Below are 133,502 nucleotides of genomic sequence, written 5' to 3' on the forward strand. Positions count from 1 at the left end.
TTTTATATATTATTGTTTATACTATTATTTATATTAAGTAAAAAAGAGAAAATAGATGATTAATGGTTATAAAAGTAAAAGTTGCATGACCCAAGATTTGAACTTGGGATGGGGAGTGTTATCAGTCCAGCAGTACACCCACTGCACCACTAACAGTTTTTTGATTTAAACTACTAAATAATATATAATATAACAAATGTTATTTTTTTTTTCCAAAAATGAACCGATCGGATGGTCGACGACCATCCCACATGGCGCCGCCACGTTGCATGGTCGTCCCTTCAAGAGACGACCACCCTTCACACTTTTAAAACTACTATATTTTTAAAAAAAGTTACAAAATATACCATATTTTAAACATTTTTAATTAAAATACAATATTTTTAAAATAACTTTTATTATTAACATTATTAATAAAAAACACCCTTTAAAAACTTAGTTATAATTAAATTTTAAAATTATAACCATTTATAAATTTCTATAATAAAAATAATAACAATACTAAAATAAGTTCTAGATATTTATAGAGAAGATTCCTACCTGTTTTTCAAAAGATAGTTCTCAAAGATTGGTCCACCTTTGATTAACGTATGAGACCAAATTATAAACAAGATTACCTTCAAACTCCTATAAATTGAGATACTCAAGGTGTTAGGTCACTGTGTAATATGATATTGCTAAATCTGTAAAATTTCGAAGAAATCAAGAAATGAAAAGAAGCAAATTAAGAGAGAGCTAAATTGTCGTATAAAAAAATAGAGATGAACTTCATATATATATACATGTAGGAGATTGGTAAACTTTTGAAATTCCAACACCTTTTTAATTATATTATTAATTGCAATTAAAGTAAAATCATAAATGGTTTGAAATAAATAAACAAAACTTTTTGTATTCAAACTCTTCACATTCATAACCTTCATATTTTTATTAATTAAAATTATTAAAATAAAAAATGGTATGCTTAGTAAATATAAAATTTGATAAAGGATAAAAGGGTCTAAAAATATTTTTATGAGATCCTCCATTTTTAATATAGTATAGATATTAGAAAGTTTTTAAAGTATAAAGATGAAATAAACACAACTTGGAATTATTTTACCGGCTGAAACGGACAAAACTTATAACTTAATATAAGGTTTTAAATGTTTATAATGTTATAAAAATAAAAAATGCATAACAAATATTTAAATTAACATAAAAATCATTTCACTGGTTTTAAATAAGTTTTTAAAATAATTTATTGTTTTGTCTGAGTTTTTGTGATATTATGGAAATGTTGATATACCATTCGTGTCAATTTCGAACCTATGGACAAGAAAATGTGATGGAAATGTCCATTGGTCAATAAATTTTTTTTATAGCCTCTAGTTTTTAGTTATATGTTTAATTTTATAATTTTTTTTAATGAGTAGAGAAAAATTCTTTGAAGATCTTGTATTATTTACTAGCATCATGTCTCAACCCTAGTTTATTGATATGGTGCCTTAACCATTTGAGTTAATTAAGTTATGCAATAACTCTAAACGGAACAAAGTTCAAAATGAGTCGAAAAATAATTTGTGGTAAAAAAATCGATTATAGATAGAACAATAAGGAATGTTAACTTGAAAATTTTTGGTCAAATTTTTAAAGATTAAAAAGGTTAGCCACATTAAGAGTGGCATCAGGTCTTGCCACATGACCCTCTCGTCCAGAAACACGTGTTTGAGACTCAATTCGAATAGGTTGAGAATTAGATGGACTAGGTAAAGTTACCTATGACTAACCTTGAGAGAGCCTAGCTTGGCAACGACCTAGAAACATAGATGTCATCGATGTAAAATTTGTTGATTGCCAAATGCATAGCGTCGAAATGATCGCTTCTCAAAGCTCTCCTATAGAAGGCAAATTGCAAAAGTAAGTAAATAATGTAATTCCTACTAAGCTTGCCTCACCCGTTTAGACTAAGTACTAACTTAAACTTCGGAATGTACATTTCCGAGTATCGCATTGATACAAATTTTTATTTGCAGGTCCTTAACTCGATTGAACAAGAGTCCACCTCGGGTATCCACAATCTACACCAACAAGTACTATACCGAAACTATCAAGAAAATGAATTCACCCTTTGACTTTAATTAAACTTACTTCAATGATTTTTTCCTTAAGATTGACTTTCAACTTCTTTTAACTTTAAGCTTCATGGCAGTTATGGTGTTCATGAACTGAAATTGAAGTTGGTGATTGAGTTACATCAAAATGGAATTAGCAATTAAGAATACAAGAAGTCTCAAATAATTTCACATTACAAAACTACATCCATCATTCATCCTTGAAAGAAGATGGTTGAATAAATTGGCCAAAGTAATTTACATTCATCTTTTGAGTTTACAATCTTTTCCTGTTCATCATCTCTATACTTCACCGATCAATCCCTTCGATCTTGTCTTCGACCTCGGAGTACAACTGGCGCAATTTCTCGATATTTTCCTCTGAAGTTTCCCAGTATCCGCGCCCATTTGCTTCCAAGAATGTCTGCACCAACTTCCGGAAGGAGTTTGGATTCGTTTTCATCAGCCTATTAAGCATCTCCTCGTCTTGAATGAATGTCGAGTTAGCTTCTTCATAAACCCAGTTGTCGACTTGGCCAGAAGTCGCACTCCACCCAACCGTGTTGGTTAGCCTCTTCTCAATTTCTCGAACACCCTCGTAGCCACTCGACATCATTCCCTCGTACCACTTGGGATTCAATAGCTTGGTTCTTGCATCGAGTCTAACCGTCTCGGCGAGCGTTCGGACCTGTAAGTTCAAAAAAGATCAGTTTAGAACTAAGTATATGGTCGAAGCTTTCATATGAGTGAGCTTTTGCGAAAAGTGTTCGTCTCACCTGAGCATTGGCTGTAGTGGTATCAGCAATGTAGGCACTAGGCTTCTTGCCATCCTTTCTCAGGCCTTGAACTAAATTAGTAGGATCAGAATCGAAGTAATGACTAACATCAGTCAGCGAGATCTCCGACGAGTCGAGGTTCTGGAACGTGGCATCTGCCGTGCTTAGAGCCATCTCGAAAACGTTTCTCTTCTCCATCATGCCAGCTCCAGGAGCATCACAATCAAAAGCAAATGACTTCCTACTCAAGTACATGTCTTGGAGTTGCTTCTCGTCATTCCAGGACGAATTCTCCACTGCAAGGTTGATGTTGGATGAGTACGATCCAGATGCATTCGAGAAGACTCGAGTTGCAGCTTCTCGAACACCGATACCGAGCGCTTGAGCTTGTTCGATGGCATGTTTCCTGACAAAGTTCTGCTCCTCAGGCTCATCCAGTTCCGCTACCATCTTCACTGCTCGGTCAAGGAGGTTCATCTACAAAACAGAATATAAGCTTTTATCAAAAACTAGAAACTAGAAAGTTGCATTTCGAAAAGTTTTGAGAAATGCAGGATCATCCACCTGATTGATGAACAGATCTCTAAACACGCCCGAACAGTTAACAACTACATCGATTCTAGGCCTTCCAAGCTCTTCAAGACTCACAGGTTCTACTCGGTTGACACGACCGAAAGTATCTGCAACGGGCAATACACCGATCATCCATAGAACCTGAGCCAGGGATTCACCGTATGTCTTAATGTTATCGGTTCCCCATAATACAAGAGCGATCGTCTCGGGATATTTTCCTCCATTTTCAACCTTCTGCCTCTCTATCAACCTATCCACCACAACTTTTGCACTTTGCATTGCTGCTGTTGTGGGAATAGCTTGTGGATCAAGGGCATGAATGTTCTTTCCTGTTGGCAAAACCTTCGGGTTCCTAATCGGGTCGCCACCGGGGCCTGGCTCAACATATTTTCCCTCCAAAGCCTGTTTCAAACTACCCAACTCGTTATCCATTACCACGAGCTTCAAACACTCGGCCAAGAACTCAAATAGTTTCCTAAGCTTCTCCCTATCTGCCCTGTAAAACTTGGTGTTTGACAAGTACTGAACCCATGGTTCGCTTATATTGAAACCTAAGATCGAGCTCAGTTTATCACCTACATCAACAACTTGGCCTTTCTTATTAGTTGTTCGCTCCACAAAGGCAGAAATGGCCCCACGTGATGCCTCGGTAATCTGCCGAAGAAGCTCAACATCCTTCAATACTCCCCGATCATTCCCTCGGTACACATCCTCTATGTTTCTCCCAACTGTGCTTGCTAGTATAGATGGAAGAGATGAGATCTCATCTTCAGGACGATCAAGTGCAGCGATATTGACAAGCGTCGCTACTGCCTCCATGGCAGAGGGTGGCTCGCCGATTATGTGAAGTCCACAAGGTAAAAGTCGGGATTCAATCTCCATGATCTTTGAGTACACCTTCCCAACAACTTGATCGCGTTCTTTTGCCGGGATTTCCTCTCCCTCCTCAGGTAGTTCGACATCCTTGTCGAGATTACATTGTCTAGCAGTACTAACAATTGAGCTGACAATTTGTGCCCCCCGACCGGTATCTTTAAGCGATTGGTACGAGGAAATAAGCTCACTCAATTGCTTAAGGCCCTTGTAAAGCCCGGCATTCTCCGCCGGGGGTGTCAAATAGCTAATGGTATTGGCATAGCTTCGACGTTTAGCAACTGTAGCTTCAGATGGGTTATTAGCTGCATAATAGTAGACATTCGGAATGTTTCCGATCAAACTATCGGGATAGCAGACATCACTCATCCCCACTTGCTTTCCAGGCATAAATTCAAGCGAACCATGAGTTCCAAAGTGAAGAACAGCATCAGCTTTAAAGATATTCTCAACATAAGAGTAATATGCTGCAAAACCATGATGGGGGCTAGCCGATTTAGAGAAGAGAAGTCTCATCGGGTCGCCCTCATATCCGAACGTCGGCTGAACTCCGATGAATACATTCCCGTACTGCTTCCCATACACCAACAGATTCTCTCCATCAGAGTTCAGATGGCCAGGAGGCTTCCCCCAGTTCTCTTCCAAAGCAGTCGAATACGGTGTTAATTTCTGGTATTCACGAACATTCATTTTGTAAGCGATGTTCAGATTAGGGCTGTTAAATTGTGCCTCTTTGTCATGAATAACATCTTCAATCAAAGCTTCAGAAGTCTCGGGAAGGCCCTCCACGTTATAACCATCCCTCTTGAGATCTTTCAGCACAGAGAAGATGGATGAGAAGACATTTAAATATGCGGCAGTTCCAACATTTCCCTTATCTGGAGGGAAACTAAAGACAGTTATAGCCAGCTTCTTCTCAGCCTGAAAAAATGTCAATATTTATCATAAGATGGAGAAAAACTCGAACCATTTTCGAGCATTACACATCAATGATAAACTAAAACCACAAAACTTGCTAGCTATAGAAAAGCTTAATAACTCAAGCATGAAGTTAGGAATATATCAATATCAAGAAGCCAGATTAAAGTTTGATATTCTTGAATCTCACATTTTGGATCGTAAAGAAGAAAACATGCTAAATATCGGATACTGAAGCTATTTCGATTGGTTATAGAAGTGAATACCTTGGATTTTCTTTTAAGTTCAGCCCATTTGATTGCTCTAGTGCAGAGCTGTTCAACCCTCTTGTGAAGTGCATGAGATTTCCCTGCAATACATTATAAAATAATGTTCATATTTTTCAATTCCTAAGCTACTAAGTACTGAATAACAAGATCCACACATTCTACTCTTTCACCAAACCAAACCAACAAACAATATTTATGATTTCTCAGCCGTTTCGAGACCGATCATCGTAATTTTCTATCTACTCAAATTATGAATGTAATTTATATTCGACTAGAAATCTTGAACAGCAGATAGAAAAAGCATAGTGAGGGAACTTCCTCATACCTGTTCGTGGATCCCGGCCAGAGAAAACAATGGGCTCCATACCACCATCGAGCTCCGGTAGTGCCACCTGAAGCGCCACCTGAATCGGGTGCAACCCCAAGGTACTATTAAGCCATTCCTCAGTAGTCTGAAACACCAAAGGCAGAGCAACAATATAAGGAACATCAAGCTTGGTCAATGCCTCAACAGCCCTTGGATGATCCTGCCTGGCAGGCCCTCCAACCAGAGCAAAGCCAGTCAGCGACACAACCGAATGCACGAACGGCTTCTTCGTCACCGGATTAACAAGATACCTCTCTACCGGCCCCGAAAAGTCAAGCCCACCCGCAAAAATGGGGATCACCTTAGCCCCTTTGGCCTCCAACTCCATAATCACAGCCACATAATGGCTCTCATCACCAGTAACTATATGACTCCTTTGCAAAATCAGCCCAATCACAGGGGCATTAGGATCCTTCAGCTTCTCATTAGCATCCCTCCTAGTCCCATACCAATTCAAATACTCCTTCACATCATCATACATACAAGGGGCCAAAGGGTGCCAAATCCCAGAATCCAAATACAGAACAGGCTCAGAATACTCAACTTTAGCCCCTTTCAAAGCAGGAACATAAGACCCAGAAATCATTTTCAAGAAATTCTGCAGATTATCAGGTGATCCACCAAGCCAAAACTGCAAACTAAGAATATAAAGTCTAGCATCCTGAGCCTTATCACTGGGAAGATACTTCAATACCTTAGGCAATGTCCTCACAAGCTTCAACATACTGTCAGCAAAACCAGCGGATTGCTTCTTCTTCTTGAAGAGCTGGAAGAATGGGCTCTTCGATTGCCCCAATTGGGACATACTGAACGACCCAAGTTTGTTCAATCTCATCACTTCCGGCATCGAAGGGAACACCAAAACGGCGTCGAGGCACTCCCTCTCCTTCTCCACGGCGGCCTTGACCTTCAGAGCGAGCTCCTCCACGAAAATGAGAGACCCAATGAAGATATTGGCATCTTCAAGGTCTTTACAGAAGGATTTGTAAGTGGATTCATCGCGAAGCTCTTCGACCAAGTAACCGACAACTTCGAACGAGGCGTGGGTTTTGTTCTTGTTGAGGGATTGGACGGCGGCGGTGAGCGACGATTGATACTGAGCCTCGAGAACGACATAGACGACTTTGACGGTGGGAAGGCCGGCGGTGTTGTCCGGGACGACACGTCGGACTTCGGGGCTCGTTTGGGTGAAGAGGCCGTTGCCGATTGCGGTGCATTTTACTCTAATGGCGGATTTGGAGGAAACTGGGAGATGGGTTTTCTTGGGGAGGAATGAATGGAGAAAATAATGCTTCTGGGAGAGAGATGAGAGCTGGTGGTCCGATTTTGAAGCCGCCAAAAATGGCGATGACACCAACGACGCCATTGATGATGATCAAAACTATACAAGAAAGTGTAATCAATGTCACAAAATTAAGAAAATGATGTTCAACAATGGAGGAAGCAAGAAGAAGAAGAAGAAATGTCTCTCTGTTTCTTTAAAATCTTCGTAATTGCAGAGAAATGGTTTTATAAATTTGATGAACAAGAAGGGGGATTCTCTGGGTAGTGGTGAGTGAAAGGGACACGTGGCGAACTGGGTCGTCAGGGAATTGTGATGGTGAGATGGGTTTCTTTTGAGGTTGAGCTTCAATGTCAGCCACGGAAGTTGGGGAGAGAGAGAGAGAGGAGAGAGAGGGCATCCATTTATCTGAATTAGAGCTTTTTTGATGGAATTTGCTGCAATCTGATTGGAGGAAATGGATTTCACCAAATTGTAGTGAAGAAGTGAGTGGAAGGGAGGATGATGAGAGAGAAAATGGGAGATTTTTTTTTTCTTTTTATTGCATCAAATTCCTAATTCTTGTAAAAGATTCTTTTGATTTTTGGGTTTGTGTCCCTAAAGGAAAAAGGACTGATATTTTTCTTGTGGCCTTCAATGGGACCATTGGAAGTTAGTTGTACATAGACTCTGCTTCTCTTCCCAATTCCTCACCATTGATTTTAGTTACTCAACTTTTTCTTTTCTTTTTACGGTCTACGTTGGCCGGATAAAAATTCACTCTTGGCTCAATCGGTGGAGTAAGCGGTGAAAGTTAAATCTCTCTACGATAAAGATACTGACCACCTCTCTCGTCGGTTGAATAAAATGACTTAATAAAGTTAACATTCTAGTTAGTGAGTTGAACCTATTTGTATTAAGGAAATTTGAGTACGATGGGAGTATGGATATCACTCTCATTCATAGCCATATTAATCTTATTTAAGAATAATGTGTGAAATTCTAAAAGAAAACTCGTAGCGTATACAAAGAGAGTTGATACTCTTATAGTACTAAAAAATTTTGTTAATAGATAAGTTTTTTTTGTTGTGGTTGGTATTGGTAATTTTGATTATGTTTGATACTTTCTTAACTAAGTTGGATCATTCTATTATTACGATTGAGGATCTTATGTTTTCGATTTAATTTGTAAAGGTTTTGGTATTTTTTTTTTCATTTTGAGTATTTTTATTGGTGGAGTTATTTGAAATTTTACTAATTTCAGAGAGCTCTTGTGTTCTCATGTTCCTCTTTAATCTAACTATTATTTTTACCATGTCAAACAAAAAATGTGATGAAGTTAAAAGGGAATAAAATAAAATTAATTCAAAATATTTTTTTTAGTACAACACGTGGGGTGGAGATCGAACTCACAACCTCTTGATTGAAGATATATATTAATTAATGATGAGCTATGCTCGCTTTAACAAAATCAATTCAATTATTTGCAGAGATGGATGAATTATATCATTTTGTGAATCAACACGTTTCTTTAGTTCAAGTTCTTTTGCCTCATCACTTTTTTATTTTTTCATTTCTTTTATAAAAGGTTAATTCAGATGTTTTTTATTTTTTAATAAAATATTAATTAACGTTCGAATCTTCTAGTAAGTTTAATACACAAAATTTATGATTTCTCTAATTCAAGCTTCGAGGCGGGTCGAATATAAGGAGCAAAGCTCCAACTTTTCATCATCAAAAATTAATATTTCTTCTACGTTTTTTTCGTGTTTAAAAAAAGCAAAAATAAACAGTTTTATAGATCCATTAGATGTGCCACGTAGGTCAGTGGCGCAGTCCCCTTTAATTTTCTTCCATTTCTTATCTCTAATAGGCCAATTAAATTTTAATTGATAATGCATTTTATCCTGAAAAATAAATAATGCATTCTTATCTTATCACCTATAAGCTCTAATTATTAAAGAAATGCCTTAAAAAACAAATATCTGAGGAATCTTGTGATGACGTATAATTGTTTTTTTTATTTACCTAAATAGCATAAAATAAACATGAAATTTCAAATATATAGTAGAAAGTTTGAAATTTTACTAAAATATTATAATTTAAATTAAACTCAAATACAATACAAAAAAATTAAATTTATTTATTTACTTCATGCTTAATAATTTGAGTTTAAACGTCAATGGATTTGTGTTTAAGTTAAACAAAGAGAATTATAATGCATCATAGGAAGACTAAATAATTGAGGTTAAGTTTTATTTTTTTTCTTTCTGAGTATAGTATGTGGGTGGGAATTCGAACTTACGACTTTCTAGTCGAACATAGGTGTCTTAACCCGTCAAGCTATACTTAGGTCGGAAACAATCAATGTTAAGTTAAGTATTGATAAGTAATAAATATTAAATATCATAATAGACCATGTAGTGTTATGATTCTACCCACGAATCTTTAAAAACGATCTTACTTTGAGGCGTGATTCTTTCCACTCTAATTTTGATCATCCCCACTTTGTTATTAACTAAAAGAAATTTTTAATAGAACTTTTTAGCTTCATTTTTTTATATGCACACAATATATCTATATGCATTAACATTCATCCTTCAATTCTCGGAGTCATTAGTACCATAATATTTGGTGCAATCATATAATAGAGAATTAAAACACGATAGAAGTGAATTGTGTGACGTTACATATCTTCACAATGATATAAAAATATACCCTTTGAAAACAGGCCGTCTTTGCTTTTATTTTCGTACTTTTTAGCCACAAAAGGCGGATATGAGTCTCAAAGCCCCTGCTCTTATCAAAATTTTTTTTTTTTTTTACATTTTCATTTTTTTATTTCTTTTATAAAATGTTATTTATCAATTTATCTAAAAGAATATATAAATATTTATCAGTTAAAGTTTAACCTATTATTTTCTTTTGGTAATTTAATTATTTAAAGTAAATAATTTAAGGTCTTGGGCGAGGATTCGTTCTGCCCAATCTTTAGGTTGTGTTGGGCTGTTTCTTAATGATATATGTCCTCTGTTACTTATTTAGGAAAAAAAAAACAAAAATAAAAATCAATCAATCGGTGATCTTTGACTATAAAATTTATGAGTTCGAATTCCTACCCCACACGTATTTAAAAAGGTTGGTAGAGGATAATTTAACCCAAAAAAAACTATTTTAGAAACTATTTAAATTTTGGTTAAAAAACACTTTTAGTCCGTGTACTTTCGCTAAAATAACAATTTAGTCCTTGAATTTTAGTTTGTAACAATTTAGTTACTGTACTTTAAAATTCGTATCAATTTAGTCCTTGAACTTTAATATGTAACAATTTAGTCCTCGTAATTTAAAGTTGGTAACGATTTAGTCCTTATCGTGAATTTTTTTTGTTAAGTTTCTTGTATGCATGAATTAATAAACTAAAGACGGATCAAATATGTTTATGAATTAAAAAGATTATATTGCTATATGATAAAATTTGACACTTAATTTTAATTAAAAAATTTACGATAGGGATTAAATTGTTACAAATTTTAAATTACAGGGACTAAATCTTAAAATTCAGGGATTAAATTGTTACTTTAGGGAAAGTATAAGGACTAAATCATTTCAAACTGAAGTTCAGGAACTAAATTGTTACTTTAATGAAAGTACAGGGACCAAATGTGTTTTTTAACCTTAAATTCTTTAATAATTGCATAAAAAAATTAATTTAATTGAATTTAAAGCCTCTTTGATAGGAAATTTTAGATCCTGTATCTAGTAAATCAAAATTATAAACTTTTTAGTCACGTGAACTCTTGCTTTACAAAAATTATAAACTTCTTAGTCATCTGAACTCCTACTTTACAAACATTAAAATGTTGGCTCAATTTGAAACCTAACTCTAAGTATATGTTAGAAATAAGTTGTTTTAAGATCAAGTTCATTGACTTAGCTAGTGGGTATTCAAAACAAAAATTTAAAGTTTGTAACATAGAGAAATTATATATATATTTTGTGTAACATCGAAAGTTTGTAACATAGAGAAATATATCTAATTACCCTAGTTACCCTATTTATGGGGTTGAAAAAACAAATTATAATTTTCTAAATAACTTTAAAACTTTTTTTTTTATCAAAGAACACTGAACTAAATATAAATCTAACGACTAAGAGTTACATCAGAAGAATAGTAACAACGCACCACAGTTAGAACCCACGGAAGAAAAAAACTATCCCAAATGACAAAGAAACCATTAGAAATGGCACACTTGACTAATAAAACAGCTTGCCAGGTAAGGAATGATTATTCAATTATGACAATTATGACACCCCTATTTAGGATTAGAACGTAAATAATAGACTCCAAGTTGTCTTATTCTACACTATGACAGGTAAGGAATGATTAGTCAAATTTCTCAAATGATGTTGGTCACCAATCTTAATACAATTAAGACTGATAACCTTCTTAGATTCCAAAATGGTGTTTGAACCAATCGCCACTATACTTCTATTTGTCCCACACCTTCTACTCCATCACCCTTGCCCCTGGCTTATAAAGTTCTCTGAAGCAGGATGCAACAAAGATAAAAGTCATCCAAAAAAATTGGAGAGGGCATAAAAAATCGCAAGTGGGTGTCCTCCCCAATTTTGTGCCTAATAACTCTTCAAAGCGCTCTGATGTCAAAGCTATAGACCATACATAACAATGTTGTCTTTGATTTTGTCAACCACAACCGCACTATCAACATCCAACGAGGAGTTCCCCGACACCCGACCACCGTCTGCTATCACAGAAACCAGCCTAAAAGAAAGATCGTCCCCGAAAATTGCATCTACAACAACAAGAGAGGTCCCTATTTATCTCAATCCAACTACGTATTTCTTGAAAAAAAAACTAAGAGAAACAAAAACAAAATAAAGAGGAACACCTTCTGAAAAAAAAAACTCAATCCAAAGACGAAGAGAAAACACACCTTCTTCGAATAGTGGATAACGATAGGAGGGGAGTAGGTACTGGCTAGTCTACGGAGAGGAGAGAAACCGGGAGGGAGAGGTTGTATCTTTTTATGATTTATTTATTTATTTAATTATTTTTTTTTTGAAGTTGAAACAAAAACTATAAAACTATGGAATATTATAAATAGTTAAATACTCTACGATTGTTATTATTTTATACTTTAAAATATTTTGTGGATAAATTTAAATTCAGGAAAGCAAATATGCTTCACCATTTTAATTTACTAGTAAAAAACACGTGCAGTGTACAAATTTCATAGTTTTTATTTTAATGTTTAAAAATATACAATTTAATTAAATAGTTAAAATTTATAATATAATTTGGTTTTTTTAATCTCTAAATGTTTACCTCATCAAGTTTTTTCATATTTTCAATGTTTATCTCATAAAACAATGTCTCAATAATTCTCATCCTCTACTGATGTGGTTAGTGTGACTAAAAGTATTATTTTTCAATTACTTAAAAAAATTTCTAAAAAAAACACATATTCATGGATTTTTTTTCCCTAAACATAACAATATATAAAAGTAAATACAACTTTGTTTTAATTTCTTATTTGAGTAATTGAAAAATAAAATGACAAAAAAAAATAGTGAGAGATAGAGATGCGTTCAGGACAGCCGTTCTTTGCCATGTTTGAGTTCCGGTCCAATTCCTTGCCCTAGCTCGCCGGGAATGCCAACCGCACCCCTGTTCCGGCTATTTTCATCACACGATGATCACCTTACCAAGGAGGAGGTCATTGAGAGAATCCTCGCGGTTATCAAGTGTCATCCCAAAGTGGATCCGTCCAAGGTGATTCGATCTTATCACTCATTTTCACTTTCATTTTTCTAGTTGATTGAGTCGTTTAGAAAAAAAAATAACTAAAAAAGTTGAATATTCGATCAAACAATCTAACTAAATATAAGAAAACACAAGACATTGACTAAAGGAGAAAATTTACATACCAAAAGAGAAAAGAAACTCAAGTTTTAATGAAGAAAAAGTTGGGAGAAAGAGTAAGAAAAAACTGAAAATAAAAAGCTGTTACGAAACTTTTGAAATTCCTTATTAATTATAATTCAAAATAAGTTATAACTTTTTAACCTATTCAAAATAAGTTATAAATTTTTAACATAGAAATAAAGAGACAAAACTCTCCCTATTCTAACTCTTTATATTCTAACTTTTAGGGGGGAGAGTTTATTAAAAAGAGAAAATTAATTTGAGAAATGTAAATTTTGTAATGATGGAGATTAAATATTTTAAAAGAAAAAAAAAGGAAAAATGGTGTGGGGAGAGAAAGAGAGAGCGAGGGAGAAAATTTTATATTTGAAGGAAAAAATTGTCCTCAAAATATCTATGGGAATGTTGAAATTAAAAGGATAAAATAGAGAGAAATTTTTTTTCCCTATTGCGCATTTTATATATACTATAGATAAGAGATAAAAAGCAAACTATTTATTTTAAATAAAAAATTAAGCTTATATACATTAAAAAAATTAAAAAAAAGAAAACTAATTCAAATTTTGGAATTTTATGTAAGGATTTTCTTGATTGAAAAGAAAATACAAGCATGACTCGTTATCTTTTCTTTCAAGGATATTGTGATAAGATAAGATAGAATAAATTTTTATAGAATAAATTTTCACTATCGCGTGGACCTTGGACTATCTTGTTTAGTGTTCGTTCAATTACTCTTTCACTCGCAAATCCAACATAGGTATTAGGCTCAGCAATAAATATATCTCTCAATTAACGTACCAAAACTAGTTTTCACCGAACTAATAATAGTGTATTACTAGATGCGAGAATTAATACCTGGAATATCTTTTTATTTTTTTAATAATCATATAAATCATAAGATAGCATCAAGTTCAAACTTCATTTTTACACGTATCCTCACACACTCTAAAATAAGAGGTAAATTTTGACTGGTAACATATTCGATCAAATTACTAGCGATATTCTCACCTATGACAGATCTCGTACTAACAAATTGAAATTCATCATTTCAATTGTTATTGAAATACCATTTGATTAACCTATGTTTCACATGGTTGTGAGTGAATATAGTTTAATCAATAAATCTTTTCATTTTATTTTTTAATATACAATAATTATTTTTAAACAACCCTCTTGTTTGTTTCTCATTCCACTCCACTAAATCCAACAAAATTAATATAAAAATTAAAAGAAATCCTTTAAGTTATAACAAAGAGGATCATACTTTTGGCAATAAACCAAATGGGCATAAAGTTGATCCAAAAAAAAAAGTTATTCTATTCCATTTTGATGTTATAAATCGTTTATTCCATTTAGATCTGTAATAAGTTCATCATATGAACACTAACACAACCCATAAAATTTCTCATTCTCAAAAAAAGTTAGCTCCTACTTATTTCTTTCTTTGTTAATTTTAACAAATATGAAGTAGGGATGAAACCGTCAATTTTAGAAAAGGTAAATAAATGTTTTATACACACTTAACCATGCTCGGATTGATAATGAATTCTCCTACTGTACACTATAAATATAAAAGGAAAGTAAAAATTATATTGGATTGGAAATTGTTTTTTCACATAGTACTTTTAAGCAAAACACTATCGAGAGTGATTTTGGTAAGACTAAATTCATTTTTGGTAGGGTCAAAATCACTCTCTTTAACAAATAAACAAAATTGATTTTGTTAAAATAAAAATCAATTTAAATTAATTTTAGAAATAGCAGTTGGTGGGTGATTCATCCAATCACATCCCAAAATTAAGCACTTCTCTCCTTTCCTATTTTTCTATTTATTTAAGTTCTGTTTCATAATTATTTTATTTTTCTTTCTATTTTTCGAAATTATATCGACTTTTCCACAATTTTTTTTTTTTTTTTGTATTTTTCATTTGAACTTTGCCAATGAATAACAGCCCTAGTATTAACAATTTCGGGAGGAATGTTGGGCAATGTCAGGGTTAAGTAAAATAGTTCATTATGTTGGAATGTTGGATGGTGAAAATTTTCTTGTATGGTTTGTTTTGTGATGATTTTTATTGTTCTATTAGTTCATTTTCATAGCAATTTAGCTAACACAACTAGTTTTTGGTCCTTAACTCAGCCCGCTGGATGAGTTGCAGCCAAATACGATAAAGAATGAATTTCAGTACCGTGAGCAGAATGAGCACCGACCCACAAGGAAACCCAAGCTAGATACGAGATCGAGAAAGGACTTACCTCAGCATCACTTAATGTTGGAGTAAATGCATAAATACGTTGTATATATAAGTTATATAATACTGACAAACAGATTACAATTTAATTGGCTACAAAAAATTACGGATGCTAACAATGTAAATCAAACTAAATACATTTTATATGTTGGAAACATAAAACTAAAATTGAACTAGATCCGAAAGGCAGAAGTTGATACAGAATTAGTAGATGATTAGAATGACAGTAGCAACGACAATAATGACAACAACAATATCAAACGATCATGTAGAACATCAAAATAGTGATAAAAGAGAGTTGAGTCATGCTCCTAAAGCACTGACCTAAATACAATTCTTTGTTCTGTATACAAGTTGTTAGTAAGCTACAACAATTGTCCAACAAAATACAATGACTAACTTCAGTAGAACAGAAACTTCGAACTACAAATTTGATAGAACTCTTAAGACACTTGATTTCAACATAAATACGGACGACAAAAAGAGAGAGAGAGAATTAGTAACTCGAATATAGAGTATCTTAGATATTACAAAATGTTGAGACACTTTCAACCTCAAATGAAGAAATCTGACAGCTCTATATATATGCCCATATCTATAACTTCCCACACAATAATTAACTCGAGAAATAATGCAAGAAACTGAAATAGAAAATTATTGGTGTAATAAATGCTTATCCAATCGTAAATGTAATTATTTACACCGATTTAAAGACATAAATACAACATAAATAAAAAAATAACGTTCACAATGAAAATGTGAATAAATATGTCAACTACATAATATTAATAGTAAAACTATTTAAATTCATAACCGTTATGAACTTACTTTCCAGACGTTAAATTCATAATTGCTCGATCATTTTTTTTTCCATCTTTTTCAAATTCAATTCACTAAATTCTACATTTACATCAAAATTCAACACTTGATTCTCAACAACTCAACGAGTCTCACGTAACAGACAAGCATACGTACCGCTGACAAACGGGTTGTTGTACACCGTTGGTTATCACCTATACTGAAGAAGACCCCTATAAAAGAAAAGGGTACAACCATATATGAGGTATGCAATTCTCTTGTGACATGGACTCACTACTATACAGATCAAGATTCCTTCATCTACATGTTGTTACATCGTTGGGTGAGGCATCTCAATGTTCCCGTTGGAATTGTGCTTCAACAATATATTGGATGATTTTTTAAAAAGAAAAAAATAAAATAAAATATATATATATATATATAAAACACTTGATGCCCATTATTGGAAAAATTTTGAAGGTAAACCACAGGTTTGTTAGGGTGAAATTACTCTAACCAACATTCGTTAACTATCAGATCGCTCCACTAAAGTCCGTAGCTGCACTCTCCTCACTATAGATATATTATGTCCATTTGATATAACCATGATCGGTAAGTCGACCCTTCACAGATTTTTCGTAATTACAGCTAGGTCAAAATACCGTTTTACCCCTGTAATTACTTCTTGTTTCTTAAGTCTCATTGATCTTCTAATGAACAATGATTTGTAGTCCAACTATCAAATCAAAAAATTCCTCTCAAACCTTTTGATGAGGGTGGCGCCAATTGTTCAAGACATAGATTCAGCCCTTAAGAGAACAACATCTTTACTATCCCAAAATTGGGTAGGAGCGAATTCCTTCTTTCACCCTATGTCCCTAGCAATCTACCTAGTGTTATCTCTGAAATGGGAGGCTTATTGAGCCAGCACTGTTGAGCTACTCTCACCCATGCAGATCTAAGTATAATCCCGAGTAAACAGAAGTTCATAGTTAGCTTAGGATTAAGATCGAGTTACCTAGGCCATCAAAGTCGAGATAGTCAGTTTCAGACAGTTTACGATGTTATAAAGTAAAAGTGACTATCTCATGGTCCGGTCTTATGCAAACTATTTGCACGGGACGCCCCCACTCCCATGTCTTCACATGAATGAATTAGGATCACATCGTTTGTACTAGCTACAAAGTGAACTGCATCCATATTGTCCCCAGAATAAGGCGCACAACCTTATTCCTATACTATAGACCATTTAGACTGTTAACTCAAACTTGATCCATATTTTATGTCTCTACATAAAGTTTGAGTCTCATGTAACAGTCTAGAATCCTTAGTTTATTGGATTTAGATCTAGTAAGAACATTTTATTGGATCAATAACTACTTATTGATTATAACCTTCAATAACAACTTTATTGAATGATAAAAGTATATATGGCATTTACAAACTATGAGTTTTAGGACATAAAACCCAACAAATGACTTGATCCAGGTCATTCGTGTAGAGACATACGAGTGAAGGTGTTCTATACAATGCGTTTGTATAAGACCGGACTGCGAAATAATTATTTTTTAGCTATAACGCCGTTAGCTAATAGATTAATATTTCAATAGGATGACCATGTAACTCGATCTCAATCCTAAATGAGTTATGGACTCCTGTCTGTTAAGGATCGTCCTTTGATTTGTATGGGTGAGAGTGGCCCGGGTTGCCGACTCAATAATCCTACCATTTTGGGGACGAGAACGAGTGGAGAGTTGAGAACATAACTACACAAGATGAAATTCACTTCTTCCCAACTTTAGATAAGTAGACGACTGTTCTCTTAAGTGCTGCTCTAGGACCTGAACAAGTGGCCCCACCATCTCACTAGCCCAAGAGAGACTTCTATTAAATGGTCGGCCCATAAACAGATTATTCATTAGAGAATCAGTGATACCTAAGGTGAAAGAAGTAACTTAGGGTAAAACGATAATTTGACCCAACTGAAGTTACGAACACTTATGAAGGATTAACTTACTGTTAATCGTCATAATTCGTGGATGCAAAATATTCTATAGTGAGAAGAGTGAAGTTGTGGGTCTTTAATGGAGTGACCGACAGTTAACTAATGTTGGTTAATATGGTTAAAGTTTAATTAATTAATCTCGTATTGTTGGAGCTTCTGATCTGTAGGTTCATTAGGTTCCCTTGCTAGCTCGTAAAGGATAGTTAAGAACATTTAGTCTTGAAAATAATTAAAGTTGTTCAAATTTGTTAAATAGAGTTAAAGTTAATTGTATGAGATACAATTAATATAATGTATGTTAATACATTATGATATAAAGTTAATTTTGATTTGGATTCCAAATTATGAGAGAGATGGATATTAGAATTTGATTCTAATACGCTGGATTAATTTAAGTTAAATTTAATTAAATATGATTGAATTAAATTAATGGATTATATTAAACTAGATTAAATTAAATTAAATTAATAATTATTTTTTGTAATTAATTAAATTTGATTTAATTATTTATTTTTTAATTAAAATTATTTTAATTAAAAAATGAAAAAAAAATAGGGAAAGCCTCTCTAAGTGGGAAGTGGGGAGGCAGGGAGAAAACCTCTCCCACTAGTGGTGAGTGGGGAAGCATAACTTCCCCCTCACTCTTCCTTCCTTATTAAAGGGAGGTTCTCCAATCTGACGAAAAACCTCTATCTCAATCTCTTGATTTCCATCCCAATTTAAATACGATTCCTATAAATCGAGTTTTTAACATTCAGAGGATAGCGATGAAGGCTTGTTGGTGGCGTTGGTGTCTACATTGAAGAAGTGTCTTCAAAGGTATGCTTCACTACTTCCGGTTTCATAACGTTTTTGTCTTTTCTTTGTTGTATTTTTAAAACAAAATCGAAGCACAAGCACTCGCGCGCTTCCGCTGCGAGATTTGATCCCTCAACTTTGTGTCGAGCAGGACCGCACTCAACGACGGGTTGGCTACAGCGAAATCCCGCGTTAGCGGGCTCTAGGGGGATTTAGAGGTGACCCGAGCCGAAGCGTTTTATCTCGACGCCAAGATAACGGAGCTAGAGTCGTGGCTCTCTGAGGCCAAGTAGAGACTTCTCAAGGTAGAAGAGGGACACACCCTGACAGTGTCTGACCTCGTTAAGTTCAAGGAAGCTAAGAACACGACCCTGTATTCCATTGGGTGAGAATCTGCTCGTGCAGTCAGCCTCGAGATTGCTCTAGAGGCTGAGCATGCCATCACCCATCATCAGCTGTAATTTGCGGAAGGTTCCTTCGGGATGGTCTGCGAAAAATTACAGTCGGCCAGCGTGACGTTAGGGGATCCAGAGTTTCTGGAGTCCTAGTTTCGCGATTCGTGTTGGGTTTGGTGCCCTTAACTTGTATATTTGTAATTAATGAACAAATTATTTATTTATTCAATAAAGAGTTATTTTTCCTTTGCATTAGAATATCCAAGGTTATTTAATATAAATGGAACGGTATGTATTTGATATACAGTATATAAAATACAGTATATATTCGCTATAAAAGTGAATAATATTTCTGTAATAACCTAAATGGTCTATATTACATGTATAAGGTTAGGTACCTTATCCTGGTAACATTATGGATACGACCCGCTTTGTAATAGTTACAAACGATTCTATTCAGGTTGTTCATGTGGATACATGCAAGTGGGGGTATCCAATATAATGACTTTGTATGAAACCAGACCGTGAAATAATTAATCTTTAGTTCTAACACCATAAACTAACTATATTAATATTTCATAGGATGACCACATAACTCGATCTGAATCTTGAGCGAGTTATGGACTCCTACTTATAAGGGATCATCATTTTATTTGTATGGGTAAGAATGGCCCGAGTTGCCGACTCAATAATCCCACCATTTTGCGGACGAGACCGAGTGGGGAGCTGGGAACATAACTACGCAAGATGAAATTCACTCATTTCCGACCATAGTGTAAGTAGATAAGTGTTCCCTTAAATGCTGACTCTGAGACTTAAATTAGGGGCCTCACTTTCTCACTAGTCCGAGAGGGACTTCTGTTTAATGGTAGGACCATAAACAGGTTGTTCATTAAAGGAAATTGGTATTAAAGGTGTAAGATGTAACTCAAGGGTAAAACCATAAATTGATCCAACCGAAGTTATGAACACTCGTGTAGGATTCACTTGGCATCAATGGTCAATTTTCGTGGACACGAAATATTCTACAATTTGAAGAGTGCAGTTACGGGTCTTTAGTGGAGTGAGTCGCCGTTAACAAATGGTGGTTAATTTGGTTAATGAGTTTAATCAATTAACCTCGTATCGCTGGAGCTGCTGATCTATAGGTCCATTAGATCTCCTTACTAGCTCACAATGGGTCAAATGAGAATCAAGAATTATAAAATAATATGAAATGTTCAAATTATATAAGGGAATTTATATAATGTATATTGATACATTATATATAAATATATATTAATCTTAGATAAAGATTGAAAATTAATATTATATATTATGAGAGAAATATTTGAATAGGATTCAAATAATTAATATGAATTGGATTCATATTAAAACTATAGGTTATATAAGACAGATGTTTTTCAATATGATTCAAATATATAATTTTAATTAAATATGTGACATTAGTTAAATAATTAATTGTTAATTAATAATTTATTTATTTAATATTTTAATTTGATTAATTAATTATTAATTATATTAATAATAATTAACCTAATTAATTAATTAATTATTAATTAATTAAATTAAATTATTATATATTAAATAAATAAATTAAAAAGAAAAAAAAAAAACCAACTCCTCCAAATTGTATAGGGAGTTATCCCAAGTCACTATTCGTTAAAATGCATAAACGATTTTGCATTTGTTCTTTTTCTTCAACCTGCAAAAGAACATTGATATCTCTGTCTTGAAAGTTCTCTCAAGCCTAGCATTCCTTTTGGTTCCCACAAACCATTCCTCGCCGGAGTAATAGCAAGGACGTCATGTTTGGTGGTGTCGATTGAAGTTAACGTGAAGAAAAAGTTCTTCAAAGGTAATACTCAATTTCCCTATTTTTCCGTATTTCATGTGTTTCAAATTTCAAAAAGAAATTCAAGAACGCGATTGACCGCTTCCGCTCGGGATTAACATCTAATTAGTTCAGTCGCCTTCCACTTAATGGATAGGGAGATCCAGTAAGAGGGGGTCAATTTCATGCTGGAGCAGTTGCAGGGTAGACGCCCTGACGATCTTCAGCTTGTCATTGACGCTTCCAGGCATCTATGGACTACTTCATCCAGCTGCGCCTTCAAGAAACATATTCTACATCTCGTTTCCGAAGGCCTTCCGTATTATGAAACATTGGAACAATATATATTTGATAGAGTGCAGCTGCGGATCTTTAGTGGAATTATTTGCAGTTGCAAATGTTGGTTAATTTGGTTAATGGGTTTAATCAATTAATCTCTCGTCCCTAAGAGATATCCTTGAGGTCTTGGGTTCAAGTCACAGTTTTGCAGTGTGACAGTCTCACCTTTAGGGGTGTAGGAAGCCTTTTTGGCTACCCTTACTCGATTTTGTGTAACCCGCATACATTGTCGTGCTCATGCCATCGTGCACAGTTCATGTAACCCTGGAGGTAATGCGGTTGAGATGTGCCTTAGCCAACATGAAGAATCATGCCCGACAGTAGGCGGACCAAGATAAACACTTTTATCGTATCAACGTCATCCTTGACATGGAGAAGGTAGAGCCGGTAACAGAGGTCAAAGTTCTCCGTTCCCATAACGAAGTGCTGCGAGAGCGCATTTCGATGCTGGAACACACGCTCATTCTTGGTGTTGAGGACCGTGATGACACGATGGTTGGTCGACAGAGGAGGAACATGATGGGATGTGAATCCCAAGCTGAAGTGATAGAACATGTTCATGAATTTTCGTTTTGAAATTTGAAAACATAGAAAACTAAAACAGAGGAAGAATGAGTTTTACCTTTGAAGACTCTTCTTCCTGAAAACAAAACAAACACCACCAAGGCCTTCCTTCTATTTCTCCGGCCAAGATCCAGTTTGTGGGAACAAGAAGGATTGAGAGCTTGAGAGTATTTTTGAGAGAGAGAGTATTTTTCAGTGCAGAATGAAGAATAAGGGAGAAGTACAGAACACTTATGCACTTTAACTAAAATGATGTGGGAAGTTACCTATGTCATGCAACTATCCACTCCCCTGCAATTATGCATAAGAGTTTAATTAATAATTACAAATTAATAATTTAAAATAATAAATAATTTAATTAATCAATTAAATTACATTATTAATCTAATTATTAATTAAATAAATTTAATTAATAATTGAATAATTAAATCTAAAAATTAATTAAATAGATAATTAACTATTAATTATTCAATCTTTAATTAAATATCATATATTTAATTAAAACTTACATCTCTCTTGTATAACTTAGAGTTTTAATGCACACCTTATGCACATTAAATTTAACCTATAATTTTAATATGAATCCAATTCATATTAATTATTATTTAAATCATAATCAAATATTTCTCTTATAATATATAGATGTATATAATGTATTGATACATTATATACATTTCCTTATTTATAATTCGAACATTTCAAATTATCTCGTAATTCTTGATCCTCGTTTTACCTGTTTTAAGTTAGTAAGGGGGCCTACAGATCAGAAGCTCCAACGATACAGAATTAATTGATTAAACTCATTAACCATATTAATCAACATTCGTTAACTATGAGTCACTCTACTAAAGACCTAGAGCTGCACTCTTCTCACTATAGAATATTTTGTGCCCACAGATATCGACCATTACGGCAAGTCAATCTTTCATGAGTGTTCGTGACATCAGTTGGATCAAATTACCGTTTTACCCATGAGTTACATCTTGCACCTTTAATACCACTTCTCCTCTATTGAACAACATGTTTATGGTCCGACCATGAAGCAGAAGTCCCTATTGGGTCAGTGAAAGGGTAGAGCCTCTTGTTCAAGTCCCGGAGTCAGCATTTAAGGGAATACTCATCTACTTACTCTAAAGTCGGGAAGAAGTGAATTCCATCTTGCGTAGTTATGTTATCAGCTCCCTACGCGATCTCGTTCCCAAAATGGTAGGATTATTGATTTGGAAACCCGGGTCACTCTCACCCATACAAATCAAATGATGATCCCTTATAGACAGGAGTCCATAACTCGCTCAAGATTAAGATCGAGTTACCTGGTCATCCTATGAAATATTAATATAGTTAGTTTAGGTGTTATAACTAAATATTAATTATTTCACGATCCAATCTTATACAAACTCATTGTATACGATATCCCCACTCACATGTCTCCACATGAATGACCTAGATGGAGTCGCTTGTGACTATTACAAAGCGGACCGTATCCATAGTGTTACCAAGCTAAGGTACCAACCTTATCCATGTACTATAGACCATTTAAGTTATTACTGGAACATTATTCAGTTGTATATCAAATATATATTGTATATTTATTATATACTGAATATTAAATATATATATACTATATTTTAAATCTATACCATATATCAAATATATATTGTTCCAGTTACATTAAATAACCTTGGATCTTAGTTTCTTGGAATAAGAGTCATGCAAATGAAAAATTACTCTTTATTGAATAAATAAATAATTTTGTTCATTAATTACAAATACACGAGCTATGGGCACCAAACCCAACAGAATAGGCATAGCCAGTCCTCCTAGAGGGACTCTGTCGAGAAGGCATCCAGCTCGGCTGAGGGGTCCATTTCGTCGTCTAAAGCTGTCATTCTTTCGGAATGCGACTCTCACTCGTCCAGATGTCCAAGGTGTTCGGCCGCCTTGAGGTAAGAATGATACTGAAGTTTTGGTGTTTTTGGCACTGCTATGTAATTATCCCTCCATGAATGAGAGAACGACCTGACTTTTTTATTATTTCCTTGAGTCTATGTACATATGTATATTTTTTCTTTCTCTCCTTTTTTTTCTATTCTATGAAATGATGCTACTTTTGACGTCATTCTTTCGGAATGCGACTCTCACTCGTCCAGATGTCCAAGGTGTCCGGCCGCCTTGAGGTAAGAATGATACTGAAGTTTTTGTGTTTTTGGCACTGCTATGTAATTATCCCTCCATGAATGAGAGAACGACCTGACTTTTTTATTATTTCCTTGAGTCTATGTACATATGTATATTTTTTCTTTCTCTCTTTTTTTTTCTATTCTATGAAATGATGCTACTTTTTGATTTGCTCTACTCAACCTAGGTTCTAGGGATTTGTGGTTGCGTTTCCATCCCGACCCAACTTGTGACTGATTCAAGGAATAGCCATGGTGCTTGGTCGTACGGTACCACACAAATTAAAAAAATAGCATAAACGAGATTTTTCATTTCATATAGTCATAAAAAGAGGTATACGTAGCAAACGACTCACTTTTCATCAAAGGTAGTCCATTTGGAGGTGCTTGGCATTCCAAGGATGGTGTAGAGCTTTGCCGTGCATGTCTTTCAGGGTGTAGACTCCTCGTCTAATAATGGCAGTTAGGGTTGAGTGCCCTGTCTGATCGATCCTTTGTGTTCAACATCACATTTCTGAGCACAAGAGTCCCAACGTCGAACCTGCACTACTTCAACTTGAATTGTAATACCTGGCTACTCGGCCATGATGTAGTCTTGGAATCTTAAGTCCATATACTCTCCACCTCGATCGGATCGAAGAGTTTTTATTGTCTTACCTAAAAGATTCTAAACCTTAGTCTTATACTCCTTGAACTTTTCAAGAACTTTAAACTTGGGTTGCATTAGGTAAAGATAACCATGCGTAGAATAATTGTCTATAAAATAGATGAATCATTCATACCCACCTCTTGCCTTAACATTCATTGGACCACATAGATCCGAATGTACAAGTTCTAAGGGCTCTTTGACTTTATAACATTTTCTAGTAAAAGGCATTTTGGTCAATTTTCCTTCAAGGTATGATTCACAAGGAGATAAAGAGTCATCTTCTAACTCACTCAGAAACCCACTTTTAACCAATCTCTCATTTCTATTGAGGTTTATGTGTCATAACCTTAAGTACCAAAGATAGGTATTTTATTTAGGAGAGTTTTCTTACCTTTTAAAACAACTCAGTATTCCAAATTACTTTAGTGATGGTCGATCTTAACACATATAAGTTGTTTTCAAGCTTTGCATAACAAACATCAACACCATTTCTGGAAATGAATGCTTCATTGACAGAGGAAGTAATTGTATATGATTGTTCTAACAGACAAATAAACTGAAATTAAGTTCCTCTTTAACTTAGGAACGATACATACACTATCTAATAATGTGTATATTTTCTTGTCAAGAAACAACTTCAAGTCTTCCGCTGCTATAGCCAAAACGATAACTCTCGTTCCAACCTTGAGAGTCATCTCACCAGCCTCAAGCCACTTTCTGGAACTAACTCCCTGAATAGAAGAACAAACATGGTTAGTGGTCCCTGAGAAAAGTATGCAATCATAGTCATCATTTTCCATTAAACAGGCTTCAACTACAAAGTAAATCACACTTACCTTTTTGGCTTTCTTCTTTTCAGCCAAGTATGTTGGGCATTTTCTTTTCCAGTGCCCGTCCACGTTATAGTGGAAACACTTTCATTTTTCTGCAACCTTGATCTTCCCCTTTCGGGCAGCAACAACAGTAGGGTCAGCTTCATTCCTCTGACCACTATTCTTTTTCTTCTTGAAAGTCTTACTTCAAGAATAAGGAGCAGACTTGGTTCTTGAGGTCGAACCTCTATGGAAACGCTTTGAAATGGCAACGTTTGCCTCCCCTTATAGTCCTTTATTCTTCATAAGAGACTGATAAGTTTGCAACTCATTTAAGAGTGTGATAAGGTTGTACTCTATCTTGTTCATAATAGCATTGCTGCAGATCTGTAAGAAACTCTTCGAAATAGATTTCAAGATCAAGATGACCTGACTCCCCTCGTCTATGATAGTCTCATTCATCCCAATTACATTAAAGTGGATCATCATATTGAGAACGTGTTCTCACACTTATGTTCCTTCTTTCATGTGGGCGTTGAAAATGAATTGAGAGCATCGTATCGAGCTTGAGTGGACGGTTGTCAAAACATGTCCTGCAACGAATCCATGATCACCTTAGCGGTAACCATTTTCTAATGCTTCTTGGCCAACACATAAGATATGTTTGCCAAGATGTAGACCCTAACCTTGTCATTGGCCTTGGTCCACTTGTCAAAGGCATTCCAACAAGCTGGGGATGCATCTGGTGTAGGAGCCTAAGAACACTTCTCAGTCAAGACAAACCTTATATCATCTACCATGATATTTGTATTCAAGTTAGTTTTCCATAAAGTGTAGTTTTCACCGTTATGTTTTTCGGCGGAAAGTAACGCAATCACAGAACTAGACATGCTGAAAACAAACAAACTTATTTAAATTAGTCAATTGCACAACCCATTACAAATTAATCCAATCATTTTTAGCAAAAGTAATAATGCACCATTATAATCAAAATTATTTTTTGCAACAATGTTCAGTGATTTAGAGCAACGACTACCATGAGACAGTTAGCTACTCCTTTACTGAATTGAAACATTCTCAACTAAGTATTCTACCAGAATAACTCTTGTTCCTATAACAATTAGTCATCGTTTGTTTGGTCAAGAAATTATTGACTAACTTAACAATTTCTCGTACGTCTGACCTACCATTTTCAGACACTAGAGGTTTGCCCCAACAAGCCTAGAAACCCTATCCATTTATGGAGTTTGCCCTGACATTGATTCCATACATCAGACCCTCCATATGGTGGCCACTTCAGGGCGAGACGCAGACCGTACATGAAACCTAACCATACAAACCAATGGAGGAGACCGTAGGGTGTGTTGTCACACGTCCTTTTCCCACTTACTATAAATACTTTCTACATTCACCTTGATATTAAACCATGCAAACACCTTTTGTAGGGACACCACGCCTAGGGCGATACGAGGCCGGACATGGATCTCATAGTGTGAACTTATATGGAGAACGTGACTGAAAGAATATATATGTACCACATATATCTTATATACATGGTATGTCATATATATACCTGATCCTCCCACATAATATTAAAAAAAACCGGTCTTATTACTTAGGTAAATTTCGGCTAATTAATTTATCTAAGTTTATAATATTTCCCAATATAACTATTATACTTTCTTGTTTTACATTGATGTCTAAGTTTATTAAACTTTTTAATAAACTACTGAAACTATTAGCATACTATTTAAACTCTTTAGTAAAAAAGTGGCCTATGAGCAGACTTTTGAGAAATGATAAAGTCTTAGTTGTAGAGCATGGATATGTATCTAGAGACAAGTGAAATTGTAGGGAGAGACTTTTGAGAAATGATAAAGTCTTAGTTGTAGAGCATGGATATGTATCTAGAGACAAGTGAAATTGTAGGGAGAGACTTTTGAGAAATGATAAAGTCTTAGTTGTAGAGCATGGATATGTATCTAGAGACAAGTGAAATTGTAGGGAGAGAAAAATAAAAGGAGACCAATAGAGGAATGAAAGGGGGAAGTTAAAGTTTTTCTAGAGGCAAGTGAAATTGGTAAGTAAATTATGTTGTGATTAAGGAATTTGTGGAAAGAAATGAAAATAATTGGAAATTGGAACAAGCTCGTGGGTTTTCTTCTTTAAGGTGAAATTGTGTGGTTTCTTCTTTAAGAAGTATTTTCTACTACTTTGGTGTTTTCTTCTATTTTATGATCAAAAAAGTCTTTGGGATCATTTGACTACGCGCTTTGAGAGAAATATTTTGATATGTGTATTAAGATTACTCTACACCAATAGACAATAATATAATATGGGTACATGTGTGAGGTTGAGTTTTTTATAGCATGTTTTATGTTTGAAGAAGAATGCTTTACGCATGTTTTTAGAATGTGCTTTTAGTGCATATCAAGAAGTTCGCATAACTTGGTCGCAGGGGATGTAGGAGATTCCAGATTCCAAATATTGGCCTGAATCATTGGCTTGGAAGCGTTACTTGTTGGTTGTTTTGAAAGTAATGGTACAAGTTTGTTATCAAAAAGTTGACTGAGTTTCTATGAAGTTTATTATATTACTCCAATTTATAATGTTTTTAAGAGCTTGAATTCCAGTTGTTTATGAATGAAATTTTAAGAGATTATTTTTCTATTAACTTACCACTCACTAAGCTTACAACTCACTTTTTATCCTATATTTTTCTCTAAGGTTGTACCTGAGTTTCAAGGAGATAGTAGTTCAGCTTCAGCCACCTATGGTAGTTCAAGAGTTACATGTCATCCTGTATACACATGTGGTTTATTTATAAAAAGTTTTACCTGCACCTTTTTTTATAGAAAATAATGTTTAAAATGGATGTAAGAATTATTGTTCTGAAAAGATTATTATTTTATTGCGCATCCATTCAGAGCTTGCTAGTGAAAGTTCAAATCAAAGCTAAGAATAATTTGATTATGGACTCCGTAGGTAGTCTGGGTCTGTGATTGATGCAACTCGTTTTAGGACTAGTAAGTGTTTTGGGATGGATCGTGTCAGTTTTACCCCAATAGATATTTCTTTCTCCTTAAGTACTGATAACTCTCCAAAAGATAGTTATTCTAGTGTATGTTTGGGTATTTATATGCAAAAAATTGATAAAGTGTGTCCATTTTAGCTCTTAATTATCATAGATAATATTAGAAAGCTATGTTGGAACTAAAAGTCATATGTCTTGAATGTTTTGGATAAAAATTGTGCTAAATGCTCTTATTTCTAGCTTAAATGCACAGGTTTGGAAAAAGAAGACAAAGCATGATTAGAGTGCTAAGCCCAGAGAAGAGTGGATGAAGCATTTGCAAGGCAGAGCAGACGAAAGCTGGAGCGAAGCAACGCTGGAGCATGGACTTACTGTGCAGTTAACAGCCCACACACAGGAAAATTACCATGCCCGTACAGCCTTCAGCTTGGTGCCTTAAAATTGGGACCCGATATAAAAGGGACAGTTAACCCTAACTGACACACACATGTCCTAATAGAAAACACATTTTCAAAGGTTGGAAAGACAAGGAAGAGAAATCTCTAACCATTTTCGGGCAGAAGCTAACGAGAGAGGAGGATATTCGGCTGCTGCTTCAAGCTGTCATCTCCTTTCTCTGTTTTTGGTTATTTTCTTGAAATGGATTGTATTCTCTCTTTACCCATTGTATTTTCTTCTTCTTCGATGAGCTAAACCTCATTTTGGGGGAGGTTGACATGCTGAATAAAACAAAGTTCATAAAACAAAGTTCCCTCGGGCCAGTGAGAGGGTGTGGCCCCTTGTTCAAGACTTGAAGTCAGCACTTAAGGGAACAACTCATCTACTTCCCTAATGTCGGGAAGGAGTGAATTCCATTTCGCAAAGTTATGTTCCAAGCTCCCCACTCAGATTCATCCTTAAAATGCTAGGCATATTGAGTTGATGTCTCGGGCACTCTTACCCCTAAAAATCAAAGGACAATTCCTTAATTGTAGGAGTCCATAACTCACTTAAGATTGAGATCAAGTTATATGGTTATCTTGTAAAATATTTATCTAATTAGTTAACCATGTTACAACTAAAGATTAATAATTTCATGGTCCGGTCTTATACAAACTCATTGTATAGGATATCCTAGTCGTATGTCACCACATGAACGACTTGGATCAAGTCATTTGTAACTTTTACAAAGTGGGTCATATCCATAGTGTCACCAACGATAAGATACCCAACCTTATCCATATACTATATACAATTATTACTGAAACGTGATCTGATTGTATATCTACTATATACCGTGTATATCAATTATATACTATTCCAGTTAAATTAAATAACCTTGGATGTTAGTTTATTTCCTTTGGGTCAATGCTATTCTAAAACGCCAGAGAAAACTTTATTGAACAAATAATTTGTTTTACATTTAAAAACCACGAGTTTAGGGCATAAAATCCAACAGTCGAATTGCTTGTCGTTGTCGGAGATTATGGTGTGAGGTACCCTGAACCGGCACACAATGCTTTTACACATGAAGATAGTTACCTTCTACTTGGTGATCGTTGCGAGCGGTTCCACTTCCTCCACTTTGTGGAACAGTCAACTGCGACCATTGTGCGAAGGGCCAAGGTGCAATGAGAGGCTAGTCTACTGCTCCACCGGTGGCTTAGGTATAGTGGCTATTTTCTGGCATCGGCTACGTCTTCGTGCAAACTTCTTAGAGTCATTTTCTAGGGTTGGCCAGTAGTACCCTTGACTCAGGATCTTGCGGGCCAGCGTTTGTCCGACCAAATGGTCTCGGCAGACGCATTCGTGTACCTCGCTGAGTACGTACTCCGCCTCTTCGAGTCTGACACACTGGAGGAGTGGGAGGAAGTACCTTCTCTTATATAGGACGCAGTCATTCAGTATATAGTGAGTCGCTCGCTGCCATAAGCCATGGGCCTCCACTCGGCTCTCTAGTGTTTCTCCACTCTCCAAGTGCTTGTAATGGGGTTCCTTCAGTTTTAAGCTTCTGGTTGATCTGTGTCCATCCACTACAACAATTGAGACCTTTGATGTCAGTTGGTCATTTATAAACAATTTCAGTTGACTAAATGATGGTTTTATTTTCAAGAAATTTCATATATGATGTCGGTTTAAAACCAGCATTAAAAAGTTTCAATTAATATCTGCTTAGAAACGTCATGGTAACAAAAGAAAAATAGGCGTGCACGATTCGTTTAAAAATGACGTAATTTAGAAATTAAAAAACGGTGTTGTTTGCATTTTAATTTATAACTGACATTAAATATTTTATACAATGTTGGTTCGAAACTGACATTAAATGACTAGAATTAATGTCAGTTTATAAGTGTCCTGCTAAAAAAGAAAGAAATCGCGTGCATTGGGGTTCAAAACGACGTTGTTTTGTTTAAAGCAAAAACAACGTTGTTTTGGTTTTGATTTAAATTTCCCACGAGCTAAATTGAAAACGATGTTGTTTTGTTTAAAGCAAAAGGACATCGTTTTGATTTAGTTTTACGTTTCTCGCATGTTTTAATAAAAATGACATCGTTTCCTTTTAATTTCATTTTCCCGCCCGCTCTATTCAAAGCAGCATCTTTTTGCTTTAAGGGTACGACATCGTTTTTAACCCACTGATTTAAACCCAATTTAATAGCCACGGAATGACGTCGTTTTGTTCCCTCGTTTTTAAAACGTTAGGGTTTCAAAAAGACGTCGTTTTGAATGCCCCTTTGGAAAACAGTGTGTTTTCGTCCACCACCCCCCCTAAAAAAACAGTGTGTTTTCATCCCAGCCCATAGTGTAGTTTGTCCCCAACGAATAATGAAGTTTATTGTATTACTCTCAACGAATAGTGAATGTCATATTCGCGGAGCTTGACGACCCACTTTCTTGACTTAGGACTGCTTGCCTCCTTTTTTGATCAGAGCCGACCTGACCGCACTTTTCGAGACTACCAGGTAGAGGTATGGGTCATCCCTTAGGTTTGGTTTAGCGAGGAGAGGTGCTGATGCTAAGTAGGCTTTCAACTGGCTGAAGGACTGTTCACACTTGCTCGTCCATTCTAACTTGCCCTCCTTCCTAAGGACTTCGAAAATTGGAAAGCACTTGTCGGTGGATTTGGAGACGAACCTATTTAGTGCGGCGACCTTCCCGTTTAGGCTTTGAAGCTACTTCGAATTTGCTATGGATTTCATATCTAAGATGACCTGGATCTTCTTGGGGTTCGATTGAATCCCTCGTTGATGCACTGTGAAGCCGAGGAACAAATCCGAGGTAACTCCAAAGGTGTGCTTCGCCGGGTTGGGTGTTCATCGCCCGTACCTCGGCTTGGAGTCCCGAGCTTCTACTATGGAGATTTCCCACCTTTTGCTTCTCGAGGTGATCTATAGGGCAGAGTGGGTGACCCGAGTTCCTGATTCCACTGTCCTTATGGGAATTGGGGAGTGATGGCTATCTATTCGGCAAGCTTGCCACGTCGACACTCCTCGTTGATCGATTGATTGAACGACTACTCCTTGTCAGAAGGCATTGTTGAAGTGTCTTAATAAGAGGATATAGAGCTTTCGTCCGACTTTAAAATATCGTCCCCACAAACGACACCAGCTATTGACAGTGAATTTTGGAGTGATTCACGTGTCCTTAAGAAGCATAGGTTTCCAAAGGGCAAATGAGTCTATAATAAGAAAACTCGACGTCGCTGTGGTGTCACGCCTAATACACTTCGACAATCACATCAGTTATCAGAATAAGAAAATAAGAGTAGATACTTTGAGAGTTTAGTGACAAATTTTTCACCTACTTGGTAGGGAAGGGGTCTTTCCCTTTTTATAGGCGTGGATGGCCGACCAGAAAGGACAGTGGTTAGAGCTGCAGGGGCACATCGGGTTGTACGAGGCTCAGACAGAGGTGGGGCGGACGTTTCCAACAATCAGCGTTGGGGTGTATTTCCTGAACCTAGCCGGCCAGAAAGGACAGTGTTTTGCCTGCATCGTTATTTGATAACTCGGGCCATTGGAGTAGGTTGTCGACTGATGCCTCGTCGATCCGTGCTATTATTTGGTGCACTTAGATATGCATAGGGGTGTATTTCCCGAACCTAGCCGGCCAGTCCGTTTTGGTATCAGGATAGCTTGATTCCTTACATGAGGGTGCAGTTCGGTCAGTCGACTTGCCTTTGTCTCTCCGAGATGACTCTGGGAGTTTCTTACTCTGGGATCGCAGTTCAAGCAACTCTTCTCCATCTATGTGTAACTGGATCATGGCCATGAGGTGGTGCACGAGGGTACAACAGCAACCGTTTGTGGTCCCACGCCTCGTTGTCGCTTTAGGATTCATATGCGTGTCCTCCGCAGACTTACCCTTAACAAGTATGAAGCATCTACTTAAAGGTTTGCAATACCCCCAGGGTAAGGATGTTGCAACCGAAGTGCCTCTTGTCTTGCAGCTAGACATAAAACTCTCTCCCATGAGCTCCTTTAGGTATCCTCGCTGGACAAAAGACTCGACTTGGTCCTTAAAGTCGCGATAGTCTGCCATGTCATGCCTGTGGTCGGATGGAATTTGCAGTACTTACATCAATCTGTTTTGCCTGCATCGTTATTTGATCGATCGGGCCATTGGAGTAGGTTGTCGACAGTTGTCCCATCAATCCATGCTACTATTTTGTGCACTGGGATACGCGTTGAGGTGTATTTCCCGAACCTAGCCGGCCAGTCCGTTTTGGTCTCGGATCAGGATGAGCTTAACTCCTTACGCGAGGGCGCAGTTCGATAGGTCGACTTGCCTTTGTCTGAACAAGATGACTCCGTGAGTTTCTTACATAGAGATTCCACTTCAAGCAGTTCTTCTCCAGTTATGTGCTGCTAGATCAGGGCCATGAAGTTGTGCACATTGGTACAGTGGTAACCATTTGTGGTCCCATGCCCCACTGTCGCTTTAGAATTCGGACGCATGTCCTGCACAGACTTACCTTCAACAAGTATGCAGCATATACTTAAAGGTATATATTGTATAATCTACAATGGAGGTTTCTGGCACATTCTCGTTGAAGTACCGACTTGCAGGCATTCAATGGTAAAACGTGCCACATAGGCCTTAAGATATCCGTCCAACCTTTGTTTAACGGGTATAAGGTGGGTCTCTGTTCGTCTGTTGATGCATAAGTAATGAAACTGATCGACAAACTTTCGGGAAAGATCTTGGTATGTTGAGATGGAGAGTTGGGGCAAGTCTGGGAACCACTGCCTGGCGAGGCCGATGAGTGTTGCAGAGAACCCACGCATTGTTCAGCGTCACTATACCCACCCCCTCATGCCATCTTTGTAAGATGTTGTGTGATCCACGGGGTCCGTCGATCAATCATACTTATCGATTCGTGGTCCCTTGAAGCCTTTAGGGAGCTCCACGATAAGCAAGTTGGCAGTGAACGGCTCTTGAGTCATCTCTAGAGGTTCATAGTGAACCATGGATCCTTTGTTTCCCTTCCCTACCCGTTGTGGGATCCGCTCGAGTGGCTGGCGTGCCGGTGCCTTTTTGGCAAGTCCGAGTGTTGTGAGGGGATCCTCTTCATTAATACTTTCTCGGCGCACTGCTTGGGATTCCCCTTTGGCGGTCTAACTAGTGCCCCCACTTTCGTTCGCAGGTGCGGCGGTTTTTCTGGCACGGTCGGTTAAGATGACATCGATCAGTCTCCTGATTTGGGAGGACATTTGGGTGTTCATCGCCCGTACCTCGGCTCGGAGTCCCGAGCTTCTCCTATGGGAGTTTCCCACCTTTCGCTTCTCGAGGTGACCCATCGGGCAGAGTGGGTGACCCGAGTTCGTGACTCCCCTATCCTTATGGGAATTGAGGGAGTGATGGCTGTCTAGATGGTAGGCTTGCCACATCGACGCTCCTCATTGACGGATTGATTGAACGACGACTCCTTGTCGAAAGACATTGTCGAAGTGTCTTAGTGAAGGGATATAGAGCTTTCGTCTGACTTAAAAACGACGACACCAGTTGTTGACGGTGAATTTTGGAGTGATCCACGTGTCCTTCAAAAGCATAGGTTGCCAAAAGGCAAATGAGTATGCAACAATAAAACTCGGCGTCGGTGCGGTGCTCGCCTAATACACTTCGACAATTACGACAGTTATCAGAATAAGAAAATTGGAGTAGACACGTATAGAGTTTAGTGACAAGCTTTTCACTTACTTGGTAGGGAAGGGGTCTTGCCCTTTTTATAGGCGTGAATGGCCGACTAGAAAGGACAGTGGTTAGAGCTGCAGGGGCACAACGGGTTGTACCCTCTGACAAACGTGGGGCGAACGTTTCCAACAATCAGCGATGACACCTCTACCTGCCGGTTTGTCCCCCTACGGCCGTACGTTGCAGGCTGCAGCCCTCGAAGTCTTACTCATACAGCCCTAGAGGTGACACACCCATGTGCACGAGTATCGTACGTTGCTAACAGTCTGTGTTTCCACGGCTCGATATCATCCCTAACTCTCGACACCTCGAATTTCTCCCTCAACGATATTTAAAAGGAGTTAGAATGGTGATTGGACCCTTTAAAAATGGTGAACAAGAAAATCACTTTTAAAAAATTAAGGTTTGAACCATTCCACCACTCAATATCTCACAAACATAAATCTTTTATTATTTGAATATTTTTTTAAAAAATGGTCATATTTATATGAAAAAAAAATCAAAATTTCCATAAGAAATAAAAAAAATCATGAATTTTATGATTTTTTTTCCTTTTTAAAAACTGCTTAAAATATATATATATATATATATATATATATATATATTACATTTTAAAAATTAACAAAGTATATGAAAAACAGCTTAAAAACAATAATTTATAGTAACAATAATTTTTTTCGTTTTCTAAAAATGGACATGTTTATGTAAAGAAAAATTTCAATCTTTTTATAAGAAACAACACAATCACCAGTTTTATGGTTTTTTTTTCTTTTCCTTTGTAAAAATTACTTAATTTTTTCCTCTTAAAAATTGACAAATTATATGAAAAAAGTTTTTTTGAGAATCGTACAATGGACTAAAACTCAAGTATTGGGGGCCAGTGAAACACGTGCAACCATACAAAGCAGAAATTATGTCATATTGTTAACCAATATGTATATTTTCTAAAGTTCAGTAGCTTACCGTAAATCTGCCATTGATTAGTACAATATATGTCATTTTTGTAATATAACTTTCATACTTCTGCATCAACTTACGCCAATTATTCTCTATTTCATAACGTTGAAGTCTACTTTTGCATCACCTTAGGCTCATTATTCATCATCAAATTCAATTCTACCAAATTAGGTTACATTATATTTGTACATAATCCTAAACAAAATAAAGTTGAGTAATGTTGTTACTCTAACAATATCTCATACATTTATGAAATATAATTATAAAATAATATAGTTAGTTGAAAACTTTTTGTCGACCTATGCATAATTCAAATGCTTAAGGTATATATCTTTGACTAAAATGTTAGATATTCAAATCATGCCCGATATATTTAGCTCTCCAGCTTCCTTTGAGATTAGAGGTTAAAATTCTCATACCCCACATTTATCGTACTCAAAGAGAGCCAAAAGCAAACTTACTAGGGTATTGCTCTTGTGTATTCTTTCTTCTGTTCTGAGTGAAAGTTGTTCTTTCCCTGAAAATAAATTTTTTGGTTTGTGTTTTGTCTCTTTTGCCTTTGGATTCTTGAGGACTTCAAGATGAAAATGGAATCCATTTTGTTTGAATTGTCATATTTATCAAAGCGTAATATTATTAAGTTTTAGGAACTTTTATTTTAGTAGTTGAACTTGTTTAGTAATTACTTGACTAGGAAATACCGACACACATTTTTGGACCAAGTATCTGTGTCGGACACGTGTCCGACCAGAGATATTAGGGTAGTAGTACACCACTATACCACTAAGAAGTTTTTTATATTAAAACTACTAAATAATATATAATATAAAAATTTATATTTTTTTTTTCTAGAAATGAACCGGATAGAGACGACCATATTCAAATTTTAAAAAAAATTTACGTGACGCCCGCGTGGCGCCACGTCTAAATGGTCGTCATAGATGACCAACTTTCAATTTTTTTAAAACTACAATATTTTTAAAATAAGTTTTAAAATCTACAATATTTTGGTATGATATGGCTTGGACACGGAGATGATACTGTTGTGGGTTTTCAGGCCAAAATAAAAAGGTCAATGGCCATTACTAATTAAAAAAAAACAAATAAATGATAAAAACCTAATAACTACCCACGAAAACAAAACACACCCCCCACTCCACGAAGCCTACGCCGGTGCACGCCTTCTTTGTCGCCGTCGCCGTTGCACGCTTTCTTTGCCGCCGCCGATGCTAGCCCTTGCTGCTGCCGCCGACGCCACCCCTGCCTCTGTTTTTCTTATTTTTTTTCTTCTTAGGTAAGCTCTAATAACCTAACTTTTTTTTTCTTCTTCCTCTCTAACCCTCTGTTTTTCTTTCATTTTCGTATACTAAAAAACAATTTTCCTTTACGTCCCTTTCTTCTTCTTTTTTTTTCAACTCCAATTTTGAGTAAAATGATATTTTTTCCTCGTGCTTTTTGTTTCTGTCCACTTAGTCCTTGTTTATTTTTTTTCTTATTTTATAAATTTAATTATCATATTTTATAAATCCAAGAATAAGAGTATTGAAATTATAATTATGCATTTATTTAGCATTTGTTTTGTGTTAAATTTACATATATCCTAAAAAAATATTAAAAGAAAATAATCGTATCCGAATTTACGTGTCCGTGTCTCGTATCCATATCCCCGTGCTTCTTAGTTGCTAGAAAATTGAAACTCATTTTTATTATTTGCTTTATTGTTGGCACTCCAAGGACTTCAATCATTTTCTATTTTCCGAGTTAGAATCTGTTCCCTCTAATAGTACAACTAAATATGTTTGTTATCGTAATTTTTCTTTTGTCTTTGACAATTCATCGAAATAGAACAGTAGATTTCATATTGGAAGGTTCATGGATTAAGGTGAATTGAATAATGTCATAAGCTTTGTTTTGTTTTAGATAACAAACTCATTCTAAAAGTTCGTGGGTGGCCAAAGCTACATGTCTAATTTAATTGCTGAATTCCAATTTGTATCAAATATGTTTTATATCTGTTTGGACAAGGTTGAGAATTCAAATTTGAAGATAACATGTTTCAATATGTATAGGTTATTTTGTTAAATTTTTATTGTGAATACATGGTCAAGCTAGAATTTTTTCACTTGATGCTCTGTATATTACAAAAATTAAACAGGAAAACAGTACCTTCATTCATAATGCAGCAATCTTTCACACTTTTTCTCTCTTTTTCTAATTTGCTTGAGTAATGTTTCCCTCTGTTGCAGGTTTCAAACCGTAAAAGGGAAAAGGAAATGCTACTAAGACGTCTCAGTTTCTTGCTCTCTAGCTCATTTGCCTCAGCTTGCACTCATCCCACACCTGCTATTGTAACAAAGCAAGCATTATCATATCCATTCCTAGAGTTCCAGAGGATCTCTAGTCTTGATCGGACTGTAGGTTTCCCTCTATCTGGAAATGTCTTGGGTTTTCGAGCTTACAGCCTTTTGAGTTTAAATGATTTGAGAGACAAAGTTCCGAGGAAACAAAAGACGAGAAAGGGGCGTGGGATTGGTTCTGGGAAGGGGAAGACTGCAGGTAGAGGTCACAAGGGCCAGAAAGCAAGAGGTTCTGGGAAGCTGGGGTTTGAAGGCGGTCAAACCCCGCTTCGTCGTAGGCTTCCCAAAAGAGGCTTTAAAAATCCTTTCAGCCTCACATTTCAGGTATTTTAATTAATTTTTTCATGTTATTGCTTCGTTGAAATAGTTTTGTGATTCTACAAGGAAAAGCTTAATTCCCAATTGCTATATGTTTAACTTTTTGCATTAGTTTGCTAGCATAATGGATTCCATTTTCATCTTGAAGTCCTTAATATCCATATCATATCTTGCCTCTTACTAGAAACTTTATGTTAGATTTACATTTTTTTTGAGGGGGAGAGAAAATCCCAAAAGCCAAAGGAGTTACATGAAAGTTCTGCCATTGGTCAATATAGAAACAAAACTATATGAATGAAAGAGAGGTGGCAATTTACACCAAGAGATAGCATGACAAATAAGATTATCAAAAACTCTATCATAGGATTGCTCTTTTTGAACAAAGAGCCTTTGGTTCCTTTCATTCCATGCTGCTCAAAGAAATGCTCTAATGGTGTGCTTCCAAAGGAGCTCCTGTTCTTTTTTGAAGGGGTGACCTCTGAACGGTGAGCATATATGAGAAGAGACACTTTAAATCAACCGGTGAAGCCACTGTCCAATTGAACGAAGATAGTACCTCATCCCAAAATCTTGAGATAAAAGAGCAAGTATAGAATATATATGATTGTGATTCCATATGTGGTACATATGCTGCTGTAATTCTTGGGTGTTTATACCCTTATGTGCAAGCTCCCAAATGAAGAATTTGATCTTTAGGTAGAATTCTCCCCAAATAGATTTTGCAAGTAAAGGATGAGCATTGTTCTCTTTTGAGCCGAAATGAAGGAGAGAAGTTGACCCTTGCAGTCTAGCTTCCATACCCAAAAATCCTCAGATTGGTTGAGTTGGATGGATGAAATAAGGTTTGTAAGTTCAACCTACTCTTCAATTTCAACATCCTTGAGATGTCTACTAAGTCCCAATACCTAATGTCATTCTTCCACAAATCCTTCACAGATGCTTGGTTGTGTTGGGGAATAAAGAAGGTGAGGGAAATGGAGGGCTAAGGGTGACTCAAGCAACCACCTATCATGCCAGAAAGAAGTCGAAGCCCCATTTCTAACCTACCTGGACACACGATAATGAATAAGTCTTTGATGATTTCCCTTCAAAGAAAGTCCAAGGTATGTATTCGTCCAAGTTTCCACCTTGCATCCAAATTTGTTGGCGAAGGAGACAACCACCTCCTCCTCCACAACCTCTCAAAGATCCGATGCCTCCTCAAAGGACATGATGATATAAAAGAGGCTTTGGATAGCGCAATCCTTATGAGTGGAGAATAAAATAGCATTATCGAGAAATTGGAGAGGATGAATGTGTATAGAGTCATTGTGTCAAAAGTCTACTTTGGTAATCAGCCACCATGTTAAAGAGGAAAGGTGTGATAGATTTTTTATTGAATTTTAACTACTAGAAATATATTGAAATATTCTCAATGAACAAAAAAAAAACTACTAGAAATATATTGAAATATAAAAGATAGAAGAACTACCCTAACTCCCAAGTAATTCGAGGGAGTTGGACCCTCCCCTCTCTTGAGTAATCCTACCCAAGCCTAAACCATACTAACCAATTGCTTGCCTTCATCCTTCCCCTTTACTCTATTTATAATAAATCTCCTAACAACTTCTCAACTAATTACTAATATACCCTTAATATCCTAATAACATTCCTAATTATATCATTATAGCATTCCTATCCAAGTGAAAGTGGGTTACCTTGTCTAAGACCCCTAGAAGCAGAAATATAAAATCTTACCTCTCGGGCAGTCATTGGAGAAATTTGTGGAAGAAATATAGTCTCCAATTCGTCTTCTCAATTTGATACGGAAGCCTTTTTTATGAGGATCTCATCAAGGAAGTCCCTATTCACTTTGTCGAAGATCTTTTCATTGTCTAGTTTCACATTAACCCATTTCTTTCCTTCCTCTTCCATTGATCAGTAAGCTCATTTGCAACAAGAGACGAGTTTGTCAAACCCGCTACAAAGGTCGATTGCTGCTTCAACATGGTAAAAGGGAGGACTTTTAAGTCTTATTGAGAACCTGAGGCACAATATTGTACTAACATAAAGTAAGACTAAAAGGCCTATAGTCACCCAGTGTACGAGCATCTATCTCTTTAGGGATGAGGCAAATATATATCTCATTAATGGTAGCATTCATAATCCCATTCCTTAAAGAATCTTGGAAAATAGAGAGCTTGAATCAGCCTTATCGACCAAGACTTTAGAGTAAGTTCACTGCATGGAATAAAAATTTTCTTTCTTCATCAGAAAATGGAGAGCTTGAATCAGCCTTATCGACCAAGACTTGAGAGTAAGTTCACTTCATGGGATCCTATCTTGGAGAAAATAAGAAAAAGGCTTTCCTCTTGGGAGCATACACAGTTATCCAAAGGAGGTAGACTCACCCTTATTAATGCCACTCTCTCCAATCTCCCCATATACTTCCTCTCTCTTTTCTCATTACCAACCAAGGTTGCCAATAAACTTGATAGAACTGGTTGGAATTTTCTATGGAAGGGGACATCGGACAAGCGGGGCCAAAACCTTTATAGATGGTATGTAATCATAAGCTTCAAGGCCAAAAACACAGCCCTCTTAGCAAAATGGAATTGGAGGTACCTAATAGAGGAAATGGCCCTATGGAGGCGATTGATACAAGCAAAATACTCCATTCTTGACTTTCACAATCCCCTTCACTCCCGCAGGAAACCTGGAAACCTGGCCATGTTCGGGACTTCTGGTCTCATGAAACCAAATCTTGGGATTTGAGCTTTCGCATAAACCTCAAGGATGCAGAGATTGTTGAGCTAGTTGCTCTTCTACATTGCCTTTCCTCAAAACAGCCTTCATCGAATAGGGACTCCATTTCTTGGAGATTGGAATCCCATGGATCCTTCACCATCGGTTCTCTCATTAAAGACCTCCAAAGTATTAACTCAACATCTCCTCCAACGGATCTTTATAGAGCAATTTGGAAGGACTCATACCCAAAGAAGATTAAATTCTTCCTTTGGGAAACTAGCCTCCAGCATTGAATACACACGACAAGCTATAGCAACGTATGCCTTATATGGCCTTATCTCCACATTGGTGCCCTCTTTGCAAGCAACACAACGAATCCATCGGGCATGTTTTCCTCACATGCCCCTACACAACAGCCTTTTGGAACAAATTTTTTCCCCTCTTTGGAAGGTCGGTCGCCCTCCCCACTGATATGTCACACTTGCTTGCTTTGACTCTTGTTGGTCACCCTTTCAAGAAAGAAAAAGCTAGCCTATGGACCCACTTCATTCGGGCTCTTCTTTGGACTACGTGGATTGAATAGAATTGTCGAATCTTCCAAGCTTTGGAACGCTCTCCACTTGCCACTTTTGAATCCATTGTTTTTTTGGTCTTTACTTGGTGTAAATGCTCCCCCCTCTTTCACTATTATAGCTTTGCCTCCATGCTATCTAACTGGAGAGCTTTTTTGTAACCTGCCTGTGGGTCGTCATTCTTTTTTGTAATCATCTTTCCCCTTTTTCTAATTGGAGCTGTTCTTTCCCAAAATAACCACCCCGTAGAGTATTTTAGTGAAAAACTAAGACCATCTAGAAAAAAATGGAGCACCTATGAGCAAGAACTTTACTCCTTAGTTAGGGCATTGAAACAATGGAAACATTATCTTTTGAGCAAAGAATTTGTCCTATTTACGGATCATTTTTCACTTAAATTTCTGCACACACAAAAATCTATTAGCCGCATGCATGCTTGTTGGCTTTCCTTTCTTCAACGCTTCGAATTTGTCATCAAACATAAATCTGACATCACTAACAAAGCTGCAGATGGTTTGAGTAGAAAAGGAAACTTGTTAACCATTCTAAAGGGGGAGATCATTGCCTTTGAACATCTCGCTGACTCGTACGAAGGAGATTCGGATTTCAGTGCTATCTGGACCAAATGCCAAACACATACAGCATCCGATGATTACCATATAGTGGATGGCTTCCTATTTAAGGGCAATGCCCCATACCTCTCTTTGGGAGGCCCTTATTAAAGATGCTCATTCAGGGGATTAGCTGGCCATTTGGGATGGGACAACACTATTGAGATACTGACTATGCGATTCATTTGGCCACAACTCTGCAAGGATGTAGCCAACTATATTGACCGATGTTTCCTATGTCAAACATACAAAGGAACTACTCAAAACACGGGCCTATACACTCCCCTGCCTATACCAGAAAATATATGGGAAGACCTATCAATGGACTTTGTCCTTTGTCTCCCTCGGACACAAAGGGGCTTTGACTCCGTAATGGTAGTCGTGGACAGATTTAGTAAATGACACATTTCTTAGCGTGTAAAAAGACTTCGGATGCCATTTATATTGCCATCTTATTCTTTAGAGAAGTTGTTCGCCTCCATGGCATTCCTAAATCAATTGTCTCTGATAGAGATGTGAAGTTCTTAAGTCATTTCTGGCGAACGTTGTGGAAAAAATTCGATACTAGTTTAAAGTTCAGCACAACTAGTCATCCACACAAACGGATGGCCAGACAGAAGTTACAAACAGATCTCTCGGCAATCTCATACGATGTCTTAGTGGGGATCATCCTAAACAATGGGACTTAACACTTGCACAAGTCGAGTTTGCATACAACAATATGAAGAATAGAACAACAGAGAAGTCCCCATTTGAGGTTGTATACACTAAAATTCCTAGACTAACACTTGACCTCACTAATCTTCCTTCCTCTGTTGATATCAGTTTAGAAGTGGAGGAAATGGCCACCAAATTTGCCGAACTTCACCAGGAGGTCCATGACCATATTACTAAATCAAATGAGAAGTACAAAATTACAGCAGACAAAAAACGAAGGTTCAAGGAGTTTCAAGTTGGAGATGTTGTGATGATTTACCTAAGGAAGAGTTGATTTCCAGCAGGCACCTATAACAAGTTGAAGAAGAAAAAGCTTGGCCCTTTTCCTGTCCTAGAACAGTACGGTGCCAATGCGCCTACAAATTCGACTTACCACACAACTACAACATCAGCCCCGTGTTTAACGTTGCAGACATATATGGCTATCAACCTCCGGACGAGTTTACTTTAGCTCAATAACTCGAGGACGAGTTGGTTTTTTGGGTCGGGGAAATTGATGTAATTAGTAGTTGCTGTTAATGTTTCTGTTATTAGCTTTTGTTTTAAAGCTTATCTTTTAGTGGGTTTAGTTTTAACCCGTGGTAACTCTGTTTACCCTTGTAGTTTTAAGCTAAGAATCCTATAAATAGGATTCAGCTCTTTCAATAAGAGGCATTAATTCATTCCTTAAAAACATACCTCTAAGTAGGCTACATCAAATCATTTCGTTTCCAAAAAAAAAAAAAAAAATATTTCTTCATCAGACACATCTTATCCTTTTCAATGTTAAACTATGTAGTTATAAACTTAAAAAATCAATCTTTGACATACTATCAGTAAATATCATGTAATAGGCAATTAATATTGCATGACTTTTAAAAGATTTACCTTCTGCACTTTGCATTTACTTAACGTTTAGCTCAAATAATATCTTCTGATTTTAGGTCTCTAACAATATTTAGTATGTAATATAAGATGAAAATCTTTGGCAGGATTTTTCTTCGCGTATTACGTATTTTTTTACTGTTGCTTTTGTTTCATGACAGCCAGTTTGTCTGGGAAAGATTGCCAAACTTATAAATGCTGGAAAAATAGATTCCTCTGAATTGATCACCATGAAAACACTCAAGGTATCATATAATTTATATCTTGAATGGTTTTAAGTTTGTCAAAAGCCAGAACTACTTGCTCCTTAATATTGTATTATTATGCTTACAATTGTGAAAACAGGATACAGGTGCAATAGGAAAGCAAATACAGGATGGGGTAAGGTTGATGGGACGTGGAGCCGAACATATTAAGTGGCCAATTCACCTAGAGGTAAATCTTCTCTACGAGAGATGTTTATGCTTTTTCCTGACACTATCTTCAAAACCTATATACTTTCTAGTTATTCTGATATTCTGTATCAATTTATAAATCTTGGCTATTGTAGTGATCTGAGTCAGTTGCTTGGGAATTTTTCAATATGTATTGGGAATGTAGTAGGCAAAGGAATGGTAGATTGAGTAATGTTCTGTGTCAATATTTATAAATCTTGGCCATTGTAGTGCTCTGAATCAGTGCTCGGCTGCTCAGCCTACATGGTGCAGTTCTATAGTGGGGAGCTTCTCCTTCGTCTGCTCTTTCGTGGTTTGCCGGCTTTTGTGCTATTTTATGGGTCTTTGGGTTCAAAGAAATGATAGAATTTTTAAAGGGGTCGGGAGATCTTGGGAGGAAATTTGATCGCTTGTTTAGGTTTCATGTTTCTCTTTGGTATCGGTGGATAAGGTTTTTTTTTTTTTTTTTTTTTTGTAATTACCTTATAGGTCTTATTTTGTTAGATCAAAGCTTCTTGTTTTAGTTCGGCTCCTTTTGTGGGGTTGGTTTTTCTGTCAGGTACCTTTGTATTTTTTTCATTCTTCAATGAAAGAAGTGTTTTTAGGAATGGTAGATTTTCTTTGTTTCTGGCTCCGTTATTTGCTTGATGATTGATATGCTTAGTTCAATATGATATTGACAAATTAGAAAGAGATTGTAGAAATCTTATTTTATAGTTTTGTCATGGCTTTGAACTCTCATCTTTAACCAATTGGATCGTGGATTAAATACTAATTCATTGACACAAATAGTTAAGGACAGAAATTTTAGTTATGTGGGCCCAGGAGGATTAACGAACTGCTAGTTTTCGGATACGACTTGGTTATTATGAACCACATGTCTGATTGTTCGGAGAATAAATCTAGTAGGAGTTTCGTACACTTTGAACTAATCTTAAATATAAATGTGATGTTTTCAGGTGTTGAGGGTGACCGTTAGGGCAAAGGAAGCCGTTGAAGCTGCGGGTGGGACTGTTAGAAAAGTGTACTACAACAAATTAGGGTTTCGGGCGCTGCTCAAGCCCGAGTGGTTTGAAAAGAAGGGCAGGCTTCTGCCACGAGCAGCGAGGCCGCCCCCTAAGCAGCGAGACAAAGTCGACAGCATTGGCCGTTTGCCTGCTCCAACTAAACCCATTCTGTTTTCAGTTGAAGTTGAAGATGGAGGAGGGGCAGCTTCCAGTTTGTCTACCTAATTTAATCATTCAAATAAAGGACTCTAACCAAGCTAGTTTTGTCCCGGGTAGGCACATCCAAGATAATATTATTGTAGCCCAAGAGTTGATTCATACAATGGACAAATTAAAAAGAACTAAGAAGTTTATGTTAGTTAAGGTGGACTTAGAAAAGGCGTATGATAGAATTTCTTGGAGCTTTCTGAACGAAACTCTTGAGCTAGTTGGCATTCCATCCAAGTTAAAGAATGCTATTATGGACTGTGTATGCTCAACAAAAATGCGGGTTCTATGGAATGGGGAGCCTACGGGTGCTTTTAAAATGCATAGAGGGGTTAGGCAAGGGTGTCCTCTATCACCTTATTTGTTTGTGTTGTGTTTGGAGAAATTATCACATTGTATTTTGGACTCTGTTAATACAGGTAGATGAAGGCCTATTCGGGTAGGTAACAGGGGACCGATGATCTCTCACCTAATGTTTGCGGATGATATATTATTGTTTGCAGAGGCCAACTTTCAGCAAATTGAGGAAGTGAAGTCAGTTCTAGGAAATTTTTGTAATGCTTCAGGACAAAAAGTTAATTCTAAAACAGTCATTTATTTTTCAAAAAATGTTCCATATGAGGCTTAACAACAGATAGCAGAAGTAGGAGGGTTTAATGTTACATCTAATGTTGGGAAGTACTTAGGAATTCCAATTATACATGGAAGATTTAGAGCATCGGTCCTTCAGGACATAATAAACAAAGTTAATCTTCGTTTTTGTAACTGGTCTGCGGCTTCTCTATCTTTAGCAGGGCGCTCGACATTAGTTAAATCGATCCTTCAAGCTTTGCCAACATATGCTATGCATATTTTTAAGTTTCCAGTAGTAGTTTGTAACAAACTTGACCAGATTTGTAGGAATTTCTTATGGGGGCATACCGCTCGAAAATCTAGAATACACCTTAATTGAAATTTGGTCACAAAGCCAAAGTTTGAGGGGGGACTTGGGTTACACCGATTTAAAGAATTTAACATAGCTCTGATTGGCAAAATTGGCTGGGGTTTAATCAGCCGACCAAACGATCTTTGGGCTCAAGTGCTCATAAATAAGTATAAAGGAAGGTGGAGGGATGGGTGGAGCTTGGTTGTAAAGCAAGGAGACTCTTGGCTCTGGAATTCTTTAGCTGGAGCATGGAATGAAATTAATCGTGGGATGGGTTGGGGAATTGAGAATGGTTGTACAGCTAAATTTTGGCTAGATAGATGGGTCAATGGGAAAGCATTATAGAAGCTATGGATGGGATTGATGTTCCAGATTTTGAAAGAAATAGACCTATTAAGGATTATGTTTTAGAAATGGGAGGCTGGAATTGGGAAATCTTTGCAAATAGAGTTAATCAATCAATATCGTTAGCTATTGCAAGTATAAATCCGCCAGATGAGACAATCAATCTACCTGATTACCCAGTTTGGATTGGTTCTAGGAATGGGGACTATTCGGTGTCCGTAACATATAAAAATCTGCTATCTTTGAAATCTTCAGTTTCAGAAAACAAAATATGGAAAACTATCTGGAATTGGGAAGGGCCATATAGAATATGTTTTTTCCTTTAGCTTGTAGGGCATGAAAGACTCCTCACTAACCATGAAAGGTTTAGAAGGCATATTAGCATATTGGATAATTGCTCGTTTTGCCCACAATTGTCGGAAACATTAATTCATGTGTTGAGAGATTGTGTTATTGTCCAGAAAGTGTGGGCAGAATTAGTTCCCGTTAATTTCTCTAATAAATTTTTTAATTGTGACCTGCAGCAATGGCTTTTGATCAACCTGACGGAGGCACCGATTGAAGATTGGCCAAAACTTTTTGCGGTCGGGTGTTGGTTACTTTGGTCTTGGAGGAACAAAGCTATTTTTGATCCGACGTCAAAATGGCCAGAGAACCCAGCCACAATAGGTCAGAGGACATCGGAAAGATCTTGCTAAGCTTGGAGTTTAGCCATGCCACTTTTGAGAAAGCAAAAGCATCGGTGGGTGGATATTCGTTGGAAGCCTCCACCAAGAAATTACTGAAATTGAACTCTGATGGCTCAGCTCATGGAAATCCAGGATGGGCAGGAGCAGGTGGGGTAATCCGGAAGTCTGATGGAAGCTGGGTGAAAGGTTTTCAACAAAACCTTGGTTTTGCTACAGCAATTACAGCAGAATTGTGGAGAATACAATCTGGGCTTGAGCTTGCCTGGAAGTTGGGTTGTAGAAAACTTCATGTGGAATCAGACTCACAAATTGCGTGCAATCTGATACGCAAACACACTCAACCCACGACATTATTAAAGCCTTTCCAGCTGATAGATAGGGATTGGGAAGTATCGATACATCACGTTTTTTGAGAAGCTAATTACTGTGCGAATTGGCTAGCTAATAGAGCCTGTAATCTACTCATAGGATATCACGTGTGTGATGAGCCTCCAAGAGGCATTCTACATCTGCTGATGGCAGATTCATCTGCGGTCGCCATGCCCCGTCTTATAAACTTTGTGTAGCATTATTGTGTTGGGTTTTTTTTGCCCTGCCTTATGTTCGAAAAAAAATAAAGGACTCTTAACTACCTAGGATATGATATCCTACGAGTTTCCTTGTCAACCAAATGTAGTAGGGTCAGACGGTTGGCCCGTGATTAGTCGAGGTGTGCGTAAGTTGGCCCGGACACACGGATATTAAAAAAAAATAATAATAAAGTACTCCTAACTTTTTGGTTGAGCATTTTCTGTTGGTTCTTTTTAATGACTTGATTTTTTTTTCTGTTTGTCTTGAATCAAATAGAGATTGTCACCATGATTAGGTTGGAGTAGGAGTTCTTGAATCAAAGAGGTCCTAATCGTCTAACACGAGCATAGCTCAACGGTTAAGGTACTTTACTCATTTCTCCTGACCATCTCTTACCTTCTTTTTTGAAATTGAAACAGGGTTATTTAGTGTAAAAAAGTATTTGGTAATTGTTTTTTGTTTATTAAAAATATGAAATTGGAATTAGAATATTAAAACTTAGTACGTGCAACCTATGATTTAATTATTACAAATCATAGTAGCCACCCACCTAAGATTTAATATTTTTCTTGTTAACCAAATGTAGTAGGGTCAGATGGTTGGCTCGTGATTAGTTGAGGTGCGTGACACGGATATAAAAAAGAAAGAAAAAATTAAAACTTCATCATCCAATCTATTATCATGAGTTTGACATTGACACGTGGATATTTCCACCATGAAATTGTATTTCATTATTTGTGAGACCTTTCACAGGTGTTCAATTTTGTTTTTCAAAATTGATCTGCAAAATGTTTTTAAGTTTCCAGGAGAAACAAAGCCGCAATGGAGGTGTTGATACAAAATTTAATAACTTTTAAGTTCTCATTTTGTTTTTGATTTTTTGCTCTTCTGTTTTTAAAAATAAAAGATCACACATGTTGATTGTTTATTGTTTGATATGTTTTTTTTTACAAATATTAAATTAAATAAATTTGATAATTGATTTTGTTTTTCTGTTTCTTCAAAAAGTTAGAAAGATAAACTAGAGCGAAATATGTAAAGACAAGAAATAAAGTTCAGATTAGAGAGATATTTTTAGAGAGAAATTTTTACAAAGATAAAAAGGGAAAAAAGTAGCTAGAGAAAGAATTGGTTAAGAAAAGTTGTGGAAAAAAAAGTGTTTGATAAATTTCAAAGAGATTAAAGTTAGAGAAAAAAAGAGGAATTTTGGAAAGAGAAAGCATATGTTAAAAAGAGGGAAGACAATAGAGTATAAAAAAGAGAAACAAATATTGTAACGAGAGAAATTAAAGTGATCAATTTTAGAGCGTTAGATGAAGAAATATAAGATATAGATAGAAAAGTTTGGAAAAATACTAAAGTTCTGGGAGAGGAATTTGTTGGATGATAAAAAGAGGGAAGACAATAGAGTATAAAAGAAAAGGTGAGATTTTGACCTATATTTTATTAAAAATCTACTTTATTTTCAATGGTCGATGCAAAACTAGGACTTGGATGTCGAGGGCTGCATCCTGCAATGTACGGCTGTAGGGGGACAAACCGGCAGGCAGAGGCGCCATTGTAGATTGTTGGAAATGTTCGACACACCTCTATCAGACGGTACAACCTGATGTGCCCCTGTAACTCTAACCACTGTCATTTTTGGTCGGCCATCGCACCTATAAAAAGGGCAAGACCCTTCCCTACTAAGTAAATGAAAAACTTGTCACTAAACTCTCTAGGTATCTACTCCTATTTTCTTATTCTGATAACTAATGTGATTGTCGAAGTGTATTAGGCGTGACACCGTACCGACGTCGAGTTTTCTTGTTGCAAACTCATTTGCCCTTTGGTACCCTATGCTTCTAAAGGACATGTGGATCACTCCAAAATTCGTCGTCAACAGCTAGTATCGTCTGTGGGGAGGACATTTTTAAGTCCGACAAAAGCTCTATACCCCTCACTAAGACACTTCGACAATGTCTTCCGACAAGGAGTCGTCGTTCAATTTAATCCGTCAATGAGGAGCGTTGACCTGGCAAGCCTGCCGTCTAGACAGCCATCACTCCCCCAATTCCCATAACGACAAGGGAGTCATGAACTCGGGTCACCCACTTTGCCCGATGGGTAACCTCGAGAAGCGAAAGGTGGGAAACCCTCATAGGAGAAGCTCGGGACTCCAAGCTGAGGTACGGGCGATGAACACCTAAATGTCCTCTCAAATCAGGAGACTGATCGATGTCATCTTAACCGACCGTGCCAGAAAAGCTGCCACACCAGCGAATGAAAGCAGGGGCACCGGTCAGACCACCAAAGGGGAATCCCATGCAGTGCCCCAAGAAGGTCTTAATGAAAAGGATCCCCTAACAGTAGTCAGACTCCCCAAACAAGCACCGACACATCCAGCCACTCGAGCAGATCCCACAATGGGATCAGCGTGGAGGAGCTTGATCGCATCAAGAAGGAAATCTTGAATCGAGTGCGAAACAAACTAGGAACAGAAACAAAGGATCCACGGTCCACTATGAACCTCTGGAGATAACTCAAGAGTCGTTCACTGCCAACGTGCTTATCGTCGGCCTCGCCAGGCAATGGTTCCCAGACTTGCCCCAACTCTCCATCTCAATGTACCAAGATCTTTTTCGAAAGTTTGTCGATCAGTTTCATTACTCATGCGTCAACAGGCGGACCGAGACCCGCCTTATGTTCATTAAACAAAAGTTGGACGGATATCTTAAGGCCTATGTTGCTCGCTTTACCATTGAATGTTGCAAGTACGGTACTTCAACGAGAATGTGCCAGTAACCTCCATTCTAGCCTTCCTCTTTTTTTGTTTCATTATTCCAGCGTGAGGAGGTTGTGAGTTCGATCCCCACCCCCACACATTGTATTAAAAAAAATATATGTATATCTTTCTTTTTAATCTTCTAATTTACATTATGATAAACATCCTGCGTTCCAAAAGATTATGTAATATATACATTTTATTATTATATACTAAACTATAAGTTTATTTATTTTCAACTATAAGTTCTTTTTTCCTCATTGCCCTTTCTATTATTTTTTCTTTATTTTCTAGAAAAAATTTTCCTTCTTACTTTTCCACCAAAGATTAATTTCAATTTGGTTTCATTGATTCTGTATATGGCCGTTATTTCTAAATTATTAAGTTATATAATATATTCCAATGATCATAATATAATATGATAAACATATATTGCTCCAAATGGTTATATAATATATAGCTTTCTAGTGATATATATTCCAATATTAGATTACACAATATATACCTTTAAGTATATGCTGCATACCTGTTGAAGGTAAGTCTGAGCAGGACACGCGTTCGAATTCTAAAGCGACAGTGGGGCGTAGGACCATAAATGGTTACCATTGTACCCGTGTGCACCACCTCATGGCCCTGATCCAGCGGCACATAACTGGAGAAGAGCTGCTTGAAGTGGAATCCCTATGTAAGAAACTCTCGAAGTCATCTAAAGGAGTTCATGGGAGAGAGTTTTATGTCCAGCTGTACGACAAGAGGCACTTCGGTCGCAACGTCCTTACCCTGGTGGTATTTTGAACCTTTAAGTAGATGCTTCATACCTGTTGAGGGTAAGTTTGAGTAGGAGACATGCATACGAATCCTAAAGTGACAGTGAGGCGTAGGACCACAAACGATTACCGTTGTACCCACATGCACCACCTTATGGCCATGATCCAGTGACACATAGATGGAAAAGAGCTGCTTGTAGTGCAATCCCTGAGTAAAAGACACCTGGAGTCATTTTGAAGAGACAAAGGTAAGTCGACCGATCAAACTGCACCTCACGTAAGGAATCAAGCTCATCCTGATCCGATACCAAAACGGACTGGTCGGCTAGGTTCGGGAAATACACCCCTACGCATATCCCAGTGCACCAAATACTAGCACGGATCGACGAGACATGGTCGACAACCTACTCCAATGGCCCGAGCGATCAAATAACAATGCAGGCAAAACAAACCGATGTAAGTATTGCAAATTCCATCGCGACTTTGGCCATGACGTGGCAGACTGTTGCAACCTTAAGGACCAAGTCGAGTCTTTAGTCCAGCGAGGATACCTAAAGCAGTCTGTGGGAGAGAGTTGTGTGCCTAGCCGCAGGACCAAAAGGCACTTCGACAGCAACGTCCTTACCATTACCATGGGGGTATTGCGAACCCTTGGGTGGGACTCGACCAAGCTTAAAAGTATGTCCCACCACGCTGGTCAGCTTCTCGGGCGAAAGGTCTAACCCCGAGGGAAGCATCTAGCTACCTCTAACCTTGGGGGAAGGCAAAAGAGTCGTAACCAAGGTCGATGAGTTCGTGGTAGTGGATGACCAGACTCGAGCCGACCTAAATCCAGTCAACCCAGTCTACCTGAACCAACTCAATAAGACTCCCTCTATAAATAAGAGGAGAGACATATAGGGTGCAAGGTACACTCTTAGGGGTACTGACAAGCTTGAGTAGATAAGAGCATTTGTCGGGGACTTTAAGCCTATTTCACTTACATCCTATGTGTGACGGGTCAACATGCTAAATGTCCAAAGAAGTACTATAAATTAATTGTTTTGCAATGTCTCATCCCTGTTAAGGAGTTGGACAAATAAAAGTTCTAGCTATGATTGAGGACTCGATCATAGAGAGATGAAGTCGGAGCCCTTGTGCCTAAGCAATCAAGTACACCTCATGGAACACTTGTCCAGACAGAGGTAAAATTGTCCACCCCCAAATCGACTTAGTCGAGTAGACCTCATTGAAGACTCAACCCCATAAGAGGTTAAGACGAAGCCCTCAGGCCTAAGCAATCGAATAAACCTTGTAGAGTACCTAGTCAAGGTGGAGGTAAAATTAACCATCTCAAACAAACATAGTCGAGTAGACTACATTATGAAGGATCGGCCCCATAGGAGGTAAGGTCGAAGCCCCCAAGATAAACGATCAAGTAAACCTTGTGGAGGACTTGGTCGAGGCGGAGGCAAAATACCACCCCAAACGGGCATAACCAAGTAGACATCATTGAGAACTCGACCTTGAGGAGGTAAGGTCGAAACCCCTAGGCTTAAGCGATCAAGCAGACACTTGGTCGAGGTAGAGGCAAAGTTGATCACCCCATACCGACATAGCTAAGTAGATCTCATTGAAGACTCGACCTAGTAAGATGTAAGGTCGAAGTCTATAGGTCTAAGCAATCAAGTAGACCGGATAGAGAACTTGGTTGAAGCGGAGGCAAAATTGACAGCAATATATCTCATTGAAGACTTGACCCTGAAAGAGGTAAGATCTACCACCTCAACCAAATTGTCACTAATGACAAGTCAAAGGCTTATAGGAAGTTTATCGCGTCCATGAAGGCTTTGGGTAAAAAAAAAGGACCCAAATAGGCCTCGAGTCCAAAAATGACAGAGCCGATGTGCTGAAAAAAGAATAAAATAAAAAATCTCCAGCACTTGCGTTGGGCATTGCCCAAGGTGAAAAGGTCCTTTACCTGATTAACTTTCCTTTGATCTTTTGTATATATATTCATTTACATTTTATTGTTTTCGAAGTTTTTTTTTTTAATTACAATATGTGATGTGGGAAATCAAACTCACAATCTCTTGATTTAAGATATATGTCAATTACCGTTTAACTATTCTCGCTTTCTATTATTTTCGAAGCTATATATAACTCAACTGCAGCTTAGACCTCCTAGGGTCTTCCCTTTTTCATGTGTACACACGCATATGTGTTTGTGTGTGTATATATATGTGGGCATATGTTTCTACATACTTCAATTTGTATTCAACCATCGTGAAGCTTGAGTATTTTCCAATTTCAATATTTATTGGGCACCAAAAAAATATTACTCTTCATAATTGAGTTTCATAGTTCCATGCCCAAAGAGTGGAGGCCATTTTTAATGGGTGAAATTACGCTATCAAATCTCCATAAAGTGAAGTTAGGAAAGTGACGTGAGTCCAACTTTTCGAGCCAACCTACCCAGGTCGAACCATCCAACTAGACCCGACTCAAACCCAATCAAGTCGGTCTACTCGAACCAACTTAAAGAGATCGGAGTGTGTTGGGTACGCTCTCAGCTCTACTCTTGTACTCTCAACGAAACTCTTTGCTAACTTAGGCATCGGAGTGTGTTGGGCTTAGCCGCACATTTAATGTGCAATTTTTTTTTAATGCAAGTTGAGACTTTTTCAAATTTTAGGGAGGGAATTTTTCTTTAAAATTTAAGGATAATATTGAAATTGTCAAAGGGAAAATTAATAAACACATTATTTTTACTTTTAGTACAATATTTTTATTGTGAACCACTTTTATTTTAAAATTGAATAGTTTGTTTAATATAAGATAAAATTTTGTCAAGGTACTAACGTATTTTTCATTACTAAATAACTCCCAAGTCCAATTTAGTTCCTGTATATCATTTTTTATAAAATCTGTTCATACTCTATTTTAGTGGCCAATCACACCATAAAATTTCACATTCTAAAGAAATGTTACTTCTGACAATAACCTGAATATGAATAAAGAAACGAGAAACTTTAAGCATTTCTTTTACTTTTTTTGTGTTAAATTTTTTTTAATATTTTTTTTTCTTGAAATAATAAATTTTTATAGACCTCTTTTGTGAAGTAAACTAGTAGAGTTAGTGGAGCACTTCCCCTTTTATTTTATTATTTCATTATTTTCCCACATTTTTTACAATGATTTTTTACTTGCATCTTTATTTACAACGATTGTCTATATATTTTTAGAAATACAAAGATTCAAGTAATTGGGTCAAATTTTTTGTTTAAATTTGCAGGAGACCCTAATAGAGAATGAAATGCAGGTGGTAGACTGCCCTTCTAAGATAGGGATACGTAGTAACTCACTGGTAGGACATGATACCCAAAAATGACTGACTCAATTACGTGTTGTACTTCTTGAGAAAGAAGTCGTAGGAAACAACTATGGTAAAAAATAAAAGTTGTTCAATCATTTATCCAATCATACGCCTTCATCACAAGATTTTCGAACATAAGGACTTTCTTTTTTACAAAATCAGAGACTCATTCATTACGTTTTTAAGATACAAGAACTGAATTGTTACAATCGTTACAGAAAGAAATAAATACAGGGACCAGTACGTTACATATATTTTAAGAAAAAAAAAGAAGAAGAAAAAGACACTACAGAGGTTAAACATCCACATGCATCATATCAAAGTGAGAAATGAACTTTTGAATTAGTAATAAATAAATATTTGCCTTAAAACTTTAGTGTAGAAATCAAACCCCTGCCAGGGACCAAAATTGATTGGTGAGACCAAACTCTTAAGAAAGACAATCCTCATGGTTAACAAATATCATCACCAAAACCAGGAGAACCAAACAAGTGTAATTGGAAGCCTACAAATCATTACATTCTAGAAGAAAAGCCTCTCCAAAACTTAGTCAATTTCCATACCAGAAATCGCTTCGTCTAAAATCACTTGAAGTTCCTTCACTCTCTGTCTCGTCAGTGCAACGCAATCCTGCAACCATGTCATCCGCTCGTGCATTAGCTTAAAGCTAAGGATGTATTCACTCACACTTTAAATCACAATTATATTTAGAGTTTAACATGAATTTTGAGAGAACCAATAAATACTAATCAGATGCTTCATCTATAGACGTGAATTTTCAAGAACACTTTTGAAAGAATCAAACACTTTAAATTACCGTTATAATAAAATCAAATTTCACAATCCAATATCAGATTGAAAATCCAACCAGCTTCACCAAACTGAAGTAGACAGGGAAAAAGCAAAGAAAGAAGAAATCCGGGGAGCTAATCCGGAATTGGATTCCATCAATAAACTTTCCAGAGATGGAAGAGACCAACCTGAACAGCAGATGTAAAGGCAAGAACGGATCCACCCGGCTTGTAGAAGGATACGAGTTGACCCGACAAATCTAAAACCACGGTCACAATAGTTTCCATGATGGACTCCTCCTCTGCAGTAGGGTCTGCCAAGATGTGGTTCTTGTGGAGTATGCATGTTAATGAGAAAGGAATAGAGCTCAATTTCAGTTTCCTTTTCTCTTTGTTGACAGGCTCCTTCTCAAAGTTTTCTCCCCCTTCTTCCTCGGAGACAAATACTACTTTCCCATCATCATTTAGAGCAACAACAGGGATTTGCACTAACAATATAAACCAGGAAGTTTAAAATATGGCTTAACTGAGGAAAAAGAAGCAATCATCCTAAAAGTAGTTCAAACTACCAAGTTAACAAACAATAAAATAAAAAAACATAAAAAGAAACCTCGTATTAGCATTTCTTAGCTTTTGAAGAGCAATTATTAGATTCTTCAAATAAAGCCTTGTAAAATAGCCAATAATTGCTGACAAGGTTCAAATGGGATCACCAGAAGATAAACCTCGTATTAGCATTTCTTAGCTTTTGAAGAGCAATTATTAGATTCTTCAAATAAAGCCTTGTAAAATAGCCAATAATTGCTGACAAGGTTCAAATGGGATCACCAGAAGATAAACCTCGTATTAGCATTTCTTAGCTTTTGAAGAGCAATTATTAGATTCTTCAAATAAAGCCTCGTAAAATAGCCAATAATCGCTGACATGGTTCAAATGGGATCAACAGAAGATAACACACAAGAAGTTCTTGATTTTTCTTCACTATTAACCGAAGAAAAATACTAAATAGTTTCCTACAAAGCCAAAGGAATTACCAAAAAAAAAACCTCCAATTGGGCTACCCTATAGCTTATGCATACCTATAAAAATTTTCACAAGTTAAATCATAAAATCAAGGTGGTCATAAGTTTTCCAATGAGGTGAAACAAAGGACTGAACCTACTTCATGCCATACCCCCTCATACCGTGGGTGCAAGTCATACTATAAACCCTGAAACCCTAAAGAGGAAAAAATCATTAAGTATTAAAGGCTCACCAGTAGGCTTTGTAGCATAAATATTAGGAAAAGTATCATATCCAACACATATTGGGTACCTGATGCAAGCCAATAGGTTCTAAAGAGTGCTTAGCTTATGTATTCTCTTTTTTTTTTATATATATATACCTTCCTTGTTCTTTACCATGGCAATTAGTTGGCTTATTACTTTTTAAATAACACTACGCATTGAGTTATATTAATTCATAATCATATCATGAAATTCTTTCTCCTGAAGCTTCCTTGCAAAAATAATGGTTCATAGCATTGACAAATTTTATAGTCCAAGAATGGGATCAAGTAAAACGCTTGTTGAGACAGAGGATAAGCTCTCTTTCCTTTCAAGAATTTGTACTCAGACCTCTAATGGTGCCTTATTCCATTTGGAAGAATTACTCAGAAGGAATGATGTAGCAGTTTCAATGATCCATCCAACATACTTTTCAACAATGCCTCTTTGCATGCCTAATTGTGTTGATAATTAGTTGACCAAAGTCCCTAAGATGGAGAAATTATTAGAAGAGACCGCCACAGTGTGGCTTACACCGTTAGATTTATGAGTGAGAAACCACAAAACCACCTTAAATTTAAATCAAGTGCTTATTAGGACATGAAGATTTTTAAATTTGTATCCAATAGGTTTTTTTTTTTGGGGGGGGGGGGGCCAAATTATTCCTCAAGCTGGTGTTAAAAGACAACGCTAGAGCTCTTAGAATTTGTGTGGCTAGGGCGTTATTGTGGCTTATTTGGATGAAAATAAAACAAAAACTTTTAAGAGAGGATTTATTTTGAGATGAAGTACAATCTACAACCTCTTCTTGGGTGCCTCTCACCAGAAATAATTTTTCCCAGAAAATGATACCACGTTTAAATTGGTTTCTGTTCAGTCCTTGAAATTTGGAAAATGACGCTTAAGTCTTTGATATTTAAGAAATGATTCTAAATGGTCCTTGTAAATATTGATAACCATAGAAGAAATTTGAAGAAAGGGAAGCAATTACTGAAAGTGGTCAATGCCAATGTAAATAACAAAGGACTTAGAGGGAATGGGTTCAAACCATGGTGGCCACCTACCTAGGATTTAATATTCTACGAGTTTCCTTGTCAACCAAATGTAGTAGGATCAGGTGGTTGGCCCGTAAATAGTCGAGGTGTGCGTAAGCTGACCCGGACACACGGATATCCAAAAATAAAAAATAAAAAAATAATAAGAATAAAATAAAAAATAAAATTACTGGAAGGTAATCTGGTAACAAAAGTCTATGTATAAAGGATTCAAAGTATAAAGTATCAATCTATAATCTGAAAAACAGTTCTTAATGGAGGACAAATGTCCCATAACCAGCATTACTGCCATAAGCATCACATATACTAAAGTATGCAGAAATTTATCAAGTTATCAACTAGTGGAGAGCCTGAAATCTTACAATGAGAAAATGCAGCAGCTGCAGAAAGAAGTGCAGCATCAAAAAGAGATCCATCGGCATCCAAACAATAAATATCCTGTGGAACACATTTCAAGTTGCTATCTCATCAAAAACTATTAACTGCAATAATGAACTGCAATCTAGCCAAAAATCATGTTATAAAGAGAAAATGTCCAGTATGAGTAAGGATAGCACAAGTACAAATTTCAGGGAAAAAATATAAAGATAAACCAGTAGTGGACCTTACTTCAAATACCAAAATACTTCTAGACTCAAGAAAATGTAGATATTAACAATGCATAAATTTGAAGTACATACCAGGTATGCCATCCAAGCAGCTTTTCCTTTAACAAGAGATAATTCTCTCAGATCAATCATCCCAGAACTGAAAAGGTCACATACATCATCAGTTTCTTAATTAGGCAGTCAAATACTTTAGATTCAAATGAAATTGACTTTTAGGACAAGGATAAGAGATCAGAAAATAAAATAAAAACATATAAAAAAGAGTGTGTTGCATCCTTTTCACCAAATCTCCCTTAAACAGCATGAAGTTTTTAGGATCACATATAAAGAGCATGAAAAGGGCCGTGGACAGAACAACAACAGAATATTGAAAATCCATCCAACAAAACCAAACAAAGTGTAAGGATACTCCTTACTAATTCTTGGAATTCAAAGACAAAACACCAAAACATCAACACAGTACACACCGACGGCCAATTCGAGAGGGCCGGAAACTCTCCCTACAGTTCAACTGAGCATACACAATACACAAGACCCCTAACTCCCACTAACTTCCTACTTTTATCCCATAACACGTTCTCCCCTTCACTCATAACACGTTCTCCCCTTCACTCCATAACTAACTTGATGATGAATTTCCCCCTTTACCCTTCCTAGCATAGACATTTACAATTGGAGGTCTAACACAAAGCTACAAAAAAATCCATCCTCCAATTCGCAGAAATAAAAAAGGAGAACGAGTACGGAAGAGTTTTGATCTAGAGCATCATAAAAAAACACTAAAATTGAATCACTTGTTTCTCTTTTTTGTTTTTTTTTTTTCAAAAAGAAACTATTTCATTGATAACATGAAATATGAATACAAAAGGGGATAGACCCGAGAGTGGGCTACAAAAGACAATCACTTGTTTCTCTTTCGCCTCAGAAAAGCCTCTCGATTCTTTCAAGCCAGACTTTCTACAATATAGCAAGATCTTTGTCTTTCCTCTTAAAAGGAGCATAAAGTAATTGAGAAAAAGTAGAAGCGGCCTCTTCAAGAAAACACCAAAACAGCCCACACTCTTTCAACACCAATTTCCAAATCTCTTTAGTAAATTTACGTTAAAGAAAAATATGGTTGAGATCGACGCCCATAGGAAAGGACCGACCAAGAGGCATAAAACCGAAGAAGAAAAGTCCACTAGAAGAATGTAACTTTCTTTGGGCTTCTGCTCTTCCAAATCAGTTTGTTGTAGTCTTACTTTGGGATTCCTAGCCACTGGCTAATTTATTGAAGGATTTGATAGTGAAGTTGCTTGAAATTTCCAAGGATCCAATAGTTATAAGAGTTTGGGAGGTTTGGAGATATCCCAGACATCCTAGTTTCAAGCACCCTGTTTGAAGACTTGATAATTTAACATCCTTGTTCTGGGTTAGTGGGGGATGAGCATAACACAAGGAGTGGGCTCCCCATACCCATACTATAACTAAATAAATAGAAGAAAACTAAAAGTGAAGTTTCTTGACCGAGACCATTGCAAAATAATGAATATCATCCTCCTCCCTAAGAACCACATAATTCAAAACATCCATCAGGGAGATCCACTCTCAATGTCTCTGAAATTCTTTCTAAAGTTAAGTAACCAAGAGTTTTGCTCACCGTTCTAGCCTTGCAAAAGATTCATGTCTTTGCTGTTAGCCAGTTAGCCAGTGCATAAAGGCAAGAAAAGGTCAATCGAAGGGGATCCCTATTATGCCATTTTCCCTCCCTAAAACGCATAAATTTGTCATTGCTAATTTTGTAAACAGCATGAGAGAAAAAGTTTTTTTAGTCTAGAAAAGCTAGGTTGGGAGTACTATTGGTTGGGAGATTCCCCTCTTGCCTCTCTTTTCCCTTGGTTAGCCATTTGTCTTCTATGAAGGGTTGTTCAGTGGCCTCAATCACTTCTCTCTCTTGGGTGCCCTTCACTTAACTTGGATTTTTGTCGTTCTTTGATAAGTATGTTGTTGATATCACGTCTTTACTTTGCTTTATTCAATTTTTATGGTTCTAGCGAGGGACGGTCGTTTTTGGTCCCCTGGGGTTTTCTTGTAAGTCTCCCTTTGTTTAGGAAGTCTCTCGAGCCATTTAGTCATGGGAGCAATATTTCCACTTCTTAAGTTTCCAATCCCCAAGCCACCAATAGCAAAGGGGAGGCAAGTTGTTTTCCAATTCACCAAATGGTTGCCTTCCCCATTATTGCTATCCAATTCCAAATAAAGTCTCCAATGATCTTTTCTATAATATTAACAAATCTTGCTAGTCATTTTGAAGAGAGATGATATAAGGGAACGGAGAAGAGTACTAATTGAACAAGAGATAATGCTACTCCCCAAGAGAGAAGTATTTCTCCTTAATTTATCTATGACCGAATCCCAAAAGTCTTGAAAGTTCATATTTCCCCAGAGGCATTCCCATGTCAGGTACAAGACAGCCCACTCCACAAGAAAACAAGTTAGATACCTCTAGGATTCTATTCTCATTGCGATGAATACCAACCGCTAAGGAGGTTAACCTTTAATCCCAAAGCCATCCCAAACATTTCAATAGTATTCAAAAGGTTTTCTAAAGTTTGATTGTCATTCACACTTACTAAAAGAATATCATCACGTAAGATTGCAAAAAAGGTGAAACTGTACCTTGAAATGGTGTCAGATAACTGCTTTGAAATCACAGGTGCGGCTTCAGCTGGTCTCCCAGGCCTAACAATCGGAGAGCATATTGGGGGCATATGGAAATCAATAGCTGGAAAAAAAAAAACAGACCCAATATCACCTAGATATATAGGATGTTATTGTAAAGATAATGAAGAACAAGGACCAAAAATATCTAGAAGCTGACAATGGCCAACCTATGCAACCCTCATCCGGTGACTCTATGGAAGGCGTCATTACTTCCATTTTAATAGCAGCCAACATTGTCTGAAATGATATAGAACAAACTATCACAAAATCTAATCATTCTCATACAGGCATGAGCTGCTCTAGCATAAAGACGTGCGTGGAGGCACTTACCGTAGAACCAATCTTAGCCAGGGCAGAACCATTTGCAGATGATACAGGCCCTTAATAAACAAAAACGATATCCAAATTCAGTTTTGAGTATGAAAATCATTCAAGCAAACACGATGATGATAAAAAAAAAGTTGGAAATAATCGTAATAGCAATTTTCTGAAAATCAAAGGTTACAGACTAACCAAGAGCAATGGTTGTATCTCTAGCTTTCCCCAGTGCTCTTCCATCAGGACGTATCGATTCAGCGAAATGACGCTCATAAAACTGAAGTGGGAAGAGTCGTCTAAAAGCATCAACCTCCATCTCCGACGACAAATCCCCAGAAGCAGCATTCGGCAATCCCATTGTTTGTGCTCTTGTCTGATTCCAGCAATTACCCTAGACTAATTTCATGAAAGAAATTGAGATGAAGCTTTACCAGCAAGTTGTGGAACTCAATACACTGGTTATTTCTTGCTCTCTCTCTAACAGTTAACCATGCGATCCTGTGTGTATACGTTCTGCACTTCTTTATCTGTATCTTTTCTCTGATACGAAACCCGCCGGCGGGCTTCAGTTGTGGTGGCCTACGGCGGCGATTGGCGGCGATTTTGAGGGAGATGAATGCGGCGGCCGCGGAGGAGGACACGGCATGAAATGGAAACAGCGAGCGGGTTCTGCTACTGGTGGAACGAGTCTATTGGAATGGAAGAAAATCCGAGCGATTTGGGGTCTTTGGAGAACCGTCGCATGAACCGGTTCGACCGGTCCAACAATATACGTTCAGACCGGGGATACCCTTTTTATTTTTGAATTTCGAAATATCCATTTTCTTTTTCTTTTTTTTTATAAGATCGAAATATCCATTTTCGCTTTTTAATTCAGAAAAAATAATAATATTGGTTACCTTTATTTTATATTAACATATTAGCGTGAAGATGTATTTAAATCAAATATGTCGGATATAAACGAATATTACGGTACGCTGTTTTTTCTGTCGAGATTATGAAACAAATGGATTTAGTTAATATCTGTGAAATTTGTTTTTGAGAACTATTTTTCTATTCCATAATTGAAATTCTAAAAACAACAATTTTGGGTAGTGTTTTAAGATTTTAAATTTGAAACTTTGAAATGTATAACTACATTGAAAAGAGGTTTAAATTTTTTTTATTAATATATTATTTCATGCAATAATTTTTTTTATTTTTTTAAAATTTAAAGCTTATAAAACATAATATATCATAAATTATATAATATTATAAAATTGTAATTATACAAAATTTATAACATATATGTTAATAAGTTAATTAATAATATTTTAAATTGAAATAAATATTTTGTTGGTAACTAAAGTATATTACTAAACAAATTTAAATTTGAAATTACAAATCAAAGAAGAAGTGAAATATGGGCTATTTTCTGAATTTATGAGGGCGAAGTTTCGTGTACCTTAATGCATATGATCTCATGCATCATTAATGTAGATATGGTTGAAGTCATTGTTTGTGAAAGTTTGTAGCTCAGTGGAAGTAGAAACAAACTTTGGTTGAATGCACACAATGTTAGTTCTGCAAAATATTGATTGTCTAGAGGCAAAATATTGATTGTCTAGAGGTAAGACTCATACTTTGGGAAATTCTTCCATTGTCTCGCTAATTTTCCTCACTTTCATTCTTGCTTTGCAAATGAGAGGGAAGTCGTGTAGCCACGAACTAGTAAAAATGGTGGTAGAAACAAAAAAGGAAGGAATCTGGTTGAAGGATCTATCACTGGGTGTTTCAGGTGAAATTTCTCGATTGGTGCATAAGCCTAGGTGTAACTATGGTAGTTTATCATTTGTTTTATGCTTTATTGTTCAAGCAGCAATATTAAATGAATTAGCAAGATAATACTAAGTTTATATATCATTTTTGCACTCAATTTTAGACGAAGATTGAACTCACAACCTCTTAATTGGAGATAGTTGTAAATATGTAAAACAAATGTAAGGGTCATGATTATTATATTTTGATCGTGCAGTGAAATCTACTAAGCAAAGATTATTATCATGGTTATAGTATTTTGATCGTGCAGTGAAATCTACTAAGCAAAGATTGTTATCATGGTTATAGTATTTTGATCGTGCAATGAAATGTTACTAAAGAAACATTGCAATCATGGTTATAATATTTTGATATGTGTAAATAAATTAATCATAAGTTTATGTTGGTATCTCCAAGTGTACATCAATGATACTATGATTTTATAGAACATCTCTTGATGAAATCTATAAATCATTGACCTATACATATGTTTCCAAATCTTTTTACATGGCAAATATAGAGTGAGGATTAAGTTTCTATTTTTTTATTATATATTTTTCAATTTCATCAATCACCCAAAACTTAATCAATTTACTAAAAATAAAAAATAGACACTGTCTGTTATTTATTTAATTAAGAAAAAACAATTAAAATGATTTGGTTTTAAGAAAATTAATTCGAACCTACAACCAAATCAATTTAAACAAATAAGAATCTAAACCATATCTTACTCTAACAACGGTGGCACTCGTGGAAGCAAGACGCGACATCGTTTCCTCAAAACACCACGCCGCATGGAGCCGATGAACCATCACGACAACAACTCCGGCGGAGGCGGAGGCGGAGGCGGCGGCGGTAATTCCTCCTCCTCCTCAGCGCCGCCGCGGCGGTCAATTTGCCCTAATTGCTCCAGGCCGGAACCAGTATGCCTCTGCAAATTCTTACCGTCTCCACCAATCGCAACCAGAACCAAAATCATTATCCTCCAGCATCCTCACGAGGCTCGCCACAAGCTCTCCACCACACCAGTCCTCGGGAAGTGCCTCCTCAACGCCACCACCATCGTCGGCCGCCGCCTCCGGCCAGGCCTCTCCGAACTCCTCGACCAGTCGCCTCCCGCCGTCTACCTCTTCCCGCCGTCCGCCGCCTCTCCAGCCGTCGACATATCGAGCCTCGACTCCTCGTCTCCGATCCGGCGCGGAGATTCCGATCTGGTCCTCATCGCGTTCGACGGAACGTGGAAGCACGCGAAGGAGATGGTGCGGTCGAGCGAGGAGTTCCTGTCGAAGTTCGCGACGAGAGTTTGCCTGGATTCCGACGATAATGTGGACGGCGGAAGCATCTACGATTCGGAGCTGATTCTGAGGAAGGAGCCGCACGGCGGCTGCGTGAGCACGATGGAGGCGGTGGCGCGGTGTTTGGGAGCGGTGGAATCGAACGGGGCGGAGATTGAGAGGAGATTGATCGGAGTTTTGAGGGAAATGGTTAGGTTTCAGGCCGGCTACGTGAAGCCCATGAACCCTAGGCCCAAATTGAAGAACAGCAAGAACAAGAAGAAGAACAAGGAGAATGAAATTGCATGAATATTAATATACTTATATTGTTCCTATCATTTTTTCTAAGGTTAAATTATGAATTTCATCTCATTTGACCCTAACCACACTTTACATATTCTATTGCTTCGATATTTATTTGATTAAATCTCATAAATTATTTTATCGTATATTGTTGGATAACATTTGTGCTTCTTATTTTTTCTTTTTTCGTAATAAATATCGTATATTGTTGGATAATGCTTCTTGTTTTTTCTTTTTTCGTAATAAATAAAAATAGTAACTATTTATTTATATTTTTCTGTTTATTATTAAAATAAAGGAATTTTTGGTTATAATATTTTAAATTAAAAAAATCAAATATATTTTTAATTAGATATTGAAAATTTTTATGTTTTATTTATTTTTTAGTATTTATTATACATTTTATTAGTGGAGAATGCTAAAATAATGTATTTATGTTTAGGAAAAAAAACTTAAAATAGAAAACTAAACAAGAAAAAATTTAATTGTGCTATTTCCAAAATTTATATACAATTTTACAAATGTTTCTTAAAGATGAATAGTTACCAAAACACTTCTTTCATTTATGTATTTTTTCTACAAAATTGTAAACAATAAATCAAAACATTATCAAACTGTTTTCCTTACACCGAAGAGTCCACCTATTTTTCTTTAATATTTACTGTGCACTAAACTCTAATACATTCCAACTTGATTATAACGTATTTGTAATATATTAAAGTAGTTTGGGTCAAAACAAAAAATAAATCTAGGTCATTTTTTAATGAAATAAACTTTTTAAATAGTATTAATAATTGCATATAGATTGTATACCTTTAGAAAGATGGGATTCTACATTTTTATACAGGAGCTCTAACTTTTCGCTAGTGGTATCTCATATTTCTAGTTGGAGTCGAGCTTGTGTATCTTTTAGATCAGCGATCATATGATTTGGCCAGTCCTATTTCGTTTTTTTACGTGACCAAGCTAAGACTCAGAAACGTTTCTTGAACGGATGGTCTACGTGACATGCCTAGAACATATCTTAACAGAGCTTGTGCCCGCTAATCTTAATTAGAACTAGTGGGTTAAACTTTTGAACTCCAAACTTAGAGAAAATCTACAAACATTCCAAACTTTTACCACCAATACCATTCTTTAGGGCTATTTGAAGATAAACTCATTCACTAAAGCGAAATAGTTTACTTGAATGGACCAACATAGGAAAGTGGAGACAAAAGCTTGTTTGTGGGGACTCTCCCTAGAAAGAAGAAAACTTTCAAAAGAGACTTTTAGTATTTGCATGCAAATGATATCTTGCACTCAAAATCTTTTGACAAACTTGTCCTCCAATTCTCTTTTGAAAAAAAAAAAACAAAATTTTCTTTTTGCTGTATTTAAAATTACTATAAAAAAACTACTATGCTCAACAAATTTTCTATAAAACAAATTTAATTTTTATTTATCAAAACACAAAAATTATTTTTTAAACATAGCATCTAAAGAGTATTTAAGGCCAATACAATATTTATCGTCTATTTGATCGTTAAATTTATATGACCCACCATAAATGATGCGGTTCATATGTCAACCATGCATGAAGTAGTGCAAGGCGGCACGTGTGCATATAAAGGTTTCAAATTTTCACTTTATCTTGGGCAAATAAGTTATATGAGGTAGTAAGACCCTTACTCAATGGATAATAATCCTAAATAATTTTAACGATGACTATTATTAGCAAACAATATCCTTTAATTTTTCTTCATGTAATGTTATCGCTAAGCCACAAAGGTCAGAATGGAAACCAACTCGTCATGGTCGAGCGGCGCACTGAAAAGGATTCAAGCATACTGAAAACAGGATCGAGCGCTCCTACGAATCTCGTACAAAGGATAGCCAGTAGACATAGCGCTAATACCCTATACCTAAATCGCGCCTCTAGAGGACCACTCAGAACGCCGCCAAGTCTTGCACAAAGTTGGGAAATAGAGGATGTTGATGGTCCCCGCAAACCCTTGGCACGACATACCTCTCTCTGGACGCACAAGCGAGTGGAGACCTCCCACTAAAACCCTCTCCATCTCTAGATATAAGGAAGTAGCTAGGCAACCCTAATCAAATAAGCTAGATTTCCCTACACAATTCCTTGTGAAGATTCATGACTCTCACACTTGAGATTCATACTTTCTTATTCTTTCTACTCTATATACGTTTACCCCTACTTGAGTTCTAATTTAAGCATTTGAGTGCATTAGACAAAGCTTTCTTATTGTTCTAATGTTTTTTTTTTTCTTTCTATGATGAGGTAAATTTCAATTTGAACCTTATGTGGATGTCATAGCCTAAATTTCTAAAATAAATACAATTGTCGAGGGAGCAGAGTGTTGAGCGCTCCATTGATTAGCTTTGCCTGATTTGACTTTTAAACTTATTCTTGAATTTGAAGTAATCTGACTAGTTTTAGCCTAATACTAAAAAGGTTAGGGTAAAATAAATTTCGTCAAGTTAAAATAGGAAGTAGCTTACGACATAAAAGTACTAAAACAAAACTCTTTAACATACAACCTCTTACCCATTAAACAAGAATTGGTTGTTTGTTTTACTTAGGATTCCAATGGCCGTTCATAAACCTATGTTATAGTTAGCCTAATCTCCTAAACAACTAAAAGAAATATTGAATAGGAGTTTAGCCTAGTTTGCAATATGTTGCGTTAAGTGTGTATCAAGCATTCTTTGATATTGTGTATGATTAATTTGTGGTTAATTAAACAGTAGCAACAAGGTTAGTCTTTTATAATAATTAATTTTCAGTGAACCAAAGTTATATTTCAAAAACCACCAATATTTTTATCACCTAAAATCAATTGCATCACTTGAATAAATCACAAACTAATTAAGAAACTTTAAGTCTACGTGGAGACGAACTTGAAATGCGATTTTTTGTATTACACAGCATGTGGTTGCTCTCCAACCCTCTTCTAATAAGGTAGAGGCACGAGAATAATAAATTAGTTCATAATTATTTTTGAAGAATTACCTCAAAAAATAATGGATCAAAGATCATTTTAGAAGGCCTCTCAAGGGATGTGTCCCACCATAAAGAAAAGTTGACGTTTGAGAATTGTGGGGGAAAAGGACAATTGCTTGAGGCTTCCAAACACAAGAGATTTATTGAACAAAAAATGGCATGGTCAATCTTGGATAGGATGGGGCCAACCCCACGAGGAAGAAAGCAACCCTTGGCTTGACATGTTATAATCATCACTAGACCCCACTTTCATCACTCTTGTCAAAAAGGAAAAAAAAAATATTTCTCGAACGGTTGATCCTGTTAGATAACGTTAATGTTTCTTATTTCTCGTTTCTTCTTTTTCAATACAGAGAAATAGAATTACATTGACTAACTATTTTTATTTCTTATTCTTTCTTTTTTAGATAACTTTTGTTTACTATTTCTTTTTAATCTTTAAATTAAAAAAAGTTTTATATAAAAATAAAATTTCAAATTAAAAATATTCGAATTTTTTATGTTACATATATGTATTTAATATGTATTATGCATTTTATGAGTCAAAACTAACAAAATTTAAAGCTCCCTCCTTCATTCATTTCGTAATAGAAGAAGATTTTGGCAGCGGCGTGCAAAGGCCGTCGGAGGTTGGCAGGCGACGATAGTGATAGCTAGTGAAGATGGAGACGGGAGCCGACAGCAAGAAGTGAACTTCAACGAAAGAACGGAAAAAGAAGAAAAGGGAAAGGAAATGAGATAATTTGCCAAAAAAAAAGTCCAATCATAAAAAAATATATATATTATTAAATTAATATATTTTGTCAAATTAGTAAAGTGCAGGTAGTAATTTAAGACACGTTAGAGGTCAAGTAAAACGATTATTTAGAATTATTTTCTAAATTTAAGAGATTAAAAATGTCTCTCTTAAAACTTGAGAGACAAAATAGAAATTAATTTCAAAAGTATATTTCGCCTAATATCTCATAGGCAATTACCCTTTTTTTAAGCACTATATGTGTAACTATTTAGAATTTGAAGTTACCATCGAAATTTCCATTATTTATGTGTATCAAATACAACTTATAAATGTGTGCATAAAGTTAATAGAGCTAATTACGAATTTACTTTTAGTTTTCAATTAAAAAAATTAAGTGTGTGTTTGTCGTTTGGAAAAACAAGTGATTGAATAAAAGACAGAGTTGTATTTTTTATTTTTAACGTTTTTAGATATATACTTTAAAAAATTGTTCAACATGTGTTTAGTAATATATTGGTAATCTAGCAGTGGTTACCAATTAAATATTTAGTTTAATCTAAAATAATATTAATTAATTTATTAAAATTTTGTAGGAATTTTGTATAATTATTATTTTACAACGTTATATAGTTTATAATATATTATATTTTACATGTTTTAATTTTGATAAAAATAAATTGAGTTTATAACATGAAATAATATAATTTTGATCTTTTTAATGCAGTGCATCTTAAAATTTCAAATTCTAATTTCGAAAACACTTCAAACATGAAAATGTTATTTTTGGATTCATTACCATTTATTTGTATACCATAAGTATAAAAATAAGACACATTTAACCAAAAATTAGAGAGAAAGAGAGTCCTATAGATGTGGGACCACCCTACCACCCTTAGAAGAAGGGCAAAGTTTATCACTTCAGACCTCGTCCATATCCTGGACGAGGTCTACTTGACAACACCAAAGTGACAACCCTTGCCATCCTCGTCCTACAACGACTTGAGAACTAAAGCATATTATCTAAGTCGGCCTAATCTGGGTCTATGGTTTCACACTTAGATATATGCATGATTTTATAGCTCGTCTTAAGATACCATCGAAATCTACTGACTTGAACATCAGATTGTAATCGACAAAGCCCCATATCGGAACTTAGTATTCCCTTGCACGTTTTGCTAAACACTTCAAAATACTCTCGTAATTAACCCACTTTGAGACTAGATTATTTTTCACGCAAAATAACAATTACCAATGCTTTAGGATTGCAATCAAGGGGGAAATGAATATCATGTCATGTCCTCATGGAGAGAAACTTATTAGGATGATTTATCCCTCAAATATTTGAATTGTGTATAAAACAAAAACAAGTTCAGCTCCAAAGGCAATGGTAGCCATGGAATTTGCTTGGAGACCAATTAAATTGTGTTTGTTTAGAGGGAGAAGGAGAAGCTCCATTTTTTAGTAGGAGGGATTGAATCTTGTTGGAATGTCTTTATCAAAAGCTCCATTGGTTGCCTCTCTTTAATTAGTACTTCTAATCTCAAATTACATTCTTGAATCAAATTTTAGAGGCATTTTAAAAAAAAAATTCCAAAATTTTGATTTAGGTTTTTTTCTTATTATTATTATTTTTTTTACCACGATCAATAATTCTATGCATATATATTATGAATAATACAGGGTGTGGAGATTCAAATCTCTACATTTATATGGGTAAGTAATATCTTTAGCTGCCAAAGTTTAACGGTAATTAGTATATACCTCTAATCAAAAGGTTGTGAGTTCGATCCCCATCTCCACATGTTATACTAAACAAAAAAAGTAATATCCTTAACTAATTGAACTATGTCGACAATACCGTTGTTAGCTAACAGAATTAGGGGAGAGAAATCAATCTTAAACTTCCCAGTTTTATCAAATTGAATTCTAAACTTGAATAAATGGTAAAATCAAATTCTTAATTAGTTTTTTATTTTTTTTTTTATTTTAAAGATTTGTGATTAGGTATGAGTATCCTGTAATGGGATAAAGTGAGAGTTGACTTTCTTGGTCATGTTTTTCTTAGCTTCAATATTTTATTATTATGAGTTTGAGGTTTTTTTTTATTTTTTTTATTTTTTTTACCTGTTTATGTTTGAGTATTTTTCATGATTCTTGAGAAATCTTATAGCTTGAAAGTTTACAATTAAATTTAACTCAATGCATTAAAGTAAAATTGCTTTTTCAAAAAAAAAAAAAACACTCTCCTTTGAAAAGATTCTTCATCACTTCATGGATAGGTCTATTATGTCGACATATTTTACTCTAATATCACCAAAAATTGTTTAAACTTATTTGTTTGTTTGAGACCTTGATAGTGAATACAAGATTAAAATAAGAAAACAACTAAAGAATTATTAAGACATAAAAAATACTTTGTTTGAAAGGGTGATTTGACAAAATATGAATAAATTCATGCCACGTCAAGATTTAGATAGGGAAACAACTAAAAAATTATTAATTCATAAAAGAAATGCTTTGTTTGAAAAAGATAATTTGAAAAAAAAATATGAACAAATAATTTCATGCCATCTATATTAAATTATGATAAATTACTTAAGCTAGAATTAAAAAAAAATTAAAGGAAATGACGAAAAAAGAATCACAAGATTAGAACAACACTAGGCTAAAGTTTGGGAAATATATAGATCGATTCTCTCTTTCTTTCTTTCTTTTTTTTTTTTTCTCTTTTCTCCTTTGACATCACTTCTCTTTTTTTAAAAGTGAAAAAACCCAAATTAATAAGAACTTTTTTTAAGAGGTTTAAACAAATAACTATTTCGAAACTAATTTCTAAAATAGTTTATTTTTAAACGTGGCAAAAGGTCGATGATATTGCATTAGCATGAGAGATGATTTTTTTGCTACTCATACGAGATCATCTCTCAAACAATAATCCTATTATTTCTAGTTTAAGACTCATAATCTTTAGATTTACTAACTTGTTTTAAGTTTCTTTTTTCTTTTTTCTTAGTACAATCAGTGAGGGTTGGAATTCAAACTCACGATGTTTTGGTCGAAAATAGATATCTTAACTATGCTAATGTTGCTTTCCAATTGTTTTTCATGGATTACATTTTAAATCAATATGGAATTGCATTACAATACTTTATAAAATAAAACATTGCCACCTTAATGGCTCCAAAATGAGACAACCTGAATTAAAAGTATAATATTTTAGAAAGTAGGTTTGGAATAATTATATAGCAATAATTAGTTTTTCTTTTTATAATATTTAAGAAGAGGCCAATTAATAATCTAAAAGGATAAAATAGTATTATTTGTCCAATTTGGGAAAATGATAAATTCAAAAGGCTGCCTCTGAATGCTAGAATGTACTTTAGTGCAATCCAATAATTTGGAAATGACCAAAATGGTCAAATCTTGGATTGTCATTCTTACTTCACTCCATGGGCCATACCTGCCACATGCTTTCATTTTCCAAATTGCCTCATTTTGGAGCCATTAAGGTGGCAATATTTTATTTTATAAAGTAATGCAATTCAATTTCATATTGATTTAAAATTAAATAACCTAAAAAATAGTTTAACGAATTAAGATACTTGCTTTTTACTTAAAAAATTGTGAGTTTGAATCTTATTCTACACGTATTGTACTATAGAAAAGTTTTAAATGAGTCGATCTTTAGAATTATGAGTCTTAAACTAGAAATAAATATGAATTACTATTTAATTGAATTAAAATTCTAATCAAAGATCAACACTAGATTGATGCCTTTTTCCCTTCGAAAAATATATCTTATATGGAGAGAAAAGAAAAAAGGTTAATAGGTAGAAGTGCAGCTGGAAATTATAAAAATCTATGTTGAATTTTTATATTTATAATCTTTAAATTCTAAAATTTCAGGGTGAGACAAATTAGAAAAAAAATTACAAAATCTGAAATAATATATATAAGAATCAACATGGAAAACTGAGAAAAAACTACAACCCACTAAAAAAAATTCATTGTGTCAAAAATTATTACAATCATATAGATTTCTCTCTAACCCCAATTACACAAAACAATCTTTCAAAATAAATACCGTTCAGTTAATTACCGTTAGTATGTCAAGTTCAAAGTATTTCAATTCGAATGATTTTTGTCCATTATTTTGTCAAAATCTAACAATAACTCAACTGGCTAAGTCATATATACCCAACAAAAACGCTGAAAGTTTGATTTTTTAAAATTAACAAATCAGTTTAAGTAGAGACTTTTTCTTAAAAATTCGATAGAATAAGTATTGCTAGATTGCACTTCTTTTAAAAATCATATAATTATAATCCTCTTAATGAATTGTATGAATGTATCTTGAGAAATTTTAGTACATAGTATAAATTTAATATATATTTTAAAAAAGATCACAAATTTTCAAAATTTCAAATATAAAATAAATGTCATTTTTTCTTAGTATATTTTATACTAATGAATTTGATAAAGATTATGCTATTTTTGTTAAATTTCAAATTTTCTGTTATACTAAAAATACATATTATATTTATTTTTATTATATAGTGGAAGGCTCTAAATATAATTGCAAAGGACTACTTCATAAAATTTGTAGCTCAAACACATTATCCTAAACATAATAGATTTTAAGGATAAGATACGATGCATTTTTCTATATGTCAATAGCAGTAAATGAGTCGTTTATAGTCAAATTGAGTCAAATGAACAATGCAATCAAATGTAAAGAAACGAATTATACATATATTATTGAGTAGGTCTTCTATCATCGAAAAAGTCAAGACTTATTTGAAATAATTTTTTTTAGAACCAATCAAATGAGACCGTTGTTCGTTTTAAATCACAAGTTTTTAGATAGTGATTTAAGCGGAAACCATACAATTAATAACTAATCCATCCATAACTTCAACTATATGACAATTGTGTATACAATATAATTGCAACACTTTTCAGTTTTTTCATTTCCAACCTAAACACTATATAATATGCAATATAATAAATACATCATTTAATAATAACTTTATAACAATAATAATAATGATAATTTGAACTACAAACAACAATTATTATTATTATTATTATTATTATTATTATTTTGCAAAGGATTATTATTATTATTATTCAAATTAAACTCATGATATATAGTATAAATTATTCCATAATAATGCATCATAATGGACAAAAAATTAACCCATATAATAATGTATCGTAATGATAAAAACTCATTGATGCAAATTATTAATTAACCATAAAAGCTATAATCTACGTTTATTTATTTATTTTTTTAATTTTCCGATAAATAGAAATAAGTCTAGTTTATCTTATCCTTTCGAATATTTATCTTCTTGAGCACTTTTATTTTCTAGTTTGAATCATATATTGAAATTGAGAAAAATTTATTTGGTAAAATAAATGAAGGTCTAAAATTGGTTACGATTAAGATAAAACCCAATTCAAATAAAAAATATTAGATTATATTTTTAAAAAATCAAGATTTAAGATTAAATATATAAATTGGTATTAAAAAAAGATTAAATATAAAATAGGGATAAATCTTAATTGTGCAATTATAACTCAACTAGTTAAAACATCTATTTGTTTCAAAATGTTTGAATCTCCTCTCACTATGTCGTTGAATAACAAAAACTTTCAATTTTGTAATTTACCTTTTTTTTTCCTCTCTTAATCGACCATGAGTATTTAAAAACGTGTCTACACATCTTTTGATTATGCAATCGGGATATAGCAACAAATGCTTTATACAAGTTTATTGACTTCTAATTAATAAGATCAAAGATATTAAAAAAAAATATGAGTTTTAAGATTTTGCAAGATTAAATTTTCTCATTTGAATTTTTTTAGATCGTAAAGAATCCCACCATATTAGGTTGGAAATATCGAATAGTTGAACTATAATTAATAAACTAAAATACCATAAGAAGCTTTGGCTAAATTTGATTCCAAAAGCCTTAGGTAATTACCTTTTATTTTCAAGCCAAGCTTTAGGTCTCAAGCATTCACTCTCATAATGGCCCACTTTATAGAAAAATGAAAACTATGTTCCTTTTTTTAAGTATACCATCTGTGGCAGGGATACGAACTCATGATTTTTTAGTCAGAAAATAGATGTCTAAACTAGAGTTATCCTCATGTTGGCTCTATATTTATTTCTCGTGAATTCACAATTATTTTTCTTCAAAAAAAGAAAAAGAAATAGTAAGAACACGTAAATGAGTACAAAGATTTGAACATTTTGACAAAAAAAAAAACTATGTTTTAACCATTAAACTTTGCTTTAAGTCTTTTAAGTTATTCATTTCTTTCCTTTTCAAGCTTTTTTTAAGACCTCTTTTAACCCATTGATGGTTAACACAATGAATAATTCAAGCTTCAATTGTAATATATTAGTGTGGATTCATTAACATATAACTCATCTTTCATAGTTTTATGATTCGTTTTACAATAAATATATACATATATATGTATGTATATATATATATATGTAAATAAAGGATACCTAACAAGGAGAGAAAATAGATTCACAACTTGAGATCAAAGCACAAAAGAAATAAAAAGATCTGTAAAAAATTTCACTAACAGGAAAAAAAAAACAATAATATATAACTAAAGCATACAAACAATATAAGAAACACAACATACATTAGGGATAAGAAAAAAATAGCAACCTAATTATGAAATAAATTCAAAGTAAAGCCTATAATGAATAGGATCTAAAACGAGCTAGTTATCTCGTCAAGTAATAGCACGAACATATACACATCACGTTGAATAAGATTTAAAATAATTAGGAGTACATGGCACTTCATATAGATTTCAAATACAATATCCTAGACAATTCTTTCTACAAGAAAAAGTTTGATTTTATATAATCCTTCAATATATACAAAACCTTGATAAGTGCTTCAAAGAGAGGGGAGAGAGAGGACATTTTCTAATTATTAAGACTTAAAATTATATTTCCATTTGCTAAGAGAATTTTCAATATAATTACCACTTTGTAAGGTTATATCTTTTCCATATCCTCCTAATCACACTTTTTTTTTTTCCCTTCTCTTTGGTTAAAAATTGTCATATTATAGAGTTGCATTGCAATCTTTCATTATCTTATTAAGATTTAAATAATTTAATAATGTAGATACCTATTTTTTGGACCACATTTAAAAATCTTAGCAAAGAAAAATTACTTGAGAGAGAGGTGATTTTTAATTATAGAGTTCTGCCTGCGTGCGGTGTTTACAACTTTCAAGCTTTTTTTTATTTTATTAAAAATATTTATATTATAAATATTGATGAGAGATTCAAATTTAGGAGCTTTAAAGAGGTAAGATATCTTAACCTCTAACTATACATAGATTAGCAGGGTTACAATATTTTATTATGTATTAAAATTTTAACAATTTAATTAAGATGTCAACCTAAACATAGTTCGAACCGTTTTTTTAACACACTAGGTGATAAAAATATCTCTTTAACTAGAGTATCAACTACCAAGTTAGGATGGGGAGCGGTTCCATCCATTAGTCATATAACCAAGTGAAACCAACCTGCCAATAAGGGAGTTACCAGTGTCGTTGTGTTCTCGTCCAATGTGTTTAAAGCGTATAATATATCTACTTGTGGAAAAGTTGATGAATTTCCTCGACGAAATTGCAACTTTTTGTTAGGTCCTCATGTTCTTTGTACAAGAGTTCAAACGATTTGATTTGGAGTGGCCGATGATACTCACTTCCCCTTGCTTGCAATTAATGGTCATGATAATATATTAGCATTGTCGAAATTAAAATTGAATACTCTCTAAGCTAATATGACCATAGTTCATTGGTCCATGTACTTTTAAAACATCTATTTTAGTCCATGTATTTTTAACTTTTCTTTATTTTAATCTATGTACTTCGAAACGTTTGTCTTGGTCACAATACTTTTAAAAGTGACAATTTTGGTCATTTTATTTTTATTTTTGTCTTATCTATTTCAATCAAAATTTTAGCATTTACCCCACTTATTAAATTTCTTGAAATGTAGCAATAAATTTGTATTAAATAATTTTCACCATGTATAAAATTTGTGTTAGAATTTTGTAAATAAATACTAGAATGATCGCTTTTAAAATACATAGATAAAACACATCCAATTTGTTTTAATACAATACGTGGGAGGAATCGAGGTCACAATCTCTTGATTGAAAATATTTATCAATTACCACTAAGCTATGTTTGTTTTGAAAAAAAAACATACAATTTTTTAAAGAACAAAAGTTGAAAATAGTATAGGTAACGAAATAATATTTAGACAGAAACAAAAAAAAGTATTTAAACATTTATAATATAATATTTTCTAGAATTTAGTTCTTAAACAATTTTTTTAGGTTAAATTTTGAGAGAGAGAGAGAGAGAAAAACTAATCTTTACGAATATTCCGTTCTATGCAGGAGAGGAGGTGGAGAGAAACAACATTTGCAGGTGCCCACGTCACCACTTCTTTGCCTCAAATAACCTGTCTCTCCCACATTTTCTCTGCTCTGCTCTCTCTCTCCTCTCTTTCTCTCTCATCCTCTTCATAATTCCTTCATACCTTCCTCCCCTGTACTTCTCAATCCCTCTGAATTATGATTTCTTTACCACCCTGAACCACAAAAACTTCGACACACAAACTTCTGCGCTCAATTTACCAATTATTGTGATTGTGTTCTGGCCTACTCCTCTCTCACACCCCAATTTCATCATCATTGCTGGAATTCAGTACAATTCAGAGATCTCAGGTATTGGGTTCAATTTGTTTTCATTTGTTTTCAATCCCCTTTTGATAATTTCCAATACCCTTTTGGATCTCTTCCCAATTGAATCTCTTCTTAATGCTTGTTGTTGTTCTTTTTGTTGTTTTTGGTGCTGGGTGTGACCGTTTCTTATTGTTTTTGGAATCATTTCGAATTTGAATACAGGTTTGAGCTTATGGGTGTATGTCATGGGGTCTCTGTGGCCGCCCTTTTGGAATGAATCTGAAAGTTCTAATTCGTTTTTTCTTTTTGTGTTTTGATGTCCTCCTTTGGTTTGGGATATCGCTGTTTATTACGTTATTTTATTAAAATTGATCCATTTTTACTTATGGAACGTGATATGCTTTTGAGTCGTTGCTATAATATTGATAATTTGTACACTGTGCTCTGGAGGAAACTTGAAGGCTTTTTTCCCTCTCTCTCTGTCTCGCTGAGGAATCAGATTAATGCTTTCTAGTATTTCACTGAATACAAAAATGTAAGATTCCTTCCGGACTTTAATCAACATGGGGATGTGACAATGATGGATTTCATATGCTTATCTTATTATCCATGGAAAATGTTGTAGAAATATTAGTTTAATCATCTATGTCTTAATCTCCAGAAGATTTTTGAGGCAACAAGAAAAAACTGGCTTTGGTAGTCTACTCGGTGATTTTCTATTTAGAATGTGGAGAACTAAAAATTGTACAATATGAATATCTAATGCATTATTAAAGTTGACTTGGATTCTATTTTGTAATACACACAACAAATAAACTCCAAAATAGATGACAAGGCAGTAGGGGTTATTATCTTTTTCTCTTGGTCAGGTTTTAAATGGATCAAATTTCTCCTTATATCTGCCAAGGAAAATTTCTGCATATATAAAAGTGGACGATTTTATTATTATTATTATTATTATTATTATTTTTTAGTACAACAAATTGGAGGTATTGGGTTGAACCTCCAACCTCAAGAGGAGGAGTGGGTGTCAATTATCACTGAGCTATGCTCATGTTGGTCTGAGTTCTTTAGCTTATGACATAGCAAAAAGATGCAAATTTGACTAGTATGGCAAGCTTCGAACCACTGTGATTGTGACAGATGAAGAGTGATATACAAGCTTATCAGGCGTGGTAGGGGTCAGCTAACTAGAGCCTAGATACCGCAGCATGCTTACAATTGCATCCATTTAATTGCTTTTATTGACATCCATTTTAGCTCATTAGATGTTAGTTCATGTATTTTTTTTTTAAGGATATCAGACTTATTTCTTGTTTTAGGGGTTATTAACTCCTCAAGCAGCAGGTACCTTTTCACTATTTTCATGAAAAGTTTTGTTTCCTTTTTTTTTTCTTTTACAAAAAATTATAAGTGAATGGTGGCACAGAGTAACTTGGAAGTTTTTCTACATTAGTATAATCCAGCTGCAGTCCAGTATAGTTGCCTTGATATCTCAGTGTAATAAGTTTACGTGCATGTGCTCTAAGGAGAACAATATGTACATGAACTTTTGAAAAGAATCTTCAAACCCAAGGGATCCTTTTACTGGTGTATAATATGGGAAAAGGAAAATGTTACTTTCTTTCCGTTTGTTTGATGGGCAAGTTTGCTATTTTTTTGTATGAGTCGGGACTATAATTGTTTTTCCATGTTCCACAGCCAAATTGTGGTAGCATCCATGAAACAATTGTTTTTTTTTTATTATTTTTAATCTCTTTTGAAGTTATGGATCCTAAAAAGATATGCAATTTTATTTGGATTTCTGGAATCCTTCATTCTTCCTTTTGCTGTTTCCCAGTTACCACATAATAGTACCCTGTTGTGTAATCTGATTTATAAATTATTCAAGTAATGAATGACGGATTTTATAATTTGCCAAGATGGAAGTTAAATGATGTAGGTTTCAGAGTCATTTCAATTACAATTCATTGATAAGTTTCAAAGTTTTAGTTTTTGTTATAAATTTGAGTCACTGATTACTTTCTCTCATGCAGGATTTTGTCGCATTTTCGGATGATTGATACAGGTGTTTAAGAGTACCATTTAATCCGTATTACCATACCCAGTTATAAGGAAGGAGCTAAAACATGTCTGGCCCAATAAAAGTTTTGGATCCTGCTTTTCAAGGAGTAGGGCAGAGAGTGTATCCTTGATTCTAGTAACACTGGACGTTGTTTCTTCTCACTTTTTTTCTTTTTGGGATAAGAGAATTTATGTTCACTGTATATCCAACAAATTAAGATCTTGTAATTTATTTTCTTGTTTATTATTTTAAAACTTGCTTCTTGTTTGCCGATATTGAACATGCTGCTTCCAATTTGATGTGTGGAACTTGATATCATGTCTTAGTGGAACTGAAATTTGGCGAATTGAGAATTTTCAGCCTGTTCCATTGCCGAAGTCTGATCATGGAAAATTCTACATGGGGGATAGCTACATAATATTGCAGGTTGCTTTCAACTTTTTATTATTAGTACTGCTCTAGTATTTTCTTGAAATGTTTTATTGCATTTAACAGATTTGGAAATGATTATTCAACTTCAATTGCTATCATTTTTCTTTTTCATACCATATGATTATAAAAAAATCTTGAGTTATATACCTTGACAGTTGCCCTCATTTTGGAATTTAAATTGTATTATGTAAGCTATGTGGGATGTTTGAAACAGTTCGATAGAAGTATAAATTCTTAGATTGTTTTCTGTTGTGTCTTAGCTTTTTTATCTGAGAACAAGCGAGTCTGTTATGCAAAGAACTGACAGATAAACTATGAAAAATGGGAGGCTTCGTAGCAAATCTTGTGCAATCGCTTTATTAAACTTGTCTGTCTTTCATGTACTGTATTTTAACACATATTTTTGTTGCAGACAACACAAAACAAAGGTGGCTCTTACTTGTTTGATATACACTTCTGGATTGGAAGAGATACAAGTCAGGTGTTCTTTCTTATCTTACCCTGCTCTCGCTCTCATCTTCACTCACTCTCCTCGCTTCATAGAAATATTTTCGGATCATGGCCACTGCACTGCAATATTATCTATGTAATGGTTCTGGATAGCTCTTCCAGCATTAGGCTGTTGTGACCATTCTAATAAAATTCAGAGATATTGCATGCTCAACTAGGCTATTACAGGGTTTACTTTCCGTTGTTTTTTCCACAACACCTGTGAAACCTTGAAATTCACTTCACTAATATTTGTTGGAATTTGGAAAATCCACAGAATTAGAGCATGGATCTAAAAAAAATTAAATAGATATTTTTCCTTGATTTTCTGAGAATTTAATAAGTTAAGTTGCTATACTCAAGATATGTGGTAGCTGTGTTTTTATTTTGTTATCTCTCTCCTTTTGGGAGATTATTTCCTTTAACATTCTTTTGGTATATTTTCATTAATCAATGGAGAGTTAATTTTTTATTAAAAAAAAAACTCAAGATCTGTGCTTATGATTTCTTTCCATGAACGCCAATTGGATGCCCTTTTTGTGCTCGCTTGGCCAGGTTCTAAGAAAAATTAAAATAGACATTTTTCTTTAATTTTCTAAGAATAAAAAAAAAATTACAGTTACAATACTCAGGATCTGTAATTATTATTATTCTTTTTCCATGAATGCCAATTGGGCACCTTTTTTGTGCTCACTTGGCCTTAGTGGATGCCTTAACCCCTCACTTAGTGGAAGTTTTGGTTATTTCATATTGAAAAAGAAAATATATTCAAGTTTCGTAAATGTGTCTTTCAGGGGTTTACAATTACCATTTGAATCCTCGAGAAACCTTGTGTTGCCTTTACCTTTTTTATTTTTTGAAGGATTAATTCCTAAATTTTCTGACCTTCAACCTAGGATGAAGCTGGGACTGCTGCGATAAAATCTGTTGAGTTAGATGCAGCTCTAGGTGGACGTGCAGTGCAGCATAGAGAGATTCAAGGCCATGAATCTGACAAATTTTTATCATACTTTAAACCTTGTATCATTCCACTTGAAGGAGGTGTTGCATCTGGATTTAGAAAAGTTGAGGAAGAAGAATTTGAAACACGGTTATATATCTGCAAAGGAAAACGAGTAGTCAGAATGAAGCAGGCACGGGATTCTATTAATATAAACTTCCATATGTTTAAGATTTTTCTAGGATCAAAATCATTTTGCATTTTGATAATGCAGATTCCTTTTGCTCGTTCTTCTCTCAATCATGATGATGTGTTCATCCTAGACTCTGAAAACAAGATATATCAGTTCAATGGTGCTAATTCCAACATCCAAGAAAGAGCCAAGGCTTTGGAAGTGGTTCAATTTTTGAAGGAAAAGTATCATCAGGGAGTGTGTGATGTTGCAGTAGTGGGTATGAATGCTTCAAAATTTCTTTCTTCTACCATTCCCCTATTAACAAGAAGCATAACTTCTTTATAAAGGAGTGAGAAAAGAAAAAAAAATCAAAGGAGTGACAGTAGACAGAGTGGAATTTGGGTTTTCACATGGCTAATTTATCTATCATTAGTTTTCATAAGTTCCTTACTCATGGTTGTTAGCTACTCCTTAGTTTATTAATTGTGTAATTTGGTTTGCCCTTTTAGATGATGGGAAGTTAGATACAGAGTCAGACTCAGGAGAGTTCTGGGTCCTCTTTGGTGGTTTTGCACCTATTGGAAAGAAGGTTATCAGTGATGATGACGTGATTGCAGAAGCCACACCTGCTAAACTTTATAGGTATCTGTCTATTTCTCACCCACATCAAATGCAAATTGACAAATGTAATTTATTTATCATTTACAGAGTGCAAGTATCTTAAAATGAAAACTTCTTTTATCTGAATCTTGAAAACTGGTTGTTTATCATCTCTCTGTACACATGCATGCTATGTTCTGAGAAATCTGGAGCAATAATCAAATTTTTTTTTTGCTTGAAGGCATTGGTTCAATTGTTCTTCAGATGCTTCATATTTGATTCTTGCTGTTGTTTTAGTATTTTGATCCTATGTGTATATTGCACTTTGTTATTTTCATGTTTGCCCTTTTCTTTTAGGCCGAGAAGCTATTCCATTGAGAAATGATACTAATTCTGTTATCATAAATTAATTACTGTAGATGTAAATTCTGTTATAATCCAAAATTTCCTCCAATTTTATTTCTTGTGTATATGACTTTGGTCATTAACATTTTAATCTCAATTTTGTGAAGTGAGTTAGTGTGTCTTGAGAGGATATTGTCGGAATAGGCTTTAAATTTCCTTAGGTGACAGTTCGACATATTAGAAATTGTACGTAAGATGGAGTTGTGCAATGGACACAGAGCCAGCTTGGTCTATATGTTAGCATCTGTCTTCAAGACAAAATAATAGTGAAATTTTTTTTTCAGAATCTCTCATACTTTCTAGATTAATATTTAATTTAAATGCACTTCCATGCTTTCGTTATTGGTATGATTCTGGAAACCTTGATTCTTCTTTTATTATCTTCCACCAGAAAAAAAGAAACTTGACACACTATGCCACAACACTTTCTTTTTCTTATTAGGGTTTAGTATTATCTTTTTTCCCCTCGTCAGTTCTGATCATGCTCCAGCTTAAAGGGAGTGTCTAAGATTCTTTTGGTGCGTCTCTGTATCAAGCCTCTAATTGCTTTGTTCTTCAATGTTTTATTTGGACTTATGTACTTCATTTGGCTGTTTTGAGGGAGCTTGTATCCTTGAGCATTTTCTTCATTTCATACATCACTAAAAAAGCTTGTTTCTTGTTTAAAAATAAAAAAACACTATCCTTTTATTTTATTTTATTATTATTAAGAAACAAAATTCTTTTTTGGATGCATGCAGCATAGCTGATGGTGAATTGGCGATCATTGAAGATGAACTATCTAAATCATTGTTAGAAAACAACAAATGCTATCTATTGGACTGTGGTTCTGAGGTATTTGTTTGGGTTGGACGAATAACCCAGGTGGAGGAAAGAAAAATGGCCGTTCAAGCTGCTGAGGTAATAGATTAGGAATTTAGCATCCTAGATAATACATTCCACTAAACTTGTATCTAAATGTGTCTATTCTTCACCACCTGTACTTTTCTAGGAATTCCTTGTCAAAGAAAATAGGCCAAGATCGACACAAATAACACGGCTTATTCAAGGTTATGAGACACATTCTTTCAAATCCAACTTTGGTTCCTGGCCAGCAGGAACTGCCGCTTCCGTAGCTGAGGAAGGAAGAGGAAAGGTAGCAGGTATGTGTCATTTGCGACTTTAAAGTAGACTTAAAGTGCTTCCTGCTCAACTTATTCATGTTGGTGTTCAAATATCTGCCAGCTTTATTGAAGCAACAAGGTGTTGGTATTAAGGGGATGTCAAAAAGTACACATGTAAATGAGGAAGTACCTCCATTGCTGGAGGGAGGTGGAAAGTTGGAGGTATAGTTAAAAAGTACTTTTTCATGTTAATTCTGAAAATAACTGTATGAACTTGGTAGTTACTTATCTGTTTTGTGCTGAAAAATTGGACATTGTTCATTTTGAAGGTATGGTACGTCAATGAAGACACCAAGACTCCACTGCCCTCAGAGGATGTCGGTAAATTTTATAGTGGAGACTGTTATCTTATTCTTTACACTTACCACTCTGGAGAGAGAAAAGAAGATTACCTTTTGTATACTTGGTATGGAAAGGATAGCGTCGAGGTAAGTTAAAATATGTTATGTTGCTTTGGGTGTAAAATAGAATCCATAATTTGAGTTGTGCATAATTTGTTGTGTGTTTGAAATAATAAGATATTTATGAAGATACCTTATACGACTATTAACTAGTCCAATGTCATTAGCTTTTTTAGAGATACCTTACACGGCTGAACTAGTAGTACAGTATCATTAGCATTAGAACGAAGGGGAAGTATTGTTATGTTCTTATAGATATCAGAATACGTTAATAAAGGATCTTATAGGATTTGATTTAGACTGTGTTTTACATAGCTTTCCTAAGTGATTTTAGATGACTGGCTTTATTTCTTTTATTTATATTTAATTTTTAATTAATTTATATATATATATATATTTTAAATCTGCAGTGTTTCACATTTTTAAAAAATAGATCGGTTTAAAATACTTTTTAAATAAATTTTTAGAGGGATGATTTTCAAAGGTGATTGATTGAGAAACACTGAGAAAAAGATAAAGATGTTGAATGTAGTTTAACCAAACAAATTTGTGGGTAGGAGCACTTAACATGTAAGTATATTAATTAAAAGCACTTTTTATTAAAATTATTTTAGGAAAAAATACTTTTAAAAAGTTCGTAGACTAATGCTACCTCTAACTCACCCTTATTCATGTGTATTTTTTTTCTTTTTATTACTCATTATTCAAGGGAACCATCAATGATAAATGTCAAGCAACATGGGTTGGCTTCTTGGTCATTGAAGCTTGTGAATAAGTGCTTAGAGAAACTGGGTTGAAACCATTATGGATACCAACCTAGGATTTAAAATCCTATGAGTTTCCTGGCCAATTATAGTAGAGCCAGACAAGCCTCATGAGATTTCAAGGGGCACGCGTAAGCTGACCTGAATCCATGGATATAAAAAGAAGACACGAAATATAAAAAGTTGGATAACTGTCTAGCACCATCTTCATTGTTGGAGAAGTTTGTTGAGCTAGTCAATGTGAATAAATGGGGCAAAGTTAGGCTGAAGGGGATCTGCTATCAATGAGTCCAACCGTCTAGTCATAATTTTGTGCCACCAAGTTGTTACTCTTTTAAGGGAAACTTTCAGAGCCACTTTTAGAGACGGGCAATAAGATAATAGGTAATAGTTTGTTATGTCGACAGAACAGCTTAAGTGGGAGTAAGTCTCCCTTTTTTGGACATGAGAAGCTTCTTCCACTTTTGGAGCTTTGTAAGAATCTTTTCAAGAATAGGTCTCTATAATTCTGTGCTTCTAGGATTACCACCCGAAAGGAAGGCTGAGATAAGTAAGGGTCTAATCATCAACAGCACATGAAAACCTGTCGACCATAAACAAGACCTCTTCTTTCGAATATTTATGCCAACCACAAGGGATCTGTGGCGGTGGATTTCAACCTGAAGCTTGTCCAAAGATTCTAATCACTTTAAACAAGCTACTAACCTTGCTAACATATGGGGTTGAGAAAAGGATCATATCATCTGCAATGAAAGATGATTGATTAAAATACTGGTTTCACCATGCTGAAAACTACCCCTCAATTCTTTTGCATGGCTCTAGTCAACAATGAAAAAGCAACCAGAAATAAAGAGGGGCAGGATGAGGGATCACTTTACCTTAAACCTCTGGTGACAACAACCTTGCCCGTTGACTTTCCATTGAAAATAATTGAAAAATTGAAAAATTGAAAAAAGGCAGCCAGACATTAAACGGCTCCACCTGGCTCCAAAATATTTTCTCAAAAGAATAGAGCATCAAGAACGTCCCAATTGACTGGATCATAGGACTTTTCTGGATCAAACTTGAATTCCACCCACCAATCCACCATTATTTTAGAAGGGAAACCAAACTTTTCATCGTTAACTTTTCATTGATCATTGGGAAGTTATGATAAAAGAGTAACCAAACCCCATTAATGGAGTCTAACTAATTCCCCCTATCACATTAACACGTAAAAAAGCCCCAATTTAGGAAAACATTTTGTAAATAATGATTACGGAACAAAGAAGTTAACAAATATTTAGAATATGCTTGACATTTAGCTACTTCCACTTTCTCATGCCACTTTGTAACTTTAATATCTAAGGGTATAATTAATCAAACTAAAAGTTTGAGGACTAAATTGTATAGGAGAGAATTTTATAATTTGTCTATACATTTATCTATTTGTTGACTGGTGTTATTCTAGAAATTTTCTTTAATGGTCACTGTTTGAGTGGAAGCATATTTCTAGTTTGTGTATCGAAATGTTATATTACTAGTTTAGTAGCCCCTAAGGGACAACCCGATTGACAAGGGCTTGGGGTCTCTTAGTCATCCAGGCTTAAAAATCTTAGATTCGAATCTTTCGGTGAGCTTAATACCAAAAACCATTGATGTCTCCCGGGTCTGGGCCTTGGAAGGCGGGCGTGGGTGTCTTTGGATATTGGGGAGCAAAGCTCCAACCCCCAGTTATAAAAAAAAAATTGCTATTTTAGTATTTGTTTGTGAAAAAAAATGCTTATAAATTTATGTCACTTCTTTTCTTTTATAATTGAAATTAATATTTATTGTTGAATAGAGTTAAAAATTTCAGATCTTAACAGTAAAAACATGAATTTATATAGAATCTAAGAATTAAAAGAAATTATAATCAATAAAAACTTATTTGATGACCATTTTAGAGATGATCATTGATTCTTTAAAGTTTAAAAGTTGTGTACATGCATCTTTAAAGTTTAAAAGTTGTGTACATAATGTTTCATGCGCATTAGTTAAATATGATTATTTAACTAATAACGATACTATTTTAAGCAAACCACCAATGACCATTCACTGTATTGAGTTGATAGGGAATTAGGATCATGTAATTCTTGAAAATTTAGGTATAATAGTCTTAAACTTTCTCTTTGAGTTATACTTGTTAGTATATCAATATCTTGTTTTAATTTATTAATTAAATATTTTACTATTTATTAATTAAAGGACTGGGATGTTCTTTTTTTGGGAGAGTTCTCCAAAGTCTTGGGTTCAAATCTCCAGGTTTGAAGTTCAATGAACAAAATTTTTTTATATCCGGGGCATGTGATTTCAAATCGATTTATTGGGGAGGCCCGATAACACTGTTGCAAATATATAAATTTATATATTTGCAACAGTGTTATCGGGCCTCCCCAGTAAATCCATTTGAAATCACATAATGTTTGATGCATAGTTTCCATGAAACCGTGGCTCAGTTGTACCATACCCCCACCCCTTATTTTCCATAAAACTACCTCAAGTAGGGGAGGACTTGACTATTATCTATATTTCATGCCTATGCGCAAGGAAACAGCTTCTTTCTTGCTTGAAATTTTGTCCTCACATTATTTTTTATTTGTCTAATTAGTTTAAAGTTTATGTAAATGTATTTGTTGATGACTGCCAATATTTCTGCATGGATATTATGACATATAAGTTAATTGTCCAGCTATACTTTTTTTTCCTTGTCAAAAAAAATAAAATAAAAAAATTGTTTAACTATACTCAGTATTAACTCATACATTGTCCAATGTCAGGAGGACCAAAACACAGCTGCTCGGTTGGCAAGTTCAATGTCAAACTCGCTTAAGGGGAAACCAGTTCAGGTATTGTATTGTATCACTTTATTAGATCAGGAGTATGTCATCATCATTCACACATTATATTGGTGCGTCTGTAGGGTCGCATTTTTCAGGGTAAAGAAGCACCACAGTTTCTTGCTCTTTTCCATCCTATCGTGGTCCTCAAGGTAGATATTGTAGCTTGTTTAAATATTTATTGCCAAAATCCTGCTTTATGGGTTATAATTTCTAGCATGAAAACTGGATGGATGTGATTCTTCGTTTTAACTGAATAATTTCTTTAGGGTGGTCTGAGTGCTGGTTACAAGACATTTATAGCAGACAAAGATTTGGTAGATGAAACCTATAGTGCTGATGGTGTCGCTCTCATCAAGATTTCTGGAACTGCTGTCCATAACAATAATGCAGTACAAGTTGATGCTGTATGTGCAGAATGAACTTCTTTCATTTCTATTTATTTGTGGCAGTCTTAAGGTTTATAGATATTATTTTTGAAGAATTGCCTTATCTTACTTTTTTCAGAACAAGATACAAAAATTTTCATTGATGAATGAAAATAAACAAAGAGTTCAAGGATACAAACTCCAAAATGGAGTAAAAAACAAGAGCAAAACAAAAACAAGAAGAAACAAAACAACAATATGGACCTATAGGATATAAAAATTAAAAACATGAAAATGAATTCCTAGAGTCGCAAATTAATCTAGCTGAGTAGTTCTTGAAAGTTTGTGAAATTGAACACTGAAGAGAAGCTTTGAACTTGGCAAGTTCAAAACATTCCACCCAATCCTTGCTTTTGTTTTGGAAGAGTCGTTGATTCCTTTCAAGCCATAGTTTTGACAAAATAGCTTTGTTGCATTAACCCAAATCAATTTCAAACCATAATTTTGACAAAATAGCTTTGATCGCATTAACCCAAATCAACCAGGTATTTGAAGAAGATGAGAACCATACAGGAGATGCAAAATGTTATCCTTAGAGCCTTTTGAGAAAACCCATTGAACATAAAAGGAGAAAAGCTTCCACCAATACTTAAGTGCAAAATAGTAGTGAAAAAATATATGAGCTTGACGTTCACTGATAGAGAAACACATAACACATAAAGAAGGTTGGAGAGACCAATTGGGAAGCTTCTCCTGAAGGATGTCTGAAGTATTAACATTTCCCTGCAAAATAATCCAAACCAATATACTGACCCTCTTTCGATAGAAAGAAGACCACAGACGAAATTATTAGGCAAAAGTGGGTTGGAGACCTTTGCAACAGCAAGGGATTTAACCTTATCTTACTGTTACATAAGATGAATTGAGGCATGCTTTCTTTTTATGTATACTATTCAACCACAGTGGGGAGAAGGAAAAACAGGAAATACCTAAGAGTAACTTTCAGTGATGGGAATTGTTTCTGAAAAAAAAAAGGTTGCAGCATTGTCTCCTTATCGATAGGATTCTTTTGTTGAACCAGGCAGAATAAATATTTGTTTGGTTCTGGAGAACTCTATCCACAGTAAGTTATTTAATGGTCCTAAGAAATGATCAAAAAACTTATTTTTCCTGTCAGTTTTATGCGTGGAATGATATGCAGGAGAAGATACCCTATAGTAGGGCTTTTAGAAGAATGCTAAACCATGATTTAATCCTGCTCACAATTTCTTTGGGCTTAGAAATTTTTGTCACACTGAACTTTCTGGAGGTTTAATATTATCAATTCGAGCATAACTCAGTAGATAAAGCACCTATTAAAAGGTCGATGGTCGATGGTCCGATCTTCACCCTGAATTTTTTAACTAAAAAAAGTATATATATAGGCTTCGGCTTCCATAAGGGTAGGCTCAGCATATGTGATCAGGCACTTATTTGAGATTGATAAGTTCCAGTATCTCTCAGTCTAACATTTTTCTGAGTGTTCTGACTTTTAGTTTGAATAAATCAGCTCTAAGATCTTGATGATCGACCCTAATCTTTTGTCCGTACTGCTTTGTCTGGAAATGTAGACTCAAACGAATATAGCTATTGTGGAGATTTGTTAACCAATTTTTCCTTTGGAAATGGATGCAATTCTTAATTGGCACGAAATGATTCTACTTCTACAGTTACAATTCGTTCTTCCTGTTACTTCAGGAACAATTTCATAAGCTTTGTTCTTGATCAGGTGGCAACATCATTGGACTCTAGCCATTCATTTGTTCTGCAAACTGGAACTACTATGTTTACATGGCATGGAAATCAATGTGCTTTTGAGCTTCAGCAATTAGCTGCAAAGGTTGCCGAGTTTTTAAGGGTTTGCACCTCACCGTTGCCTTTTACATTTTATTTACATTGGCACACCATAAAATTGGGGTTTAGTACAAAATTAATCAGATTTTTGTTGAACATATAGCAACTCTATCTCCATGTTACGGGAGGAGCAGAGAGAGTAACGTTTCATTAGTTTTGTTAGGCTTTTTGTTAAGGAATAGATTTAAATGTTAAAGATACAGGATTAACATGGAATGATGGGAATCACCTCTCTTTTTAAATATAAATTTAGAATATAACGGGAATATCTATGAATTGCACATCTGGTAACTTTCTTATAGCTATGCTTTAAAGGCAGTCTTGTAGCCATGAGTTCTATACGCTTGGCTATTTACTAACAGCAGTATATCCTTCATATTTATGATATAGCCGGGAGGTATTTTGAAACATGCTAAAGAAGGAACAGAAAGTTCAGTTTTCTGGGCTGCTCTTGGGGGAAAACAAAACTATTCAAGCAAAAAAGCAGCTCCAGATACTGTCAGAGACCCCCACCTATACACAATTTCATCGAATAAAGGTCGCAGTTCTCTGTACATTTATTGTGAATCAATAATTTTTCTCTCGTGTAATGACAATATGTTCTCTTCTTTATCTAATTAGTCATTATATTGATTCTAATTTTCTGACTGTTCATCGTGGTCGTCCCCCTTGCCTTGGATATTTCAGGAAGATTTCAGGTGAGCTTTAGACCTTCTTTGTATATGATTTTTGATGCTTCATTAAGCCTGTATAATTATTGTCGTTCCTTACATTTTTTAGGTAGATGAGGTTTACAACTTTTCTCAAGACGATCTCTTGACAGAGGATATCTTGATTCTTGATACACATGCTGAAGTGTTCGTATGGATTGGTCAATTAGTTGACACCAAAGAAAAGCAAAATGCCTCTGAAATTGGGCAGGTACTCTTATTAGGATATCTCAAAATATCCTTTTATTATTGTTATTTGACAAACTGATTTTCTGCAGAGTTACATAGAAATGGCTGCATCCCTGGAGGGTTTGTCTCCAAAAGTACCACTTTACAAAGTCAACGAGGGGACTGAACCAGGCTTCTTCACGACATACTTTTCATGGGATAATACTAAAGCTATTGTATGTGCTAAACTGTGGCATTTTCCTTTCTGTTTATCATATTACTTCTTTTTATTTAATCTTATGTTTCGAAAAAAATTTCTTTGATTGAAAACTTAGGTTATGTTTTTCTCAACTTTATTTTCTTTATCTATATTTGTCATTAAAAAAAAGATCTGTGGCTTGATTTTGTCAAGTAAAATTGAAATGTTAATAAGCATATCTTAGAAAGGAAACACTTTAATTGAAATGATTAAGGGCATGTTTGAGTTGTAATTTCTTATAATTACATGTATATCAAGGTCAAACATTACTACTTTATATAGAAGTTATATCGATCATAAAAGCTCTAGTAAACTAGGGAAAGCAATAAAAGTGGGGAGTGTACCTAGACAAATCAGATGTAACGTGATAGTTTGTAGCGGAATTCATCATCAACTAGAAATTGTGGATTAGTTTCCATCAATAACTTTTTTCCCTTTACTTATCAAAGCAGGGACTAGTCCAATATAAAAAAAAATATATATATATATATATATTATAGGTAGCACTAGAGTCAAGCACCCAATCATCTGCAAATACAATTTTGGATGCACTTGGCAGTTTTAGGAATCAAGAGGGAATAAATTTTTGTAAACGAGGGAGAAAAAGTTTCATTCATTCCAACTGTATGTCCTTGTTACCACTTGAGATAATTTGTAATCTTCTTTGTAACACGAAACGCACTTTTCATGTAGAGGAAAAATTCAAGTGTTCTAAGATCAAACTCCTGCAACAGTAAGAGAAATTCCCCCCCAATCTAAAATAACAAAGATTACAAAATAGCCCCCATCTTAGACAAGTGTCAGGTCGGCTACTTACCTACCAACTATCAACCAAAAAATTTGCTAAAATGGTTACAAGAAAGCAGGGAACTTGATTTAATTACATTATAGGAATAACTAGAAAGAATTCTCTTTAGCAACATCCCATCTTTTTGAACCAATCAAGCATTTGCTCTTCAAGGATTTTTTAGTTTCTTTCATACCAGATGATTGAAAGAGCAGCCTTTGCAGCATTGACCCTTAGCAACTGAGCTTTAGTTTCCAACTTAATTCCATTTATTTGTTCAATATTCTCCTTAGATCCTTTATGCATCACCCGAGATGAAGAAGATCTAAGGAATACAGAATAGCGGATTAATCGATCTACGAGTAAGAATAAATTTGCTCTTTCGAACTATGGGTTGTACTAAACCAAAAGGGGTATTGTTTTAGGCTCAAGGAGTCCAACTATGACGGTAGATAAATAGTAATTGCACATTAGGAATATAATATACTTTCTCCAACAGAAAATGAAATTCTGTGGGGTAAAAAAAAGAAGGTTCTCCAAAAGAGTTCGTGCACCAAATAAGCGAGGTGCTTAGGGTTTATGGAGAAGGTCAGCAATGGAGGCTGGCAAGAAGGTTTAATGGATCTGTATATAAAGGATTGCATAAGTAGGTATTTTAAACTAGCTGTGGTACCATGCAAAAGGTTAAATGCTTTCTTGATCGGTTTATTCTAGGATGTAAGGATAAAAAGTCACAGTTGTGTCTATTGAAGTATTTGGGAAGAGAGAAATAACAAAATTTCAAGTGTATGCCAAAGAAATATCATTACAGTGCTTCTTTAACTTCCTGGGGCTTTTGTAGACTTTATTGTTTTTCCCATTTACCCCTTTTGATGAGAATGTTTATTATCGAAGATAAGAAAAAGGAAAAAGGATAAGTTTTATGTTTGGAACCGACCGTGTCAAAGTAGTGATTTCTTGGCATAGCTGAAAATGTCGGGCAGAAAGCTCACTTACTATCTTCATTATGTATGCCTTTGTCTAATTGGTATTGAGATGTTCCGTTATTTTCTATTTTAAAAGATTGCTTGGCATGTTGTTTGTAGTTTATGTGGCTGTCCAAAATGGCTTGTTCCTTTTCTGTGCTCTTTCTTCTTTTCTATTTATATTTCTCTTCTTATAAAATAAATTTATATATGAAAAGAGATGATGAAAAAAAACTACAGGGTATGGAAAAGTAAAAAAACCTATACTCTCTATAATTATCATTAAAATCATGCCAAAATCTTCTATACCAAGTAAATATAGTTTATAGTTGGTCAATAATTAGAAGACAAGATCTTCAGTTGCGCCGGGATGCTAATTCTCCAGGATTGGAGATATAAGTTGTATATTTCAATTTCATTTGTCACTTGTGGTACAATTTACTCAAGTTAATGAAGAGAAGATGACTGGGATTGCACATAGAGAGTTTATAGCATAAAATTTATGTGGGTCAAATAATCTTAATTGATATTATTAGTATTATTATGTTATAATCTTAAATGTGCATGTTAATGCTAGATACTTTGACTGGAAGTTTCAAGAAAATTTAGTAAAGTTCGTATTGTTTAGGAAGCATTAAGTCAAGATGGTATGGTAATGTGTCAAGGAATTTCAAATTTGACTTTTGTTTTATGTTCTTTATTCTCTAACTTGATTCAACTTCCATGCTTTAGATTGATAATTTCTCTCTATATATATTCATTTTTTTTAATTTTTCTTTGTTTGAGAACCTTAGTTTAAAACTTTGAAATATCTTGACCAAATGTAGGCTCTGGGTAACTCATTCCAGAAGAAGGTTTCTCTGTTGTTTGGAACTGGCCATGCTGCGGAGGTAAATCCTCTAACCTATGAGAAATTTTAATTTAGAATGCAATTAAGTTCTTATTTCTTTAAGGTTTTTGCCGTGCTTCTGATTTTTATAATGTATTTCCAACTCTCAAGCAGACTTTTTTGTATTTATTTTGTTTGTCTATTTGAAGATGCATGCAAGAGCACAGAAAACCATTAGCTATTTTCACATACAACAGTTAGACGAGGAAGCAAAATCAACTTATCTTATTTAAAATGAGTGATAACATACATTGTTTTCTTGTAGAAAGGCCAACCGTGTGGAAAATAGTTCTTCTAAATTAGGTGAGAACACAAATAATCCAAATCAACAGTAAATGCAACTCTTGGTTCCTATTTAGAGAACATTTTTCAAAATAAAACTACAAAATGCTCATTAGAAAATAAAACATGTCAATGTTTCTAAAAGGTTGAGTGTACCATATATCAAATCTTGAAACTGCAACAAGAGCTAAGTTTTGAGTAATCATAACGCATGGTGCATCCATTCTTATTGAGTAAACTAATCAACAATCATAACAGAAAATGTCAAACATAGTTTAGTATGTCAGGTAAACAATGCCTGAACATAGCTTAAAGGCTTAATCCTTGTGAGGCATTTGTTTGAGTGGATTCTAAAACACACGTACCTGTATTTTTTTTTTTATTAACAAGCATGTGCATTCTTACCAAGCCAGCCAAATACCTTATCAAATTCACGATAAGCTCCCACAAATAGGCAGTGGAGGCCAGAACGATTCACTAGCCACTAATTGATTTAAAGAACTTGATTTGAAAAATGTATCTGAAGAAATTTTATTAGAGAATTGTACATAAAAATGAGCCTACTGCTATTATGTACTTGTCTTGATATTTACACGAATCATTAGGTCTTTTTTTCTTTGCAACTTTTTTCATGTTAGTATCAGTATTATTATGTTATTACCTTCTATTCACTTAGTTTTTCTTCTTGTTTCTGCCTCAAATTTTGATGCCAGTCTGTATAGACATGTGCTTTTGTAATGTATGCCTTTGTGGTGTGAGCAAGTGCAGTAGAATACTGCTTATGATATCCATTTCACCATGAGATGAATTATATGTCCATTCATTTCTGTCTGACTTAAATATTGTTGTGCCATTTACGAGTCGGGATAAGTCCAATGGAATCAAGTGGGGCCAACTCAAAAGGGCTTCTGCTGTAGCTGGCTTATCTTCTGTTCTTAGTCCATTATCAGTTAAATCAGCATATATGGTACATCCTTTTGGGTAGATGTGAAGATTTTCCTGAAAGGTTTCCTATTAACATGGATGGCATGGTGGCAATTTGCATGCTAAAAATACATTAACAAAGATCATTTGTCACATTCTATTTCTCAAAGACTATTAAGAGTGGGATACCCCCTAATGGTAGTTGCAGTAAATTGCTTATTATTGGGCAACTTAAAGTAGGAAAAATTCATTAGAATCATGGAGTTCTCCTATCTAACCTATCGCAGTTGGCAGATGCCTGAGTTTAACTGTGAGGGTTTTATAATTGGTCATGCATCATGCAATAGTTGATGTAATTGTTTATGTTAAGCTGGCAAATGAAGTACTAGTAGGAAAATAGAGGAGCATTTATTGGAACTATACTGCATTAGGCCATCTTCTATGGATATTGGGAAAAATAAAATTATAGCAATTCTTTTCCTCTTGTAATTTTTGTTATTTCTTTGTGATTTTGCTTTGTTTTGACTAATTATGGTTATTCTAATTCTTTTGTCTGCATTGATCAATGTATAAACATATTGGTATTCCAGGATAAAACTAATGGATCAAGCCAAGGACCTAGGCAAAGAAGTGAAGCTCTAGCTGCTTTGAACACTGCATTTAATTCATCCTCGACCACGAAACCTACTTCTACAAGGCCATCTGCCCGAAGTCATGGAGGAGGGTCACAAAGGGCAGCTGCTGTAGCTGCACTTTCTTCCGTTCTCACAGCAGAAAAGAAGCCCGATTCTCCTCCTGCACACAGTCGCAGTCCACATGCAGGAGATCATTCTACAGGTAAGAGAGCCCTGTTGGACTTCTTGATATCTGTGTTTTAATTGCACATTTAAAAATTTTTTGCATCAAAGTTTATACACAAGAAGCTGAGTTGGACTGAATTCTGTTCTGTCTGTAGTTAACACAGTACACGGTGGATGGTTCTTCTGAAAAGTTTCTAATCTTCTATCGAGCTTTACTGTTCTTTATATCTGTATTTTATACTGAATACTCTGTAGGGGCATACCACCTTTTTCTCTCATTTGCTGCAGTGAAACACACTTTATTTGGACTTTTTCCTTCTTTTTTTGCATAGCTGCAAATTGTGGACTTTTTTTTTTTGGGGGAAGTTTTGCCCCAAACCAGTTTTTTCTGTAACAATAGAGATGAAGAAAATTATATCCTATAATCCTTTGGTAACCATAAACCTCACAAAGATGATCCTTTTAAGTGGATTCCATCCTTATATTTTTACTTCCAACATTTTCGATAATCGAGTATTGGCAGGCAAAGGAGATGATGATAGTTTCCAGGAGGGTACTAAAGAAGATGAAGACAAGGAGACAGGGAATCTTTCCCCTTCACTTGAAAACGAAGGAGGAGATTCAACCCCCAAGCATGAGGGGGATGATGAGCCTGAAGCTGTTCATGCTATATTCAGTTATGATCAGTTAAAAGCTAAGTCTGACAATCCCGTGACTGGAATCGACTTCAAACGGAGAGAGGTTGTCTTGATGGAGATTTCTGTTTAAACTTTTCTTGATTTATGATGGTTTTAACGGTTCGATCTCCCTGATTTCTCAGGCCTATCTTTCCGTGGAAGAGTTCGAGACGATATTTGGCATGACAAAAGAAGAATTCAATAAACTGCCTAAATGGAAGCAAGACATGCATAAGAAGAAGGTTGATCTATTTTAGAGAATCAAGGACAAGCGACGTTACTGCTTCTTGCGGTGACCTGCAGTTGCTCGTTCGAACTCTGATATCCATATTCAAGAATCGGCGTTCTGAGGGTGCATGGCATCATGGCTGGTTTGCATTTTTGTCTAGAATTTGGTAGTTTCGTTTTTTCCTCCAAGGGAAAGGACCTTTGATTATTTTATTGATTGTGGTATGCTGCCTGATGAGTGATTTTTTTTTTTTTTTCTCTTTTGTTTGTCGAACGAACTACTCTTTAGTTTCTCTGCCATTGCATCTCGTTTTCGAGATCGCTGTGCAGTTCAATTCTTTTATTGTTGGTATGTATTAATTATGTTTTTGTTTTCGAGGTTGTTTGAGCGTTTTTTTGACCCTTTTATTTGGCAGAAAGAAATGAAATGGTGTATATGCAAATGTATATGGATTGAATTCAAATATTAGGAAGACAAATTAGCTGCTGTCTGCTAATTTTGTGTTTTTACTACTAATTTCTTTAGTAGTTTAGAATGGTTTGGATTTTTTTGGTTGGTTCTTCTTTGATTGTGGTTTTAAGGTTGTTGCTTAACATGGAGAAGGGTCCATGGAGGGAGTGAGATGGAAAATGCCAGTGGCCATTGTGTTTGTGGAGAAATCACTACCTACTATCATTGGGGGGAATGTTTGTTTGTTTGTTTTTGTTTTTTTTTTTTTTCATAATTTGCTTATTTTTAAAATTTTTTATTTTATTTTTGCCACATTGTCAAACCAAACTTTTATTTTTTCTATAATACTACCAACAATAACTCAGTGGTAATTGGTATATATCTTCAACTAAGAGGTCGTGAGTTCGATCCTCCACCCTCTTATATTGTACTAAAAAATGGTGACTCAAAGAATATTATCGACGTTTTGATTTGTTAAGTTATGTTTAGTTTGACTTATGAGCTCAGACTTGAACTTTTTTTTTTAAACAAAAATCTCGGCATAAAATTGTAAGATATAGTTGAATAGAAATTTGATTAAAATCAATTAACATAAATTGGGTAGAGATTTGAATTTGCAACTTATGAAAAAAGTTATATACTTTTGATTGATTAATATATTAACTAAAATTGGTTATTGATCATAGATCTAAACTAACATAAAAACAAATACTTTTGTTAAAATCTATGGAAAAGTATGACCCATTATAGATTTTCTTAATTTTCACAAAAATATATTCTCAAGAAAAATAAGGAGACCCAATAATTGAACTTTTTTTTTCTTTAAATTAAACTAGAAAGTCAACAGAGTTGTGAGTATCACAGTGGAAAACGTGAACAAATAGAATGAATCACAAAGAGTAAACCTAATCTCATTCTACTACCTAAATTATTACAATATTTTAGCCTTTTGGTTATGATTCTTTTTTATTTTTATTTTTATTTTTTATAAGGGTTCGAGACAAACAAATTAGCCTTTCTCACCCAACTTTATTAGGGCCCTTTGTGGACTAAGCTTCATTGGCTTTTTCTGGACCTCTATCAATTAATAAATAATTAGCTAACCTATGAATAGTTTAACTGGTTAAGACATTTATCTTCGGCCAAAATGTCGAATGTTTGAATCCCCACTCCCACGTGTTAAATTCAATAATAATAAAAAAAACTAATTTTTTCCTTGATAAAAATCAACTTCTATTTCCCCGTGTAACAATTTGAGGAGTAAATTTATACATTATTGATTTATTATGTTGATCGGCAATTAATATTGTTGACGGTTGATATTAATTCTTCCACTATCTACTCTAAGATAACAAGGTCTGACTTTTAGAAAGGTATGCTATGTCTTAACTAATTGAATTATGTTCATATTCAACTGATTTATCATATTCATTGATATTTAAATAATTACAAAACCTACCATACTTTAAAAAAGAAATTTCACCCAATGAACAATCAATCAATTTTTTTAACTACTTAAAAGAATATTTTATGATTTCTTTTAAAATATTGTATGCAAGATGTTGTGGATTGTTTTCCATTTTTTCTCAAAATGGAAAAAAATAAAATGAATTTATATAAATAAAATATGGCAATTTTGTAATTTCCCCAATATAATAAAAGGGAAAACCCATTATAAATCTTCTAATTGTAGCTTTCATAGGCCATATTAGTCTTCATCAATGGGGCTGTCAACCACAAACAAGTATCCAAAGACTCAACCACTAAAGATATGATTTATAAATTTTGTGTCTTTTTTTTTTTTTGTTAATTATAAAGTTTTTAAGTTCTTATTGGCTTTCTTTCTTGTTTGCTTTTCCTCTCATTATTCTTCCACATACACATTGTTAAACTCTATTTAATTATTCTTTCACTTGATAAGATGGATTTATACTCTTTGTGGGCCATGTTTTTTCTTTGTAATTTTGCAATGAAATTAAAAATATAAATGATTTAACTTTTGTACATAATCATTTAATTTAAAAAGTTGAAGGGAGTAAATGATTAAAAAAACTACAATTTAATTCATGAATTTTAATCGGTAAAGATTTGACTTTTGTACATAAATAATAATTTTGTCTTTAAATTTTAATAAGTAATAATTTAGTCTTTATAGTTTAAAATTTATAATGGTTTAATCCATGTTGTTAAAATATTGTTAAAATTCAGTCGAGGTTTTTTATATATGTAGATCGATAGAGATGAACCAAATGTTTAATAAACCTGTAAAAATTAAATCATGATATAATAAAAAATAGACATTTAATTTTAAATTTACTTATTCAAGTTCCTGAATTAAATCGTCCATCTGAAAATACAGGTCGAATTGAGATGGAGCATTTGTTTTGTCCTTCATTTTCGCACTCATTAAATATTGTGTTTTTAGTGAAGAAAAAAATGGGAAGAATGAAATCTCTTTTAGCTTCCATTTATATTTAACTTGGAGATTCAATCCACTTTTTATATTATTTGTCTATCATATTGTATCAAACTAGATTACTTTTGTGTAACAAATATGTTTGGGGAAAGAAATGTTGGGGAGACGCGGATGGACGCTCAATGGTGCTTAGAAATAAAAGAATATTCCAGGTCCACCTCAAACTTGTCGAGGAGACCAAATTTGTCCATATACAGGGCTAAGTGTAAAAGGTCGGGGTTCGACCTGAACGGGTTCGATCTGCTCAAACCCTACAGGTCCGACATGACAAAAAACAAGGATAACGACCGGTTGTAAGTCCTGTCAAATCCACTACCTATAAATAGAGGGCCTCATTTCACACTCTGGTATCGAATCTCACCTCGAACTTAATATTGAGTCCGACCTATACTAACTTGATCGTCAGAGAGTTTGCCCTCTTGCGCAGGTTCACTCCAAGGTTTAGGTCGGATCGGAGACCGGGTTCGAGCTAGGTTCGTGAATAGTATTGTGCAACTCTTTGCATAAACAAAATACATTGTGTTATCATTTAATTAGCAATAATAAGTAACTGCAAAGACTATTTAGACCATAATTTGTATCTAAGAAATATAATTGAAACTTCCTAGTGGTGTTTGGTTCCTCGTTTTCAAAACCACAGATAGGGTTTGTTAAGATAAGTGCTCGTTTGTTTCGCAATTTTATAAACCCAAATTTGTTACAGTAAATACTATTCCACCCCAGGTTTGTTAGCGGAAATACTATTCCACTCCCGAGGTTGCAATAGTAAACACTATTCCACTCCTCAAGTTGCTCCTCAAGTTGCTACAGTATTTTATCCTTACTCCCTAAGTTGCTGCAGTGTATATTTTTTCTTTATTCTCTCCCCCTAAAATACATTTATTTTTTTAATTAAATATATTAAATAAATGAAGAAATTAATTAATTATAATTATAATTATAAATAAGTAAATCAATTTAATTGAAAGTACATGTAATAAATAATTAATTCATACATTGACACTTTTTTATCTAGTTTTTTTTCCAAATGATCCGAGAAGAATTTAATTTTTTTGTTCTTGTTATCTATTTCTAGTTTTTTTTTTCATTTTGTTGCTCGTTGTTGATGGTGAATCATACAAAATATACGTTGAAAAGTACCTTGAAGAAGGTCTATAAAATGTAAGTATTCTCATGAATTTTGTGGACATGTAAAAGTCATTTGCATAATTAATGAAAGACATTATAATTTTGTATAATTATTTATTTTAATTTTATATATTCTTTAATAATTTTTTAAACAATTATTATTTAAAAGGTTTCACTTTGTAATACAACGTAGTTGTCAAATAAAAATAAGTGAAATTTAATAGTAATGTTGATGATAATTAAGTAGTAATTTTTTTTAGAATAATTAAGTAATCAAATTTACTTAAGATAGTAAATATTGAAAAATTAAATAAATGGTTGATAACATATGTCGAATTAATTTGTATACTCTTGTTTAAACTTCGATAAATATTTTAAAAGTATTTTCATAGATAAATGAATATTTATTTTAAAAATTAATCATTTGAAAAAAAAAATGGATGTACAAATATATTAAAAATATTTTATATATCCTTAAAATAGTATTTCCTAATTTCGTAAGAAAATTGACTTTTTCAAAATAATTTAAATGTAATTTTAATCATTTTAATTAATTAATTAGTTTATAAATTATATTTTTTTAAAAGAAAATTAAATGTCAACCAACCCAACACAATTTAACAAAACCAGTTTAACAAAATACAAAATACAAATTTGATAAATCATGGCAAAACAGTGAACCAAACACCCTATGAACTAAGTAGTAAGTTCATAAACTAAATTTATAATTCAATCTATTTTTACTTTTTTAAAAATGAAATTGTATCATTCATGGAAACTGGATCAAAGGTAATATAAATTTATTTGCTTAACTTGATTCAACTTTTGTTAAAATAGATTAATATAAATAACTTTACAAATTTATTGAAATGCAATTTACGAGCTTAGCCAGTTATTATTTATAATGAGAAATCCTCCTCATTTCTTTATTTTTGTTCTCTTTAAATAAACATAATCTAACTAGGACATGTATAAAAATAAACCACGAAATGTGAAGGAATAGAATAAATATCTTGAAAGTTATGGATTCAAAAAAACATACCATAATATTTTAAAAAAAAGGGCGGACCCCGTGGACCATAGAGGCTCAATGATTATTTTCTAAATCATGAATTATTGTAATATTATTTGAACCTAATCCAAAATAAATAACACAAATTTGAGAGTTTTGCTTTGGGTGATAAGCATGAAATGTCTTTTAGTAGCTATAAGCTCAATGAAGCAATTTTAGGGGTTTAGAGCGTTAGGTAAGCTTTAGATATCCAAAGGACTTGTCTCCACAAAAAATTAATGTCCTTTTAATTTTCATATTCACTAGGTTCTGAGAGTTTTGACGGTAGGTGTTTTCATTTATGTATTTATGATTTATCTATTAGGACAGTCTGATTAGTTCTTTGCGCCTAGTTTTAAAATTGGTACAGGAGCTTTCAAGGGAGGCAAACATGTATATCTCGATAGTAGCCGATAGTGGCATACCTTCCGGATCGAGGGTCCCCCAGTAAACACCATACAGGCAAAATACCAGCGGGGGGGAGGAGACCCTTCTCACTTAAGCTCAAGCATTTGCTCGTTTTTGGGCAAACGTGAGATCTGCTCAAGGACCTACCTATCGATTTAGGTAAATATCTAATGCGCTCCCTGATGGGAGAGGTCGTTTTTTGAGGAGAAACCATGCGCTTTTCAATAAAAATTGTCATGTCTCTGATTTTTTTTTTCTTTTGAGACAAAAATTAGAAAAATTGTTAATGATATTGAGACTTGCCAAATTATTAATAATAAAATTGAAAATTGAAGTGTAGGTATCCTATTGAAACTAAATTCAAATTACAATTACTAAATTATTAGAATAAAATTGAAAATTTTGAAAGACATGAATCTGAATTATAATTATTAAATTGACAAAAAAAGCCATTAAAATATTATGTAACCTAAAGTGAGATGAAACTAGTATTGCAAAACACGTGTATCTAGTTTGATATTAAATTTGGAAATTAATGATAACTTAAGATATCCGTAAAATTAAATGTTAAATTCAACTTTAGGAATTAATAACAATATTTATGCAAAGTTCAAAGTTTAATGACAAAGTATTGAAAAGTATACAAATCAAAGCAAAACAATTAAAATTATAAAGATAAAATAAATACAAATTTATCGACAAAAATTAGATTTAAATAGAGAAAAAGATGTTAAATTACGAAATTAATTCCTAAACTCTTAATTATACTATGCCTATTTTGTCGAATTTGAAAGTTCATAGAATTTACTAAAAAAGTTTTTAAGTAAAAGATTAGACAAACTCAACGTTTAAAGTTTGGAAATGTATTCTAAACATTTCAAATACCATGATTAAATAAATCAGCTTTAGAAATTAAATATCAAATTCATAATCTAAAAAATTATAATAATAAGGTTAAAATACAATTTTGATTCCTGTATTTTTAGTTTTAGTTTATTTTGTTCCCTATGCTTTCAAAATATTTTGGTCCCTATCCTTTCAACATTAGTTTATTATAGTCATTGTATTTTTAAAAAGTTCACTTTGGTTCCTGTATTTTTAAAAAAGGACTATTTTAGTGTTTATTTTACAAAATTTTAATACAAATCCTAGATATAACGAAAACCCTTTAATATAAAATCATGGTTACACTTCAAAAAAATATATTTATTGTGTAGTGTCTTGTTCAAATTATGATAAAAAAAAAATAAAATTAAAAGTAAAATGAAGGAATCAAAATGATCCCTTTTAAGAGTATAGAGAACAAAATGAAATTTTGAGAGTACATCAACTAAAATGAAGGAGAGTTGAAAGTACGATAACCAAAATAATATTTTGAAAATATACCACCAAAATGAACCAAAGCTTTCAAATTCCATGTCCACCTACCTAAGAATTAATATCTTATATATTTTCTTGACAAACAAATATAGTAGGATCGTACGGTTATCCCGTAAAATTAATCGAGGTACCGTAAGTTAGTCCGATTACTCATAGATTAAAAAAGGAAAAAAAAAATTAACCAAATATGAAACTAACGATGGCTAAAATAATATTTTAATATAGTAATAATAAAGTGACTTGTTTACACGTATGCATAAGAAAGAAATAATAAATAATAAATAAAATAAGTGGGCACTAATTGCTAATTAGATGATGCTCCACGTTTGGACTTATGTTTCTAAACCGTACAAACACTAGAGTCTTCTTCTCCTTATTATTATTATTTTTTTCTTCTCCTTAGTCCTTATCATTATTATTTTGTTTTGTTTTTTATTTATTTCTTTTGGAAGCTATTTTTATTAGAGTGATAGATTTTTGGGAGGGCATTTTTCTAATCTTTTTCTTCATTTTTCATTTTTTCTTAAATTTCAATTTTTATCAAAATTTTTCAACATCATGCCATGAACGGAATTTACTTGTTTTAAATTCTGGGTTCAATTCTTCATATTTTCACATTTGAAAGTTTAAAATAAATCTAACTAAATTTAGAGGTAAAAATTGTAACTATTTGCTCCTTATTTTGATTAGTTAAATTAACTTAGTGGTTTATAAGAGTTGTATTAGAAAAATAGAGAATATATTAGATGTATTAATTTAGTCGTTCAATAGAGATCTTTTTTATATATTTTTTTTTTTTTTCAAAATGCGAAGCCGGGAGAGGGATGTGTAACAAGAATTCAAGGTTTTAAATATTCCAGGTTGATGGAAATATCGAGATTCCAATGTTAATAAAAATATCAATAAAAGTGGATGTCATATTTTAAAAAAAATTATAAAAATAAATAAATTTATTAAAAAATATATTTAAATAACAAATAAGCATCCCACCTTTTTTAAATAAGTTAAACTGTTTTTATTATTAATAATTTAAAAAATTTTATTATTAGTAGAGTTAGACGTAAATTCCAAATATTTAAATTAACAAATAACCATTTTATTATTTATTTAATACATTAATATTCTTATTATTAATATCCTGTAAACATGAATTGATATTTTTTAATACTTTATCAATTATTTTGTAATATAATGAAAATATCGCGATTCACACATGTTGATATCAAACTTATAGATGGATGAAAATGTGACGTGGACAAAAATTTAAAATAATCTTGATAGAGTTACATCTCTGATAGTCCCCATTATTTATATTAAAATTCGTCATCTTACATTGCTTTCAATGTCACGGTACTGTTTTAGATTATGAGTATCCATTTTAGGTTTTGATTCTTTTAAGTTTTGTCTTTCCATGCATTAATTATGTGTTTGTTGGACTTTGGGTTACTTCCCTTTAAACTTATCTTCTAGCTAGAATTTTCATGGTTGCATTGGGCACTTAGAGAAATTAAGGAAAAAATAATAATAAAATAACCGATGTGAACCCAACAACAACGTGTTATTTTCTTAAAATAATTTTGTTTCCTCTATAGTGCTCAAAGTTTCACGAACAATTGTCTCCCAAGATAGCACGAATTTACCAATCTGTAAGTACAACACTTCACGCACACAACTCAACGAACTTTAGTATTTAAGTACTCGTATAGAGGAAAAAGAGAGAATTTTGAGGGATGAATTTCCTATATTGTAAAACTGAGAAGAAATTATAATTTATAGACTATTTGTGGTCATTCAAATAGTCACGTATTTTCGTATAAGGTTTTGTGTTCTGATAAAGGACATATCTTTTCATATAAGGTTGTATCCTTTACAAAAGACACATCATATCATAAAAAGTTGTGTTTCTTTATTTTATCAAAAATTCCAACAAAATTTGTTTTTAAGTAATCTCTATTGTCTTTTCAATTGATTAAGACATATATTTTCAGTTAAAATGTGAAAAGTTCAAATCGTCATTTCTATATATTGTTGAACCTAAAAAAAAGTAATTTCTATATACTTCATTGGCATGTTCATGAAAAAAGAATATTTTAAAGTAAAATATTTATAAATATAAACATTTCTCGAAGAAAATTAGATAAATTGGTTCCCTTTCAACATGTAATTCTATTGATTAAGCTCATGAGTTATCTACATCCCCTGTTTGCAGATTCTATCTCAAAACTAATCAGTGGTATCTCTTTTTAGCTCACCAAACCTTGACTTAATATTTTGATTTTTGGACTTTGATACCATGTGAATATTCATGGTATTTTATCTCAAAATATTTTGACAATGACAATGGGAGATGAGTAGTCCACTTATATTATAAAATCTTAATAAGTCCTTATTTGTTCAAAGTGAGGTCCTTTAACAATAATGATTAAAGATATGTAACCACTTAAGCAAGCTATAATATTCACGTATCCACAACTCGACCTTTGTTTATGTCAAAATTTAATTGGGTCTGTGTTGGTCTCTATACTTTCGATTTTTGTTTATTTTACAAAACGTCCATTTATTGTCTCTATACTTTCAACTTTTGTTCATTTTAGTCCATGATACTTTTGAAATGTTTGTTTTGGTCTTTGTACTTTTAAAAAGTGACCATTTTTTCCCTTCATTTTTATTTTATCTCATTTATTTCGATTAAGCTTTTAGCACGACTACTAAATTTCTTGAAATATAGCCATAAATTTGTATTAAAAAGTTTCCATTATGTATAAAAATTGTGTTAAATTTTTACAAATAAGGACTAAAACAGTCACTATCTTTTAAAAGTACAAATACCAAATAAGACATTCTGAAGGTATAGAGAACTAAAATGCACAAAAGTTGAAGGTACATCATTTCAAAAGTACAAAGACCAAAGTGAACCAAAGTAGGAGGTATAGGGACTGTTCGTACCGAAAAATATCGAAAGTCACAATAAATCTTTAAGAACACTACAAGATAAGGAAACCTGCAAAAGCAAGTTAGCACTCCGACGATCTTGTTAGTCTTTATGCTAAATGACAATTGATAAGCAAATAATCAATTAGTTTTCGCATACCATTTTCTTCGTTCAACTGGTATTTATAGTGGATGAAAAAGTAACCATTGCGAGGAGAGGGAACCTTCTATTTGAATCACGTGGTTTACTTTCCGTGAAAATGGGAAACTGCGCATTCAGTGGGGGAACAATTTGAACACCACCTGGGTGGGAATTCGGGATGAACTTTGGCGTCCAGTTCGGTATTAGTCCGAACTGGTAGTATCTTTAAGCACGCTTCTCTACACGTCCCTTCTTACTGCTTGAAGTTAATGATGTCGTGTCCACAAAAATAAGGACCAAACAGGGACCAAAGTTGTATTTAAACCTATAATTAAAAATAAGAGGATCCGGGTCGAAAGCATAGGGACCAAAATAGTATTTAAACCTATAATTAAAATATGATGAGCATCCAATACTATAAGAAAAGTTACATCTCTCTCTTTACAATAGATGTGGAGTAAGAAAGTTGAACCTCCAACTTAAGTAAATGTCATTTATCGTTGAATTATGCTCCTTTAGTTTGTTAATATCTTGACTAGTTGAATTATACCAATGTTAGCTTATCGAACCGTCTTTGAATTACTCAATATTGGAAGTTGTTAATGGCTAACAAGGGTCATTGCTTAAAGTTAGGTATAAGATAGTTAAAAAAGAAACAAAAAGATGCATTTGCATGCGTGAGATTTAAAGGCATTATACCCTTAGGCGTGACATTGTGGCCTATCTTCTTCTCTCTACCTTTTTAGCACATTCATTATTATATTTTGTTAATTATATTATATATTCCTAATTGGTATTTCAATATTAATTATTTTTTCTATGTTATTCAAAAGTACCATTGAGGTGTCTCCATATTTAGATTTTCTAATCAAAATGTTTGACCAAAGTTCTAATGTTGTATTGTTTATTTTTATTGGAATGATGAGTCAGCTACATTTTACCAATGCTTACTTTTGTATATGGATTTTTGTTTTCCTTCTTTGAGTACTACTTTTATATGAATAGAGAAAAAAGTTCCAATTTCTTTTTTTTTTCTTTTTTATGGAAAAATGCTTTAAAATAATTTTTATGGAAAATGGTTTTATTGAAATGTCTTTAAAGGGTTTAAGTGTAAAAAGGGCTTTTGGGCAAATTTTAATGTAAGAAAGGCAATAACACAATTGAGTTAAATTCTATTTTGATGTATTAACATATAGGATGAGAGCCAAAATCAATTTATTTTTTAGAAAAAAATGATCAAATCAATCGCATTAATAGATTTGATTGATTCTCTCCAACTTATTTCATTTTATCATGTATTTTATCTTTTTTCTTCTTATGTTAAACAAAAATCTAAATTCTTCTTAAATAGGCACGATGATTTTGAACTTCTAAGGAGTGGTAGATGTTATTTAACACATAATTATGTTCATGTTGACAAATGTAAATTCATTTTTAAAATATACTATATCATTTTTAATTAATCAAAGATCCGTTTTGGATATTAACGGGAGAAAACACTTTCCGACCCACTAAAATTCTTTTTGGATTTAATATATGAATCAAAAAGATTTTATTAAATAAGTTAATAATTTTAGCCAATTTGAATTCAGGTGGTTAAGATATCTATGAAAGGTCATGAGTTCGAATCTTCATCCTAGTACTCAAAAAACTAATAAACTTAGAAATATATTAAAAAGTCAATTAATATCTCCAATTTCAGAAATAGTACAAGTTCATCGCGTGGTCCTTCCCCGTTTTCTTCCCATGCGCCGACGAATTTGGTTGCCCACACATGGAGTCCTCCGTCGATTAATTATTTAAAGTTAAGTGTAGATGCAGCTTTTAATCGCTCATCTACAAGCTTAGGAGCCATTGTTCGAGACTCAAACTGCTCTACTCGGCTGGCTTCTTCGACATACCTTCCCATTCTATTCACACCCCTGCTTGCTGAGCTTCGGGCAATTCTTGAAGGTTTGCGACAAGCTCAATATGTGGGATTCACTCACCTCTAGGTTGAATCAGACTCTCTCAACTCGATTAGACTCATTCATGGAGAGACCTCAACTTTTGGGGATGAAATTGGTTGGTTGATGGATATAAAGAATTTAGCCATAAATTTCTCCTCCATTACCTTCAACCATGTCTGTCAAATGAACAATAAACCAACACACATGTTAGCCAAGAATGGCCTCCTTCAGGCAACCGTGTATATGGTCCACTAATTTTTTCCCTTCGTGGCTTTAGAGTCTTAAAGAGTGTTATGGATGAAAAAATCTCAATTGCCTTCGTAAAGGATTCAAAAGGGAAGATATCTTGATGATAAGATCTCCTATATTCATATCCTATACTCCAAATTTCTGAGATACCCTCTCAAATGTAGCCCATGTGGCGTTTTCTGACTTTCCTACTGACGGAATCCCTTGAATTAGTTGAAGGAAAGGAGGTGGCTGAAATATTAGAACAAATATTAGAACTATGATTCATACTTATCAGACCTCGTTAATTTAACGAAAATGAAGTACTTTTATCTTAAAAAAATCCATTAAAATCTTAAACTAATAATTATATCAAGATTTTTGTTGTCAATCAATTTATATCTGTGTGTGGAACTTTTTAAAAGCAGGATAGAGGAAAATGTTGGAATCAAGTGGGTAGTTTGCATCCATAGAGGAAAATAGAGGAAGAAGAAAAGATGAAAAACTACCTCTTGAAAAGATTTAAAAATTTATAATAATTTTAAAAATAGATTTTAAGTTAAATAACTTTTTTACTGGTATATTATTTAACTATTTAATAAGAATTATTTTAAAGAAAAAATATAATTTTGGTCCCTTATTTAAATTTTACTTTGGTTAATTAGCTCTAAAACTCAACATCTTAGCCTCTAAACCCACCTTAAGAAAATCTATTAGACTATTTTTATTATTTTTTAAGCTAGCATTGTATTAATTTTTAGGAAAATATATTTTTAGTCCCTAAATTTTAATAATCAACACATTTAGTCAAAATTTGAAAACATACATTACACTAAATAAAAGTAAAAACATAGATTTCTTAAAAACAAGCGTGTGGGTAAAAAGCATAATTATTATAATAATAAAAAGAGTTAGTAGAATATGGACTACTCTTAGTCTTATGATAAAATATATATATATATATATATATATATATATATATGATAATAAATAATTAAAAATAAAAGACTACACTACATAATTATTTTGAAACTGATTCTTTCTTTTCTTTTTTGTTTTTTTTTTTTTAGCAAACACACTTCCAGAAACAACATTACACAAAAAAATAATTATTATTATTATAAAAAAAAACTCAAGAATCTCACAAAACCCCGTTTTCTCCCTCTCACATTCGACTTTACATGAATCGTTAAATTTCCTTTCACTATTTTTGGGGGGAGAAGAAGGGGTAAAATATATATATAATGGGGGGAACTTTGATTGTTACATTTTAAAAATAGTTGCATTATCTAAACAAATGTTTTGAAGTTGTATAAATTATGTTAAATTACAAATTTGAATTAATTAGTTTGAATTTAGTTTCTAAGGTCTTAATAATTTTAATTTGGTCTCTATGATTTGGTTATAGACTTCACAAACTCTTGTCCTTGATAATTTTTTTTAACCTACACAAAATTTCATTCATTTTTCTTTATTTTTTACACAAATTTAAATTCTAAACTAAAAGTACTAACATAGTCGGTCAAATTTGAAATAATAATTAAACAAAAAAAATACGTTACGTAGCCCACACACCGTAACACACCACTATGATTCATGGAGCTTGACCAAAATATGGTTACCCGATTAAAATTTTTAAAAATGTAGAAATCAAATGAAATCACAAGGACTAAATTGAAACTTTTGAAACTACACGAACGAAATCGTAAATTTATGATATAAGGTATAAATAAAATAAATAGCGGTGGAGAAAGGGATGATACTGAGAGAGATGGTTTAGATTTATATGGCAGCAAGTTGCAGGGAAGAGTCGGCCATCACAACGAGGGCTTCTTTCAACCAACTAATACTGTGGGGTGGGGGCTTTCTCTCTCTCTAAATCTTTTGTGTCGGTGGCTGAGTTGGTGAGAGAAGTTAAAACACGGACAAATTACAAAAATATCTGACAGTTCTTTGAACTTATAATTTTGTTTATAATACGGCGTGAACTAGATTTTTTATTTTACATCTAATAGGTTCATCAATCTATTGTTAGACATGTTTTATAATTTACAAACGTATTAAATGCAATGTAAAGTCGAATAGTTTTTGTGAAATTTTGTCAAATCACCGATTTTGTTTCTAATATGTGGTGAGTTAGATAAGAGTATTAAATAGAGTTTTCAAATTTTGATTCCGTATCTAATATGTTTAAGAATTTTGAATTTTGTAAATAATAATGGATAAGTCAATGATTTATTATCTATAAAATTTTAAAGTTAAACGACCTAACAGATTAATTATCTCACAAAAAGAAAGAACAAACCTAATAGATACTTTTAAAGTTTAGAACCTATTTAAATATATAAGAAAAAGTTTGGAAATTTATTAGACATTACCCTACAAATTTAGGACAAGAATTGTAATTTAATATTTTAAGAAAAAAAGTTAGTGAATTTCCTAAAAAAAAAAAAAGTTAGTGAATTATTTGTTTTGTGCATACTAATTTTTAATAAACTCTTAATTTCAAGAGGATGATAATGCATAAATATTTATTATAAGACCATATATGTAACATAATATATAAATACAATCTTGGTTAAAATAAAGATTAAATTGGTCCTAACATCTTTTGTGTTGCATCATTTTAGGTGATTTTGTTTTAATGGTTTCCATTTGATTTCAATAATTTTAATAATAATATTTATAAATATTCTTCGAATATCAATTAATTAACTGATTAATGGCACCAATGTCAGCTATTTATTAACCCAACTGATGAAAGGAATCGATTATGACTTTTCTGGTCATGTAGATAAAATATACATAAATTATATTTTTTGATGTAGAAGGTTAGAATTCTTTATTTTTATATTTTTGGATTTAAAAAATTAATACAATAAATGTTGGATAGAAATTTGAGAATAAATGAGTACATGTTTTGTTTTTTTTTTTTTTTTAATTATGTTTATGTTGAAAAAATTATTTAAACTATGTTCTACTCTAATCTCTTATATATATATAGTACAATTTTTTATTTTTTTAAGTTAACAATATGTAGAATAGGAATTTAAACATCTGAACTTTTGGTCGAAGATATATACCTGAACTTTTGGTCGAAGATATATACCTTAACAAGTTTGGGTAAAGTTCAATGAATAAGTGCTATTATGCATCTCCAAACTTAATTATTTAAATTTAATTAAGAAGAAAAACTCTATTCTAACTCATTAACCTTTTTTCTTAGGATAATAAGGTTTATTCAAAAATAACATGAGTAAAACTCAATAGTAATTGATATTTATTTTTTCTTTAAGGTCGGAGATTCAAAACTCCATACTTCAATTTGTTGTACTAAAAATGAAAAATTTATTCAAAAATAAAAAAAAAAAAAGTGGCATAATAAGCCAAATTGAATTAATGAAATTTACAATATATTTGTACGTTTTGGTTGGATCATAAATGTCCAAAATTTTCATTTTTTTTTCCAATTTCTTGTATATATATTTTAAAATTAACTCTCTGTCAACATAAAGTTGTTGCCAACTATATGGTATTGAAAATTTGAAACATGGTACAAGCTAAGGTACGTGACATCATGACATGCTCATTTATTGATTTGCATTTCACTCACCTAAGCTCTTGTCCCATTTCCATATATATATATATATATATATATATATCTTTTTATATTGACTATATGATTTTATCTAGAATTATATGTTATTTTTCAATTTCATTTCAATTAGTTTCGAGTAAAACTCGTAGAAAAATAGTGTTTTAGAACATGTGTCGTATTTGGAAATTGAAAATGCTGAAAACATGTAAATGACATTTTCAAAATTTTTACTTTCTACTTTCTAAGTCATAAAATTCAAATACAATCCAAAATAAGGTAATGTACACGGGTTTGACATCGACATTTTCATACTATTTTCATAGCATTAGAAAAAAAAAATTACTAAGATATTAAAAATATATATCTACAAAATACACTAATGTGATCTAATATTAATAATGATAAATCTTTATTCATTTAGAAAGGGTGAAATATTTTGTTTGCTATTTTAAATATCTATTATGAATTTTTTATTTTTATAGTGCGATCCATCTACATCATATTTGTATTGACATTTCATAAAATTGAGACATCAATATTTCTATCAACATCGATATTGATCCAAATATTGTTTTCATAAATAAGCACACCACAAGATATAATTCACGAGATTCGTCAACTTGAGCATTATCTCAGCCTGTTAAGATACTTATTTTTTAGAAAAAAGTCGTGAGTTTTATATATATATTCAATAAACTTTGAAATAAAAAGTTGAACATGGATAAAACACCAAATAAGTCATAAGTTATTACCTTACATGTGAAGCGAGTAAGTTTTTAATTTCATTATTTGACATGTTCCGCTCGATAATTTTTATTGTTTGGAGGATATATATATAGTTCGAACCTGCAACTTCAAGGAAAGTAGTGTTACTGCTCAACTAAATTCTTCCAAATTTAAATGTGGTAAACGTCTAATTCATATTAGAAAATTTTGTTTTAATATTAAATTATTACTTTGTGCATACATTTTAACATGACACACTTGATTAAAATTCTTAATACGTGAATGATGAAATTGAAATTGAAATTTATATATTGAGGATGAAAATTATATATTTAATTTTTTCTTTATATTACTAATGTATATTTATTTTTTTTTGATATTCCAACCAAGTTTGTACGATCTTTTCCCCTCATTTGACACAGTACATTAATAGGATACTAAAATTATATTTTCATTTCAAAATTGTTTGACCAATAAACTATTAATATCCAACCTAAAATAATTGAATTAATTATTTCCATAGATATTTGCAAAGATTTGCAACAGTGTTTGCATCCTAATGATATAAGAAATCAAGACAGCAAAAGCACACAGGATATTAGATTTAATAAAGAAAATAATAATAATTAAAAATAAATAAAACAGAGAATATTAGATCAAGGGTTAAGATACAGATTTTGATCCAATATTTTAATTATACCAGTGATTTAGTCCTTTTATTTTAAAATGGATAATAATTTGGTATCCATTGTTTTTTTTAGTAAAACATGTGAGGTGAGGATCGAACTCACAACTTTTTTTGTTAGAGATATATGTACATTACCGTTGAACTATGCTCAGTTGTTTTGGCACTGGTCAAGATATGTTTCATAAAATTGATAAATCGAAATATTTTATTTAAATCCATAAATGTTACATAAAAATACGTTTTGATTCATGCATTTAATAGAGATATCTAACGTTGTATGATGTTCGATTTTACTTGAATTTTGAATACATGTACTAAAACTAATATTCAGTTTAGAAATGAATGACTAGATATTTAAGCTAAATGCAGTACAGAAATTTAATTCTTTATAAAATAAAAAAGAAAGATGAAAATCACCTTTTTTTTTTTCGAAAACTATGAAAATCACAATTAATATTCAAAAGGATAATGTTTGATGCAAAAATTTGGCTTCTTAAAATTCCACAAATTTTACACCAACCTTCTAGAAAAATGGACCGACAAGACCTGCAAAATAGATTCACACTAAGATCGATGTGGTTCTTGTCACACGAGCTCCCATGTTTAAATTAGAATTGGAGTAGTCGAGTATGGAGCATAGAATGATTAGGCTTACCTTTAAGGTTTTGCTAAGCTTCTTATTTATAGAAGTTGATGCCTTTAAGAATTACCCAAGTTGTATCCTAGTGTGCCTTGGATTTCTTGCTTATTAGGCTTGCCCTATTCGTGATCAGCCCATATCAACTGGGCTGTGTAAGTCAGTCAGATAGAACATAGGGGAGTTTTTGGTCGTTGGTTGAAAACTATTCGGCATCGAGCAGGGGTCGGTCCAGTCGTTCCGGGCTTCTCGACCCTTGCTTGGTTGATCTGTATAATTGGGTCTTTCCACACTTGGCCTGGAGTAGATCTCCTGTGGCCAAATCTCATTTGTTTGCCCATAACAAATAAAAACATCTCATTTTTTAAAGCAACTGCATAAAATAAATATTCTCAATCAAAAAGAAGTAGGACGTTTGAATCTCCATTCCACATGTTGTTGAATCGAGGAAAAAAAATATTGTAAGATGGGAAAACAAAAATAGAAACCGAATTAGAATAGTTTTTTTTTTGTGAAAATTAAAATAGTATTTAATCCCATAAAGTATATGAAATTAATCTAATAACATTGCTAATGTATTTGTAAATATGTCTATACTTTCACATTTTTTAGAAATTAGCATTTTCTGAAAAAAATAAATCCTTTTTATCCATATTTATGGTGGCAATATTAATCTTCAAATCAAATATAGATTAAGTGTTAAATTAATTAACTAAGTTTCCATCTTTTCCAAAATTTACAGCTAATTATAAGCTTCCTTTTTTTTCCTCTTGATTTTGTTTTTTAATTAGGATTCATTGCGTTTTTTTTTTTTTACATGCTTCATTGTGGCTAGGCTCAAGTATATTTCTATGGTCGCTTTGAAAACTTTTATGGCTTGATTTGGAGTGTTTTGTCGGTTGAATTTTATATGTTTTTTTTTGTTTAATTATTGTACAGGCATGTGATCGAACTATCGACATTTAGAATGGTAATAGATGTCTTATCTAAGCTACAAATTCAAATTACTAATTTTATGTGATTTATAGGTTGGTTCGAGACAATATTCTAATTTACTTCAAAAGCGGACACTAACCTAAGTTGTAACTCAATTAATTGATACATAAGTAACTTCAAATTTTTATCCGTATTTATCAACCTAAACATAATTGAAACTAAGATAAACTAATATATATATATATATATATTTATTTATTTATTTATTTATTTATTTATTAAGAAACTAAGATATTAGTGCACGCACACAGAGGCACATGCACACTCTCAACTTTTGTTCATTTTTATCCCTCTACTTTCAAAATGTCCATTTTGATTCGTGTACTCTCAACTTTGATTCATTTTAATCCATGTAATTTCGAAACGTTCGTTCTGGTCATTATATTTTTGAACAGTAACCACTCAACGAAAATCTTTAATATAAAATTATGACTACATTTCAAGAAATATAATGATTGTAGTGTCGTGTTGAAATTGGGACTGAAAAACTGAGATAAAAAAAATAAAACAAATGGACCAAAACGATCACTTTTTAAAAGTATACGGATCAAAACATAAGTTTTGAAAATAAAATTACTAAAATAAACAAAAATATAAAAGGGACAGTTAAAAAAGACAATGATTAAAATGAACAAAATCTGAAAGTATAGAGACCAAAATTGTATTTTCACTTAATGTAATATACTAATTTTGTAAACGGAAGAAAGCAAGTCCTTAATAGAAAAAATGGTAAAATCCGTTTTTTGTCCCCGAGGTTTGAGTGTAGTGTCTAATTGATCCTGAAGTTGCAAAATAAACATTATAGTCACTGAAGTTTAGATAATTGTTCTCAACGGTCCCTGAGTTAAGTTTATCCTTAGTTAACTAACGGAAAAGTAAAGTGGCATTGCTTAGTTGCCAATTTTTAGATGATTTGAGAAATTCATAAATTTTATATTATTTTTACATACGTGTCATTTGCCTCCTCTTCCCCTCTCCTGTTTCTCTCTCTTCCCTTCTCCTCTGATAACGTCATCCCAAATTCTTGCTACACTAACTGCCATCATTCCACTATCGTTGATGTACAAATTTAACTCTTAGGAATTTATCAAATTTGCACCACAAGAATAAAAAGGGATTCGACGAACCTGCAAAATAGAAAGATTACATACCAGTGTGTGGTTTAGCCACACACGTTCCGATGTTTAAGTTAAAATTGGAGTATTATGTGAAGCATATCAAAGGATAGAAATTTCTAACGTACCTCAATTATGAATATTTTTCTTGAATTCAAATCGTAGAAAATATGAATTTTTTCCATCTATCCTAAAAACGCTATATTTAAATCTCTGTTCTAAGAATATTTATAATGTAATACACTAATTTTGTAATTCTCCAATAATTAATGGAAGGGAAGAACAAGAAAAAAGCAAAACAAGCAATTAATAGGAGAAGGAAAAAAAAAAGAATTAAATGGCAAAGGCTGAGGCCTTGAAAGGCTCAAAAGAAAAAAAAAACCAAACACGGCTCTGCTTTGTCTCGAGTCAATGGTTATTTATTAAATTTTAATACATAATTTTATTTAAAAAATATATATTTGTTTATGTGACTTTAATGTGACTCTTAAGTCTAAGGCCATAGGGATTGTTTTATTTGGTTGGGCAGTGTAAAAAATAGCTGGCAAAGGCGAAACTAAAGGCGTGATTTTGCACGTTTATTTCTTCTTTTCGAGCTGTTAAAAAGAAGTGAATTAAGCACATCTTTTTTTCTTTCATTTTTACCTTTTTCCTTTTTTTACCCTTTTTTTTAATTATAATCATACTAATGAGATTAGAATCGTGAAATTGGATGAATTACCAAATAAATTTATTTTTCAAAAACCTGAGAAAGGAAAACGAGAAACAGGAACATTAATAAATGAGCTCTCTCCAACTTCATCTCTTTAAGTGCTCTCGATTAGTCTTGGATGGATGTTATTGCTGTTGGATTTTGACAAAATATTATAATTGAAATTTGTCCCATGTCAGAAAACTACAAGAAGGAGTGTGCTCCAAGTTTTATAGAAGAAGCTCCTGTTCTTGGATTTAATTTATTCATCCAATTGATTTTCTTTTATGGGCCGCAGTTTTTTTCTCCAATTTGAAGTTTTCCACATTAATTCAGCACAACAGAGGTCGGTTGATTCATATCACAAATTGTGTTACTCTCGACATCTTAAATTACTACCTTATTTCTAACTTTCATGACTTTAGCTACCAAACATATCTACTATGAGAACATGTGACATTCTTACTCTAAAAAGAAAACTAGGTATTAATTAGAGACTATATATTCTTAAAGTTAGTTATTTTCCAAATTGTTTATTTTCATCATAATTCTTTTATTATTAAGATGAAGTTCCTACCTTACAGGGAACTTCATTCAATCAAGGACATTTTACAATATCTTAACTTCTTACTTTATAAGGAACCCTAGTCAACAACTTAACTACTTTCTTTATAAGGACTTAGCCAAATTTCTGTTGTTTGTTTTTCTCTCCTTTGTCATTAGATTCTAACCTAATTGTTTAAATTTGCTTTAACAAAAATAGCACTCATGCCCATCGGAACAAAACTTATTAATTAAGGCATACATCATCGTCTAAAAATTGAAGGTTTGAATCCTGCAAATTCCTTTTGTTAATTTACGAATTTGTTAGACATAAAATTAAAAAGTCGAAATTTGTAGGCTTATTAGACGCAATTACAGGGTGGGGATCGAACCATTTTCTCTTTAATATTGTAATAAGTATCTTATCCACTTGAACTACATTCGAATTCACACTAAACTAGTATTTTTTATTTTTTTTATCAAAGAAATACTGCATTAAAAAGAAATGGAACTACTAAGGGTTACATTAGAAGAGTGGTCAGAATCCACAAAGAAAAACGTATATTCCAAATGACAAAGAAACGATCATAAATGACGTATTTGGCTAATAAAATAGCTTGTTTGTTCAAAGAACCAGGAACATGAATAAATTTTAACCTACAAAACACATTCTTCAAAGTCACAGCATCCTCAACTTCATTCAATGACGTCGGGACACTCCTCAATTATTAGATAAATATTGTCAATTATGACACCCGTATTTGAAATTGGAAATGAAATAATTACCTCGGAACTTGTAATTTAAGTATCAAGTAAATGTGAGAATTATATATATATATATTATATATTTTAAGGTGAAAATGGGGGAGGAGGGAGCAAAGGCAAGCACATGGGTTTCATCAATGCGTTTAACCGTTCGTCACGCGTCGTTGCCTCACATTCCCTCCGTGAAAACAAATCTCCCTCTTATCTTTTTTCTTTTTTTTCTCTCTCTCTCTCTCTCTCTTAAAAGCCACCCCTCAAAAAGAGCAAAAATTAATAATAAAAGAAAAATAATAAAATTATTCTCTCACTCCTTTTGCTTTCATTATTCCAAACTTTTATAGCCTTTTTTCCCTTCTTTCTATCCCCATATTGGATGGTATCTATTTATGCATTTTGCATCAAACTTCCATTCATGTTTTTTCCCCTCTAATTTCCATATTCCTCACCTTTGGAAATCATTTTGTTGTATAATTTAATGGATTAATACACGTGTTGGATTTATAAAATCTTTCTTCTCGCAACTTTTATAATTTAAGTTTAAATATTATTTTCATCGGTATTCATGTATTTTCAAAACGTTTATTTTAGTCCATGTATTTTGTAATTTTGTTTATTTTAATCTTTATACTTTTTTAACGTTTTATCATTGTACTTTTAAAAAGCTGTCAATTTAGTCAAAATTTTATACACAGTAAAAAAACTACAGAAACCAAAATAATATTTGGTAGGATCGAACTCACGAACTTTTGGTTGAAAATATATATCAATTATCGATGAACTATGCTCACTTTCGCAATAATATTTAAACTTAGTATTTAATTATTGTTATATTTCTCTAATTTGATCCTTAATTTTTTAAAATTTTCTATTTCAAGATCTTTTAACTGTTTCTAAACATAAGAAGAAATATATTTGAAATTAATAATAAAAAAAGTTATTTTTTATGAGACTTTTATTTCAGGACTAAGACTATTAATTGTTAGTACGAAAGTCCTTTCGAATTGAGAATTTCTTATTTTTTTTCTTTTTACAACTTACAAAGATGGTAGATTTTATTATGGTTATATAATTTTAATTATAAATACACAATTGATTTTATTATGCATTTCACCCATCCTTGTTTGAATCAACTTTGTAGACAAAATAAATAAATAAAACTTAAGACAATCTAAAAATTACTAAACAATTCAAAAAATATATATAATCAAACAACATTATAATTTTTATTCCAAGATGTTAAGTATATACAATAAGAACAAAAATTATATTAAATAAAGAAAAAGAAGAAAACTTTATAGCTCACTCATTTTAAATTATATATCTATTTTTCAATTTTCTTTTTTTTTCTCTCTCTAATTGAATTTGCTAGCAGCCACTATAGACAGAAGAATCCATTTCCGACGAACATATTCTCTTCATAATTATAGAATTAATTTCCCGAAAATTACCATTATTACCCCGCTGGAATATCGCATTCTCCGGCGCCGACAAGGAACCGACTGAATCCGAGTCAAACCCGGCGAGTGAACTCGCTTCGGGAATCGACTCAGCCGCCGTGATCACCTTCACATTCTTCAACAAGAACTCGCTGTTAACGAGGTGACTCAGTACTCCCGAGTCGGAGACCGAGTTCTTCTTCTTGTGCTGCATTAGGGTTCGGGCTATCTCCACCAGTGCGGCGTTCGATAGCCGCCGGACGCCGCGAGCCCCGCCGATCACGACGGCCGGATTTACCAGGTGGCGGCGGGAATTGGATTTGTCCGAGTTCTTTTTGCCGTGCTTGGTTGATGAGGATGGGAATTGGATTTGTTCTGGTTTTGTGAAGAGAATTACTGACTCGGTGCTTTTGCTTCTGACTCGGCCGAGTGGATCGCCGAGTAGGAGCGAGCTTTTGGCGTCGATGAGCATTATGTGCTTGAAATTCCGGCGGACTCGGCCGAGGAGCATCGGATAACACGCCCACCGCCGTAGACTCATCGGAATGTGATCTGAGAATCCGGAGAGCGAATTCTCCGGATCTATCTCCGCCGCGTCGAAACTCACTACCGAGCCGTAACTCAGCCGAGTCAACTCGTCCTCGCCGCCGTCCGACTCGTTGGAGACTCGTTTCACTCTCTTCCCCCACAGCGGCTCCTCCGTTTCCTTCTTCTCTTTACTCTTTACAAACTGAGTCACGTCGAAACCCACCGCCGCTCTCCGGCTAGCTGTGCTGTTCAAATTCCGGTACCGACGAACGAGTTTCAAGAACGACTCGTTTTCCTCCCGAATCACTGAACCGAATCTCGAGGAGAACGTCGCCGAAGGGAAGATGAACACGGAATCGGATTTCGCGGTGACACCGGACCGATGAAACAGTCGGAGAAAGAGTCGGAGGTCTTCTTCTCCGACATCCTCCGCCACGTGAACCACCGCGAGGTCCGCCATGGCTCGAGTACCTCGCATGTACAGAGTCCCCATTCCTTGCAGCGCCACCGCCGGAGCAGCCGCATCGGTCCTCTTCGCCGTTGCCGGTTTCTGCTTCCACATTTTCCCCAACCAACTCCACCGATACACATACTTCCCCGACGGCGTACGGACTTCAATCGGCGCCGATTTCTGAGATAAAAACCTCCGAGGCGGAGTGAGGTTCATTTTAATGGCGGGCTCGAAGGTCGAGAGAGTGAAGAGAAGGAGAGAGACGAAGACGAGGAGAGCGCAGACGGAGATAACGGACTGAGCTCTGGTGAGAAGATTGTAATTACTCCGACGAACAGAGGAAGAAGAGAAGAGCTTCTTCTGGTCGGCAATGGCGGAGGGGGAGTCCTCCGAGAAGAAGACGAGAAGAAAGCCCATGCCCCAGTTCTCGCCGGCGGTGGATTTGGATTTTCCGGTGAGAGGGAGACCCATTTTTGTTGTTTCTCTCTATTTTCTTCTTCTTTGTGCTGCGGATTTGGGAATTGGCATTTTTTGGGATTTTGGGATTAAATTTATTTAATATTTTTTTATTTACAGAGCTGGAGGACGCCGAGTTTCTACTCTCCGCCGCTGTCTCTTTCGAATTCTTTTTTTTTTCTTGTTTATTATTTTTTTAAATGTTTTTTTCCCTTCCCTTTGTTTGGATCGAATATCAATGTCATTTTATTTCATGTTAAAAGAAAAAAAAAAACTAATTTTATTGATTTTAGAAAAACGTGGAATAACTAACTTTAGGTATGAGTTATGATTCTCTACTACAGGTTTTTTATTATTTTTTTTTTAATAAGAATTATATTTGTATATTATTTTTAAAAGTTTTAGCCAAAAGTGTTTTAAAAAAGAGAAGTTTTAGTTAGCCAAATTTTATAATACATGCTTAAGCTTAAATACCTTTTTATTATTGTTATACTTTTAGCTTTTGTTGATTTTAACTTTTGCTTAAGTGTTTGTAGTTGACATCGGTTTTGGTCCATGCACTTTTTAAAAGTGACTAATTTAATCTCCGTTTTCAAAATTTTGTACCTAGTGATAAAATTTTAATATAAATTTATCGTCACATTTCAAGAAATATAAAAAGTGAAGTACTATACTAAAATTTTGATCGAAATAAATAAGATAAAAATGAGAGTAAATGGATCAAAATTATCACTTTGTAAGATATAGTGATTTAAATAGACGTTTCGAAAATACAATAATTAAAATAAATAAAAGTTGAAAATACGGGAACAAAAATAGATGGATCAAAATAGTATTCAAACGTAAATGAAATCTGATTATTTTATTTTATAATCCATAAACCTAAATATAACTGCATAATTTTATTTTATTGTCTATCAACCTCACGTGAATATAAATAAAGGTTAAACCGTAAAATTTTTAGTTGCATTTATCTCAATATTTAGAAATACTTTAATTTGGTGAATTTTAAAAGAAGATTAGTTAATTATAGTATATTTGATTGGTGGTAAATTCAAATTATCAAAGTTCAATGATCTTAGACTTTTAGTTTCTAAATACCGGTTTAAGAGATATGCTTGATTTATTTTTCTTTATTTAATCTTGAAATATTTGAACTTTTCATTTTAGTCCCTATTTTCCATTGAATAATAGTAGGATTGGCAAAATCTCTTCAATAAATAGAACTCCCGTGGGACACAGACTGAAAGTCCCACAAATTTTCCTTAGAAAATTTTTTTATATTACGGTAGATATTACCCTGGTGACTCAACCCGTTCGCTTAGATTAGTATTAAAAAATTATAAGTTGAAATGGTATCATCAGCTTCAGCTCTATCGAGCTTCATGAGCACCATCTCCACCACTCAAGAAAACTAGAACAGACTCCTTCAAACAAACATTTCTTTTAATATTCAACTAGATGATGTGTATCCGCCGGAATCTAGTTAAGGCATTAGAAACTTTAAAATCTTGAATTTTCACTTTCATGACTTTTCAAAGGTTGGATCCCTACAATTCTCAAACTCAAAAAAATGGTGACTTTCGAGTAGAGAAAAGTGGTACATTGATGAATTGATATCACATTCGAGTGGGAGGTATCTGAGATCATGGAAGAATGGTTAATGTTAAAAGAATTGGTAGTTACTACCTTATTTACTAACGAAGTACATCTTTCTTTTCGGTTACTCAATCATAAGAACTCTAAAATTAAGCGTGTTAGGGAAGCATATGAATGAAGACAAAGCAGTGGCGCATCCAAGTTGTATGGGATACACGAGAATACTCAAACAAATAGGTGCCGACTTTGGATTTCAAATCTTTGGCATGGGCATCACAAAAATAAAGTTGAAATTCTCTCTTATATTTATAATTATTATATTCTAAAAAAATTTTAAATTTTTTTTTATGAAATATATTATTTGTTGACTATGTTTATGTTTGAGAGAGTATTTGACCCTGCGAAAAGCAGTTCTATATCAAAGTTATTAAAAAAAACATTTTTAATTCAAAGTGAACACACGATTTGAGATTAATGTGAAGTGTTTTAAACAAGAAGTAAAAACGGTTAAAATGTTTTATGAAAAAATAATTGTAGAATATGTTCAGCTCAAGTACATACCTTGACAATTTAAAAAATAAACATCAAAACGATTTATTATTAAGTAATTTTTTTAATTTGGACTAAAAATACTTATTTTAAAATCATTCTCAAACAAACCTTATACAACTTCGTATTATCCTTAAATAATCTTCATACTTCTAAATTTAAGTGGTGATAACATATGAAAATTTTCTTATCAACTATAACACTAAATTTACTGGGTTTCTCAGCTTGTTCGGGTCAGGCTCCTGCAAAGGTTCCTCCAACGAAGAATTTTGATATTTATCAATTATATAAATATGTATATATGTATATATGACATATAAATATGTATGTATATATGTATTTGTATGTACGTATATATATTTTATCAAATGCATCAAAATATTTTGCTAAAAAAATAAATGCGTCAAAATCCAGAAAATTAAATGCACGCGATAGTACTAAAAAAAGAAGAAAAATGCACGCGATAAATTTTTGTAAGGGGAAGATCAGTAGGATATCAAATGACGGAAACAGCCTTATGTATAATTAATACAAAAAAGATTAATGGGAAAAAATGCCGTTTGATTGGCGTTACAAATTTGCATTTTTTTAAAATACAAATTTATCCTACCTTTTCTTAAGTTTTTTTTTTTTGTTAAATATATGTATTCATTTGTTTGATTATTAACTTTATAAAAACATTTTCAAAATCTAAATCAAATTAAAAAAAATGTTAAAAAAAAGGCTAATAATTCAAATTTGTCTTGAAAAAATGTGAAAACATATCAAAGAAACGGTGGAAAATAAGCAAAATTTATAAAAACATAAAATTAAAAATGAAATGATTATAGAATTAAAAGTTTTCAATTTCATCAAATTGGACCATATAAACTTAGATAAGTGTTTCAATTTTTTTTTCTTTCAATTTATGCCAGTTTACCTACTAATTTTTACCATAAGTGATGTAGAAATCTCACTAATTTTAATGAAAAAAAAAAACTTTGCAAAAAATCAAGTTTGATTAATACACAAAATCACCCTGTATCACAAATTTTTTAATAACTTGCCATAACACACAAATTTTGACAAAAGAAAAAAGAAAAAAAAAACTCAACCCTTATGTTATCTTTCCCCAAAAATTGTTTTTGAAACACTTATATGAATCTAAGGTGCAATTTAATGAAATTTGAAAATAAAAATAAAGAATTACAAAGATGAGGTGGAGATTTAAACCTTTTGTTCTAAAAAGCAGTGATTTAAACTTTTCATCCAAGAGGAAAGTTAATAATATACCTAAACTTTTTTTTTATTCAACTATTGTATACATGTGATATCGAACCATGGATCTTTAAAATGGTGTAATATGTGTCTTATCCATTGAATTATGCTTAAATTATACCTTAATACTTGTTAGGAGACGACAATATATATTTTGTACCACATGATGGAACTCTTAGACATGCACAGCGGAAGCTAAGGATCATCATACATTTAATGAAGCAATTTAACTAAAATAAGCATGCTTGAAAAAATGATAAAAAAATAAACAGAAAGAGATTAACTTATACCTTTGAAGACCTTCCATTATAACTTCTTCTCCTAACTCAATGGGATCACCAACGACAAATCTGTGCTATCCTCGAGTTGATGAACACGGTTGTGGGATCGAATTTTGAATGAAAACAAAGGGAAAACACTAATGGCTAGGGGAAGACAATAGAAATTTGAGTGGAAAAATTCTGCACTTATGCAAGGAAACATTGCATACATCAAACTCCCGACTGCTGATGCATACGGAACACGTCTCATATCCTCAATTTCTTGAGGTGTCTTAAGACATTGTTCCTTCGACAGACGTATTCCATATATGAAAGGTAGAAGACCTTCCTTGGAATCTGGCATCTTATATTTAGACAACACTCTTAATCCTTCAATTTCAAATAAAATATTATGATCAACTTTTTTTTTTACCATGTACTTAGCCCATTAAGCCAAATTTAGCTTTACATTTATATTTTTCTTAAATTGAACTTTTCAGAAAAACATAACATTACTAATATGGGGTAGAGAAGATGTGTATTTATAAGGAGACCACACATTAATCTAATCAAGAAGAATGATTTTATTTATTTAAAGTTCAATTTTATTTATTCATTAAAAAAATTAATCTCATTTTAGTTTTTGAATCTTCAAAAAGTCTATTTTTGTTTCTAAATTTTTAAACAATAATTATTTTCATATTTTCTATATATTATTTCATCTATTAATATCCACTGCTCAAATCAACTCTGTAGTTTCAGTACATATGTTTATCAGTATTATCAAGTTAATTCACACATTTGTACATGAACTAATACTACCATAGATACTCCTATTACAATTTGACACATCAGTATATTTATTATTTCTAAATTTTCTTTCTCTCCAAATTTTTCTGTATTTTTGTTTTTTTTTTCTAACAGACCAGTCTCATTTCTCCCTCTAAAAATTTAATATTTTTCATAACTTTTTTTCTTTTTAAAATTTCATCTTTTATAGATTTTCTCTCTTCGTAATCTATTTTTTCTTCTGAAAATTATATTTTATTTTATCGTTCAATTTTATTTCACTTCAACTTTTATTTATCTTTGTATTTATTTATTTTCTCTAAAAATTATATTTTGAATCTTGTTTTTATTTTGGTCCACTATAATTTTTCTATTTCTTTATAATTTCTTTTTTTTTCTTTAAGATATCTTTTCCTCTTGACTTTATTTTTTCTCTACAATTTTTCTCTTCTTGTCTTCAACTATTTTTTTTTTCTAAATTTTTTTATTTATCTCTCTAAAATTTATCTTCCAAAAGTTTATTTACATCTCTCTAAACGTGTATTTTCATCTCTCTATATTAGAGAAAAGACAAAATTTTTCATAAGGTCGTGTCCCAAAAATAGGAAATGCATGTCTCGACCCTGATCTCGTCTTCGCCCCGATTCTATTTTTTAAATAATTAATATATATTTATTACACTTTTTTATACTTAAATTCTAAAAATAATTATAAAAATTATAAAACCGATAATTTTTCTCTGGAACATCTCTCGGACCCAAAAACGAGGTGGAGACAAAGACTAAAAATTTTCATTAGCACGAGAATGGAGGAGAGCATCCTCACTCGCACCCACATCATTGTCATCTCCACCCTACATAAAATTTTCTCTCTCTAATATGTATTTTCAAATTTCTAAATTTTTAAAAACAAAAAACCAAAAACTAAAAACAAGAAAAACCAAAAAATAAAATGGTTATCCAACGGGCCTTAAGGAAATTTAAAAGTTTAGACCCTTTGATAACCATTTTGTTGTTTTTTATTTTCTGCTTCTTAAAGTTATACTTGCAGGTTGCTCACAATTTCTTTAATATATTTTCACATTTCTTAACAAAACATTTCAACTTTGAAATTTAAAAAAAAAAACAATTTTTTTAAACAATTTAAAAAATCAGATTACAGATGAAGAAAATATATGGGTGAATGTAGTGTTTACAATTTATATATTAAAAAATAGAAAAATAAATAAAATGGTTTATCTACATGAACGATGTACTTACCCTATCATATACACGCTATTCATTGATCTATGGAAGAGATTCAACAAGGTCTTTAGAGACCACCGTGAAATTAATTTTAAAATTAAAATTAAATAATTAAAAAGAAGTATTTTTTTTCTCCAAGAGGTGAAGGTTCAAATTTACGATTTCTGAATGTATTTTAAAAAAAGAAAATGTGAGCCTTGTTGTATAGCACAACTCGTTTTTTTTTTTGACACAATTAATTAGTACATTTATTTTCTACTTAAAAGGTGAGAGTTCCGAATCCTCTCCCAAACTCAAAATAATAAATAAATAAAATAAAAACGTGCGACTTTGGATCGAAGTTTCTCCGCAGCATCCAAAAGGACGGAGAGACAAACGACGAAGGGGGCCGCCCAACAAAATTTCATCACAAGATCTCGCGAGATAGAGGATCGGACGGCGGAGATTAAATCCCAGATCACGATCACGGTGTACGCAGAACCAGCGAATCCGGGCCCCACCGGGTCAGGGATCCGCCCGCCCGATCCTCAAGATGCGGGTCCGGGCAGAGACGACCGACACGGAGTGAGGACACGTGGCGGAATCAGGAATGTTGAAGGCGTGATGACCGTCCATCTCCCATTGGAAATTTGCGAAAAACCCTGAGCTTTTACTGTAAGCTGTAGCTGCAGAAAATCTGACGACTGACATTGTCGTTTCCAGTTATATAAAGCAACAACGATTCCTGTGGATTCACAACTTTGGTTATATTATTTTCTTCTATTTTATCTTATTTTGTGCATATTAATTCTCTTTGTGCATATATATATTTGTTTTTTTTTTTCTACTGTTAAGACACTCAAAGCTAAATTTGGATTTTGAGTATCAACACCTAAACCTCCACCTCTGGCCACTACGTTAACATTGTGCATCTTGATGCATATTAATTCAATTTTAGTTTAGTTTTAATTTGTCTTTTTAATTTAATCAAACATTACAAATCATCACTACTAAAAAAAAAATTACAAATCATCAAACTAGTACAACATGACACATTTTCTATTTACTAGATTTTTTTTAGTATAACATGTGGGAGTGAGGAATAAAATTACAATCTCTTAATTGGAGATATATGTCAATTAATGCTCAACTTACGACATCTATTTTTAATGTAATACGTGAAGTTATTATCAAGTTATTAATTCATAGTTAAAGACTTTAGATATGTCAATGAAGTATCTTGTATTTTGTAGTTTGGATAAGAAGCAAAATTAACATGACTAAAAAAATAATTTGATATTATATTTTGGAGTAAATTTCAAATTAACAAACTTTCAAAGTAAGTTTAAATATTAGCAATATTAAAAAATTAAAAAAAAATTGCAGTTGTGGCATTTTCTCAGAGTCCCATCACAAAAATAAATATATATATAATCAGAGGCCAACTGACTTACTACATTTGGTTGATAAGATATTTCGTAGGATATTAAATCTTAGGTAGGTGACAACCATAATTTGAGAAAATAAATATATATATTAAATTAATATATTTTGTTTAGTCTCAAAGAAATGTCATTAGCAATTTAATTCTCATGTTAACTTTTAGTTAACTTACGATAAATTAGTTTGAGGGACGATTTAGAATAATTTTTTAAACCTCGAATACCAAAATATATTTTATCCTAGATTTTTGTATTGAGTGATAAGCTTGTAAATGTAAACTATAGATTTATAAATGACAAAAGAATAAATGGATAGAGTTTGAATAAGGTTTCTAAAATTTATTTTAAAAAAGAAGTAATAACATATTATGGACAAAAACTTTTACTATTTTAACTATCATTTCGCTATTTTAACACTTATTATAAAAGAATACCTATTTAATACATAAAAAAATTAATATAAAATTAAATCATACTCTAATTTTCTTAGACACTTTAATCGTTGACATTTATTCTTACACTTTTATATATAAAATCATGGACATTTAATTGAATTTACATAATTTTGCAGCAAAGTCGAATATTAAAATTTGTGATCACACATGTTTTATTTTTTTTAATAGCTCAAGGTGGCCAAATTAAATTTCATAAAACAGGATATAACTAAAAATACAAAATCTATAGACAACTTCTTAGCATATTCAAAATAAAAATAATAAAAATCATTAGAACATATGGATGATTACCGATATATGGGTGGTGGCGTAGTGGGTTTGTAGCCAAATGGGGATACTCCCTCCTAGTTCGAGCTCGCGGGACGCATAGCCGCGGTTTACTCTCCCCCCATATGGGAACGAGTCTCCCAATATCGGTTACATATTTATAGGTATTAACTCTCTACTTTAAAGGTCCAATATATGATACTAAACAACTTCTAGACTCGGAACTCACCCATGAACACAACATGGAGGCTCTAACCTTCCTATAGGCCAGATCGAAGTATAAAATGCCTCACCTAACCACTCTTTCAACCTCTTTTCGACAACACGCTACAAATCATGAGATGATTATAATCGTCAAGTAAATGGGGGTGCACCTGTCTTCGCATATAAATAGAGAGACCCGCTCTATACTCCAGGTACACGATTATATTCCCCGTATCGTGAGAGCAATAGATCAGCCATATATTCACTTAAGCGTCAGACATTCTTTTTTCTCTGTGCAGGTCACGTGGATAGATCAGTCATCCTTGTCTTACCTATTGGAGGCGATCAGAATCGTGCAGAAACAAAATAAGACACTCATTACTATCCTCAAGATTGATAGACAAAAGATGAAAAAAATTAGTTACGCTCTTAAAATGATAATTTAAATAAAATCGGTGAGAAGAATAATAGGTTACACTCGAATATCTTAATTAAGTTTGTCATAACTTCGCTCTTATCCGAGCATAATTGTATCGAGGGATAGAGAGGATTTCTCTTGTAGCTGGTTAACTGTTTTGATTACTCCAGTAATTGTGGTTAAAGTGGATGTAGATCTGGATTAGATCGAATCACTATAAAATCTTGTTCTTGTTCGTGTTCTTCTCTTCTCTTTTATGCTTTGTGATTTGAATTGTTGATAGATAGATTCAAGATCATTTAAATCAAGAGGTACTTTGTTACCATCCCATAAGTTATAATTTGATCCACTGTCAAAACAAATATAGTTCAATGGTAATTGACATATATCTCAAATCAAAAGGTTGTGACTTCGATCTTCCACCTCCACATCTTGTACTTATAAAAATAAAAAAGAAATCAACCGAATGTAAATAACTTAAATAAGAGTCAATGACACCTATTACCTTTTCGTTGAAGGTTCCCACCCCAAATTAACTTTTAAATTAATAATAATTTAATTATTAAGATGAAAACATTATAAATAAGTCAAATAAATATCATAATATCATTTATATGCATTGCTAGGTTAAGGACCACCCATCTTAGAGAAAAAATAGGCCCAATCAAGTGCCCTCAATTAGCCCTGGGAAACTTGGGCTATTTAGGCTTGTCCTCTCTCTCTACACTTCTTTCCATAATGAAATTATTTCTTTTCTATTTCGATTGAAATATTTTCATTTCTTATGCTATATTTGAGAAATTAATTGTAACATTAAGATGAACAGAAAGAAGGAAAAGGAAGAAAAAAAAATTGTTGTAAGTTTATTATGAAATTGAAAATTTGCCCTCTATCATCTTCGAGACGATAGACTTGATAAAAGGGTCCGACGGATGTCCAGAATTTGAGTTCGTTGCGGCTCCTTTTTGGGAGATCAAGTTCCTAACCCAATACGGGTTCAATGACAGAACCGTCATAGAAATGGAGGAGACCTTTCCCTCGAGCGGAAGCAAATTGATCAACGAGAAAGAGGCGTCCTACTCACTAGCTACAAATGAATATACCACAAGATCGAACTACACTCATGCCTCTCTTGCATCAAGTTGACCAACCCCCCTACGTACATGATTGGTAGCTATTTATCTATTTATTTGGAGAAACTGACGTAATAACATTCTACTCAGATAACAAATGCAAACTACTGTAGTACAATAATGGCGTTTTTGCAATAATCATTTACCTAGGTGTCATTATAAGTTTCAATAATAATTGGGAAATAATGGTAATTAAGAAGTAAGAACCGTCGTCTACTTAAGGTGTCATCCTAAGTTAGGATTCGAAATCACCATCAACTCAAGTGTCACTTTAAACTACAAAATAGTTAAAAATGACGACGGTGAATAAGTCTTTTATTTTTACGATAAGCCTAGCTCATATTAATATTTCATAAGACAAGAAAAGCCTCATAACAATACACATAATGCTTAATTTTTATTCTCAATTCTAAACATAAGTTATTCCAATTGATATAATGTATTAAGATTCTCCCTCAATTCTTTATTTCTTATTACATACAAGAAATAGGTTGACATAAAAACCAAAATTTTCATCTTTGATTGTCATATGTTATGATTTCTTCTTGCTTATAGCTAATTCTTCTAAGTGAACTTATTTACACTTCATTTCCACAATATACTTTCTAAAACTTGTTCATCGGTTAAATTATTATTTTATTTAACTCTGTTTGATGAAGATTTTGTTTTAAGTTGTCTATTTCTAAAAATTATATGTTTGTTTCCTTTCAATTTTTTTGGCACGTTTTTTATTGTTCTTAAAAAATACATATAGATGCTTAGCCAAATTTTAAGGGCAAAAATTATTTTTTAATTAATTTAATTTTTGTATAAATTTTAGCTTAAAATTTGAAAACGTTTTTTTAAGTTGATAATAAAAAAACAAAAAGAAAAGTACTTAGATGGGGTAATGTTTATAATCTTAATCAAAAGAGCCTTAAAAGTTACTTTTTTTTTTGGAAGAATAATGACCCGATTTATATAATTAATGTAGTTGTTCTTCCAAATAGCATTACAAACTTGTGAATAGTGATTTCAATGTGTGTTATTTTACGTGTCACGTAATTACAATTTTTAGACATTTTTTTTACAATAATATTACATTACAATTTTTGTTTTGAAATAAGCTAAACATAAAATTTAGCAAGGATTCTCGTGACGAACAAACTCATCTTGAATAAAAAAATGAATATTTATTGACCAATCTTCGAATTAAGTACGTGGATTTTCATCTCTCAACGTTAGTCGAGCCGACGCATCTGTTGTCCTATTCCCTTCTCGTTTTATAAGACTGAACCTCATTTCTCCAAATGAATTCCGAAAACCAAAAACTATTTAATCGGTAGAGATTCAAATATATAATTAGGTATATTATTAAAAAAATAATAATAATAAGTAGAGGGTATAAATTCTTTTATTTGGTTAACCATTTTAAGAACCTACCATGAAAAAAAAAAGTTAGAAAATTGTCTTCAAAGATATTTTCTGTTTTAAAAATGGAGAATTTATTGGGAGTGTCACTCACGCAAATGCAAGGTTAAAACATATTGTTGGTTTAAATTTGTTTGAAATTTTAAATTTATTCTATTTTGATCCCTAAACCTTTGGATTTATTTTAATTATTCAATTATGATCCTTTCATTTTTAATTTTAAGTTTTAAAAATTATCTCGTCTCTGATGTGTTTTGCTCATTTCTTAAAATCATTTTAAAAACATAAACTACTTTTTTAAGTTATCAAAATTTGTCTTAACTTTTGAAAACGTTTTTAAAAAGTAGATAGCAAAAAGAAGATACAATTATAAATGGAGGTAATGTTTTTATAAGCTTAATCTTTAGAAATAGAAAACTAGCCAATTAGGCATGTTCATTTTTCACACGGGCCCCATCTCCACGGGGACACACCTAAATGGGGCGAGCGGAATCCCCGTTTAAATTTCCCACGGGGCAGGGTTGGAGAAAGTTTTTTCCCCGTCACCTAAATGGGGACAGGGATGGGGAATGCATTCCCCGTTCGCCTCCCTGCCTCCCATTTTTTTTAATATATATATATACATACTAAAAAATCTTATTATTCTTTCTATACTTACATATACTAATAAAACCATATTTTTATCCACCCACCCAGTATATAGAGGAGGATGAGACCATATAAATAAAAATTTTATCGTTGAAAAATAATTAATTAATTAGAGATTTCCTTAGGAAAAAT

At 33.4% G+C, this 133,502-nt stretch overlaps 6 protein-coding genes across 8 annotated transcripts; 3 read left to right on the plus strand and 3 right to left on the minus strand.

Annotated features, from left to right (window-relative positions):
• Positions 1 to 2,226: 2,226 nt before the first annotated feature.
• Positions 2,227 to 7,450, minus strand: GUN5 (magnesium-chelatase subunit chlH, chloroplast, putative / Mg-protoporphyrin IX chelatase, putative (CHLH)). The gene is made up of 5 exons (XM_022296544.2): positions 5,828 to 7,450; positions 5,500 to 5,582; positions 3,434 to 5,236; positions 2,870 to 3,346; positions 2,227 to 2,781 (listed from the first exon to the last, which is right to left on the minus strand). Exons 1-5 carry the CDS (start codon positions 7,233 to 7,235, stop codon positions 2,404 to 2,406), a joined length of 4,149 nt encoding a protein of 1,382 aa, XP_022152236.1. The 5' UTR covers positions 7,236 to 7,450; the 3' UTR covers positions 2,227 to 2,403.
• Positions 7,451 to 36,988: 29,538 nt separating this feature from the next.
• LOC111020009 (uncharacterized) lies at positions 36,989 to 46,444 on the plus strand. 2 transcript variants are annotated; one of them, XM_088127163.1, is made up of 5 exons: positions 36,989 to 37,159; positions 38,112 to 38,546; positions 44,193 to 44,276; positions 44,377 to 44,466; positions 45,425 to 46,444. In XM_088127163.1, exons 2-5 carry the CDS (start codon positions 38,139 to 38,141, stop codon positions 45,695 to 45,697), a joined length of 855 nt encoding a protein of 284 aa, XP_087983289.1. In that variant the 5' UTR covers positions 36,989 to 37,159; positions 38,112 to 38,138; the 3' UTR covers positions 45,698 to 46,444. The 2 variants fall into 2 exon arrangements, with proteins under 2 accessions (XP_087983289.1, XP_022152238.1); XM_022296546.2 differs by lacking the exon at positions 36,989 to 37,159 and having other exon boundaries at positions 38,005 to 38,546.
• An 8,973-nt stretch (positions 46,445 to 55,417) lies between these two features.
• On the minus strand, positions 55,418 to 62,524 carry LOC111020008 (3'-5'-exoribonuclease family protein). Its single transcript, XM_022296545.2, has 8 exons — positions 62,030 to 62,524; positions 61,847 to 61,896; positions 61,684 to 61,753; positions 61,472 to 61,577; positions 58,886 to 58,952; positions 58,568 to 58,643; positions 56,075 to 56,373; positions 55,418 to 55,724 (listed from the first exon to the last, which is right to left on the minus strand). Exons 1-8 carry the CDS (start codon positions 62,190 to 62,192, stop codon positions 55,641 to 55,643), a joined length of 915 nt encoding a protein of 304 aa, XP_022152237.1. The 5' UTR covers positions 62,193 to 62,524; the 3' UTR covers positions 55,418 to 55,640.
• A 1,632-nt stretch (positions 62,525 to 64,156) lies between these two features.
• On the plus strand, positions 64,157 to 65,288 carry LOC111020010 (DTW domain-containing protein). The gene has a single exon (XM_022296547.2). The coding sequence runs from the start codon at positions 64,426 to 64,428 to the stop codon at positions 65,212 to 65,214; it is 789 nt and encodes a 262-aa protein (XP_022152239.1). The 5' UTR covers positions 64,157 to 64,425; the 3' UTR covers positions 65,215 to 65,288.
• A 12,136-nt stretch (positions 65,289 to 77,424) lies between these two features.
• Positions 77,425 to 97,452, plus strand: LOC111020021 (villin-2). 2 transcript variants are annotated; one of them, XM_022296558.2, is made up of 23 exons: positions 77,425 to 77,742; positions 79,737 to 79,885; positions 80,092 to 80,191; positions 80,610 to 80,678; positions 81,583 to 81,819; positions 81,901 to 82,078; positions 82,311 to 82,443; positions 83,547 to 83,706; positions 83,798 to 83,948; positions 84,031 to 84,131; positions 84,239 to 84,397; positions 87,933 to 88,001; positions 88,076 to 88,144; positions 88,262 to 88,399; positions 90,129 to 90,257; positions 90,644 to 90,791; positions 90,941 to 90,951; positions 91,034 to 91,174; positions 91,242 to 91,367; positions 93,970 to 94,032; positions 95,828 to 96,074; positions 96,561 to 96,778; positions 96,858 to 97,452. In XM_022296558.2, exons 2-23 carry the CDS (start codon positions 79,830 to 79,832, stop codon positions 96,969 to 96,971), a joined length of 2,817 nt encoding a protein of 938 aa, XP_022152250.1. In that variant the 5' UTR covers positions 77,425 to 77,742; positions 79,737 to 79,829; the 3' UTR covers positions 96,972 to 97,452. The 2 variants fall into 2 exon arrangements, with proteins under 2 accessions (XP_022152250.1, XP_087974914.1); XM_088118788.1 differs by lacking the exon at positions 77,425 to 77,742 and adding an exon at positions 78,213 to 78,235.
• Positions 97,453 to 120,044: 22,592 nt separating this feature from the next.
• LOC148213263 (uncharacterized) lies at positions 120,045 to 121,816 on the minus strand. Its single transcript, XM_088126580.1, has one exon. The coding sequence runs from the start codon at positions 121,729 to 121,731 to the stop codon at positions 120,211 to 120,213; it is 1,521 nt and encodes a 506-aa protein (XP_087982706.1). The 5' UTR covers positions 121,732 to 121,816; the 3' UTR covers positions 120,045 to 120,210.
• Between the last annotated feature and the right edge of the window lie 11,686 nt (positions 121,817 to 133,502).

The sequence above is a fragment of the Momordica charantia genome, assembly GCF_013281855.1.
Source record: "Momordica charantia cultivar OHB3-1 chromosome 1 unlocalized genomic scaffold, Mcharantia_2.0 BLBB01000001.1, whole genome shotgun sequence".
NCBI classification, from domain to species: domain Eukaryota; kingdom Viridiplantae; phylum Streptophyta; class Magnoliopsida; order Cucurbitales; family Cucurbitaceae; genus Momordica; species Momordica charantia.

What these genes read in the sequence shown, in the direction of transcription:
- GUN5 (XM_022296544.2), bottom strand. Translation starts at nt 7,235, where the DNA reads ATGGCGTCGTTGGTGTCATCGCCATTTTTGGCGGCTTCAAAATCGGAC. An exon ending in AACTTAAAAGAAAATCCAAG is followed by an intron (nt 5,237 to 5,499) that starts GTATTCACTTCT and finishes ACATTTTTTCAG; the next exon opens with GCTGAGAAGAAGCTGGCTAT. An exon ending in CCACTACAGCCAATGCTCAG is followed by an intron (nt 2,782 to 2,869) that starts GTGAGACGAACA and finishes TTGAACTTACAG; the next exon opens with GTCCGAACGCTCGCCGAGAC.
- LOC111020009 (XM_088127163.1), top strand. Translation starts at nt 38,139, where the DNA reads ATGCTACTAAGACGTCTCAGTTTCTTGCTCTCTAGCTCATTTGCCTCA. An exon ending in CTTTCAGCCTCACATTTCAG is followed by an intron (nt 38,547 to 44,192) that starts GTATTTTAATTA and finishes GTTTCATGACAG; the next exon opens with CCAGTTTGTCTGGGAAAGAT. An exon ending in TCACCATGAAAACACTCAAG is followed by an intron (nt 44,277 to 44,376) that starts GTATCATATAAT and finishes TTGTGAAAACAG; the next exon opens with GATACAGGTGCAATAGGAAA.
- LOC111020008 (XM_022296545.2), bottom strand. Translation starts at nt 62,192, where the DNA reads ATGGGATTGCCGAATGCTGCTTCTGGGGATTTGTCGTCGGAGATGGAG. An exon ending in AGATACAACCATTGCTCTTG is followed by an intron (nt 61,897 to 62,029) that starts GTTAGTCTGTAA and finishes TTGTTTATTAAG; the next exon opens with GGCCTGTATCATCTGCAAAT. An exon ending in AGCTGCTGCATTTTCTCATT is followed by an intron (nt 56,374 to 58,567) that starts GTAAGATTTCAG and finishes TTATATTGTTAG; the next exon opens with TGCAAATCCCTGTTGTTGCT.
- LOC111020010 (XM_022296547.2), top strand. Translation starts at nt 64,426, where the DNA reads ATGGAGCCGATGAACCATCACGACAACAACTCCGGCGGAGGCGGAGGC.
- LOC111020021 (XM_022296558.2), top strand. Translation starts at nt 79,830, where the DNA reads ATGTCTGGCCCAATAAAAGTTTTGGATCCTGCTTTTCAAGGAGTAGGG. An exon ending in CAAGGAGTAGGGCAGAGAGT is followed by an intron (nt 79,886 to 80,091) that starts GTATCCTTGATT and finishes ATCATGTCTTAG; the next exon opens with TGGAACTGAAATTTGGCGAA. An exon ending in TGCAGGAGATCATTCTACAG is followed by an intron (nt 96,075 to 96,560) that starts GTAAGAGAGCCC and finishes GAGTATTGGCAG; the next exon opens with GCAAAGGAGATGATGATAGT.
- LOC148213263 (XM_088126580.1), bottom strand. Translation starts at nt 121,731, where the DNA reads ATGGGTCTCCCTCTCACCGGAAAATCCAAATCCACCGCCGGCGAGAAC.